Source organism: Aythya marila (genome assembly GCF_965140915.1).
Source record: "Aythya marila genome assembly, chromosome: 5".
NCBI lineage: Eukaryota > Metazoa > Chordata > Aves > Anseriformes > Anatidae > Aythya > Aythya marila.
This window is the reverse complement of record NC_139046.1, coordinates 24,617,974-24,762,152: the sequence shown is the minus strand read 5'-3', so window position 1 is coordinate 24,762,152 and position 144,179 is coordinate 24,617,974. Positions and strand designations below refer to the sequence as shown.

The 144,179-nt window shown below is 38.3% G+C and overlaps 4 protein-coding genes across 7 annotated transcripts in view; 1 reads left to right on the top strand and 3 right to left on the bottom strand.

Annotated features, from left to right (window-relative positions):
- Window positions 1-47,386: 47,386 nt before the first annotated feature.
- TTC6 (tetratricopeptide repeat domain 6) lies at window positions 47,387-105,706 on the bottom strand (the record flags this gene model as incomplete). Its single annotated transcript, XM_082762827.1, has 31 exons — window positions 47,387-47,636; window positions 49,101-49,326; window positions 51,260-51,430; window positions 51,628-51,780; window positions 52,806-53,028; window positions 54,719-54,798; window positions 57,326-57,445; window positions 58,910-59,023; window positions 59,705-59,845; window positions 60,108-60,257; window positions 61,679-61,813; window positions 63,908-64,068; window positions 64,910-64,986; window positions 66,091-66,173; window positions 67,486-67,636; window positions 68,981-69,101; window positions 69,575-69,744; window positions 71,873-72,009; window positions 72,415-72,590; window positions 76,891-77,020; window positions 78,239-78,719; window positions 79,852-80,276; window positions 81,312-81,371; window positions 83,213-83,311; window positions 84,305-84,409; window positions 84,870-85,026; window positions 91,634-91,843; window positions 95,291-95,430; window positions 98,669-98,752; window positions 99,559-99,642; window positions 104,930-105,706. The coding sequence occupies 31 exons, from the start codon at window positions 105,704-105,706 to the stop codon at window positions 47,500-47,502; spliced, it is 5,478 nt and encodes a 1,825-aa protein (XP_082618953.1). The 3' UTR covers window positions 47,387-47,499.
- Window positions 105,707-105,988: 282 nt separating this feature from the next.
- LOC309879287 (uncharacterized protein) lies at window positions 105,989-117,408 on the bottom strand (the record flags this gene model as incomplete). The annotated part of the gene is made up of 4 exons (XM_082762826.1): window positions 105,989-106,080; window positions 116,673-116,775; window positions 116,901-117,054; window positions 117,296-117,408. The coding sequence occupies 4 exons, from the start codon at window positions 117,406-117,408 to the stop codon at window positions 106,004-106,006; spliced, it is 447 nt and encodes a 148-aa protein (XP_082618952.1). The 3' UTR covers window positions 105,989-106,003.
- On the top strand, window positions 117,246-122,762 carry FOXA1 (forkhead box A1). The gene is made up of 2 exons (XM_082761541.1): window positions 117,246-117,801; window positions 120,167-122,762. The coding sequence occupies exons 1-2, from the start codon at window positions 117,730-117,732 to the stop codon at window positions 121,427-121,429; spliced, it is 1,335 nt and encodes a 444-aa protein (XP_082617667.1). The 5' UTR covers window positions 117,246-117,729; the 3' UTR covers window positions 121,430-122,762.
- A 19,733-nt stretch (window positions 122,763-142,495) lies between these two features.
- MIPOL1 (mirror-image polydactyly 1) overlaps window positions 142,496-144,179 on the bottom strand; it is a 195,920-nt gene continuing 194,236 nt past the window's right edge. For all 4 annotated transcript variants that reach the window (XM_082761244.1, XM_082761245.1, XM_082761246.1 and 1 more), the window contains one exon: window positions 142,496-144,179. This exon is cut by the window's right edge and continues 4,086 nt beyond it. The gene's annotated coding sequence lies outside the window, so the exon portion shown is untranslated.

Below are 144,179 nucleotides of genomic sequence, written 5' to 3'. Positions count from 1 at the left end.
CTAATTAAAAGGCAAAAAATATTCCCAGCCTAAAATTCAATGGCCAATACATTTAAATTGAGAAAGAAGGGATATTAAAGCTCAGGTAGTACATGTTAATTTATCTCGAAACTTGTGATGCTCCTATAAATTATTTTGGATGCTCACTGGATGCTTAAAAACAATTCCTGGACTATTTTGAAGCAGAGAAAGGAGATAATACCTAAGGTGTTATTATTTCATATCTTTCTACTGGCAGCTTTCATAAAAATTAATGTCAATTTCTACAATACGCTATTCTGTTTAAGGACAATATAAACAAAGTATAAACAATATTTAAGGACAATATAAAGATGCTACTCTTTACGTAAGAGAAATTGCCAAGTCTTTCAAATTTGTGCTAGCTTTGCTCACCTCCTTTTTTCATTCTCAAACTAGAGCAGCCTAAGAATCCTGTAAAGAAATATGAACTACCTTGACGGAGTTAAAGCTGCAGTATATATCTCAGGCTTGATGCCTATGAGGCACTGGGAGATGTTCAGTTAAAGGCTGTCTGAAGAATGGGATTCCATCTGCCAAGTGGTGGGAAAGGTTTGGTGGAAAAAAGGTCCTTTGGCTTGGGCAAATTTACTCATTTACATAAGAATTTGCTGCCTTGTTAACTACAGCAGAAAAAAAAAAAAATAGTCTTCACACTGACAATGAGATGAGCCCTTGGTTGTTTACCATGACATGGGCATTTTCTGATATCATCCCTGCAAAATGGAGAGTCAGTGTGCCTGAATTGGTATTTTTATCCATGTCTTTTATTACTGACATCTCTGGTGCTAACCAGGAAAATCTTCCGAGTAGGGCACCTTGGTAATCTTGCTACTTGGGGTGGGCATCTGGGTTCTCTGCCATGTAGTTCTGGAAGCCTTTTCACAGGGATGAAGCTGGAAACAGGGTCTCAAGCCAAGAGTTAATCCACCAACCTCGTGTCATTTGTTTCAAAAAAAAAATCAATTAGCTTATCTTTCAGAAAAAAAACAGGCCAGGTTTGCTATTCACAGATGAATTTGGAAAGAAAGCACCAAGCTTCCTTTTCAAATCATCCTACAAAAGACTGGGCTGCATGGCAGAGTAGAAGTGAGGTTCCCATTCCCTTGTGCTACAGCTAGTTACATCTACTTTGATAAAGAAATAAATTACATCTGCAGCAAAGAGTATTTTGTAGCTTTAAAATGTCGCTAGTGAGATTGACAGTGTTTAGTTATCTTGGCTTAAAGTTGATTCCCTTCCCAAAATAATGACATTGTCATAGAATTCCTGTACATGGCCCCATTTTCCACAGGATGTGCTTAGACTATTGAGTCTCTGAGGATTCGGTGACCTGTAGTGTGACACAGCCCTAAAATAAAGAACATACTCAAGAGAAATGCAGTCTCTTACCTTTGTCAGGTCATTCACATTAAACACTAGAGAAGTTGTTCAAGGAGTTACACAGGTAATACACAAAAAGGAATTACATAAGTCAAACCCAAAAAGTACACTGTGGTAGCTATGGCTTCTGCTATGGAAAAATCTGCAGGAAGCATAGGAAATCTGCCAGAGCTTCCAGAGGAAGAGGGCAGAAGAAAATTTTGTCTGTCACTCTAGGTAAACATTGAGGGAAATAATATATAGTACAAGGGAAAAAAAAAAAAAATTTCATAGTCTTCACTATGCAAGAGACTCTAAAAAGTCCACATAGGAATAAAAATTATCTCTGTCAAAATACTCAGATCTTGGGAGCAAAACTTCAAACTGTTGTATGGTCTTACATAAATATTAGTAAAAAGGGGGGAGAACAATGGTAGGAGCCCTGAGCTTTGTAGAAGATTACACAGCTTCAGTGACAGAAAATATTTTTATCACTAGCTTGGGATGTCCAGAAAAATGCATTTGTTATCAGGTTTTGTCCTGAATGTCCCGGGTATACTGAGTACACATTTCTCAGTGTTTGGGTGGAAGGTTCCAATAAATATTTATCCAAGACAGACTAAATAGAAATAAATTTTGCAATTTGTATCCTAGGAAAAGGTTAGCATTAAAGTAAAAAAAAAAAATAGATAAATAAAAAAAATTACAAACCAGGATAAATTTAAAGTTAAGATGGTTTCAACAAAAAAGAACTTATTGAGAGAAGTCACAAGTTATTATCTGGACCTGAAATGTTTTATTCCACGTGATTACCTTGTCTTTAGTGCTCTGTGACTAAATTCAATATTCAGCTGAGTTTTTTACCCCTTGTGGACTTCAGACATAAAGTATCCAATACCCCATTTTCTCCTCCTTTTTCTCACCTCCAGTGTGCCTTGTGCAGTGTTTTCTCCACAACACATGCAGAGGCAAGTGCCTCCAGTGGCAAACCGCTACTTGGCTAGAAGATATCTGCACTGAATAAGAATATTACTTTTTATGGGAGCATTGCAGAAGAGAGACTGGGAATTTGAAAAAACAACCTTTTCCACAAGGAAGTGAGGAAACAGGCATGTGCAGCAAGGTGTTTTAAACTAAGTTGATATGGCATGTTTAATTTTTAATCTTAAAAGTAATAAAATCTCCCCATTCGTGTTAAATCACTTTGAACTAAAATGCTCCATTTTTTCACAAATTGAATGATCAAAGAATGCAAAAATACTAATTGCAGCTAGAAAAGACTGAGAGTAATTATAATTAAATGCTGTAAATACCTCAAGGTTTAAACAACACAGAGAGAGAATAGCTATTGAGCTAGTAAAAACAAACCAGAACTGAAATTAGAGCAAATAAATCCAGACAGTCCCAAATAAATGAAAGCTGTAAATTACAGGAAAATGTGCAATGTTAATTTCAATAGACAGGGGTGTGAGAAACCCTTTTTTTTTTTTTTTTTTTTTTTTTTTTAAGACAGTGTGATATGCATATTTATGAGAAAAGTTTGTTGTCTGTGGGACCAAAGAACTTCACAAATCAAGATCCCAATGTACGGACTGCCAAAGCTGTCTAACTCTCTTTCATAATAAACAATCATATAATAATAATAATGAGTGAGTGTGTGTGTGTGTGTGTGTGTGTGTGTGTGTGTGTTTAAATCAGTTTCCCAAGAAAGCAGTATTTCTGTGGAAGGTGGATTTCTTTTTGGGAAAGCCATTCTGATATGCCATCGCCTATTAGCAATACATCCAAGTCTGAGAAAGCTTCAAAACACATAGCACAACCTTGAGCTATTTCTAATCTTTATCAATGAAATGTGATTATTGAATCTTTCTTTCTATCCCCTAGATTTTTCACATGACTCATCTAGTTGGATAAAGGTATATTTTGGATATCTATTTTCTGTTTTGTTCAGTCTGAGTTAAATGTTAACCTACACTTAAAAACCTGACCTGTGCTCTAATACTTCTCTTACTGGATATACTTACAGTAACTAGTACACTGAAACAAGTTTTGCTGATTTCTGCTTTGTAATGAACATTAATTGTTTGGGGTCCAAGAAAAATATTTTTTTCCTAGTTAAAATTAAAACAGTTTATGCATTAGAAAAATGTTAGAAATAGCTGAAATGAGTGAACAGATTTATGCTTTGACACTTAAAAAAAAAAAAAAAAAAAGCGGGGGGGGGGGGGTGGGCAAAGTGGTGTTATCTAAATGACATCATAAATTTCAGACACTTCCTAGAGGCAACACTACTGAACAGAATCCCAGTGTGTTCCCATTGTCAGAGGTGCCTTGTATGGCAAACATTGGGCAGAAACTGTGGCTATTAGTTTTTAAAAAAGCAAAATTTACTTACCTTTAATCATGATCAGCTTATCAGTTCTTACAGCGGTTTTCTGAATCTTGTTCTGCATTCATCTGTTGATGCTTCCTCATCTCAAATACTCTGCACAATCTCACAGAGCAGAAAACTGAATTCTGGCAATATATAATTAGTTGTTGCTGGATTTGCTAATCAGGTCACTTTGCTTACTGTTTTTCTATGTAGAGGTAGGCATACTTGTGCTTGTCTAATGTTTCTCTTAGAATAAGCTGCTCATATGATGTCACCACTACTAAAAATGTCAAGGACATACTTAGGTACATAAGTTGAAATTCTCTTCATTAAAATGAATGATTGGCTCATCTTTGAGCAAACTGCATAATTGCCTGTCTCTGTGTAAAGCCCTCACTGTTCTCTTTCAAAAAAGAAGTACAATCCTCTTAGTGCCCAAAACATAGACCCCAACCACTATGAAGGTGACTCTAATACTTCAGACAAACTAATATTGGCTAACCCTGACTTCATGCTGGCAGTTTTCCATCTCCATAATAAAGTTCACTAGTCAAGGAGTTGTGAGCATCTCATTTTGAACTGAATGCAGAAAGCTGACCTTGCTTAATGCTAAGAGAAAGAAAGAAAGAAAGAAAGAAAGAAAGAAAGAAAGAAAGAAAGAAAGAAAGAAAGAAAGAAAGAAAGAAAGAAAGAAAGAAAGAAAGAAAGAACGAACAGACTTACAGGGTAGGACAATTCAATTACACCTCTCACCTCAGGTGAAGAAAACTTCTGAAGTTTTCTCTCCAGCCCCAGAGAAAAAAAAAGACTGCAAATCTGATTTTGAATCTCCTGACATCAGAATAAATCAAAGCATTTTTGTTGACCTGAAGAGAATGGGGTATAAAAATGATAGGACAAGCTACACAAAATCTGTGGATAGAATGCACCCCCTACATTCGGGGGATTAATAACATGATTGATTTAAATAGAACCCTGGAGATGGAGGCAACAGCAGTAATTCCTAAATGCCACACAGACCAGTCTAGGACACTAATTACCAAGAGACGACCCAGTACTGGTACCTGGATTCATCCCCTACACCCTAATCTGCAGGTAAGTCTGAGGCTGAACTTTCTGGTGACACATAACCCAGAGTGTTCTGTCATGGTCTCTGCAATGCAGCAACAACAGATATACAAATGCATTAAAAAATTCATGATGTGTACTGAAGGGCTGTGTTTAATGAAACCATGCTACAGTTTGTAGCAAGCAGTTGATGACATAACAAGGGCCCCATCCTTCTCAGAAAGTGTCCTTAGCAGAGGTTTCATAGGAGAGGGTAGGTTGACACTCCAGAAGTCCACTGCTAGGTGGAAGTGCTTGTCCCACCCCAGGCTTACATTTGAAAAGCAGTTCAGCAGTAGGCATGAACGTAATAAATGGCAAAGAAGAGAGTATCTAATTAAAATTCCCATGAATCATGAGGAGCCTATCTTAGCTGGTTTTCAAAAGGCTTCTAGAATGAAGGATTTTTCTTAGGATGTTTATCTTTATAATCTTTATTATAATTACAACTATGTTATAATTATATTATAATTTTCTGGTTGAAATCTGGCTTTTTCAGACACAATCCTAAATGATGACAAAGGGATGTACTGCACTCTGCCACACCAGAAAGAGAAGCTTCTTAAGAAGTACCACTAATAGCTGATCAGCTGTTAATTCTACATGAATGATGTCCATTGAAATGTGGACTGTCCAAATATTTCCTAAGCCTTTTGATCACTTGACATTAAGGTGAATTTAGCCAATTTACTAGTGAGAGATTTAGTTTCACAGCTGATATTTTTCAGCCCTTGCTTGTCGGCTTGTTCTTCTGCAGGATGTGGAGGTGGATGTTTGTGGAGCCTGGACTTCATTTGCACAGCCTCCAGTAAAACAAACCTTCAGCAAGCAATAAAGACTGAGAAAAAAAAAAAAAAGGGGGGGGAGGAAGGGTAAGTGTCGGGCTGTGTTGCTGAGTAACAACATTTATAGCCACATAAAAATCAGAGCACATTCACAAAGAACCTCTGGAGGTGGAGAATCACAAGTAAACCTTCTGTCATCTCTGGCCATTAGAAAAACAACTGATTCTCAGACTTCAACATTTCAAAAAGCACAAGCATCTTGTGGGAATGGACACTATGATTCCTGATTCAACTTGACTTTGCTGAGTAGCAACACTGATAGCTTAGAACAAAGGAAAAATGAGAGAATATTCAAATCAAGAAGGGCCCAGTGAGGCATGTAATTGGGAGAAAACCTCTGGTGATTGTCCATTGTATCTGTAGCAGGAAAGGGCATCACTTTAATGATTTACATGAATGAGAAAAGACAATTTCATAATTGCCAGAACGTTGTCACAGGAAAAAGCTGAAAAGAAATTGCAAGGAAAGCACATGAATCAACTCTGAAATTTAAAATGTCATCCTGAGGAAGCCTAACTGATTTCTTGGAATATAAAAAGAAATGTGGGAAATGATTTACAGAAAATGTAAGATGTTCACAGTTGTTTATTAAAAATAAACACACCAGCCTATTCACACATTCACGGTTCATTCTAGGAACTGACTTGTGGAATAGATCTTCAAACACTGTCAGAGCACAGCAGCAATTTCAGAGTCAGGGGAAGGTGAGGCACTGCTGAAAATCTAATATCTGGTTAGTACCTTTTCTCACCCCATGGTATCTTCAGAAGGTATGGGTACTGTCCTACACACACACATTAATATGCATACACGTCATACTTTTATATACATGCATATACATATATATATTATATATATACACACACATGCTCAGCTCTAAGGGCCTCTCCACTGAGGTTCTAAGGTTCTAAAGAGGTGGCTGGCAAGATATATAGTAAGACTTTCCTGTTCCATAATATAATATCCACACATGGATATTTTAAATGTGATGGTATGGTAATGAGTTTACAGGATTCCACACAGCAGATTTTGATACTATTTCAAACAAATTATGAAAGAAACTGTCGTCAGAGCTGAGCTTTTGAAAATATACTTTTTTTTTTTTTTTTTTCGTAAATGACATACATTTAAAAGTCTGCTAAAATACAGTTTAAAATGTTCTATCCAGTTTTCTGATTTCTGTCCTACATTCAAGATATGAGATGGGAAATAAGTGCTTTTACCTCTGATGGAATTTTGCCTAGATTCCCATGAATACCAAACTGAGAGAGTTTGGTTCTTCCAAAGTCCTGCCCAGTCTCAGAATTGCTCAGGTTTTTTTATTGGTTAAGAACTTCAAAAGCTGGTAAGAGTTTTTAAGCAACTGAAATAGACTGTTTTATAGACTTACTTTTTAGTTGTCATAGCACAGCAAGAGAATTAGTGACTGCTTATCAGAATTAAGTTAGGTGGGATACAGTAAACTTGCTCACAGACATCATGTGTGACATGATATAGCCCCAAGTTGCACTGTCATTCACAATGTGTACATAATATTTGGGATCTGTTGATAAGGGGAGACAAGTTCTGAAAAGTCTAAACCAGGCAGTTCAGCCCCACAGGCAACTCAGGCTAGCCAAACAACACTGCTCCTGTCGTGGCTGAACTTGCTGTCTCCTGGGACCCTGGAATGGAAAGTGGAGAAATTGAAGGAGAACCCTTCACTGAAGCAGTGACTGGGATATACCTATCTTCTTGCAAAGATGAGGAGTAACCTTGCAGAATACTTTTCAGTGAACCCAAACCATCCTGCTGGCCTAGACATGACTGTGAAACAGATTTCACCATTCAATTCTGCTTTAGTTTTCCCATAGTACAGTGCAAAACATTATGTATAGCCCTTATCATTATAAAATTGCAAGAAACATTGAAATTACAAGGATAGATTTCAAGCCATTGTTATTTTACAAAAACATGCATTAATCACTAACTGTGCCTGATGATCCCCTTCAGCACCATGGAAAGCCCTAACAAATACCAGTTGCAAGCTAAAGAATCTGTAACGTACCTGTTAAGTAATATAGGCAGTTCAGAAATCTAGGTTCTTTTAAAGCTACAAAAGATGCCTAAAACCGTCAGGGTGAGATATGAAAGTGGCACCAAAAGAGTCCATGGCAGTTACAGAAAAACACTGTTGCTACGTATAATAGCAGGACTTAAATTTATACTTTAAAGCTGTCTAATTGACTATGCGTAATGTCCATCTATATGCCAATTGCTTGCCTACACTGTCCCTAGTAACAAATAACTCCTCTGATATGCAGTAATAATCCTCATATTGCTGTTGCAAATAGTTACACCCAGATTAATGTGGAACATCAGACTTTAGTCTTACATTGCACAAACCTCTAGCCTGTTTCCTGGGGGGAGCTATTTCTGGTTGTTAGAAACACTTTTTAATGGGACCATACAGAACTGGACATTACCCTCTTGTTTTGCAGCAGGTGTTCTGGACTTAACAGCAAGAAATTCTGCAATCAACCCTGAGGCTTATCAATTTGGAATGACAAAAAGAAACACTGTGTGTTTTGCTTGGTTATAAGATGTTCATAGGCTACCACTATGAAGTTGTGGTGAAAAAAAAAAAAAATAAAAAAATAAAAAAAAAGGAAATACAATTATGGAATGCATCAAGTGAAGTATTTCCACTACTTCACAGGCAACTTCTGTTCAAGATAGATGAACCTAGACAAGAAGAGTGGCAGAAGTGGATTTTTAGGATAATCAAGAGAATGTAGATGCTTTTTAACAGAAGAGAGCCAGAAAATATTTGCTTATTGAATCCAAAGAGCATCATCTCAAGCACTAATAGGTATTAATTGTTTGTTAATAAACACAGGCTGGAAATAGAGATTTACAACAAAACACTGTTAGTAAGAGCTGTGAGAACAAAGATAACATAGATATATAGAATATAGATATTATCAAATATACATATAGAAATTTCATCTGTTTAGGAAGTGACTTTATAACTTAAAAAGATCCCTTTAAGTCCTACAGCTTTCACATTATAGTAGAAAAATTATTTTACTTATACATCCTGTTCAAGACAATGGAACTTAGCTTAAAATAGTTAATGGAACTTAGCTTAAAATAATTAACATTTTAAACATCCTGTATCTATACTGGCATTTTCATGAAAGCCGAAGCTTTTAACCTGGTGTACAAGCAACATAGAGCACAAAACTACCAAAGAGGACAAACAAAAAAGAGAGATTCAGATACTACTGTTAGCACTATGGTCAGAGGTCCTTCTCAGTGCAAGCTGCAGTCATAAGCGCATAAACCCTGCAAAAGGTGTGCTCCCTCAGAGAAGGGCAAGCCCTTGCCATGGATATTCTCCTTCTGACAGAGACAGAATAAAGGGCTGCATGAGCCTTTTCATGATGAACTGTAGAGTTTGGGTGTTTTGCTATGACAAGCTTTCCCTGCAAAATTAGCAAGAGGTATTATGCTTGACGAAGTGCAGACTACTCTATAAAACCAGTCTCCAGGGTTTTCAAATTCTAATTAATGGTATCACAGTCCTGTAGTGTGAAAGAGGTGAGATCCTCTCATTGTTACTTTTTCTTTCAAGTTCTTCCACAACTGAAAGATTAAAAAGACACAAGGAGTCCCTTCACCTCAAAAGAACTGCTCACCTATATTGAATCTAAAAATATTTCCAAGAAATCTTTTATGGAATTAACACCTAGAAGCAGAAAAAAGAGATTTATTTGCCACAAGGCTAGTAGCTGACTGACTGACATGCAGTCAATCACACAGCAGTTGAGAGTAAATCCTAAAAAAATCTCATCCTTTATACCACTTGTATCAAAAGTATTCCATCTTGGACCTATGCTGCAGTTACGAAAATATGCCAAGAGCAATGAAAAACCAGTGCTCAAGGTCTGGTTTTCCACACAGAAAACAAGTACACAGAAAATCCTCTTACAATCCCGACAGCTTTGCAGAACTGCAGATTCTTGGCTTCTTCCAGAAATGTTCTGTTTGGAAACAAATTTACTTCTTTGCCTAATAAATTCGAAAAGAAATGGAAGAGTTAAATGAATGCTGAAGCACTTTTCTGAAGTTCTTTCTTTGCCTGGATACAGCATTTCTTGTAGCTAGTACATTCACTTTACTTCATACACTCCTCAGTATGGTTCTATGTGGGGTAACAGGTATACACTTATTTCTGAGAAACATGGCTTCTGAGAAGTGAACAAAATTTTCTTGAAAGGAAGAACCAAAAATAAAGAGAAGAGTTTCATCAGTGCTACTTTTACTGCCTCTTTTATCTTTTGCTTGGAGTAGAATGTATTCATAGAACCTGGAGAAGACACACAGAAAAAGGATTCACTTGTGTTATTTACATTTAGATATCCTTATGTTGACTTACTCATGTGTTGTTGCTAGCACATAAGCTCTGAGCAGAACAAGAGCCAACAGCGAGCTCTGCAGGGGCAATAAAAAACTTCCCAGGTATCCTTGAAGATGCAAAAGAGATTGCTCACATTGTGAACAAGTTTGACAGCAGAGATAAAACAGTAGCAGGGAACCTGTTGTCTATGCTAATGATATGTCAAAAAGTAGTGTAAAGTTTTCCCTGCAGGTGGCCAGGCATATGAAACATTATAAATTAGCAAAAGAAAGAAGTCTGATTTGAGTCTTCTCTTCATCCCTGTCTTAACATTTCTTGTAGAATTAATTTTCCACAAGGAAAACTGTGGAGACAAAGACAGACTGTCATACCTTAAAGCCCTTTTGACACCTTTCTATAAATCTGCTCTCTATGGAAAAAAATATTCTCTATTACAAACCTGACTAGCTTCTTTATGTCAGTAATATTATGGTATTCTAGCTGATTCCTTAATTAACTGACTTTTAAATCCAGCTTTTAAAGCAAACTAGTCAAGTATGAAGGTATTGGAAGGGCTTTTTCTTCTGAGAGAAAGAGAGAGTGAGAGAGAGTCTAATAATTATACCTTCTTGCAACCCCTGACCAAGCATGCATTTTTAGTATTATTCTCTGTGCATCTCATGGGTTATCTAAAGATGTTACTTTAGGTCAAGTTGAAAATAAAACAGCTCTTTTTGAAAAAGTTTAAAATGGTGCTGTGTGGTCTGAAAAAAAAAATGACAACTTTTTCCTTTCCCCCTGTTTCAGAGCTACTGAGATGTAATTATTGATTGATCTCTTTCTCTGGACTTTAATAAAACTTGGTTCTATTTTGTGCCTGGAAGAATAGCTCTTAGAATAATTTCCAAATGCTTTTCACTCTAAGACATGCTCTGATTAATTACTAGTCCCTTTACATAATTTGCAGGACTGTATTTTTGTTTCATAACAATTCATTTTCTTTAAACAGATGGATGTTAATATATCACACAGCCCTGAAAACTTCTGTTATGGTGTATCTATCTAAATGAAATCCAGCTTCATTTCAGTAACATTTGCTAAGTGGTGTAATGCTTTATTTTTTTTTGCATTGGGATTATAGATTTATCTTCTTTACATGCTTAGAACTGTTCTGTAACATTTCTACCTAATGTTCAGTTTATGGCTGGGAACACTGAGCTTATGGAATTAGTCTCTTACACATTAACATAAAATATGAGAAATTAAATGCCATAACAAATTTAATTGCTATTTATATAAAAAGCAAGATGGTTATTTAATTTTTATACTTGTAAATACATATTTGCTAAATTAAATACTTCAGTATGCCTCTCTAAGACATGTTGGCTAGAGCCTCAGCCTTCTAAATGAAAAATAGAAATGTTACCTGCATTCTTAGACTGATCCAATAAGTTTAAATCTAAATCTGGGCAATTTCTCTCTAGCTTTAATACAGTTGCCATTGGGGAAAAAAAAAAAAAAAAAAAAAAAAAGCCAAATTCTTTGATGTCTTCATTATTTCAAAAGTGGGCAAAAAGTGGTGAACATTTTTGTGGACTCTAGGTGGGCAATCCAACAGAGAAATATGCAGGTCACTGCACTGAGGTAACCCAGAAAATATACCTCTGATTTCACCCAGCTATGATAGTCATCTGAGTCCACGTGTCCTCCAACACTCTGCACCTGGGAAGACTTACTCATTCAAGAGCAACTTTAGGCCTGAGTGTATTCTATGAATTTGTGTGGTTTCTAGATCTTCCTATATTTTCCCAGTCCTGGGAATCAGAGGCAGAAATAACCTCAGTTGTTAGGGGGAAGAGGCTACACAGGAGTGTCCTCTTCACCTTCCTGAGTCTGAAGACTGATATTTATCTCCATTACAGGACATGACGGAGGAGCTGAAGAGAAACTATGGTACTGTGCTGCAGCTATCAAGTAGGTGAATTGCCACTGATTCAGGGTAAGAATCAAGAAACAGGGGTGAAAGTCCCCTTTGCCTTCATAAAATGCTTTCCTCAAAATATCAGTGTTTGACTGGAGTCCAGAGCTGAGAGATTTTCTCTGTACCCAGAGCGGTCTAAGTACCTTGTGGACGTGGTTTTGCATATCCTGACATTCAGAGTGATTCTCCGCAGTTGCAGAATCACTCTTCACAGCCCTCTATCCACAGTCAATCTAAAGTCCAGCTAAATATTCCAAGGCTAACAGCAGATAGGAGCCCCTGAAGTCATGGGCAATATCCACTGAGTGACACTAAGTGCTAAAAACAAAGAACAAAAATGGTCTACTCCCCACTGTAAATCGGACCAAGAAAAATAATACAAATACTCATCTGAAATCACTTATTCACATAATTGCTCATTCTTGAAGGCCTCAGAGACTATAGGAACAAGGTACTTGTACATTCAAATCCACCATCTTCCCCTGTCTTCTGTAGTTTGCAGGCTGGAAGCTTTGTGTGCAAAATATGTAAGCAAGCAGAGCTGGACAGCTGGTGAGCTGTCACCCCTGCAGAGAGCTGATGCTCTCCTCATCTCCACACCCAGGATGGGTAGTGCTTGCTGTGACACAGCACAGCTATCAAACAGCATTCACGCAGAGGAAAAGCAGAACAGACGCAGTATATATTACTAAGTGTCCATAACTGAACGGAAAAATATCCAGTTTTGCAGAATAAAACTTATTCAGTGTTGGTGAAGATGCTGTCAAAATTGCACAAGAGTTTCTCTGAGCACTCAGGAAAAAAAAAAAAAAAAAAAAGAAGAAAAAAAAAGAAAAGGAAAAGAATGTTTACTATCTCACCTCACTTTTTGGAAAATTAGGAGTCTAAACACACACCAAAAAAAAAAAAAATGTAATTAAAAAATAAAAATTATGACAGTTCTTACATACCTTTAAGGGTCACCTTAATATCTTAAGGTCAGCTGTGTGAGAGGAGTTACCCAAAGCAAAACACCACCTGTAATAGTTAAAAGTGGGGGTGAGTCACTGTGAATTTCCCAGACATTTCTGCATGGCTAAGTCAGTCACAGACACTGGTCTACCTGGCACTTTGCTGAGTCAGAGCCACTTGTTCTAAAACAAGAAATGTCAGTGGATAACATGCTAACATCTTTATTAATCCAACTGTAGGCCTTGACAGCTTGTGTCCTTCATTTGTCTGTTCTGGTATTTATGCTCCAGTTCTACTTGAAGGCTAGGATAAGCTATTTTAGAGTTACAGGCAATTATATGCTATCCAGTGTCTGAGCACTGGTGTAGCAACAAGAATTTTAGACATCCAAGTGCAAAGTGAGTGCACTTGTCCTGTCTGTAGTATTGTGCTGCATCTCTGGGATGTCTCTGCAATCTCTAGAAAAGAGTTTGTGTTCGTATCATCCTTCCTGTTTATGGCTAATCTACATCTAAAGGAGCAATCATGAAAGTTCATCTCTTCCCATTATATTTATGCATGCAATTTTTACAGTTCCATCCTGTTGGTACATGTCTGCTACAGAAGCAGTCCTTCCAGTCACTTCTGCTTGCAGAAGTCTGTTATGAGAGGAAAACACCAACAACAAATCTATGATAGAAACCAACAGGTTTCTCTGGCTATCTCTGATTACTCTCTTTCCTCTCATGTTCACAGGGCGTCTTCCAGAGCATGGAAAACCAGCTGCATTTATTCACAGAAAAACCTCTGCACTTAAATGCCCTGCTAAATCTGAGCCTTGACAAGTGCCCTCAGACTCCCTGTACCTGCCTCCCAAGTGTATATGTTTACATTCAAAAACGCAGATGTCATAAAAGCCAAATATGTCTTGTTCCACTCTCTTAGATGCCTTAGCCTTAGTAATGCTAAAAGCTATTTACAACTCTGTAACCTTTTACCTAAGCCATTGAGGTAGTATTCCCAGAGCCTGTGTCAAGACTTTTCCCTTATTATTCTCAGCCTATTGTATTCTTACTGTTGCTTTCATATTCTTGCCCTTTCAAATCCCAATAGTGGTTTTATGGTAGGTTCTCATCTGCAAGTACCATGGGTACCACTGGCATGGGAATCACCTCTCTCCTTGCCCTCTTCCTTTCATTATATTTTTTAGATTTTTATATTAGACAGATCAAAAGCGTAGTGCACCTTGAAGCAATTAATAGCCATAACAATCCTCAATACATATTAACCAATAATTTATATGCACAGACATATAACAACCAATAAGTGTGGAACACTGGCACTTAATTAGCATAATCCAATCAGCACTAATAACATCATCATTGTAAATAACTGTGAAGGAGTTTGTGTGGGTCCCAATGAAAAATTATATACACTGCATTGGAGATAAGTGTCAAATACTCATCAAAATCATCACCATTGCTGCCTGTTGCACTGGAGAAAGGATACTCATCTGGGACCCTGTCCTTTTGTTCCTAGCTGGACACTAGTAAGAGTTTTCCCTTTCCCTTTTTTCTTTCCCCTCTTTCTCTTCTTTTGCTTTGAATGTCCCCAAAAGTAACATTCACCAGAAGATATACCAATGGGGGATCTCACTCAAACTTTTTTTTTCAAAGGAACCCTTTATGCAAAGGTCCCTAATGCTACTCCCAGATACTACAAAGGAATAGGCAGTAGGTTTCTTGTTCTTCAGCAGCAGTGATACCTTTGTACACATGCAGATGTGTATAACTGCATAGGTGTTTATTCATGCTTCCAGACACATTATGCTAAGTGGCAAAAGAAAATCATAATACTTTTATGGAGTCCTCATTTGTTTCACAGTATTGATGTTTCAAGAAATCCTTCTCTGACCTACTTTGCCTTTCCTACCATATCTTTCTCAGTTCCTTTTAACTGTATTTCAACCTTGTAAAGCAGTTGATACCAGATGGCTATGCAAAGCTTTTTTGTCTGCCTTGATACACTTGTGAAAGTGAGTACAATATGCTTTCCTATCATTCCCCACAGCCACATAACCCCCTCTCTGCCCTGAAAAAAATAACCAACTTTACTCAGTCTGCATGTAGTTTCTGTCTTCAAAGTCAGGATTTTGCTGAGGGTTACACAACAAAACACTGAACAAATACTTGCTTAACAGTGACTGAAAAGAGCACATTAAAGCCCAGTATGTCAAATGCAAGTCAAAGTGTGGAGTGATGCCCATGGTCAACCTCTGTTGAATTACTACTCCTAACAATAGAACATTGTTACAATGGAAATTCTCAAGGCTTCTTTACAGTGGGCTTTGTGCTTCAGGCTAGGTCACCTCGACTGTGGATTTAAAACAGAGGCAAGTTACAGCCAATGTCAGACTAAGCATCTCTTACTCCTTTCTCTCTGTCTGTCACCTGTGCTCAACTGATACCAGAGCACAGAAACATGGATATAAATGGACTCAATATATGAAATGTTTCATCTCATGATATATTGTACAGTCTTCATTATGAACAAAACTGCTGCAGGTCAACACACATAAGAGACAAAGTTTAAGGCTCAAAACTGGGCTGAAATCACAGTGAGGACTCTGCTGATGTGGAGTCAGTACCAGGAATAATGAGAAGTCCTTAATTTATCAACAATATTTCTGAAAATCATAGGAGCAATCTGTTATATGCACCTGAAAACAGTTATTAATGGCGTCCTACCTACAAGCTTTTTTTTCCTCAAGTGCTCTTTTAAAATATTTTGGATGTGAATGAAGGGGACTCTGATGGCCTAAAAGTCTAGTAATGTCTTCCACTTCAATGCTTTTGCAGTTCTGCTCTCCCAATTGAGAAAGAACATTGCTTCCTCTGCTACTCTAGGAAAAACTAATGCAGTGGTCACAAAAGTGGTACTGTTTGGTTAAATAGTCAAAAAGGAATCAGCTGTCTATAGGGTCTTTCAGAAAATACCAGCTGAAAAACAGAGCAGTGGGTAGGATTTCCACTTGAAAGTTTCCACTTAATTTAGCAGATCCTGAAGTAGCCAGCCATATATGAAGCAAACGTATTATTTATATTTTCTGTGTGGTTTCTCCGGGCAAAAGCAGAGTTCAGACACTTGCTGCACATAAATGAAGTGTGCTTCATTTTAGATGCCTATAGAGGAGAGGCAATTTTAGGTTAGATTTCTGCAAGAACCCTCTCTGTGTGAAATGTCATATTGTAATGCATCCCTTCCTGCCCCCTGCAGCATTTCATAAAGCCTTCTCTGCAGGAAACTGTATGTTTCAGCTGTCATGTTCCAAAACCTCAATGCCTATATATTTTAACTTGATCATGATATACTCATTCTTAACCATTCCTTTCAATAAAGCATGTTTCCTTATTCTCATAGCTAAAAATAAGGTTTCTAAGTATAATGTTTCACAAATGAAAGAAATAACATTATAGCTATGATCATATTATGAAAATCATTGTATCATTTGGTTTCCTAAAGGGATTGAAAACCAAACCCAATATCGTAATACAGAAGGCAGTTTCACAGAAAAAATGCTCCCCAAACTGTTCATAGTACCTTCTGTTGGTTACCAATATAGTAAAACTTGATGCCAAACGCATTGCTATCCAATAACAAAAATTCAGGTATATGTCTATATTAAATTAAACTATAAATTTTGATTCCTTTACCAGATGAATTTCTCTGAATGGTTCCTATAATTAACAATGCCATGATGCAAGTGGCTTTTTTAAAAGCCTTGTCTTTCTCATTCCTGTTCCATAGTCTGAAATCCTACTAATCAGCTTTTCACTATTTCACCTTCATCCCATAAATCAAATATGAGAACCTAAAAAATATTCATCTCACAGATAATGCTCTGAATTGGTCAACGATCCTTGCTTATGCAGAGGTGATGGATTATTGCACTTTTGATTAAACGATGGTCATAGAAAGACACATGTCATGCTACACGTCCTCTGATGGAGCGTGTTGGAAGTGTGAGACTCATTTTAAAGCTAACTTGACATTAAAAATAAAAATGAAAAAAACAAACAAACAAACAAAAAACACCCTCTAGCACCTTCAACATTTCAGCATATCTTTTCTAACAATGTTCTTCTCATGAAAATGCATGGATAAAGAGCAGAGATAATCCTTTGCAAGAACTTGGCTTTCAAAAAAAATTATGGTCACATTCTCTTGGCCTTTTTTTTTTTTTTTCTTCCTTTTTTCTTTTTTTAACTTCTTTTTTCTATGCTTTTTTTCCCAGTCTGTGCAATTCACATTTATTTAAAAGAGTGATCTTCTACAAAATAACAGTCTGCATGGAAGTCCACATAGCAGACTGTGGTGCATTTTCACCCACATTTTCAGGTGTTTTAACGTATCTTTGTGAAAATATTTCCCAAATTCACCAAACTCAGAGGACTTCTTTACAGGAGAGTACTATAATTACAATTTACTTGAGAACATCAGTTATTTTTGTTTCATGTGTGGTGAACAGTTTATTACCCATCTTCATTCTTAGCACATTTACTTAATTTGCTGAAGCAAACCAGCCAAGTGTAAAATCAAATTATTTAAGGAAGATTATAGAATAATGAGGTAGTCAGAATTAGTATAATAATCATTGTAATGTGCAGAATATTGCATATTTTGCAATTTATTGCAGAAAATATGCCAATAAGTAAGTAAGTAAACTGACTAAAGTTTTCTAGTGGCAGAAATATACTGCTCTCTCTCACTCTCTCTCTCTGTTTCTTAAGAAACTTTTCTTTTTAAGCCCCATTCAGAGATGGAAAGCTCCAACAATTGATTGCATCAATAGACATTGATTTACAGAAAAAGTTTGAGTGACTACCTCTTGATCCAGGTAAAAATCCACAGCAGTCAACGGAAACAATTCCCACTGCTTTTAGTGTGCTTTTGATCATTACCTGTAGATCTCAATAGATTTAGAGTGTGATCTTGGAGTAACCCTCCAAACCATCACTAAGCCATCATCATTAGGATTAAGTGTAAAGCTGTTTTGAAACTTTGCTTCAGTGAAATGTTAGATTGAGGTCATTTATTGTACTATATAATGATTTGCTTACCCCATCTGCCTGTTACGTATGAAAATAACTTACTAAAGAATGGGAAGGGACCATATCACAGAAACCAGATTACCTGTGTAAATAACTGTGTGGGACAGTGTCAGTGCAAAGACCATCTCCAAATTGTTCATAGGAGAACAGTGAATAAAATTAAATATGTCAGAGGGTTTAAAACAAAACTCTAATTAAGTTGACCTTGTTAAATTGAATACATGTAAAATAATCCTGGTTTTCTGTTTCAAAAGGAAGCAAAAGAAGCACTCAGGAAAAAAAATCCCACTAATTACATCAAGACAAAATTCCTATTACTGTTGATTCCCCTAGAGGTATCAAGAAAGGTCTCTATCATTGCTTTCAGAAGTGCATTGGGATGTACATGTTAATATTCACTCAGTTCCAATTAGGAGATTTCAATATAGAGAAATTTTCAGTTAGATGTTAAAGTCATACTAAAGTTACTCTTTCCTTCTCCTGGAGCCTGGGAGAAAAGCTATAAGCAAAAGGGTTGTTTTCCACTTGTGGATGCCTTTGTTAGTGGAATTCTTCAGAAAAAAACATCCACTTTCCAAACTTCTCTGTTTTTAGTACTAATCCAAAAACTTGTACATTGTCATGGTTTCAGCTGCACACAACATCCTTCTGTTTTCAGTTAATTGATCCCTGTGACCACATAAACATGACCAGGCTGATTTGCTTTCCATCTTTTTACTACTTATCACTGGGATAATTTTCTTAATTTTGTACAGAAAACTGAAACAAATGTTAAATTTATTTTTTCCTAAAGTGTGCATTAAGGCTTCAGGAAATGTTATTGAATAATTATGTTTTAGTCATGGATTTAATGAATATTCATTACTGTTTCTGATGCCTCTTTGAATACTATATTTAAATTAGAAAGCCTTCTCTCCACAGTACAATACTGATTTTAACCATATCTATTCTGTGCTGTAAAATAATCAGAAATTGCATCATCATTACTAGATAAATCTCACAGACTTCACTGGGACTTAGTCACAGAATTAAAGCTTTCCTGAGAGGGACAGAATTACTTGTGTGAAAATACTTTGCTCTTTGAGGTTAAGACTTTATTTTCTGATCCCACAGATGAAAAGATCAGTTTGTTACTATATAATCCTAATGTAATGACCCTCACACAGTTTCGTCCCTTGAGAAAATGTTGAGAACCTGAGAAACATCTGACCTGATAAGATTTTTTAAAGACGGAGAATATGTGAGCTGATCCTCTTTATCATTATCCCTTATTGAAAATGATAAAATGATTTATAAATATGAACAGGTTATTACATACACACATTATACCGATTTTATGCATACACACTTATTTTCATACATATTTTTCATATATGTATATATATTTCCATATAGATGTACACAGATCTATTTTCCATGCCCTTCTTTAATTGTCTCATTTGTATAGCTGGAATTTTCTTTTATGTGCTTCACAGACCTTAACTACTGAGCAATTTCTCTCTTTTTCTTCTCAATACTGAAAGAAAAGCCTATGCTGAAATAGGTAGAACAGTACCTTCAACATCAACTCCTTTGATTTCAGGTTCCTGGTCTCCTCAACCCTGTTTGTTTTTGTTTTTTGTTTTTTTTTTTTGCAGCAGACAAAGCACACAAGGATACCCTATGTTTCCTCATGCTCTATAGAAAATAAATGAAAAAATGAGGACTAGATGCAGGACTAGATGCAGCAACATAGAAACTATGTAAGTCTATCAGAAGCACCATTCTTGCCACATGGCACAAAGCAATTAGGCGATGAGGGATGGTAAGAGCCAACAGTGATTTTTAATAACATGCTCTGATTCATTGGGCTACAGAAGATGTAGCCCAATAAAAAAGCCTGGACAGTCAATAAGTAGAGCTAGACAGAGTACCACACAAAGCTAATTTCTAAATAGAATTTTAAGTAATCACTGTTTATCATTTTGCCAGCCATGGACTCTAATGTCTTTGGGGCCTGTCTGGAACAACCAGAAGGATCAATCAACAACCATTCATTAAAAATTATCTTCCTTCTTTTTATAAATAAAATTTACACAGATGATTCACAAGTCACAAAAAAACAGTAAATATCAGAAATTAGGTGCTGTCTTTGCTCATTCCAGATCTTCCCAAATAGTGGTATTGCTCTTTCTTGTCCTCATCTGCTTTGGGTTTGTTTGTTTGTTAGTTTGAGGGCTATACACTCAGTATTTGACCTCCCAACTACTGCTTGACTAAACAAATCAGAAAACTCTACTGGCAGGAAACTTGAATCCATTAAAATATGCATCAGTTCAACCCTTAAGTCAACAAATAGGTTTCCTGTGATTTCAGAAAGAGTTTGGTTAGTCCACTATGTTGCTGTCATTATGTGGCACTTCCTCTGTACACTTGCACTCACAAAGTAGTTAAACACTACCTTTGCTCATCAGGTGTTCATGCACATTACAAATCTGCATACATACTACTGAAATAATTCATTGATTCATTTTTCCAAGCTAGCAGCAAACATGAAACAAAGAGAAATTAAATTACATATTTCTGTTGACTGTAACATATAGAAGAGATGTCTAACTGAAAATTCTTTGTGGAAGACACAGAAGTCTCCAAGAAAATACATTAAAACACCCATTCAATAATAACCAATTCAACAAAACTTTACTGTGCTCCCAATTATGTAATTCATTGGACTGGGAAAATAAAAGATCATAAATGTTACCCAGAAGTGTAATTCAGATGTACACAGATGTTTCCACTAAAACTCCTCCTTAGTCCAGTGCCAGGAATTAGACTGGTGCAGAAAAATTAAAGTGATATAAGTGATTAAAGTATATAAGTAGAACATCCCTTCTGAAAGAAGAAGCAGGATCACCCCATTGAAACTGTTGCAACATCATCTATACTGAGACATAACAACATAATACATCAACTTTCTGTTGTTTTTTTTGTTTGTTTGTTTGTTTGTTTTGTTTTTGTTTTTTGTTTTGTTTTGTTTTGTTGTTTGTTTGTTTTGTTTTTTCCTATGCTTGGGAATAAAATAAATAAATAAAAAACACTTGAAATTGCTAATGTCATTCAAAGTGGGTGCAGGACTTCTTGCATAAAAACATTCCTATTTTCTTGCATAAAAATAAATATCTTTCTATGCAGAAAAAAAATAGTTATTTACCTTAAAAGAAATATTGGTGAGCTACTGTGATAAATTTCTCCGTATGATACACATCTGTAGTACAATGAACATGAAAGCACCAAACTACTGACATTGAACTTTAGATCAAAGTATGGATGACCTGTTCCCTCAGAGATTATTTTTATCAAAGATAACACAGAACTTCAGAAAGCCTTGCAGAACATATGAGAACAGATGCATTTTATAGTGAACCAGGAACAGTTTATACATCAGAAAGCACACTAAAAATGATTACTATTTAAGGGAGAAAAAGGAACACAGGGAAGAGGAAATCCTTCTTTCTTTCCCCAATTAAAAGCGTTTGTTAGTGTAACTGTATGTGGAAAAAAAAAAATAAAAGTCCTTTAGTCTCAATAGGAAATCATGACACTTTAAAACAGGTCCAGTGGAATTAAGCAAAATACACATTCTACAAATAAACAAATTCAAAGGTATGTCAGAGAGGTTGTTTTCCTTCTCTCTCAGGTTATTTTGCAGCCAGGCTGAGGAATAGGGGATTACCATTTCTTAAAGCACTTGAGAGCTAAGAGGAAATGAAAGCACTCTAAAACAGTTATAAAGTAATAGTAAAAGGAAATAGAGGAAACCCAGTTAACTGCATCCAAGAATAATGACAGTGATATTGGTAGTTTGCTGTATCCATTTCAGATTTCAGTATTTTGTTATTACTGCTCCCCAAAATACATCATTTGAACAGAAATTCTGTAGCCAGAGGACATTAAAAATTGTCTACACTGCTCATGTAGTTTTCTCCACAGTTGTTTATCTTCAAAATTATTCACCATTTTAGAATTTGATCTTGTCAGATAAAAGAGCCAAACACTAGAGTCAACTGTTCTTCAGAAACCCCAAGACACTCAGAATTTGCAATATTTCTTCTGAAGTCATGAGGCAGCATCAAGGGGTCCTGCACTTTTTCAGGAGAGTGACGGTACCCCTTGAGACTCTTTACAATCACCAAAGATTTTACTGCAGCTTTTGCAAGAGTAAATATGCAATAAACCAATGCTTTGTCCAATTCTCCTCTCTGCAAATTATTTCTCTTTAGTCTTTTTAGATGTTTCAATCCTTGTTCTAAGATGTTCTGTAACACAACAGCTGTGTCCCTCAGAAGAAGAAACATCAGTACATGGGTAAGTAGCACATTTGTCTCATGTAAGAGACATTGACATTCCATTTAATGGAAGACTCAATGCAAAAAGGAAATGTTTTTATTTTAAGCAATATAGTCTCACTTGATATTCAGACACTCTGAATTCTTCAGCAAGTCATTAGCACAAATCTGTATACAGCTCAGGTAGAGTAGCTACAAGGATGTGTTGAAAAGGAAAGTAACTATGTAAGTAGGCTGATGAGGTGCTTGGTATCACTTCGCTTCTGTTGGCAAGTACAAGCACAGCCCATCTCTAAGTACACTTGTGCCTAGAGTGTGCATTTTTCTAAGTAGGTTACATGTTAAATGGTACAGGTATGCTACAGATTTCCAGTACCCATTGTATGCTATGTTTGTACTTTCTTTCCTGTGTCACAGTAACCTGACAAAAAGCTGAGCAAGTGGATCTCATTTTACTGCATGTGAAAGGCCTATCAGAAGTACTTCTGACTGCTTAATTTATTCCCCATGAAGATGTGGAAGGAACTCAGTAGTATTTTTTTATTCATGGCATCTATCTTATTTTCTTCTTGTAAGCTGCATATGAAAAGGGAAAGAAAGGGTTTCTGTTCTAGACTGGGTAGGTAGAATAGGAGATTAATAGGTTTCAGCTACTGGAAGATACAATGTTTTGCAAATTAATTTAAAAATTGATGTCCTTTTCTGAAGATATTAGTGTCTTAAGGGGTAAATGTTATCCCACATATAAAGGAATCAATAGTGGATTGTTCCAAAATTAAATTTATTTCGTCAAAAAACAAAACAAAAAAATAAAAAGAGAAATATCCAGTTTTGGACAAGCCAAATATATTTTTCCTCATCTTTTTCTTATGGCCATTATATAAAAACATTTATTTTCCTCCAGTTCCAGCCTTCATGGAGACCAACAAAAAAAGCAACATCAATTAGAAAAATTCAGAAAATGCTAATGTGGGAAGGGGGAGTTCTAGTAAATTAACTACAAGAGTGAGGGGTGAGAGATTCAAGTTCACTTTCAGATCAGCTACAGACATCCTGAATAGCTTTGGACAGCTCAAGTGGATTGACATTTTTGAATTTGGCTGCCCATAGTTGTGCATTACATTCACAGTTCCATCAGAGTTAATACTTCTGCATGTCATTGCATGGTCATTGCATTTTGACACCTCAAATACACAATTAAAAGTCTAAAGTTTAAGTACCTCCACTTGAAAAATAACTCTTTAATCTTAGTGTCTGAGTTTTCATGCTGATCATGTAGTAGACAATAAAAGATCTGTTGTGTTGGCTGAGAAACTGATGGATTAGTGATGATAATGATAGCAATGATGACAAAAAGATGAAAACCCTAAAATAAAGTAATGTACAAAACATCAGTGTTATGGCAAACATCATGCTGAGGCCCTGAGGAAAGATCATCCCATTTGACACAGCATTAATGTGGCCATTAGAATGGTAATTTAAATTGTTTGCAATACAATATCTTCTGCTAAGAGTATTTCAATGTGGAAAAAATACACCAACAAACAGAATATTGTTAGATGAACAACTTCCACTTAGTCATATTTGGAAAGAAGCAAAAAAGATGTACATACATGCATGTATGCAGAAATCCACATGTACACAAAAAAACGAGGCTAAACACTAACACCAGAATTGCCTAAAATTTTCTAACTTCTGCAGGACCTATGTTGCATACTGATGCCCTTACACCACACCCAAATTCTTACATACCAGAGCATGCCCCATAGAAAATGACATAGTTGAGGAAACACTTAAAGAGTCTTTTTTTCTCATGTTGCCATTGTCTATGAAGCACTTTGTGGCCTCACCTGGGTTGTTCAGAAGGTGCATTAGCCATGTCCAGTGAATATACAGCAAGGGTTGAACAGTCCATGTTTCATGGCTATTGTGATGGTGGACCTTTAGGGCATAACAAAAGAGAATCATAAGCACCACAAAAGATCTGTAAATAAATTTCAGAGTGATTCCTCGTGGTATCACCATGAGGAAAAAGAGCTATTTCAGGTTTTCCTGTGTCATTTCAACTTACTGATGAAGCCTGAAGTTTAAGCAACATTGCTAATTATAGTGAAGGTCACAAACTGAAGTGATCTTTTCAGTAGGAGCAGCAAGATACAAGATGGAAAACAATGTAATGATAAAATTAAGTATAATTTATTTCTTTAATATCTGGGTATGATTTTGGAAAGAAAAATCATACATACAAGATAAAATGTCCACCTTACTGACAGACTCCTATGCACCAGTTTCTCCTATTTCAATATTATTTGCTATAATTACATTTATTGTGCCTGTTTCTCCATCCTGACCACTTGCCTGCTTACACAGTGCTGGACACTGTACTAAAATAATTACAGGCAGCTCCAGCCCTGATCTAAGTAGGTAAGAGATACAAGTGGAGCTCAGTCTGATGAAAACAAATGTTATGCTTGACAAAATCACTCTATTATCAAAGACAGTATGAGCTAATATAGGAGCAGATATAGCCCAGGTATTCTCTAAAGCTGAGATGAAGAGATTGTACAGGAAAGAAGGGTTAGAATAAACTACCAGTCCACACAAGGCATGGACAGTCCCAATTGAACTGATTATTTTTTTTTCATTATTTTTTCGTAAGTGGGTTCACTGCAGATGCTTCTTCTCACTAAAATCTCCAGGAGTCCTCTACCTGAAGGAATTTTTGCCCACAAAAGTAATTTTGGGAGAGTTCCAGAGATTAAAGATGCCAAATTGTACACATAATAGATAATTTTATTTGTTTGTTTGTTTAGTTCATTGTGGGTTTTTGTTTTTGTTTGTTTGTTTGTTTACCAACTAGTCCAAGAATGCAACTCCTCATACATTTTCTGTGTTTTGACAAAAAATGTTGATATCAATCATGCCCTTACTCAGACATATGGCATCAGTAAGAAAAATACGGATAATGAACATTGTAATTCAAATAGATATCATACAGATTTGTAATGCTGACTAGATTTAAACAAACAAACAAACAAACAAAACAAACAAACAAAAAAGATGGTTAGAAGAAAGGTTTAGAAATACATACGCTGTATAAATAATCAGGGAACTGTCTCCTGCCTTCTGCTACCAGGACATCGCACCCAGGAGATACTGGAAATCACAGAGATGTTCTGTCCTGGCAAATTTCATTTGTAAAATAACACTGTAATATAGGTGTGCTGCCACCTATGATTTAGAGAAACTCTGAAGCCATTCCCAAATTACAGTGGAGACTGAACCACCGTAGTACTATCAGCAATCATGAACACACATGGGGACCTAACCTACCTTTGTATGTTTGACCTCTTTTGGTTTTCCAAGCAGAATTCTGGCTAAGCAGAGCTGACCTAACCAGAAAACTTTAATGAAATTATACCTTTTAAATCAAAATATCTCTCTTTCTCCATTAACAGAAATCGTGGATCTTCAAGCAATGACCCACCAATACTGCTACCTGCAGAAAATAAACTGCTTGATTAGTTTCTGGTTTGAAAAGGCAGCCACTGGGTCATGCTGTCAGTGTAGCAGGTAACAGAGATGCTCTGCTTGCAGGCATCAATGTTTGTATATAACAAAAAACAGAAGAAATCAAAGCTATGCAAAATTCCATTTCTACTGTCATGAAGTTACTAACAGATTTAAGAAAAAAGCAACCAACCAACCAAACAAACAAAAACACTGACATGAATAGAACAGCACAGATTTGCACCAGAAAGAGATTCCAGTGCTTGCTTAGAGACCCTGAGTTACACAGAACACAAGACAGAATTTGTCTTTACATCTGTCTTTCTGCAATACACTGCTAATGCACTCAGATTTGCTCCAGCTATTGCTCAGCTTTCTTCCTTCACCTGTATTTACTGGCACATCTGTATATGCACTTTGAGTCCCTGCATTTTTTGAAATCTTTTATTCTTCAATCTTTTTAAAATCTGTCTGTTTAGTCTTGGCCTCCCTGGCTATCATTTCCAAATACCACTTCTTCAGCCTGTATCTACTTGAAAGGCATTCTTTCTGATGCCTTTTCCAGCTTCTCCACTGTGAACTCTAATTTCTTTTTCAGATCAGTACAACTTCAATGTTTATTTCTCAAACAGACATACTACAGAGTGCTGCTAATATATCTACAGCCTCCTTTTGCTTCCATTTCTCCTTTGAAAACACTGCAGTTCTGGCAGGCTGTGTAGATAATATTTTTTCCTTTCCCTAGACCAGGGTTCCATTGTCCCCATTCCCAGAGTAATTTAGAGATCCCACACACTGGCTGAGCACTCCTTCATAGATAACAGCTTTCCCTCTTCCTAACCATACTTTGGAGTCCAGCAATAGAAATGTGTGCTGCTCTTATTTCTTGTAGCCAAATTCTTAATGTTCCTTTCCAAATGTTGAGAAACATTAATAAGGATATAAGCACAGACTTATCAGAGCTGAATCTGGGTCTCTGGTGTCCTTTATTTCTTAAGAGTCTCATCTTCAAGCAGTTACTATAATTAATAATTTGCCCAAAATTCTATAGAAGTGTTTTTGGTTTTGTTATTGTTGTTTGTTTTTAATGACTATATTCTTCTCCATTCATTTAGACAATAAATTCGTGTTTATGTGTACCAGGCTGGTTGGCATCGCACAGAGATATGCAAAAACGTTAAGGAAGGCAAATGTCTCTTGTGGTGAATGAAGCTGAACTCAACCAAGCGAGTAAATAGAGAACAAGCCTGATTCAAATGTGATCTGCAAAAACTCCTCTCCTCCCTTTGACTGTGGTAAGATCCTATGTAGATTAAGCTTCTTATGGCAAATTAGGATATAACCATAGTTCCTATTTCCTGGAGATATTCATAGTCAGATTATGTATAATTGCCTTTTTAATATATATTTTTTCTGTACAAGTCAGCTCTGCTTGTCCTTTGATCTTTTTCTGTAATAGGTCCACAGGCTTCTACTGTATCCACAAACCTCTTCATTGCTGAGCAACACAGGTGGTACTGCCTGTGTTGGTCTATGGTAGGATGGATGTTTCAGTATTTACACCTCAGACTTTCCATTTTTTCTCCTTTTAACTATTATTCACCATTAAATCATCAGCTACTGTGAAATCTAGTTCTACTTTAGCATAACTGCCTTCCAGGTACTGCTATTTCACTGTGCTTCCCAATACTTTTCAGTGAGTACGTTTTCCAAGAAGTATGCACCTCCATTTGCCACATCTATTTCTGTACAAGCCTTCACATAATTGCTCTAACTTGAAAAGCATTTTTACATTAGGCATATCTATGAATATAATTAACCCTTAAAGGAAAAGACAAATGAGCATGTCTACAAATGAGCATGTAGGAACATGTCAACCTAGTTCCTAGGTCCGCAACTTAGATTTGAGTAGCCCAGGATGCATGCAAGGCATAGCACAGGCATAGTGGAAGGAGGAGACATGAAATACATGTGTCTCATCTCCACAATAATTAAAAAGAGTTAATTAATTAAAATTAACTCTCTGACTAGAAGGTAGTTTTTTCAGTGTTTACTGAGGAAGCACTAGATTACGCTGCAGAGCCTTAATGCAGTTCTAGCTTGTGGCCCTAAGGAAACAGAGGAGACATTTGCACTTAGTGAACAACCTTCTATGCTGAAATATTTGTTATCAACTGCTTTTTCTGAGTCTTGCTGGGTTTCACAGGAAAAGATAATTTACGGTGGTATGAATGGTACAAATTTTTACATTGTGGTTTCACATTCTATGAGGAAATGCAGTAGAACAGAACCACCAGAGGCTGTAAACAACTGTAAAAAACAGTTGGGATGTCATTATAAAGACAAAATAGGTAAAGTAACTGAAATGATATGCCCTGGAGGCCATGTCCTTATGGCAAGATGCACAGGTCAGTCTCACTAAGCTCAGTGTCATCACCCACTAGACTGATCCAAAAGACAGGAAAGATGCCGCTAAGTAGGAAATGTTTCAAACTGGCAAACCAAGAGCAAAAACGTGCAAAGATGGTGAATAGACTCAGAAGACAAAACTTGCAAATGTTCATTTAAACAGGCCTGGATGAAGAAAGGTGCATCAGTAAACAGCTAGAGGACAAAGACTTATCTCTTCTTGGCTGTGAACTCATGTTTTGGGGGAGGTCAGCACATCGGTGTGAGAGCAGAGACAAACACTACCATTCATTGCTGGTTAAAGTCACAGACTGGCTGAAAGCATTTGATACAAATGTATACACAGGTGGTTACCTCAAAGTGCTTCACATGCTAAGATTACCTGATAGCTTATCTCCCAATAAAGTATTAGTTTTTCCCTATTCTGAGCTGGGTTTATTTACTGACTTTTGAAATACCTATTTATTTTTTTTCCATCAATTTCTTTTTCCTCAGCCAAAACTACCTGTGGTCTAGTTACATCTATTGAAGGCCCAATTGATTTGCTACTTTACTATGTCAAATATGTTCCATTAAAAGATTTCTGTGTGTTACGTTTTAATAATGACAGTTCCAGTGAGTAGCTGCCAAAACAACTTCAGCAGTTTAAACAATTAAGAACACAAGTAAAGGCAATTCTATTGCATTACTCCTCACGCTACTCTGGGCAGCTAATCACCAATAAAAAGTGGTCCTTCACAGTACAGTTCAGGTCTCTGTTTTAGAAATGCAGATAAAATGGAAAAAGTGTGTTAATCTTGTATGGTACTGAGCCAGTCCAGGAGCTCCATGGCAACCCTTTTCCTAGGTCCTGTGCAGGGAAAAACGACCTGTTTAGCATGAGCCTTTATGAAGGATCAAGTTAATCTCTAGCTGTCTGCAATGCACAGGAGCCAAAATTCTGGGTTCCATACTTTCCAAAAGCAGCAGCTCTAAATATGCCGTTGGACTAGTCCATTGTTGCTTATATGTTTGTTTGTTTATTGAACATTTATGGCCTGTGTTATAGAGGAGGTTATGTTAATTGATGTCATTGCCAGTTCTGGTGTTATAATTGAAAATTCTGTTATATGCTAAACCAGCTTAGAAAAGAGAGTTACTGGCTTCCCAAGAAGGATAACTAATGGCATAAAACCAGCTAAAAGACAGGCTGCTTTGCACTGGGAGTTGTTTTAGTTATACTGATGGCAAAGAATCAAGAATCAGAAGAGACATATATAGAAACAATTATTCGGTTGATACCAAGTAAATCTGCTGCACTTACCTCTGTGGAACACAAAATATCTTCCTGGAGAACTTAACATATTTAATGTGAAACTACCATAATTCTCATGTTGTACACGATTCTCTGCAGCATGCTTGTGGAACAGGATGGCTTTCAAATTCTTGGGTAATTCCTTGTCTGTGTGCTGTTAATGACTCCACACTTCTTTCTCTCCTGCCAAAAGATAATTATATTAACTTTTACTTATATATTAACTTATTATCCATGTTAGTTCAATATCCTATAATGATTCTGCCCAAAGCCAGGATAATCTGCAAAAGTTTTAAACCTGAAGTGTAACAATGGATATAAGTTGGCCATCTCCATCTGTCTGCCTTAATCTCCCAGTTGAATTGGAGACAGATACACATCATTAGTCTCCCTTTATAGCTCATAATCATTCAGGATTGGGCAAATAAAACCATCTCCAAACTTGATCATAAAAAATATCCAGTGAGTTCTGATCCTGTGAGGACACCTAGTGAGCAATTCCATACAGAAACAAAAGAGTAACTTCTTACAGCACACATTCCCAGCAAATCTTTTTTTTTTTTTTTTTTTTTTTTTTTTTTGCAGACAGGTATTATAATTACTGTTTGTATTACAGCAGCTTCCAAAGCCAGGCAGTAGTTGCAAAAGGCTCCCTCTATTCTATCCCTGCTTTTCTATAATCATACAGAAAAAAAAAAAAAAAAAGCTATGTCCTGAAGGCTTACAGATAAAGGAAAAAGAACTCACACACTTTCATAGGTACTTATACTGCCTCTAATAACATAGCTTCACCATTTTAATTATTTATCCAGTTCCTGTGACTGTCATGGGGTCATGACTGCTGGCTCCTGCTGGAGTGGGAGCCTTCTGTGGGGGCTCTCTGTGGTGTCTAGGGCTCTCCATCCCAAAGAACACTACTCTGCACTCTCCTTGGCTGTGGGCAGGTGCATTGGGCACTGGGGGCTCTGTATGCAGACACCATGGACCAGCAGGAAAAAACAAAACAAACAAACAAAACAAAACAAAAACACATGAGATGTCAGGGAAGGGAAAAGAGTTGCCACATGCATTTCACACAGCCTGCACAGGACTTGGCAGTCTGTGTTTACAATGGGAAAGAAAATGCAAGTGAGACCTACAGCTCAATCCAGAAACCCTCTGGATCCTGTTAAAAACAAGGCATGGTACAAAGAAAGGTTTCTCTCCCTTGTTTTCTGTTTTCTGCTTGTTTGCTTGTTTCCAGGAAGAGTGATTCTCCAGGTCACTGCCATGCTGTAATTTACTCAGAGTATTTGAATGTGCTTGCAACCACTGCTCTGTTTAGTAGACTGAAAAAGAAGTGAAAAAGACTGGGGATGGGGGAAGGAGGGGAACCACTCTCAAAGCTTGCACATGTTTTATAAATCATTCAAATTTTTTGATTCTCTCTGGCTAAAATACATTCAAACTTTGTGTGAGAATAGAAATTAAGAAATGATCAGCTACAGAAAACCTTAACTACAAAATATGCCATAACAATTCTGTGAAATTTTAAAGGAAGGAAGCCCACATTTCAAGGGAAGCCTATTACATTGTATCTACTTACAACACCTGAAAACTTGAAAGATTTGGAAGAATACTGCATTCAGCTTCCAAAGACAAAATTTCCTATTGTACAGCACACAAATAACACATTTACTGAATTGCACAAAAAACTGTAATTTTTATTTCTGAAATCACTTTCAGAATCACTGCCAAGATTCTTTTTGTTCTCTGTAAAGGTAGAGACTCTTACATGGAAAGGCTGGAAATAAGAAACTGTAAGACTATGAATCGGTAATGTTCCAGGCACTGTTTATGGCAATGTATTATATATATATTATATATATATTAATACTAAGGCCTCCAATTTCCACCTAATTAGTGCACTAGTGGATTTCCCAAAATCCTCACTAATATAGAAGAAGCTGCCAGGTAATACAACAAGCTTATTGAAAAACAGAAATTAGCTTCAGAAAGAATTTTTGCTACATCTCATGTCATAAGCATAAGGAATCAACCCCCCACTCAAAAAAAAATAAAAAATAAAATAAAATAAAAACAAAAACCACCAATAACAACAAACAACATAAACCCTGAAAATTCAGTGAAAGGAAGAGTAGAAGAGTAGACAAATGCTTTGGTAAATTCATTTGTTCTGAAGCATGTTAAGGTTTTGTATGCCTGACCTTTTTGAGTCATCCAGACAAATTTACACTTTCAAGAAACCTCCCAGTCTACTCTGCTGTAGATTTGTCATTATACTGAAAATCACTTCCTAAAGTTAGTGGAATTATCCAAGAACATAGGAGTTAAACTTATGTAGTTCAAAAAGTTAATCAGGTATCATAACAGTAATATCTTAATCTTCTGTGAAAGCCATTCACTAAATAAACAGTGATATGTATGTACAAATAAGCAGGATTTAAGAATGGGTATGGAAATTCTGAAAGCATGTTTATTTTTTCTATTATATAGACATTGAATCTTAAATAGTCTGTACTGAAATGATTGTCAGAAAACGTTCTCATAAAGTTCAGAAAAACAGACTTGATTTATGTAATTATGTTAAACATCCAAATGACAATTGTCATGCTATGTTATTTGATTAGTTATTTTACAGTGAACAACCTAAAATAAGCTTATTATCTGGTATTGTTTCTGTTCCCAGTCTTTTTACAATTATGCATGAACATTCATAATTCCTTGAGAAAATTAACACTTAGCAAGTGAAAACATTTATAAAAATTGCAGTAGAGGTACTGTGGGCATAAAGTTTCATGATAATGGTTGTGGATAGTCAGACCATATAGAAATGGTAATATTGTATAACTACAATGAAGTGAAAAGCAAACACTGAAAAAAAATGGCAGAGACGAAGTTAAATAACTTTGATATCAACCCCAGCATCCAGTATCTGCACCCAATTTACTAAACGAAGTAAAATCCCCAGTGATCACCAAGCATCACTGATTCTGCCCCTCACAAAGTCTATAGCATCTAAAAGTAACCTGTCAGCTTTGAACAGCTATCCAGGGCAAGCACTATTCACTCATTAAAATTAATGTCTCTTAAATGGCTTTGAAAACCATACCCTTGACAATCATTTTACAGAATGCATAAAATACATAGAGCTGCACATAAAAATGATAATGCCTTATTTTATTCTACAGGAAAGGTTAAAATATGACCTCTCGTATAACATAACATCATTTACAATACCGTTATTTGATTAAAGGACTACTTAACATTGTCTGTGTCCAATTTAGTAGCAGAAGCGGAGCTGATCCCAGGGACTTTGTGCAGACCCATGCACCACACTCACACAGTGCCGGGAAACACAGTGTGGGAGGGTCTGCATGAGGTGGCCAAGGCCAGCTGGTATTTCTAAAATCAGCTCTGCTCTCTCTCAGACAGTGGTTTCCAAAGCCTTTGGTTCTTCATCCTGCCCCCTCACAACTCCAAGTCCACGAGTTTACCAAAGCATGTTATCACATGTGCAAGGATCCAGCTTGTGTTTGTTACTTCTGGCTTCATGTTTCTCTCAGAGTGCTGAGGAGTAGGGAACAAGGAGATACTTGATATGGCCATACAGCAGTCATCCTATAACCATCACAGTTTATGTTGCACTGGATTTGAACCAAGCTGCTGGGACAGGAGCATTATAGGACTTAGTGTTTGAGTTAAGGGGGGACTTGAGTTGGCCATGTGTACTTGCTCCAGCCCCACTAGCACTCTCCTCAGTAAATCCACACCTGGTCTTACAAAAATATTTATATTCACTCTGTCTGTCCACATCAGTTGCTTGTTTACAAAAGCTGAATGCATTATTTCTGTGTTAGAAATCTTACTAAATCTTACTAAATTATGACACAAAAAATGAGGTGCAAACACCAGCCTTCAGTGCAACCCACAGCATGCAGTAACATTGGTCATCTTTGCAATCATCATTTATGAATGTAATGACTTAGACTTTCATTAATTTCAAGAAAACTATCTTGCACTGAAGAAATGAAAGCTATGTAAATACTCTAAATTGTTCTTTGCCAAATCTTAATCAAATCTTAATATTAACTGCAGCTGAAATAATGCATGCAAAATTCAATCAAGAGAGAAAACAACCATGCTATATTCTGAAGCATTTTCTAATGTTCATAAATAAAAATATTTCCATCAGTATAAAAATACAATGTTTTTATCTAAACTCTATTAGTTTGTTTTCACACCCCATAGATATTTCTCCCTATGAAGCTATGAATAAGATTCTTACTGTTTTATTTGTTCCTGTCACTGTCTTCTTCTTTTGTCTTCTTTTTTTTTTTTTTTTTTTCCCCAGATAAACTCATTTATGATATTTCTTTCCTACTCACTGCACTTACTTGTCCTTGTTAGCTTGGAGCTTGAGGTTATGCTTGCATCTGAAGACAACCATCTGCATTAAAAGTCCAGAGAACTAAAACATGAGGATAAGAGGGAAAAAAAAAAAAAAAAAAAAAAAAAAAAAAAAAGGAGCTTTCTCAAACTTCACACAAGGTTTTACTTTAATTTCTTTCCTTCACCAAAGTAATGGTCTGCTCCAGAGGAAAAATAAAATAAAAATAAATAAAATAAAATAAAATAAAATACACACAGAAAAACAAAAGCAGTAAAAACATGTAATTCTAAATATTGCTAATAGATTTTAGACATAAATCAAAGCCCTCAAAAACATTCAGAAAACAGAGTCAGAAAGACTAAAACATTTATTACTAATTGGGAATATGGCACAAGAAAAATCTCAGGTTTGGATGAAATTTTCCAAAGAGAATAGTCCCACATTGATTGAGATAAGATCTATACTATTTGTTTTTACGGAAAATAAAATTAATCTGAAAGCTTTCTACAGTTCAGAGAAGAAATGTAAGCCCTCTTTAGAATCAATATTCCAAATGAAATTTCACTTCTGGAAGATTAAGACTTTCTTTTAAACTAATTAAAATGTTATTAACTCATTTATATTCCTTTCAATTTTTTTTTTTTTTTTCATAAAGTAAAATACAACTTCTCAAATCAGAAAATAACTGTTTCAATGCAAAGTCAAAGCATTCTGTTCTGTAAACATCAAAATAGGAAGGAAACCAAATGTTTTATTTTGCTGGGCTTTTGTCTAAACAAGAATTCAGTGACATGGGCATGCTTCCATTAAATGTCTGAGTTTAACAAAAACAACATTTTTTATAGAGAAACCTTCTGTCAAAAATTTCTGATTAACACTAATCACATTGTATTTCAGCAAAAATTAAATTAGCAATCAGCTACATCACAGATTTTCAGATTTATATGGACACTTAAATATGCAGATAGTGCCCAACTAGAATATTTTACAGTACCTAAATGTGTATATACATTACTTTTGAAAAAGAGAATTGATCAACTAATCCATTCAATGACTTTTAAAAAAATATTTTAAATCAATTTTTATTATCACATTTTCACAGGGACATGATCTGTCCTTGTTCCCTCTTTCTCAGAGAACATGCAGAAAATTCTCATTTTAAGCTCCACAGTTTAATTTTTTAATTATATTTCGTTTAAAGAAAATATGTTTTGGAAAATCCTGGAAACTGTGTTCCAGAACAGAAGGCAGGAAAGCTTCACCATTCATGTTGGACTGCATATTGTCATTCCAACTTGACAATACAGGCGCAGAATAGAGGTGCTTCCAAGCAAGACGTCTTCTGCAACGGAAGTTCTATGGTGCACAGCATATCCAAGCCACAGTTGGCATCTCAAGCTCTCATCTCCGTTTGACTGGCTCATAAAGTTGGCAGTATGCATACAGCTGTTAAACTATCCTTTCCGCACTCTTTAGCCCTAATGTCTAATCTGTGGTGGTTTGCAAAGGAGTTTCTGTGCTTGCAGGGATACGTTACATTAGTTTTGTGGCAATGCAATTTAGTTTTCTAAGTTGTCTTGCCCTTTTCTACATCTTAGCCTCCTTCCTGCATCCAGAGGAGAAGCTGTGAAGCTTGACGTTACAAATCTCTTATGCAGAATATAAACCCCACAAAGTTAAGGTAGTTGTTCATCTTGGACGGGGTACGTTTGAATCCAAAACTCATCTTTAGGATAGAAGCAAGGTATTAAGCTCTTTCTGTTAATAGGAACGTGAGTCTTTCTGCCTGGAGCACAATTCAACAGAGCAGTCAACCATTTCTTTAGCTTTGAAAATGCTGAAATGGAGCCTGGATTAAAAAGAACCGGTTCCCAGCCTGCCTTGAAAGGTAGTTGTTTAGTGCTAAAGTGTGAGTTTCCTTTCTGGTACGTGAACATCCTAGCCTTATGATTTTCAGTACTCAGTCGCGGTCCCCAGACTCTCATGTTTTGAGAGGGATTGTACTCCCCTTACCTAATGTGGGAATCCCGTTTTTGTGCCTCAAAGGTCAATGGTGTAAGGCACTTAGAAATCATTGCGGATTGTGGTTGTTGTCAATTGCCACGGAAATTAAGGCCATGCAAGTACCTTCTACTCCTTCTTCTTCCCTTTCATTTGTTGTCCGGTTACTACTCAATATTACACATTTGGTGAGATGTCCTAAAAAAAGCATTACATCCTAATGTTAACAACTCTTGTTTTTTCTTTCTGTAGGTCTGCCAGTAGCTGACAAGTTAGAAAGATGACCTCTTCTCTTTCATTCTTGTGAAGTTAGAGGCAGTGCCCATTTAAACTGTGGCTGAGGCTCTGCGATGGTGCAAGTCTATCTTACTCCTTCAAATTCGGTGATGCTGCCGGAGTTTTCAGTAATGAACTTTGAAGGATTCAACCACTCTATGGCTTTTGGACAGTGGCAATTATCTGAAAACATTCCTACAGGTTTATCTTCTTCGTCTACGTTTGTTTGCTCTCTCCATCTCATTCAAAGCAGTCAGGACTGGTTTGCTTCCCCCTTCTCTGGAAATTTGCACTAGGAACCATTGTTAGAATCAGAATCCTGATCTGAGAGCACGATGAAAAATGTTGCACACCAACTTGGACATTGGAGAGGAAAATGTTCATGTATACGTCAGTATGGTACTCAAACAGCTGCTTACACCTTTTAACTTTTAAACCTGAGAAGCAACAGGTAGTTTCTACGTTGCCCTCGGGGATAGTGTACTCTTCTGTACTTTGCTTCTATACAAACAGCTCAAAATTTTAAAGTCATGTTGTCGCTCATACCACCAAACAACCTTGCACGGCATTACACGTTGCCCCCCAGATAGATCTTGCCCTGAATGCAAGACCAGATAAGGAAATAATGCCGGCACGTAAAACTAACTCGTAAATACATCTCTTTTTGGCTTTTTTTGTTTTGTTTTGTTTTGATACTTTGTGGGGCTTAGCTGTACTTCAGTGAGAAGAATGTCTTCTGGTGTGAACTGAAATTATACCTCTATGCCACAATGTCCCTCTATTTTTTTTTTTTTTTTTTGGTGGGGGCGGGAGAGGAGGGTGTTGATAATTCCTTGTGGACACCTGAAGGAGTTGCAAAATAATAAAATTTAGGTGAAGAAAAAGTTCCTTCTCTTAATTTTTGTCGTTGTTTTTCTTTTCCATCTGGTCATAAAATGAAGGTCCCATTTTCTGGCTTTTGGCAGAGTGCAAGCGTGCTGAAACCGTTCACGTTACGTAGACTGTATTTGTCTGAAATGATAATATCATACCTATATAGGCGCAGAAGCTTAGGGGCGCAGAAGCTTAGGGGCATCTTTGACAGCAATCACAGGACTAATGAATCATTAGGGAATGATTGGGATATCAGCACAGTTGGCTCTGCTCTACTGCTGGCTTCCTTGTGTGTTCTAAACAAGTAATCCATCTGTTGTTATTTTCCAAAAGTTTGGGGAGGAACTAATAACCAGAGCTAGGGAGCTGCCATTGCCATGAACCCCCTGGCTGGACTGAGCTGGCTGCTCTACAAGTCGTCCTAATTCCTGGCAACTCACCAAAAATACTGCCAGCATTTCTAGAATAGCTAGCTCTGCTCATCTATCCAGGTTTAGCATCTCATTTCTGCAATATTTGAGAAGACCTCAATAATTCTGAATGTTGTAAGAGGATGTTATTTCACACAAGAAAATTATGCCATGCCATAATGAATAGCAGAGAAATCATCACAAGACAAAAAAGATGGGAAAGACAGTGTGTATAGTCAAGTTATAGTCAATTTTCAGGAAGAAGTAGCCACTTGCATCTAGACAGGCATGATTACCTCTCTGACCTGTGTATCTCAGAACATAAACATTGTACGCACCCCTACATGTTGTCTTCCTCTCCATTCTGCTGGATTCTCCTCTCCAGTTTGCCCAGCCCCACCATTCAGAGTTTGCAATACTGTTCCAGTCAAATTGATACTTATTAATATCCTCATCAGCCATCATAACCCAACATTTCTGCACAGAGCCTGCACAATCTCATCAAAGGCATGTTACCACCTCCCCAAGTTGACATTCAGCTTGTGTTCTTTCCTTTGCATTCTCTTGCCTTTCTCAATATAAGTGCCCCAGGGTCACCAGCAAATGGAACAAGTCTGGAGTAATCTCTGTGTCCCCCTTCTATTTGGGGCAGAACCATTAGATTGCTGTGCCATGCCATGCCATGCCAGAAGTGCTTTAGTTTACTGAGCTGATGGGATAAGAGCATGTCTGCAGATGGCCAGGAATGGACAGATATTCTCCCAGAATACACTCTAAAATGTTTCAGAGAGGACTAAGAGAAGTGCTAAGGGTTCAGGATTTCAAGTGCCTGTCCAGAGCTGTGGTTCCATTATGAATGCAACTACATCATTATGTCTCAATATTGTGGACTTTCACACTCCCAAAACCCAGATAACTGGGTTATCTGCAAAGATATCTAGAAAAGAGAGCAAAAAACAGAGTAGACAGTTTGACAGACATGGTGAGGTATGACTTGGGTGTTAAAACCTGGCAATACCACAGTAACCAAGTTACTTATTTGAGAAGACCTCAAATAACCAAGTTACTGTGGTATACTTGTGGTTACTGAAGCAAGCAAGTGCCACAGCGTCATCTAGGATGTCTGCAATGCTGCATACCACAGCCTCATCCCTGACTTTCTGCAGTCACCTCCAGCCCTATGTTAGCATACCAGCTACCCAAGGAGTTGCAGCCCATGTAAGCTGTTAGAAAATATTTACCTGCTGTGCTCTACAATGTCTGCAGCAAAGGATAGCCTCTTCTGATCAGAAATAGGGCTATCAGGATCCCTTTGCAAAGACACAGAACTTTAAAAAAAATCTCTGCAAAGCCATGAATGCAAGAACCCCATATTGAGATGGAGAATAACAGCTGAAAAAAAAAAAAAAAAAAAAAAAAAAAAAGATTGCATAAATACAGCACACATTGCTTGGTGTGATTAATTTGATGTGGGATTTATACCTCCACAAAAACAATCCTCTATTTCCTACCCATTTCTTATTCACCTGTCCTGATTACTTTATACATATATGTACCAGAAGTTTCACATTTATACTTTTAAAACTTACAATTTTCAGTGTCCCTTGATACAGAAATATACACTATTGCTTAATGAGATTAAGAAATGCAGCAAGTTCATAGCAGTGCTAGAAAATAAAATATACTTTCTCCCTGTGAAAACAACCAGGAGGGAAGGCTGGCATATTAGATAATGCTATTATTAGAAAAGAAGGTAATGTTTTTTGAACTAATTAGCTACCTACTGATACTACCTTAACATATATGTTCCACTTGATACTCAGTTTAGTAACTAACAAGCTAGGCTTCAATGATAAAGGTTTTCTTTCTTTACTCCACGGCTTCTGAATTGCTCTAATCAGAGTTAAACTACTATTTGGAAAGCCTCCCTAGTTAAGTAATTTTCACTTTCTCTTTAAGGCAACTAGTTATTTAAAGACTAGTGTATGTATTTCTCACTAAATTGCAATTATAGTTGATAACTGCATGAATAAACTTCTCAGATTCATCAGCATGTAAATTAGGGCCAATCAAAGAGCTTATTAACAAATACAAATAAGATACTATTCTCACTTTTTAAGTAAGTACAAATGGTGTTTTAGCTGTACTTTTTGAACTCTGCCCTGATGGAGACTGGCTATGAAGACTATGCAAACTCCTACATACCTAGTTAATATTTCACAATTCCATAGTTCTGTGAGAAAAAGACAATGACAAGCTATGGAAGACTGTACTACAAGTTTCATTTTGCAAACAAGAAATTAGAATTTATCTCACAATGAGCAAGCTAGTCAGAAAGGTCAGAGTTAAATACAGAGAGCTGACCTTAGTAGAATTTCTCATCAAGCTTTATATGGAAAAAAACACTGATATGAAGTCTGGGAAAATGCAGATAGAGGAAAATCATCAAAAATGGCTCAGTAACTAGAGATACAGATGAGGGACATACAGAATAGCTCCAATACTCATTGCCATCTGACATCTAGGGGAAAAGGGTACCACTAAGAGCAGCAGAACCCTGTTCTGCCATGCCCAAGATATGTTTTTCATCCATTTATATAAGTATCAGACTTTTCTTTCTAGAAGTAATATAGGCAACATCCAGATAATAAAGGATTTAAACTTAGTACATGGTGAGACCCTCTAAACCACACCAGTGTGACTGGGGAAGCCACTCTCAAGTAAAATAGCATATGCATTTCCAGTGCATGTGTTGCGCTGCATACTTTGCATATTATCTCCACATGACAACAGCATTAATAAACACTATGCTTATAGTTGCACACACTACTTGATAAAGCTATTTTGCACAACGTGAAGTTGTTTGCACGCTATACATTTATATTTTAGGAGTTGTAAATAAACTATTTGCCACACTGCATCACTGTCAGTTGGGTCAGAAAAAAAAAAAAAGATAAATATCACTGTTTTATTCCAATGACAGGTCAAATCAGACAACTCTAGTTTCTATAAACATGGGAAAAGGGTAACAGCAAGGGAGTGTTTGCCATTCTTCTGTAGCTTGTAAATTTGACTTGAAACATAGTGAAACTCCGTCCTTTCACTGAATTTAATGAATTCTGAATTAGGCTTTTAACAGTCATTGCATGTATGCGTGCATTTAATTACAAAACAATATGAGACTGCAATTCAATTAACAGTCACCCAGTAAAGAAACCAAGCTTGCAACTCTGAAAATGCCCAATGCCATCTTTCCTTTTATTAGAGCTAAAAAACACTTGTTCTGGAAGGTTACAACCTCTGGTTGCTACTCTAAGATTGTTTGTTTTCTCTCAGGGAGAAAGCACTTTACCTTTTCCACTTGCCACCTCAAACAGAACATTGTGTCCACGGGGGGGAAAAAAAGGCCACTATTTTTTTTTTTCAGCTTTTCTCCTTGAATTCCAACAGAGAGCAACGATAAGCTTTTTCCCTTTGCATCAAAAAGACTTTACTGACTAGGTAAAGTGAACAAAAAGAAACATGCTGTAAAATGTAACTGCTGGGAGCAGTTAAAAGGTTCCACACAGTTTCCCTTCCTTTTCTGAATACCCCATTTTGTAGAAAAATACATCAAAACCAGGAGAGAAAAAATGAGCACATGAAAGGAGTTGTTATTCAAGGCTTGTTCTGCTTATTAACTGCATTACTGTGTGTGCATGCACATATATATCCACATGTACAATTCTGCATGCGTTCAAATATTTATATGTTTACATTATAATGTTAAAGTTCTATACTAATTATATATTACTTCAGATCTGGTGAGGTAGAATAATCTCAGTTATTGTTTTATTGTTAAATAATTGTGTATAACGTATTAAAAAAGAAGTGAGAACAATACTGCCAATTAAGGAAGAGCCCTAGAATATACCAATATACAGTAATCCCTCCTCAGAAAAGGGAGCAGCAGCAGCTGTTGTAGCTAATCTATCAGGCAATGAAGTTCTCCCACTTCATATTGCAGGCTGCCATCTGCTGGTGCTCTTATTCAAATTCATACTTCTTAAGTCTAGAAAAAGGTTACTTGAAATATTGCCTTTTCTTTTTTTTTTTTTTTCACACTGATTTTTCACAAGTATATTTATTCTGGTATATTCCTTACCCTGATAGCTCATGAACTTGCTCAGGCTGCATGTATATATATTGCAATTCAAGGTTTGGTCCACCACCAACTCAAATACAAATTCAATTTGTGTCCACACAAGCTCATGCTCAAGCTTGAGGTTTGGGGTTGAGATGGAACACAACAGGTAGCTCAAGCTAAAATAAATTACATCTACATATTTTACAAAGGTGGAAATCTTGGAGACATGGGAAAATCAGATTATATTTGTTATTTACAGTTTGTAAAATAGACTGCTAAATTTGAGCCCCTTACTGCTCTCGCAGAGGCTACTCATCTCACTGCCACTGATTGGGACATTCTCTATGCAACTAGATAATTAAACTGGAGGTAGACTACTTCAATTTAAAAGGTTTTCTGACTTGAATATTAAAGTAAGTTAGATTTAGTCCAATAAACCTAAGGCCTAATCAATAATTCTAGACAAAGGTTGACAGCAAAACATACAAAAACAAACAAACAAAAAAACAAACTTCCCCAAATATTAATACTATGAAGAATGACCATGAAGTAGTCAAGTTTAAAATCTTTGGTGTTAGGAGGAAAACCGTCGCCAAAACTTCAAACCTGGTATGGGTAGAGCAGGCTTCAGGAGGCTCAGGGAACTAGTTAGTTCCTCCTCTTAGGAGGACTGGAACATGCAATTCCAAAATGTCAGAGGCAGGTGGGACAGAAGGTCAGCTTGGCTGAGCAGAGGTCTTCTTCTAGAGTTTAGGAGGAAAACGTGTATGGCCACTCAAAGTGAGGTTGGGCAACGTAGAAGGACTAGAGAGATGCTGTTTGCCATTGTAGGGATAAAATTTATGCAGCCAAGGCTCAATTAGAGTTGAAGGTGGCCGGTACAGTACGTATGGGACAATAAAAAAATTGTTGTTTGTTTTTTAATATGTTAACAACAAAAGGAGGACCAGAGAAAGTATTGGTCTATTTCCTGATGAGGATAATCACCTCACAAATAGAGACATAGACATAGCAGAGACATTTAATGCCTTCTTCACCTCCATCTTCAACACCAAGAATGGTCTCTGGGACCCCTGTAGCCCTGAGCTGGAAGACTGTGAATGCAGTAATGATAAACTCCGAGCCAATCCTGAAATGGTATGGGATTTTCTGCTCCATCTGGATGCACAGAAGTCTATGGGGCCCGATGCTGTTCATCCCAGGGTACTCAGAGAGCTGGATGATGTCATTGTGAGGTGCCTCTCAATTATTTTTCAACAGTCTTGGGAATCTAGAGAAGTTCAACTGAAAACTGGCAAATATTGTTCCTATTTTCAAAAAGGACAAGAAGACCCTGGTAACTACAGGCCTGTCAGTCTCATTTCAGTGCCTGGTAAAATTACAGGGCTTATTCTGGGAGTTATTGAACACCTGAAAGACAATGCAGTCATTGGTAATAGCCAGCACAGGTTTGTATTTGTATATGAATGAACAATTTGTTGATGGGTTGTGCTTGGGGTACATTGGTTTACATCAGGCTGGCAGTCAGTCACTGCTGAGGTTCCCCATGGCTCTATTTTAGGGCTTCTTTTTCAGAAATAACATGGATGCAGGACCTGAAGGTATACTAAGTTTGCAGATGACACTAAATTGGGAGGAGCTGTTGAATCCATCAAGGGTAGAGAGTCCTTGCAAATAATTCTTAATGAATTAGAGAGCTGGACGAATCAGCAACAACATAAAATTTACTGAGAGTAAGTGCTGGAGTCTGCAGCTGGGAACCTGGATATACATAAGGACTGGGGAACAAGAAACTGGAGAGCAGCCCTGCAGAAAGGGATCTGAGGGTTTTCTTGAATGTATTCTCTGCTAATCAAACACTTACCTATTTTCCAATAACACATTTATTATCAGTATTTTAAAGAATGAGAAATAAAACAGGTGATTCAGTCCTTTAGGTGAATAGAGCTATGTTTGCATAATAAAGTTCTGTTTCAGTTATAAAATTAAGTTCTTTATCCTATTCTATTGTAACAGTTAAACATTACTATAAAATTTCATTATTTTAGATGGAATTGGGACAGAGAAAACATTTTTGTTTGTTTGTTTTATTCTACAAATCTGTAAATCTTGCTTGACCAGCACTCATAAGAATACATCTATTCTTCTGCCCTCCTTTTTCAATAAACTGAGCTATGTTTCTATCAACATAAGGAACAAATAATGATCAAAGCAATATCAAGATTTCTTGAAATTGTATTTCTTATTTGGAACAATTACCAGTAACTAAAGATAAAACTTGTATATAGATTTTTCATTTTGTCCATGGAAAGACATAAATGGGAACACAGATGTCACACAAACTAGTTTAGTAAACTAGATTTTAGTGGGGTTACAAGTAGTGCAAGTCTTAACAATAAAGTATAACAGTGACAAATGTGATATAACAACAGAGATGTTCCACTGCTAATGTATTTTGCCATTCTAGACACAAGTCTTCTCAGCAGCAGTTTCCAAACATAAATGCAGCCGAGGTTTCTTAGTAAGTCTGCTTTATTAAACTACAGCCCATCAAATGGATTTTTTAGAAAAAGAATAAAAGAAAATACATAGAAAAATTAATCTCCACTAAAGAGATTTTAAATACAGAAAGAACTAATACCACTGTATAGCAAGGGACAAGAGCTTCTCTTAAAGTAATTTTGTGAAGCAAAAATTTTCATAATACCAATTATGAAAATTTTCTGGATCTATAATTAGCAATGGAAGAAATCTCAGAATTTAACAACCACAGCATACTGGGTTGAACAAAGTTCAGGCTGCAATAAACCCATCATAATCCTGTTCAGACTGTAAAATACAATTGTAGTGGAACAGTGATTCTTAAAGCCACTAATGACCTTATCAATCTATTTTACTAAAAATACATGAAAGAAGTGCTATTATACAATATATTTCCATTGACTTTTAAAATACTTTAGAAAATATAAAATTTCTCTTGAGAAAGAAAATTTGAAAGAAAGATTTCAAGAAAAAAAAAAAAAAGGAACTGGTAATCTATTCTTCTAATAGAGCAGTAAATTTTGATCATGCAACTTGAAATTTACAAGTTATATTATGCAAGTAAATTCTTCATCCATTTCACTTTTTCAAAAACATCTAACATGCTCCCTGAATTGCAAATTGTGGTGCTAAATGATAAAATTGGAAATTCAGTGGGCCACCACCCACATCCTAGCATTGTGTAACAGATGAAACATTTGTAAATGACAATAGCCCATGTCATTTACGTCAAGTCACTCTAGCCGTAGCAAGTCATAACTGACTGTGTTTCATTTCAGGTTTTAAACGTGAAGATAAAAGTCTTATAAATGTTCATTTCTGTTTGATATTCAAGATGTGCTAAGCTAAAACAACAACAACAAAAAAACACTATAGTGGTTACTGCAAGAAAAGGATCCAAGGGAAAGGTTTGGTTTCTTTTCATTCTGATTTAACATTGATGATGCTCTATACATGATGAGGGTATCACTATCTCACAACCCATCAGCAGGTAATTCATAAGGAGGTCAAAGAAAGGAAAAGGCCATAGAATCATGAATAATTTAACAATTTCATCAATAAACAATTCTTCAGATAATAAAAAGCACCGACAGAGCCATGTGGAGAAAGAGAAAGGGGAAAAAAAACGTTTTTGCCTCACACTGACAACCATCATTCAAGCAAACTTTGAATTTGTGCACATACAGTATATTAGGTAAATAATTCCCCAATTTGCATCAACAACGATAGTCCTGCATGAAAATATAGCCACTTTTAAATTTATACTTATATAATTTAATTTTTGATCATCCTATGGTCATGTATTTTAATTTAATTTCAAGAAAAACTGTTATTACAAATAAATTTCCAGTAACATGCTAATGTATATAATAATATGATATAATGAATGCTATGACATAATATTCTATGTTTTCTTCTATGATAATACTGGGCAAAAACATCCTACATTACCTAGAGATATTTTAATTTAGCGCTTATATCTATAAACTCATTTTTAAACATCAGAGATACTAATCATGAATAAAGAAATTAAAAGCAATGTTTTGTAAACTTTTTCTACCCTTTGTGTATTTTGACTATGATTCATCTATTCCAGACAACCAATGCATTTGCTAGATCATCATCCTAGATATTAAACAGCTAGATAAGAGGACAATCAAGGAGAGTAGGGATATAGTCAAATGCTTTTCTCCATCAACTTATCTTAGTTGTGATATTCGGAATTTCCTTTCAGTGGTAATTTTTTTCCAGCCCAAATATCATAAGTGTGGCAAGCATAGGATTTTTTATAATGTAATATGATATTACAAATGAAAAAGATTAGACAGCAGAACATAGCTAAACTTCCAGTCACTCTCTATCACATTGACTAAACATTCACCATATAGGTTTGTAAGAACAGGGAATATACAGAAATAGAGTATATCATTGTTTTAAGTACTCAGAGTAAACAAAACATAATAATTTGAGAAAAAGCAATGACAACATTTTCACGTTAATTTCAACAACACATAAATGAAAAAAAAAATCAGTTATAAAATTAAACCAACGAATATGATTATTCTTTAATGTTCCTTTAATATGAATTAGATTATTTACTTTGAATCTATTCTGGATTATTCTCTATCTACAAATTATTGCACAAATGGGGGATTAGGCAATTACAGGTATATACCAGTATGCGTTAGGTCTATTGTTTGTTGAAGTTTCCCCTCCATTTTTCCTCTGCTCTTTTTTGCCAAGTAAATTGTCAGCATTTTATATCTAAATCTAAACTAAAAATACACATATAATTTCCATACCTCTGGGATTGGGCATTAAAGAACCATTTGTACCTTTAAAAATCTTCTTACCATCTGAACCCACAGTACTGTTTGCATTCTGAATGAGACCTTAAGATTCCTTCTTTTTCTCTTTTCTGAGACAAACACATCTGTTTTGCTTCATCCTTTTGCTGTCTTCACCACGTTGTACCAGATTTGGAGGGTTTAATTTAGCACCTGGGTAGGGACTGACAGTTTTTAAATTTTGTTCATGCTGATTCACACTTCAATCTCCATGTTTAGATAAAAGCCTATTCTTAAGCCCACTCTCACAATTTAGAACCAAAATCAATCAATCAATCAATCTATTACTTATGCATTTTTACATGCCTCTTCAAGCTGACAGTGTAACATATTTAAGTGGAAGCAAATGACCTCAATTTTTTACTCTCAGAATGAATCACCTTCTCAAATTTCAGTTTCTGGAGTAGTTCTCATGCTCTGTAACATGTACCTTGCACAATGTCTAGTGTGAGTGACAGGGAACTGGAAAGAGATAAGGTAGAAAGTGAGGCCTAGTGAGCAGTCACAGGCATTTGGCAGCCCTCTTAGAAGGTTTGATATCCAAACACTTCAGACGTCACCTGGCCAGGGAATTGTCTCTCCTCTCATTCTGTCACCAATATGATTGAAGCCTCTTGCTTATAACTACTACTTCTCTGTTCTTCATTTACTGTACAACACAATCAATTCTCTCTTTAACAAATAAAGAACAATCTGTAACTCATAAAAATAAAATGTGGCATTCTATTCTCGTAAGTCCAGCTAGTTTGGGATTGAATCAAGGTAATTATATTATTTAGGAAAATAAAATCTGTGTAAAATATATAAAAAATAAAGATATATTTCTTTGCATGTTGGACTTTAATTAGAAGTCTAAGAAATCTGTAAATAGAAATGATGTATTTTCATACGCAATCAATCTGTTCTTGTATGCTGATTGCTTGTTTGTAGTCTTCTACAGCTTCTTTATTGAAACCCAATTTAGCACGAATATCAGCTCTAAGTCTATACATCAAGGCATCATTAGGCTGAATTGACAATGCTGTAAAAACAAGAAGTACAATATTAGGGTGTTTTTTTTTTCTTTTCTTTTTTTTTACACATCGTCACATAATTATAAAGAGAAGCATGGTCTCAAAGTTGCTGTCAGTGTTCTAATTTTTCTCAAAACATGCTTTCACAAGAGAAAAGCATTATCTATATACTAATTACCTATACTAATTTTACATGAAAAGGTAAATAGCATATTTACCTAAAAGTAATAAAAGTAATAGCATAACTTTGTTATGCTACTCATTCTTCAGATTTTTTTTTCTTTTTGATGCCATTTATGCATCAAATTTCAATTCTGCCCCATCAGCAGGCACTATGCTTTCCTCTATAATATGAGCAAAATCTCAGAAAAAAAAAAAAAAAAACAAAAAAACAAAAAACTATCACCATCCATGGCAGACATGGCAAGGTACACAACAGCTTTCTCAGTTCCTCTATTATGTAAAAAAGGATTTATGAAATTGTTGGAAATCTTAATCTGATGTTTTAAAATTCTGTTTTAGAGAGGAAGTTAGTTGAAAAGCATCATCTCACTGGTCCAGTCAATTTTCATTATCTTATAGCATGAAAATAATACTCATGAAACCCAATATGCAATTATTTTATTAACCACAAAAACAATGATTATTTTGACAAATCTCAAAAAGTAAAAGTAAACTAATTTAAAAAAATCTAAAGAGTTAATTTTGCTGGAAAGATCACTACCTGTACAATCAAATGTCAAATCAAAGGCATAGTACTAAGTTTTGTTCTACAAAATTAATACAAACTAAACATAGCATTAGTTCCTGGGAGAAAAAAATTGCCTGTGTATCCAGAGTTGCTGTATCTTGTGTTAGCAGCAAGGACAACAGAAGCAAAAAACATAGTTCAGCTGTTTTAAATCCAAACAAACAGTTTGTATTTTACTAGGATCAAGACACGAATTTGATTCAGCTCCTCTTATCCATGAACCATGTACAAAAGCTTATGCCAGCAAATACCATTTTAAAACTTCTTCTACAATGAGCATACACATTTTATTTCTTGCTTATATATGAAATAAACTACATGACTGCCATTTTCATAACACCTAGACTTCTCAATACACACATATACAAATTAAATTTTTCAAGACTTGGTAAGTATTGTATTTTCTCAAAACTTCTTGCCACAATTTCATTTAAAATGGGGTTCTGTTCAGCTAATATGACACATTATATGAAACAGTTATCCTTCTAATCTATATATTTTTAGTTCTAAGAGTGAAAAAAGACTGGAATTAATTAGTACATGTATGTTTACTTTAACTTGCTCTTTTTAATCATATCATAATACCTTATCTAATTAGCTAGAAAATATGCTAGCAAAAATACACACATACTTGCTGAATTGTGAAATAAAACCAAGTAATTTATCATCACAATTGTTAGTATGGTTCCAAATGGCAGTCATAGCAGGTAATTAAGATTACCTGTTGAAATGTCTTTCTCAGCTTGTTCATATTGCTTTAATCCATTATAGAAATTTGCCCTGTTAAAATACACTGCTGCAGAGAATGGACAGAGGCAAACTGCCTTCTCAAAGTCTTCTCTTGCTTCTTCGAAATTTTTTAATATTGTATTTGTAATAGCACGATTCATAATAGCAGATTCATTTCTTGGCTCAAGCTTTAATACCTTGGAATAATAGCAATAGGCCTAAAAAAGACATGAATTGGAGATAAAAAACAGTGTCAAAACTTGAGGAATATTTGCTCGTGCTGTTTAACATTCTTTGTGCATAGTAAAGCACCCCTATGCTTATTCACTGCATTCATTTTTGCTGGGATAGAGTTAATTTTTCTTCATAGTAGCCTGTACAGTGCTATGTTTTGGATTTGTGACCAAAACAGTGTTAACAACACACCAACATTGCTGAACAGTATGTACACAGCATCAAGGCCTTTTCTGTTTCTCATGCTGACCTGCCAGAACAACTGACCCCAGCTAACCAAAGGGATCCAGACCTTACATCATCAAGCTCAAGCAACAAAAAGCTACAGAAAAGGATGAGAACATTTGGAGTTATTGTGTCTGTCTTCCCAAGTAACCATTATGCATGCTTTCCTGAAAATGGTTAAACATCTGCCTGCCAATGGGAAGCATTGAATGAATTCTTTATTTTGCATTGCATGTGTACACAGCCTTTGCTTTACCTATTAAACTATTTTTATCTCAATTCACAAGTTTTCTCACTTTTACCCTTTCAATTCTCTTCTCCATTCCACTTGAGGGGGACGAGAGGCTACATAGGATTTAGCTGCCTAACAGGATTGACCCACAACATCCACAAATGGGTTAGTAACCACACAGACAGAATTTTGAAAAAAAGAATACCTGTTTATGCTGAATTTTAATTATAGCACAGAAGAAATGAGCTACGCATTGAGTTCAATTTGAATTAACACAGAAAGTGATTTATAATGCAACATTCATTCTTGAACTTCTTTGTCCGTAACCAAACCTTCTGGGAGATAGCGTAAGGAATCACAGATTTTTTTTTCATAGGAAAGAGGAAGAATAGATTGTGCTAGACCACTCATAGATGAATGATACCAGATGCAGTAAAAAGAAAAAAAAAAAAAAAAAAAAAAAGAGAGATTACATGATCAAAGCAGAATCTACATGCAGAGCACTGACCTTGGAGTCTTAAGGAATTTATGACCCAAGTCTAACTTATGCTCAAAATCAACAAGGAATTTAACTCAAAGAAACAAACAAGAACATTAAATTGTTTTTTTACATCATCTAGTTCTTGTGCTGTATGAAGTACAATCTCAGTTTAAAAATATATGCCAAGCCTGTACTGTACATGATGAATTCCTCATTATGTGAACTGCAAGCTAAAGTGTTTACAGATGCAATTCTAGGAGAGGATTAATTAAAGTAGACAAAACCTGCTGAAGTATCCATACTGGTTTTGGGTTTCCACAACTGCCGGACCACAAAGTTCCAACCAAATAAAAGGTTGAGCCTGTGTCCATGAAGTGTGACAGGAAGCCAAAGGAAAAATCAGTGGGGGGGGGGCCTTCTAACTGAGAGAAAAATAAATGGTCCTTGCCTTCAAGCATATTTCAAATTCTCTCACAAGAGGAGTTTCAGAATCCAACTCTTCTATATTTGAAGATGCATATTGTATTTAAGCAGAAGTAGGTGATCTAAAAATCTGAAGTTACTGTGGTAAAAGGTAGAAGATCTGGCTTCTTGATTAAAGCCCATCAGTATGAGATTCTTTTCATTTTCCTTCTAATAGTGCTATAGTGAATCCAGGCAACTTATTTAACATATGGGAATTAGGCTTGATAAAGCTTAATTGATGTCAGTGAAATTTTAGTACTACAACTCTTTACAAACTTTTGTGATGTGTATCCTAGCTGCCATAAATGTTAGTTCATTCATATCAATGCTAAAATATAGTATGGCAATTACTTATTATTGATTACTACAGATTAATCTCCCATTAAAAGACCAGGAAATTCAGTGTAAGAAGGTTTAAGTGCATTCAAAGACAGATTTGTACCAACAGTATTTATTTGAGTTAAGGGAAAAAAAAATGTTCTGAAGACAGTATAAAGACAGACTAAAGACTTACCTGTGAAAATTGATGATTATGGAAGTAAATATTTGCTGCACTGAAGTAAGCTAATGCGTAATTGGGGTCAACAGAAATTGCTTGTTGATAGTCCTTCATGGCACAGGATAGATACCCCATTAACTGATTGATGACACCCCGATTTGTTAGCAGTGGAGCAGTAGTAGTGAGCTGAAAGGAAATACCAAATTCATTCTTATCCAGGGAAAATCCACATTTATACAGCAATTTATTCTGCTTTTAAATTATACATTTCTTTTTAAAATAAAATTTAAAAATGCACCTTCTGGCAATTGTTCTTGTACAGTAGTAACTGGCTTCATAAAACCAGTTTAATTTTAGTAAAATCACTTTAATCTAAGATCTACCTTTAATGCAGCATTTATATCCTGAAATGCAGCAAAATTTTCACCCATCTGAAGACAGACCGAAGCTCGTCCATCATATGCAGCATAGCACTTTGGATCAATAACAATGGCAACTGTAAACTGGTTCCAAGCTCTCTGAAGCTTTCCATGGACCTAAAATGAATTGCAGTATGTGCACAATAAGAAACTGAGGAAATGTCAGAAAAAAACCAACCTACTAATGACCCGATTACAGCAGAAAATGGAAGAATGCTTTTACTTACAAATGCAGTTAACTAAATTACAGAAGAAATAAGAAAAAAGACTTCAAATAACTTGTAGGCAACACTCATTGTTTTTACAGCAATTCAATCTATCTGCTACAACTGTTTTAATTGCAAGTATTACCTTTTCTATATCATAGATTCACGGAATGTTTGAAGGTGGAAGGGATCTCTGAAAATCACCTAGAACCTTTGGTGAAAAGGTTCTTTTCACCACTTTTGAAAAGCAGGGTCACCCATGACCACATCCAGTTGGATTTTGAACTTCTCCAAAGATGAAGACTGAACAACTTCTATGTGTAATCAGTTCCAATGTTAGATCATCCTCACAATAAAAAATAAAATAAAATAAAAACTAAAAACTTTTCTAATTTTAAGTGGATTCTCCTTCAGTTAGTGCCTCCTGTGATCATTATATATGTAATTTTCCAAAGGATTTTAGTAGACTTTCTAACACTATTTTGGATAACTGGAACACATAAGATTGTTTTAAATTGATTTTTTAAATATATATTTACATGTATTTAACATTTTGGCCACTTTTACATCTGTAAACAGCTTATACACACAGAACATGCCCATTGAGGAACCTGCTTTGGCTGGGGGGTTTGACCTGATCATCTTTTGAGTCCCTTCAATTCTGTGATTCTGTGGTTCATAATGTTCATTTATCAGGTGCAAACAGATGGCAAGGTTACTTGTTATGTCATTAATTGAGAGTAGATCTACAAGTTTCTGTACAAATGTGAAAAGAAAATAACTGTCTATCCATTTATCTAAAAACAAAAAGCACACTAAGACATGTCTTAACATATGGATTGTTTTACATTTTGCATTGTAAAAATATATGCATACAATATTAACTTTATTTTGTTTGATTAATCATAGTATTGACAATGAAATTTGGTGTGTTACCTGCAAGTTGTATCCTAAGCAAATTCTGGCTTTAGTACACATTGGATTCAGGTGAATTGCTTTCAGGAAATCTTTCTGTGCTAGTTTAAGACCAGCCTCATGTCTGCTTTCCATGTAAGAATTTCCTCGTCCAATATAGGCATCCACAGAAATGGGTTCTAGTTTGATAACCTGGTTAAATGATCTCACAGCTTCTTCAAATTCATTAAGTCTAAAAATAGAGCTACGAGTGAATATTTGCTCTGTTTATTGTTTAAAAAAATATAAACAAGATCCTCTATCCCATAATGCCTTCAGAACATAGTTCGATTCTGACTGAAAGGACACTGTTTTTTCTTAAGTTTGGTTTCTATATGTGCTCCCTGATGGTTATTGTAACAGTGAAAGAAGATAGTCAAACTTCAGTTTAAATTCCTTGGCCTGAGGAAGAAAGCAGCAAAATTCTCATTTAACTTCTGCTGGCGAAAGATTTCACCTTTTCACTGTTTGTACTCAGCAGATTCTAATATAGACTTTATCTGAGTCATTCATGCTGTCCAAACGTCATGACCAAACATGTTTTTTTGGCAAACTCCTCAGGCACATTTATTTCAGCCATAAATCCTCTATTATAAGCCTTCTCTCTGTTTCTACTCCTACCAGTTCTTGAACTTATCCAGCTATGTTACACTTGTAGGGTAAAAAGAGCTAATATTCTGGCTACTAAGGACAGACCATTCTGGTCAAAGAGTAGGCCAAATGTGGAATTCCATCCTTAAATAAAATTTGATGCATGTGGAGTATAGTGAGTGTAAACAGAATACCTGAAATACATAAATGATTACTAATAGATGCTTTTACATAAAAAGCAAAAATTTCAGCATGTCAAAATACAAACTCATTTTACCAACTCAATACTGAAAGGTAAGAGATTTTTTGACTGTAAGTTACCTGTTTTGAATCCACCTGAATACAGCCTGATTTCTTTACCAAAGGAGGGCAGATTATAGATTAATCTAACAAATAATTTTAAGGGTTGTAAATCAAATGCTTTTTTTCAAGAAAAACACATGTTGCAAAACAAATTAGGGCTTCATCCCAATCCTGTTAATAGTATCCCAAATGCATTTAAAACAGGTTGTACTAGCTCAGTTTTACATTTAACAGTAACTTCTTTTGACAGGTAAATATAGACGTGAACACCAAAATCTTATACTGAGTTCTTAGAAGCAGGACTCGGCATTACCATGCTAGTTCTACATCATTCAGACACTGTGAAAGTTGGAGCCAGCTGTGCTTTAATTATAAGCATGGTAACACAAGAAGTTGTGATGCTACAATCTTGAATATGTCTACTTCCAAGCTGCCTCATCAGAAATAATCTTATGGAGTGATACATAACAGCGTAACTTTAGAATAAAATAGATTACACTAGACTAATAGGTAGAGAGAGCTATTAAAATTCCCTTTTTATCACAGGTTATGTTTGTGTGAAATGGGAGCTAATGACTCTAAGTGTCAGTATGATGAGTACAACTAAAAATACTAACGCACATCTTATTTCTTCCAACTTGTATCTGTTTTAACAGATATACTTTAACCTTTCAAAATAAATCTCATCTTGATAAAACAACACTTTAAAACTTCAAAATAAAAAATTCTGTCAAGACTGACAATTCTTTCTTCTTCAGTCCTTCTCTTGATTCAGTTTTTATCATCCTAGTATTTCCTTCTGATGCTGCCATGAACACATGGTTGCTTCATACCAGAAGATTATAATATTAGTTATTTCTTCCCTCCCCACCCCCCAATTCCTCTTTACCACTTTCTCCTCCCCCAGTTCTCAGTATGCTCAAAATGAAAGGGGGTATAGGCATATAAAGCTCAGGAATTATTAATTTTTCTACTCTGCATCAAACAAAACTACCTCTTACCTATGATAACAGATTCCAATAGCTTGAAAGATCTTGCTTGAAAGATCACCTGGACTAAGCAGTGCTGCTTCTTTAAAGTCCTGAAATGAACAGACATTAAACAATGCAAAATTTGCATTGTTTCACTTTACCTAAAACTGTGATTTTAGCTATACAACTTTATGCTTCTATAGGAAAGGGGAGATAACTCTTCACGTAAGGAAGTGGTTTAGGCCTTCTTCATAGGAAAGCAACCAGTACACAGTAGGAGTGGTTTAGCTGGTACATCTACTGAATCACAACTCAGAAAGCATTTTCTGTATGTTCAGATTTTAAAAATAAAACAACATGGAAGATTTTAATCCTGCTGGAGGTACAGAAGTGGCAAAATACTTTCACAATACTTTCATGATGTGCAGACATGTATATATATCAGTATTTTATTAAAATAAATCCTCTCCTTTTGTAAACACAACATAAAATTATAGATCTGCTTCTAAAAAAACACTGAGAGGCACTGTTCCAATCCACTAAAGCCTTTCAATGAATTTCCAGGGAAGCTAATGTGAGTCTTCATATGCGCAGTTTGAAGTATATGCCTTGCTCTATGCATGAAGTACAGTAAATGCAGGATTAAATTTCCAAGGACCAGGTTAAGTTTACTTAAACCAAATATAAACCCTCACAGGTCACCTCACACTTCACAGAATCAACTGGAAAAAAAAAAAGACACCTCTATACAGCAATTCAGATCTTAGACAGACTGAGCTGTAACTTTTCCTCTTCCTCCCAGTGTACCCAATTTGGGAATTTTGAGTAGAGTTTAATGAGTACATGTTATTTCAGCAAGCAGTATACATGTATTACACATACTTGCAATAAAATAACAGAATAAATACACAAGGAGGTCTCTAGCACATTTATGATCTTTTTTTTTTTTTTTTTTTTTTCCCTTAAGTTAGCTGTTACATAATTTTGTGTCTGTCGAATTACTATTTTGTGAATCTGTCTTAACTATTGTCCTGGTTTTGGCTGGGATAATTAATTTTCTTCCTAGTAGCTGGTATGGTGCAGTATTTTGGATTTAGGATGAGAATGCTGATGACACAGGATGGTTTAGTTGTTGCAGAGCAGTGCTCACTCAGAGCCAAGGACTTTCCAGCCTCTCACTGGTAGCACCCTGCCAGCAGGCAGGCCGGGGGTGCACCAGGAGCTGAGAGGGGACACAGCCAGGACAGCTGACCCAGACTGGCCACAGTGATGAGCAATAAAACTCAAAAAAAGGGGGGACTGCTGCTGTTAGGGGAGTGTCTGGGCATCGGTTGGCAGGCATCAATGGGCAATTGCATTGTCCATTGCTTCTTTTGTACCTTCTTTTATCATTATCTTTTTTCCCCCCTTTCCTTTTTTATCCTGTTGTCTTTATCTCAACCCATAAGCTTTACCTTTTTTGTTGTTTTTCTACCCCATCCCACTCTGAGGCAGTGAGCAAATGGCTGTGTGGTGCTTAGCTGTCTGCTAGGTTAAACCATATCTATAAACCATTCAAATTACTTGTTTGCTCAGCCTGCTGGTTCTGTCCCGTTTCAGTCTCCTTTCACTGGCCTTACATACTAGTTTGTACCATCTCAGTATCTTTTCTGAACTATTCTGATCAATTGCATCTTAAAGACCAATAATGCAATCTTCCTATTTAACTTCTACACAAGCTCTACAAACTGTAAAGAGCTTTTGGCATGCACTTCCAGTAGGACAATGGGATTCATAATCATTCTTCAATTTATATTTACTCAAATATATTTTTTTACTTTTTTTTTTTACAAATATATTTTTTTACTTTACTTTTTTTTACTCAAATATATATTTTTTTAGAATTTCTATGTTCACATCGTTGCTATCACGTAATGAAAATACCAATGTTTATAGTCCACAATGGAGGCGATGAATGCAGCAGCAACTATTCTTGGAAAAAAATACAAAAAAAAAATACACTCTTTAAAGACAAGAGAAAAAAAAAAAACTTTTAGAAAACTTGAAAAGTATCCACAGCCCATATTAAATTAAAAGCCCATATGTTTGAAAGAGTGGTTTAATGCTTAGATTTCTGCTATACCAGATGGAGTCCCAATGAACAGGAGTCCTCTGCAATGCAGGTGTCAGAAACACATTTTTTTCCTCTACATTTAAGAAAATGAACTTAAGATCTGACTCTGCCTGCCCTTTCGACAAAAATGGTCATTTACACACACACACACAGGAAGAGGACAAGCTCACTCAATTAATCAGAACCCTCCATTTATTTTGGATTCTGCAATGAATTAGTACTCACTTGGACCCAGCATAAACGACTTAAAGGATTAAAAAAGAAAAGGAGGAAAAGTCAGATTCTTGCTTATTAAATTTTGTAAAATTCCCATGCTTACCCCTTGCAGCATAAAATTTTAAAAGTCATTTCTATCATTTTACATGTATTTGCTTTCAGACTGGTATGAGTTGTTGAGCAAATGAGAAGAGGATACCAACTATTTCAGGGAAATATAAAAGCCTGCAAATTGGTCTCTATATCATCAGTGGCTTACAAATAAGAAAAAACTCAAAATTTGCCTTAAACAAAAAAAGATTTTGTACCTCACATGCATTAGCATAATCACTAACTTCCATGTAGAGTAGCCCACGATTAATTAACACTTTAAAAATTATTTCCTTACTCAATTCATGCAGAATAAGAATTCCATAGTCTTTCAAAGCCTACAAAAACATAGAAGGCATTTTAGAAAATAATTCATACAGAGACAGACACAAGCACTGACTTCAGTCTCGCTAGTTCAATGTTTCACTGTTTGCAGATTGAACTTAACTGTATTTGGAGACTTCTATACTTACATAGATACCTGATCTCAGAGTACAAAAGCAAAGATAATACAAATTATACAGACGCGTTTAACAGGCAAAATTAAAAGTTATTTTGGTATTACATAAATTACAGTTGGAAATAAGTCTTTATTTTTTCTGCTGATAAAATTTGTCCGTATTCTTTCTTTTCTTTCTTTTTTCTTTTTTTTTTTTTTTTAAGCAGTTCTGAATGCATTTTTCATGGTTTAATACCAAGGTAAGATACTTTTAAAATTAAGTATTTTCAAATACAATTTATTTTTATTGAAAAGTCTAAGCACTAGTTTTATTAAGTAATTTTTTGTGTAAATTCTGTAAAAAGGTAAATAGTGATATGACTGCATAGATTGAGGAAGCCTTGATTCCCAAATTTATCAAAACTGAACAATATTTCAGCAACAATGCTTCATCTTTTTTTTTTTCACATGAAGAATTAACTCATATAGTTTACTTAAGAATAAATGGATATTTTACATCTAGATATTTAGATATTTTACAAAAAAAAAAAAAAAACCTGTTCTTGACAGCAGTATTCCATATACTAGCTTCTTAAGGGAAGTTCTATTCCTTGCCTCTTCTAAATTGGGGAAGGCATTTGAAAGTGTTTTACAGAAAACAACACAGTTCTTGTCAGACCCAGTAAATTTCTTCTGTCAATAGGCTATTACATTTTTCTGCAACTTCCCTCGTACTTTAATTAGCTTTTCTAAAAAGTGATAGCAAAGAATGAATTTTATACTAACGTATTATGAAGGAACTAGCATTTTCACATCTTAAATTTTTACCTACAACGCCCCTGTTTGTTTTTTTCTTTACCCCCTGCATCATTCTTGGCCATTTAACCTTTATGAACAAACGGCCTTTGCCCAAGGTCAATTTAACTTGAGACATCAAAATGATAGTTCAGCATGATCATATTTCCAGTCTCAAGTTGCATTGTGCCTTTTTGTGTCCTGTTGTGCTTTTTCTTTACAACAAAAAATAGACAGCAGAAATAGAGGTAGTGGCAGCTCACAGGTTAGTCATCTGAGTTATAAACACACCCGGTAAAACAAGGTTGTGATGAGAGTAGGATGTCATCCAAATTTTGTGGTCCTTTTCCGGATATAGCCATTATATTTTCAAAGGTGTATCAAATTAACATGATGAGGACCAAAAATTAATTTTTTAAACAATTTCTTGAAGAGCATTGTCATACATTTGTCATACATTGTCAGACATTGCAAGAGATCAGAAATTTTGACTAATTGTCAAAGACAGGTTACTAGCTAATATGAACAACTGAGTGATCATGTGATGTTACAAAAATATATATCATACCTTTCTGAAGTTCTTTATTTGATGATAACAGATTGCTCGATTATAGTATGCCAAAATGCAGGTTTTGTTGAGGTCAATAGTTTTTGAGAGATCTTCAATAGCAGCTTTAAATGTCTGGACATGAAAAAACACTATGTATAAATTATAATTCACAATTCACAACACTATATATTCCTCCTCAAATAACAGCCTTTTGGAAAACTTGATTTTACATTTACTTTTTTTTTTTTTTTTTACATTGTTTCTTTGTTAGTACTTCAAGGTATCTAATCAATTCTCTATGGACTAGTTACTGCAGTACTTGCGGCAGAAGGAACAATTCTTCAGAAGTTCTATTTTGCCAATGACTGGACAACCAAACATTTTTAATTTTTGTTTAGATGATATACATGTGCTGCAATCAACATTTAATTTTACTAGCCTGATCTGTTTCTTAGCCTAACCTAGACAGTATCTTTGATGGAGTTTTGGTACTTATTAGGTAAGGTTCTATCCTGAAGAACTGAAAAGGAGATCATAGAAGCATACAATGTTTGGAGTTGGAAGGGACTTTAAAGATCAGACTTTAAAGATCATCTAATGCTCAGTAGCTTGTCCAATCCATCATGAAAGTTACACAGAACAATCAGAGTGGCTTCAAAAGAGAAAAGTATGATAGTCAATTGAAATTCCTTGCTTCCATCAACAACACTGGTTTCCAAAGTTTTTATCATTGTTTTACCATTATGAAGTGGCAAGTGAAATACATTGTTTTGGGGGAGAACGCAGAAGTACAACAATAACAGAGATACCCACCTTATTCTGATATTTCAAAGTGCCTCGGTAAAAATAAGCTCTCGCACTGTTAGGAAGAATTTTGATTGCCTCATTACAATTCATAATTGCCTTAGAGTATCTGCCTTTACTTCCATAGTAAGCGGCACGACTCATGTATGCCTGCAGAGATGAACACAGAATGATGATGTGGCATAATGCTAAAAAAAATAAGCTGGTTATTTAAGACAAGGGTAAAATATAAGAACTAAGCTCTATAAAAACATGCATCTTTTGAAGCATGTCATTTCTTTTATTTAATCCTTGCATTGTGCTTACTGGCAGATTACAAGGCAATACACCCCTAAATGCAGAACCTGTTATTCTTTGAACCCATCCTAAAACACCCCACAGAAACAAATTCTGGGGAGTCTTTATATATTACCTGGAAGTGTGATGGACAAAGGGCAAGTGTTCTATTGAAATCTCGGATGCACTTAGCTTGTCCGAGCTGCATTCTACACAGCCCTCGCTGATAAAAAGCATCAGGGTAACTTGAATGTAGTCTGATAGCCATATTAAAAGCATCACGGGCCTAAAAGAATGACATATCATCTAGATTAAATATGGTCTGTTTGTACAGCTGTAAACATAGGCTGTTAAACAACTGATTCATTGTACAGCAAAGTATAATCTATTTATGCAGTTGAAATCCAACAAGTATCTGCATTGGTTTTGATTGCTTTCATCTATCTGCAGCTACTTAAAGTACCCCAGTAATGCAATCATAACCACAAGAAGGTACAATCTAACTCGCTTAATAATCTCATTTCTTCAGTGGTTTATCCAAGCACATGGTTTGTCAGAGCTGAAACAGTGAAGTTATTTCTTACAACAGACTAACATGGTTAGCATGCAACTCCTTTAAAATCCATCCAGATGTTTTTTCCCCACACAATTCACATGAACTTACAAAATCATGAGCTTTTCCTAGATCTGCAGCTATAATATCAGATGTGCACTGATATAGAAAGTCACCTTTTGCAATTGTCATGTATTATTGCATTAGATAGTTCAGACAACTTTGACAGCCTTCTTCCAAAAGAATATCACTCATGACAATTGGGGTTGGAGGCAGACAGTGCAAGGAATTATTACCCTACCCTGTGAAAATCTGCTTTCAAATATTTCTAGTTTCAGTCTTGAGCCTTTTAGCAAATCAGCAACTGGCACGTTTACTAAAAATCAACATTGAAAACATTTGCATGAACACAAACTAGGCCAGCCACAAAGCTCACTGACTTTATAGAATCAACGGCATGGGTTGAAAAGGACTTTAAAGATCATCTTGTTTCAATCCCCTGCTCTGGGCAGGGTTGCCAACCACTAGAGCAGGATTCCCAGAGCCACATCCAGCCTGGCTTTGAATGCCACCAGGGATGGGGCATCCAAAATTTAATATGTTTTTAACAAAGAAATCTCTAATCAGAAGTATTGATTTCATTGAAATAATGCAAATATAATTTCCTTAAGTAAGGCAGTGTCATAGATAAGATAGGTGCCAAATAGAACCATCTAGAGGGATGTTTTGAGCTACAGTAATATAGAAGAAGGTTAACAAAATATAGCCAAATCCATAATTAATACAATAATCTAGGAATTCCCTTGTCCAAGTTTAGTACTAATTGACTTAGCCACTGATATGCTACCAAGTACCTGTCTATAAGGTCTTTGAAAATAAGCATAAAGAATAAGAAATTCATGTAGTTTTTATAACATTAGAATGCAAACTAATGTCATACAGAAAAAAAAAAAAAAAAAAAAAAAGTCGTAACATTAGCACTGAAAAAAATATATTCACAAACTTGCAGGACAGTCTAATGTACATTGTGAGTTAAAAAGAAAAATGCTAAAAACAATGGAGGCTGTTGAAAATATTGAAATCATTCATTTGGTTATCATTTTTTACAGGCAGTGGAGTCAAAGGCTAACACATTGTATATAATTAATACCAACCTGTAATAAATTTGTTTGCTCCATATAACACAGGCCCATAAGATAATACATTTCAGCAGCCTCAAATGCATTATGTAGGATTTTTGCTGAGGTCATCTGAAGCTCTATAGCTTGTTTAAAACTTTCCACAGCATCCTGCAACACAGATAATACTACTAGTTACAAAGCACTTAACTGAAATCTGCAAGACTTGTTAGTCATTTTCAATTATTTTTAAAAGGTTTTCTTAGTCTGAAACATTAAGGTAAAAATGACTACTAGAGTGTTACTTGATGCTGCTGCATTTAGACATTCTCTTGATCTCTGAACTGTTCATATAGACTGACTAGAAAAATGGACATTTTTGTGTGATTTTTATATAACAAAGTAGCTATTGTACATGATCTAGAGATAACAGTAGAAATGAAATGTATGCTATTTAGGAGCATAATTATAACTATTTATTGATTTTCCTTGAAATGTCAATTTTTTTTCTCTCTCTTCTCAGGAAGAAAACATATCTTTTGATGGAGTATGATGATAATGAAGTACTTGCTGCAGGTATCTTTATGTAAATAATAATAAGAAGAAGAACAAACAGTTATGTAAAATACATCTTTATTCCATAAACAACTTGCATAAACTTATTACTGATAAAGAAATATACCAAAATCCTGAATTGAAGAAATTTAGGTGAACGTGAACAACCTCTCAGAATACTTGAGATCTATGAGACGTGGTAAGAATTTATGCTTTTTTTAATAATTCTTTGTCTTAAAGGAGAGAATAAGGAAGACAACCAGGAAATTAAGATCAGTTCAAGATAAACTATTCCTTTGCCTTTAAGGATTATGAAAGGAAAATATCTGAAAGTTTAAATATTAAGAATAGTAAAAGAATTATAACATTTTTCTTGAAAAATGAAAAAAAAAAAAAAAAAAAAGTGTTCAGAAAAATCAGCCTGAAATACCAGTAGCTATAGGGGTGTCTGCAAATACTGTGGCTGCTTACCTAAATTGTCATCAATGTAGTGGATGTTTTAGACAAAACAGATCTGCATTTATTGCTATTTTAAAATCCTTTTATTCTATTCCTACAGTTAAAAAAAATACTCTTATTTCAAGAAAAAAAAACAGTACATATCAGAACTCACATATGATTCTAAAGGCACAGCTGATTCTCAGAGCAGTATAACCTGAAGGCTGATCACATTCCCATATCATGAGATTTATGTAATAGCTTTCCAAAAGAGGTGGCAGTCCTCACCTCTGAGAGCAGGGAAGGACTCTGAGAAATCAGGGAAGGACTGTAATAAACATCCTCTTAACCATGACAACTGAAAATGTTTGGGTAGGATGCTTCTAGTGATTGCCATCTTTGACTTAGCATTCTTTTATAGACAGCAGAAATATTAATGTTGTGCTATGGCTTGAAATGAACAAAACACACAAGCCTAGCAAAAAAAAAAAAAAAAAAGTTGAGTGAGCCAAGAGGATTTATCTGGTACAATCCCAGGGAGCAGGAGTATAATTTCTGCACAGTGTACACCTGATGTTCATTTAAAAAGATGCTGCAAAAATTAAGCTATAAGGAAATAGAAGGATCATTCATGTCAAATACAGAACTCAATGGATAAGGTAGATCCAATGTTTTCTTGATCTACCTGTTGCTTCCAGCTGTTGTGTTTAGGGAAAAAGGACTCTGTACATTTTGTAAAAATAAATAGGACTCTACAAGAAGAAATAGCCTATCCATACTGCCAATTTCAACAATTCTGCAGGCATCAAGCGCTGGCTAACTGCAGGAGGCAGAGGAGTGACAGCATTTGTTAAATTCTGAGATGTGAATATTCACAAAGTTGAGAATACACCTGCAACTATATATTATATATTAGTTCACATACATTCAATTTTGTACAACATTTTATTAGACACAAAATGCCAGGCATAATTCTGTTTTATTTCACAAGAAACAAAATTATGACATACAGTCAACCTTAACCTATACAACTGAATCTATAAATTTTTTAATTAAAATGTGTTAAAATTAAAATTGCCTAATTTATGCTGAATTAATAGTGCTGCTGTTGTTCAAAAATTTTACCCAGATCTTATAATTTAAGCAGTGAAGTACTACGAAGATTTATTATTATACTAGGAGATTTTATAAAATATTAAAAGAATTAAGAAAAAAATTGTCTTGTTTGGCATATGTATATAAATATATATATATAATGTAAACATTTCTAACCTTTGTTTTCTCAGCTTTCATTTGTATTTTTCCTAGAAGAACAAACATTGAAGGCTCAGGCTGAGTTGCTATAGCTTTGCGTAAGCTCTCTATGGCTTTATTGTGATTTTGACAAAATGACTGAATGAGTGCTTGCTGAACAGGCTGAGACTTAAAGGATTCTGGAAGAAAACAACCATAAAAAGTGATCATCTCTTCTACTTCAACATATATTTCTACAGTATAAGATACCTTTAAACGATATGTAAACTTCAAAATGCTATTAAAATATTTTACATTTCAAAGCTTGTTTTATCAGCCATAAAAATAGAAAGAAACTAAATTCCACATAAAAGTCTGAATATGAACACTTAATTATCCGTGAGTGTAGTTCAACGGCTAAATACCAATAGCATTTACCTTCCTCGCCCCACATCTAAGAAGGATATGCTATGTGGGATTATCACCATATGTTTGCTTTGTTTTTATATGGTTATACTCCGTGTACCCACTCTTGGTCACTCCAGTGACAGGAAATTCATCTCATGCAGTATAACTATCCATATGGACTCACAAAGAGCTTCACAATGCACTGAACACTGCTGTTTTATGCCGAGCACATAACAAGGAACTACTATACTGCAACATTTTTACTGCTCAAATGTGTTGGGAAGGTTCAGTCCTAGAGATATCTGATATTTTGTTAGGGACTATATAAGCACAAAAGAGAATCCCTATTCATTTTTCCTTTAAAGCAGAAGTTACCAATATTGAAAGGAAGAAATATAAATAAAAATAAAACATAAAAAAGAACTCAAAAGATATAGAAAATTCAAAAAACACAGGTCATAGGCAATAATGTACACCATTATTTATACCATATTTAAATACCCTGTATTTTAGCTGATCTATGGTAATTAACCTATTTGTGTAATTGTGTGCCTGAATTTAAAAAGAAAAAACAATTTCTTGCTTACAGACCCTTGCCATGATTCACAACCATGTAGGCAAATTGACATTTACCTTCATCTATTTCTGCAAGTTGGTGAATACACAAACTTGCCAGCTCATATTTCTTCAAATCCATTAAATACCGTCCCCTGTAAGGAAATATTGATTAGATGCAATTAATAAAACTCTCTTCAAGTGTTTCTTTCAAACTGCAAATGCTGCTGCAATTTGTTTTCATTAATCTAAAAAGAGAAAAAGGAAAAACAATGCCTTCCAATAAAAACATAATTTTTTTCTTCATTTCCATCAGAAGTATCTCTCCAACTCTTAAATTTTTCTCTAACATGGGAGCACCAAGAAAATATATGCTTACTTCTTTTCAGATAGTGTGAATTACAAAAACATATTTTCTTTGTATTCCACAGATAGCAGTCCTTATTATTTTAAGACCTGTGACAATAATCTTAATATTGTTTCTAAAATCCATCACAAACTAATATCTGATATTCTGTTATCAAAGACTTTTTTTTGCCTCTCAGATCTCACTATCAGTCTAAGAGTTACTGCTAGCCAAACCATCCTTTGAGAGACAAATTAAGCAAACCCACTCGTAAAACTGGGAAAACACAGCATTATTAACTGGAACATAGTAACTAATTCTCCTAATACACCTAAGGAGTATTAGGATATCCCAACATACTAGGATATATCAGGATATCCCAACATTTCATTCTTAGTTATGGCTTTTCAGTGGAGGAAACAGCTTTATCTAGTAATTTTAGCTTTTAGTCTTGGTAAAGGTCAGTACTTCTCACTGAGCCAAAGATGGGGAAAAAAATAATTCAAAATTAAATTGGCCTGGACTTAGTCCTTCATATTCCTTGTGTTATTTGGATTCTGCAGACAAATCAGTGAAAGGCCCATCCACTTGGGAAAAACATTTAAAATGATTTTTTTTTTTTTTTAAGTTCAGACTTCCTGTACTGTCATTACACCTCTCCACATCTTTTTTTTTTTCCCCCCAGAAACGATATGCACCTCAATGAGCAAAATCCTGTATATGAAGGTCCCTCTTTCCAAACTAGAGATTATACTATACAGATATAAAGTTCCTAAGGTTTGAAAAATTCTAGGAATATACATTTTTAACCTATTGAGAGCAAGTTTCGTGTGATACAAGGTATCTACCAACAGCATTCTGCATCAGAAATTTTTTAAGAGTAAGATACAAGCGAAGACCTCAACTTTCGTACCTTAATATCCTCAGTTGTGACTTATTTGGATAAAGATGAATGGCTCGATTCATATCTTTCACAGCATTTGATAAATTATGAATCTGTAATTTAAAAAGAAACAACAATTTAACTCTTAATATGGACACAATTTGGAGACAATTATTATTTCCATAAATGGGGTTCTACAGGCTGCAATGCCCACATGGTAATAACTCATGAGGTGCATATGCCCTCAGCACTTATTTTTTTTTTTATTAAAAAGTCTGAAACATGCAACCTACAAATTTCCATATCCACAGGGCAGATTCTAACAGCAGATAGTTTCTTTACTTTTCCAAAATACAAATGAGGTTCTGGACTACTGGGAAAGGAGATCAAGTGATGAGATCTACATGCACAGATGTCCTTATTCATCTTCACTGCTGTAATGAATTTTCATTTATTTTCCAAGTGTCCGTGCCTGTGGTCCCATTGTTCTTCAGATGTGGAGGAGAAAGTAGATCATTTCAATGAAGGTCCCAAGGACAGATCCATCCAGATTGGTAGCTGCTAACTGGAACTGTCATCAAAGACTACCATGGATGGAATGCATACTGATCTTAATTTAGCTGCTGTACATATTTCAGATACTGGGGGAAAAGCAAACAAGCAAACAAAAACACTACAGAAGCAACCTAGCATTAGTGGATGACCTCCTATGTGAACTATCAGCTATCAGACACAACTTCTTAAAGGTGTAATCAGTCCATTTTGATGGACTCTGAGTTAAAAGTCATTTCCTTTAGTGGGAGAAAATTAACAGTGTAAGCAATTTCCCAAAACATTTTGCAAACTAAGCACTGTGAGAAACAGTTGTTTCAGTTCTGCCAATGACACTTTACATACATGTAAATTGTCACACTGAAGACCATATTCCTCGTACTCCTGAGAGGATCTCAAAAAGCAACTGTTAGCAGAAACTATTCTCAGATCCTATGCACATGTAAAATACTTTGCTTCATGGGAAATTAAAATATTTAAAACATCCCACTCCCATTTATAGTGAAAAAAAAAATGAGTTTCCAGAAAAGTGAAAATTCTCAAGAACATTCTGAATTGGTATTTCAAAATCTGTGGGTTTTTAATTTCAAAAGTGTATTTTATTAAAGCCTAGATCAGATGCACACTGATGTAGGGACAATCAAATGAACCTTGAAGTATTTTATGTCATTGCATCACATTCCAACAATATTTTACAATAATTGTAATGTATATAATTCTATTATGGTGATGAGGACCACTTGAAGTATATAGCTATAAATAGGTTCCAACATCTGTACGATACCAAGCAATAAATATTAAAATGCATTGAACAACCATAAATATAAATAAAGCTGTATTAAGTAGCCAACAAAAATGAAAGGAGCATATTACCTTATGATATGCTTGTGCTCTACATAAATAGGCTCGAACATTGAGAGGATCAATTTTAATTGCATTAGTAAACTGTCGAATAGCTTCATAGTATTGATCCAGATGCAACAGCAGTATCAAACCAATATTTAGGTAAGCAAAGATGACAGAGCTAAAAATAGATTTTTTTCCTTTTGTTATTGCAGGAAATGTGCCATTATATACATCCCACAACTTATACAGTTGTACACAACTTATACAGTATACTTATATATCTCCTTTTATGACATTTACAACAGTCTATTTTGTGACCACACTGAACATAATAGTAATTTACAGCTGAGGAGAAAACTATTTAAAAAACACCATCTCAGTAGTTTGCGATGCACACTAGAGGCTTTCTGTTCACCAAAACACCACTTCAAATGAGAAAAAAAATGGTGACAAGTTTCTTTGTCATGGAACAGACTAAGACTAGACCTAGCTGTTAGTTTTATATATAATGAATACAATAAGAAATACTGAATTCTTCAACACTAAAAACACATTTTGATTTTGAAAGATTCTGATAAAGCATACATGTTTTCCATCTAGCCTGCTCCCTTACTTTCTAGCATTTCACTTGGCTAGCAACTACGGAGACTCAGCTTTCCAGGATCTGCAGTATCTTATAGAGCCCTCTCTCTTGTAGACTGTTTCTAGGCAAGTTCTAGACTTCCAATAGCACAGCCAATAAAATGGAAGAGCTGAGGAGTTTTTACATGTGCCATAGGTGTAAAAACAGAACGGAAGCTTTTGCTCAAGACAAGACTGTTGAGGTTGCCTGAGGCTGAAGGAGAAGTCATTGTCTTTAAAGAACACAACTACTTCAGCTATAGGAATAGGAAGCTTTTTGCATATTGCTAAACGGCTTACGTGGTAGGGCTGCTACAGACATAATCTGTTTCCAAGGTATTTATAAGTGGTAGGAAGAAATGCAGTTCACAAGAACCATATTGGTTTCCATCACTAACCATAAAGGATCATAAGCCATTTTATTTTGTGCTGTTGGCTTCTGTTTTTTGTTTCTTTTAATTTTATTTTATTTCAGGGACACTATCTACTGTCTTCTGCTAAACAAAACATTGTGACATTTTCTTTGGGGGATAAATAAAAGGTGGGTGTGTGCCTGCACTGTAAAAAGATTCCCTCCCAAAAGACTAATTAAATTATTATGGCATGAACGCTTAAGGCTTTAACTAGGACTTCAATTTCATCTTTTGTCTGCCAAACCTTAATTTATTTTTACAAGTATATATAAGGTGAAGTAAAATGTAATTTTGAAATTTATTTAATAATTATTTATATTATTTTCTTACTGCAATAAATGGGGCAAAAGATATTATAAGACGTTATGGTTTTGTTTTAATTTCAGTGTATTTGCTGAATAATCAGTTCTGGTTCCACTTTCCTTTACTAGTACCCAGATAAAATCAGAATATAAACAAAATATATTAAAATGTTCAAGTTCGATTACCTATTCAAAGCTATGACACTTTCAAAGTCACAGATTGCAAGTGACCATTGACACTGCTTTGAGTAAATGATCCCACGATGAAGGAAAGAACAGAAATTTTCCTGAGTGTCATTGATGAGTACTGTGGGAAAGGGAGAATAAAAATCAACAGTTCAGGTACTCATATATATTTCTGTTACTCCCCGCAACTTATTTGGAGTTTACTTTTTACTCTAGCTTTCTTAGAGATTTATAGAATATCATAGATAAACAAAAACATAACATATTAGATCATAATACCAATGGTTTAATGTGGCTTCAAATATCTTCAAGACATATAATTCTCAATTAACCCAATAAAATTCTTAAAAGTGTAGTAGAAAAAGCTTTAGGAAGCAGAGGAAAAATAGCTAAGCAGTAGCAACAGCAGCAAGAGTTGATGTCTAGTAGCAAACAATAGAAATAAAAAAGGAACAAATTTTTAGCAAACACTGAAGTACAACCATACATTTCAATATTTTCTACAGGAAACAACTGCACTGTACAGTATAGTAATTACTGGTAAATGTTCATTTCTTTGTTTAACAACATATACACCTTTGAAATAAACAATACCAGAAACACTGAAGTCCTGAAGAGCTCTTTTTGGATCAACCTGTTGTAAAATGCAACCTCTATAATAGAATGCTTGCCAACAAGATGGGTCTAGATGAATTGCTGCTGCTAGGTCTTGTATTGCATTTCTATATTGCTGCTGTTTAGCATATGTTCTTCCTCGATACAGCCTAATAAGAAAGACAGTTCCTCTTTAAATACAATTTCTCTTAGAAAATTATAACTCAGTCATATTTTGAAGTCATAAATTATTACTTAGAAAATGAACAGGATGAGGCAAGTTAACATGAAGCATTCTTTCATTGTTTATGCCATGCAAGCTTTAAGAAATTATGTAGGGAAAAAATGTTTAAGAACAGAATAAGCATTCACTTTTATTTCTCAATTTAATAAAGCAAATCCGAAGGAACAACAACCTATAGTCCTAAAACCTATACTGTATAGGTAGATCATTGCATTGTACTTCCATAAATCAAGCTCAATATAATAGAGAACTGTATCAGCTTTGAGCATCACAGACTCTCTCAAATGGACTCTCTCCAAGTTCCAGAGTCCATTGGTACAGCATTTTGTATATGGAAGACACTAGATTTTGTCAAATCCGATGTAACAGAAAAGAAATAAATCTGTCTTCATCACTATTAAAGTTTTTTTTTTTTTAAAACATCCATTCTATTCTTCAAAATTTCTTTCAAAGAGATAAGTTTACAGAATCAGTTCCTATTATTTTCCACTAATTCTCAATTAAATTCCAGACTCTAGCAACTCTATAAATAAAATAAATCAAAGGCATAACTGAAAAAGTGTGAATAGATGGTAATGGCTGTAAAAAAATATTTTATCAATGCAAAATATAATATATAAAACATTTATTTATATTACTAAAGATAGCTTTCACATATCAAGTGAGTCTTATGTCACATCCTACTTCCTTCTATAAAGAATTATCATGCAAAATATATACTGTTCCTTTTTAAATCTAACACAGTCAGTTCCTCAAGAATTTAAATCACATGCCTGACTCCCCACAAACACAAGGCAGTGACACTAACCATACTCGCTAGGACTATTCACAGAGCTCACTCATCCACCTTTGAGCCTCAATGTAGTAAGTTGACCTTAGGAAGCCAACTGCAGCTTCACATTGCTTCAAGATTTTATTTTAAAATCAGAGTTTTAAGAAGCATCTGTAAATTACTTTAGTAGTTCAAGCAACCTGATGTCATTAGAAAGCTTTGCATAATTCTGTGGCTCCCTGTGATAAAGAAGATGAATTGACAGGTAAAAGATGCACATAGGAGAGTCCTTCACTAGCCCTTTCTATTCAGTTTGGTTAGAACAAGACATCTATCAACTTATGTGTTTATTTGTTGATGTCTACAATGTTAGCTGTTAGATATTTCCATTATAGATGAAGATCTAGTGAACATAATCCAAGGAGATGAGAGCAATTCAGCTCATTCAAAAATGAGCACTTACTGGTTTCAGAGCTATATAGCTCTCCAGGCTTTACATAAGTGTTCAGATGCATACTGATTCTATCTGGAATCTATTACATGTATTGGCTAGATTGCCCTTGGTGTTAATGGCAGTTCAGACTTTTACATCCCAAGGAGACAACATGCTTACACCTAAATTCAAGGTATCATAATCTGGCATCAAATCCTCACATTTTACTTTTATTTTACAGATCATAGTATAGAAAGAATGTGATTTTTTGCAGGAATTATATTAAAAATATTCACATTTTCTAGTGGCAAAATGATTTTTAAAAAATCAGCCTTTGTAAGTCAAAACTCAAAATCATTGTTATAATTCAAAAATAAAGATGTTTCTTATCCATACATTCATTTATTTTTTCCACAGAATACATCAATTCAGCATATGCTAAAACTAGAACTGTCAAGACAATCAGTGTAAATTAGACATAGAAATATACAATCCTTAAGGACATTCTTCACTTTGAACATGTATTTAAATCCAGCACTTTACAGCAAAGCACACATGCACGTGCTTAAGTCCAACTGACTCTATATTTGCATTACTCCAGTGGAATTTGAGCACATGGTTCTGTGCATAGCTAAATTAAGGTCTAGGGACTAATCTAAAGTCATTAAAGCAATAGAAAGATTCCCCGATGAATATCATGGCCTAGAAGTCTGATTCTATTTCTATTATACATCTCTTTGGAAATGCAATTGCTTTATTATTGTTTAATGCGCAGTTAGTCTTTCACATATTAATATTATTTTAACAATCCACTTAAAATTCAAATACTTGTCAAATTATAAACTATACCTTGCCTGAGCATTGCTAGGGTCTTCCCTGATCACAGCTGTAAAATCCTGAATAGCTGTAGTCAAAACTGATTGGTCAAAGAAATATATTCCATGCTTCATAAGTGCATCTGTTCTTTTTGGGTTATACTGAAAACACTATAATGAAAAAAATAATTACTTGATGTTATTCCTCAGTCTTAATATTCCTACTGATTAAAAGCCTTAACCAAGCATAAAAAGAATGTTAATTTATTCTCAGGTTTCCTTTTTTATTCTCTTGTCCTTTAGTGTCTATTGTCATTTTCATTAACTGTAGAGTGAAATACAAAAGCAGTGACACAAGGTTATCAGTGCCTGATAATTTGTAGACATTCAGTAATTTATTGAATTACTTGGCAGGAGTAACATAAATCACATACTTATTCCTATGGCACTAATTTGTTTAAACATCATTTCCTTAAAAGGATATCTGTTCTCCAAGCTATTTTCCAAATAGAATTCACTTTTAAAGTTATACAAAATTGCTACATTATTGTAACAATACAAAAAAAGTTAACTTACTTTGGCATAATCATCCATGGCCAATAATAATTGATTTTCCTCAAAATACATCTCAGCTCTCCTGAAATAAATGTCATCATCTGTTAGGAAGCATTGTATTGTGGAACTATAATTGATGATTGCCAATGTATTATCACCCTGTTTTCTGTAAATTTCAGCCTTTGACAGGTACGCATCTGAAAAAAACCCCCCAAAACACAAAAGGCACTATTTAGTGGCCCAAAACAATGTCATCTCCTTACAAGGTAGTTAATACAAGCAGTAAAAACAATTAATTATACAGAAGGTTAGGAAGTTTATTTTTAATCTGAGTGACAGAGCTCAAAAAGTTTACAGCTGCAGCTGTGTTCTCAGTCCTTGAGCCCATGCAGCTGTAAACTGATTGTTCTTGTAGGATTTGCAGCTCTTTGCTCTCAGTAGAGCTCGGTAGAAATGGTCCATCAAGCCATTTGAGTGTAGACCTGTTGACCACAAATAAATATAAAGAGATTTAGTTTAAATGGACCAATACAACACTGTACTGAATCTGGTTGGGATGTAAGTAACGTTTCTCATAACAGCCCATATGGTGCTGTGTTTTGGTTTTGGGGCTAAAACAGCATTGATAATACAGCAGCTGGCTGTTACTGAACAGTGCTTGGACAATGTCAAGGCTTTCTGTTCCCCAACAGAGCCCACCACCACTTCCCCAACGCATAAGCTGGGGATGGGCAAAAAGTTGCGAGGGGTCACAGCTGGGACTGTGGCACAGCTAACTTAAGTTGGACAAAGGGATATTCCATACCATATCATGTCATGCTCAGCAATAAAAATATGAGCTTAGAGGAAGAAGGGAAGATGATGGTTGTCTTCTAAAGTGGCCATCACTCAGAGTCTGGCTGGCATTGCTCTGATTTTGAGAAGTGGTGAGTGATTGCCTTTACTTCTTTTGTATCTGTCCTCTTTACATGTTAAACTGTCTGTATCTCTGCCTACGATTTTTCTCACTTTTGATGTTCCCATTTTCTCCCCTGTTCTGTGGCGTGTAGTGTAAAGGAGCAAGAGAACAATTGTATAGGCACTTAGCCACAGGCTGGAGTCAAGCCACTACACTTACACACCACCAATGGTTAAACATTTCCCAGTATCTCCTAATAAATTTCTAGTGAAGTTCAGAATAAAAGACCCAAAGATGAAATTGTAATAGATCACGGAAACAGAACAGCAGATGCCAACATCACCAGTAATTTTTTAAGCCTCCGCATGATCAAATAATAGAAAACTTCCAAATGATCATCACAGAAGTAGGATGTTCCCATTTTCATGTTCTGTAGCAGGCCACGCAAACAACACAGAATATGATGAAACAGAGCAGTCTTCAGTAGACAATGACAATTTGATGAAGGAGTAAAATAGTTCCTCCTGATCCCTGATCAAGCAAGCCTGACCTATGATCAGTTAGATCAGTTAAAACCAGAGCATAAGCAAAGGACCTGAATAAGCAAAGGAAAAAAAAATATATATATATTCCCTGGTCATTACAGATAGCTAGCCAAATTCCTGATTAACATATAACAGATATCTACAAAAACAGCAAGTCCCTCTCTTCCAATATACTAACAGATCTGACACCCAGGGACCAGTATGAACTTAAATCTGTCTCTAGGAATATTGTTATAAAATTTGTTTCATATTATCAAGCTTAATTTTAAGCTCCTTGGCTACACTATCCAATTTAGAAAGCCACTCCAGAGCTTCACTCCTAAAAACGTTAGGAACACCTTTTAATTTGCGACTCACATTTATCCAATACAAATGTACAATGACGATCTTGTGCTGTCATCCTTCAATTTCAATATTTTCTCTTCATGGCAAACAGCTCCCAACATGACTTTTTACAAATACTTGTATTATAAATGTAGACTTTCATAGACTGACTGATCATCTCCAGTAGTTTAAACTACAGATTGAGGACATGTAATAAATGTATTGTGTTCAGAACAACAACACGGTGACTTTAAAGTTTAGTATATTGCTTAGCTGTCCTTTGGATGTTCTTCACAGAAAAGAGATTTTAGCAAAATAAAGTCATCTGAGTTATTTGAAGAATCATTAAAAAAAAAAAAAAAAAAAAAAAGATTAGATCAAGAGGTTGCTCTCAAATTTACCTAGTCCAATGACCTGCTCAAACTGGGGCTAATCTGGAAAGTGAGGTGAATCAGCTCATGGTCTTTTCCAAATTTATAATCTCCAAGAAGTATCTGCTCGCTCCAGTGCTTAACCATTCCTCTTGTGAATGGGGCCGGTCCTCTTTAATTGGGGCCGGTCCTCTTTAATATCTTCATCGATGATCTGGACGAGGGCATTGAGTGCACCCTCAGTAAGTTTGCAGATGACACCAAGCTATGCGCATGTGTCAATCTGCTTGAGGGTAGGAAAGCTCTGCAGGAGGATCTGGATAGGCTGCACCGATGGGCTGAGGTCAACTGCATGAAGTTCAACAAGAATCATAGAATGTCCTGGGTTGAAAAGGACCTTAAAGATCTTCTAGTTTCAACCCCCCTCCTCTGGGCAGGCTTGCCAACCACTAGAGGAGGCTGCCCAGAGCCACACCCAGCCTGGTCTTGAACACCTCCAGGGATGGAGCATCCACAACCTCTCTGGGCAACCCGTTCCAGTGCCTAGTATCTAACCTAAATCTCCCGTCTTCACTTAAAACCATTCCCTTTCTCCTGTCACTATCAACACATGTAAACATGTGTTCCCCCTCCTGTTTATATGCTCCCTTCAAGCATTCAGAGGTCTCCCTGGAGCCTCTGAATGGCCAAGTGCCGGGTCCTGCACCTGGGGCGCAATAACCCCAAGCAGAGCTATAGGCTGGGAGAGGAATGGTTGGAGAGCTGCCAGGCAGAGAAGGACCTGGGAGTGATGGTGGATAGTCGGCTGAATATGAGCCAGCAGTGTGCTCAGGTGGCCAAGAAGGCCAACGGCATCCTGGCTTGTATCAGGAACAGTGTGACCAGCAGGGCTAGGGAGGTGATCGTCCCCCTGTACTCGGCTCTGGTGAGGCCGCACCTCGAGTACTGTGTTCAGTTTTGGGCCCCTCGCTACAAGAAGGACATGGAGATGCTTGAGCGGGTTCAGAGAAGGGCGACGAAGCTGGTGAGGGGCCTGGAGAACAAGTCCTACGAGGAGCGGCTGAGGGAGCTGGGCTTGTTCAGCCTGGAGGAGGCTCAGGGGCGACCTTATCGCTCTCTATAGGTACCTCAAGGGAGGCTGTAGAGAGGTGGGGGTTGGTCTGTTCTCCCACGTGCCTGGTGACAGGACGAGGGGGAATGGGCTTAAGTTGAGCCAGGGGAGTTTTAGGTTAGATGTTAGGAAGAACTTCTTTACTGAAAGGGTTGTGAGGCATTGGAACAGGCTGCCCAGGGAAGTGGTGGAGTCACCATCCCTGGAAGTCTTCAAAAGACGTTTAGATGTAGAGCTTAGGGATATGGTTTAGTGGGAACTGTTAGAGTTAGGTCAGAGGTTGGACTCGATGATCTTGAGGTCTCTTCCAACCTAGAAATTCTGTGATTCTGTGAATATTTTTAGGGCCAACTGAAAATTGATTTGTTGCAGCTTGTGTCTATTGCCTCCTGTTTTGCTTAGCATTTCTCAGAAAATTCTGTCTCCTCTATTACTATCCCTTACATAGCTGAGGACAGATTTCCCCCTTAGTTTTACCTTCACCAGGCTAATTCAGCTCCCTCAGCCCTTCTATATATATGGAAGGCCCCTGACCATCTTAATAACTTTCCAATGGACCCTCTCCAGCTTCTCTCTCTCAACAAGACAGTATTGGAAGCGTAGTAGCATCACAAACAGGTACAGGGGAACCACTTTCTCTGACCTACAGGGCCATGCTTTTGCTAATGCATCCAGTGTACAGCTAGCCTCCCCTGCTGAAAGTCCATACTAATGACTTACATTTGACTGCTCATGGACACAAGAGCACCCCAACACCCCTTCCTGTAGATCTGCTATCTAGCCACTAGTCCCCAGTTCACACAGATAGTCAAATAAAAAAATTCTGCCAACTCTTCTTCACAAGTTGTAGACCAAACCTGATCCTTTTTCTTGGTCTGTCAAACAGATAGAACTTTTCCCTTTTAAGTTCCTCCTTCCTAGTATAAAGGTTGCAGGAGAACAGGACTGACTGAATACACAATAGCACACAGTCCCCATTATAGGATTATCAGCTTTTCACATTAAATTAATAGATACAATTTCCACCAGTTCTCTTTTTTTTTTTTTTAATGAAAATATGAAGTACATTTTCTGTCCCAAATCTTTGGGGATTTATGTCTGCTTTGTAATTTTTCTATAATACAGATAAAATAATTGATGTAACGCTAAATACTTACAAAAAAACTTTTGCAGAATTAGGCAGCTAGAGAAAAAAAAATGAAAAATGAACTGCTTAAAAAGTTAAGTTACACTTTCACAGATACTTACCTGCCTTATTTTTGTTCATTTTAGTTATGAAATTCAGGTCATCCAAAGCAGCATAAATTTTATCTTGAAAGAGGTAAATCAAATGTCTATGCCAGTAAGCATCAAGTAGTAGCGGTTCTAAGCTTATAGCCTATGAACAAAATAAGGAATAAATAATTTATATTGCAGAAGAAACTTCTCAAATATGCTAACAATAGTATATATGGAATGAGAAAAAAATGTCTGCACTGAAATTATTTTTAATGTCTTAGACTGACAAGGTTCTATTTAATCCAGAAACGTGAAAAGTATGTCTGATCCACTCATCTAAAAACACAGTGTGCTTACAAAGATGCAGAACCAGAGTCTAATCTACCAGCATGCAGTAGAAAATACAAATCAGCTGTGATATCACCATGTTTGATTATTTCTTTATAATAGTTATCTGAATTATTTCTAGAAAGTCAGAAGTAGTCCTGCAGGAATCCCAGGGAATAAAAACTTAGAAACAATCTTGTTCATTGCTCTTCTATTTGAAAATAAGAAATAAGCATGTCCCCATGAAAAAAGAATCAGCTTTTCAAACCATGTTGTTATAATTCCTATAGAAAGCATGTAATATTCTGTAAGAAATATCATTTGACAGATATTATCAAACAAATAATATGTATGATTGTATTCACTACACATATAATAAAGATTTAACAGCCACATGGAAACAAATATAGAGACCGATACATATCTGAGACTGATCTGCTACAAAAGTAATTCTCAAATTTGGGTCTGTGAGCCATTTCTCAGATCCAAGAAAAGTCAATAATGTTTTCACTAGAATATGTAATTGCTTTACAAGCAATTTAGATGGTTGATATTGGCTCATTGGCTAATGAGCCACTTTGTCAGTGTTGAATTTTTAACCTTTCAGACACTTGACAATCTGTTTCTAAAGTTTGGAGTAATTTAATTTATTTACTTATTTATTTATTTATTTATTTATTTTGGACAATATTTTTACTGTTTTTTTTCCTTCTGGTTAGTTGTTCAGGGTATTGGGTGGAAGTAATGGCAGCTTTTGTACTGCTATAAAAAAAAAAAAAACTTTAAAAAGTTGAATAAATAAATACACAAAAGAACATTATTACTACTGTATAAAATTCATGTCAAATGACAGCTTAATCATAAACAGGAAATACATTATTTTTCATTTTATTTGCTCACTATGCTTTTGCAGAAATTAGAAATGTATTTGTTATATGTTAGCAACATTCCTGTGTCTAATCATCTCCTATTGATGAATTCAGATACTCTTTTATCAAGGTGCATGATAGGAGGAAAATAGCTTTCCAAGCCAAGTGGTTTGGAAACTTACTTTTTCCAAGTCTTCCATAGCTGACTTTAACTTCCCTAACTTTTTTTGTATTGCTCCACGCCTGCAGTAGTGAAAAGCTGAAGGATGCTCATCCTTTTCTATTATCTCGGTCAGTCTTCTTACTTCTTCTTCTAAATCATCAATACTAACTGTTTCACCTTCAAGCAGAACAGGCTGTATTGAGTCAACTAATTCTATTGGTAGATTTGCTTCTTGAGAGTCCACTGCATTAGTCCCTTTTAGTAGCTCAATACCCTCAGAAGAATTCTCACTAGGAGGGAAAGTTTCATCAAACCAGCTGTTCCAGATTGCACTGACCCATACACGAGCAGAAGTTTCTTTTGGAATTCCACCCCTCACTTTTGCAAACTTTTCAAAATCTAACAAACAAGGAATGCTGGGGCTCCGATATTCTTTGATTTCTGGAGACAACTTGATAATGAATTTGTCGTGAGTAGGAAGTCTTCCCAGAGACACGGACCTAAGGAAAAATATTACTGAAATTAACTAAATATTCCCAGATATATTACCAATATCAAATTACAATCTGCCAGTCAACAATTGAAAAACCTATTGTTAACTATCTTGTTAGTGATTTTTTTTAAACTTACCAGCCAATTATAAGTTAGAGAGAGAATACAGAGGTAATATTTTATACATATTTATAATATTTATCTAACATTTATAATATTTTATACATAAGGATCCCATTGGGGAAAAAGGGAAACTGAAGAAAAAGTAAAGCAATCCCATATGTGAATGACATGTAAAATAGTACAAAGATTAAAAAAAAAGAGGGTTCAGCAAAACTGATATGAAAGCCATGAACAGCAAACATACAGTACTGTCTAAAACAAGACTTTGGAAAAAGACCACCATCTCCCTTAGTGACAGCTCAGCATGCCAGGCTATCACACCATAGTTTAAGCAGCTTTTATTTTCATTACAATAAACCTCAAGAAAGGTGGGAGAAAAGAAGCAGCAGAAAAAAAGGAAAGGCTGAATGGGAAACTGGTCTGAAGGACCAGGCCTAAGAGTAAATATAAGTACAATAAGGACACTGCACACAAAAACAGACAACCTTTGGGAGTTTTTGGAGCTCACAACAAGCGTAAGTATTTAAGAAATATCACTCTTCCAAAACCAAAACAAATTAGATGTTTTGTAAAGTATCCTATGTCATAAGTATATAAATAATAACCATTTACTAGAAAAATATTTATACCTTTTATTTTTCTGTATCACTCTAAAGCAAACCACTTGCTTCTTGTAATCAATATAGTTCATGGTACAACTGAGGTTAGTCCAGCCTAGCAATTCAGTTTCCTAAGAACTTAGAATTTCCTCGTCTTTCAGAAGAAAGGTTTTTGACTATTTTTAATCTTACATTTACACTTAAAGACTCTTTTGTTGTTACATGAAACCACACCATTTCTGTTTAAAACACTATATTTAGTAAATGTCCTAAAGATATCTCACACAGTAAAAAAAAAAAAAAAAAAAAAAAAAAAAAGCACTACTTAATATGTAAGAAGATTAAACCTGTAATTATATAACATAGCTACAAATTGAAATACATTCCTTAAAATGTCAATACACTAATTAAAGAAAACCTTTTAAGAATCCTTGGGGGTTGAATTAATTTCTTAATCACAGCTTCTAGTTTTCTAGGATTTATTGTTTTCTTTGATTTCTTTGTTTTCTTTCTTCTTGGGAAAATGGTGTATTTAATTCCAGCCTTTTCAGCTCTCTGGACAAGTAAAATATTCTCACTATCCTCTTGTCCAGTTGAAGTAGGCATTTTTTCCACTGGTGTGTCTGTCTGCATTGACTGAGGATCATCACAGGCTTGATTCAATACATGCTTGGTAGGGGAGCTTTTCCCAATCTCTCTCTCAACCTTTGGCTCAGCTATCCGTTGCTTCATAACCTCCAACTCTTTCATGCTGGTTTTGAAATTAGATGACATCTTTAAATTAGTTTCACATTTGAAAGCGGCCACCTCCACAGCTGACACTGATCTCTTAATTAAACGTATCTGTTAAAAAAATAGGATTTATTTAGATGTTCATTTGAAATAAGATTTATATATAACATTTGGCTAGTTTGAATGGACTATATGTTGTGCTCTGGTGCTTAATTATAATTACTTATTAAGCAAGTAATATTTGCAGTAAGACATATATTGCTTCTCACTTTTTTTTTTTTTGTTAATTCCAGTATGCTGGTAAAACTTACACTATAATATAAGGCGTAACACCTTTGTTAAAGAAATTAAAATGCAATTTCATGTCCACTGTCTGAAATTGTTAATCTTAAAAAAAAAAAAAAAAAGCAAAGCACTTAACAAGACTACTTCTGTTAGAACACAAAACTGATATTTTAAAATCAGGCATCAGTGCTTAGTTAAATTGCAGATATGGTGTTTAAATTATTTATTATTTATACAGCTTCAATTGCCACCATACTTTATGTCTGTCCTTAAAATCACATGGTCACAATATTTTATGCAGGTCTTTATGAACTATATAGAGGTTTTTAATATAGACTTATACTTTTTCTTACTCAAAATCAAATCTCTTTATAAAATACATTCTATATAATTCTATAAAGTTCATCGTTGTACAAGTGTAAAATTTGCATTATTTACTGCAGCTTTATGTATTTTGTGAACACCTAACATTACTTCAATAGACATAAAAATACATAACACTTAATAGATTGAAAACTTCATGTTGATGCCCTGATACGTCTGAAACGCAAGGATCTGATGCTGCAAATCTTTACTCACTTATGTTGTTCCACTTATTTCAGGTTAGAGGAATATAGATTCCTCCAAAGGATCTCTCTCCAAAAAGAGAGACCTCTCTAAATGACTGTAAAGTTAATGGGGGGTTCTCATTACAAAGCTATGTTCTCATATTATGAAATGAAAATATTGAATGTAACCAAACCCCTAGAAAAAGACTTTTGAGACTCATTTTTGCATTTAATAAGAAAATCTTCAGTTCAGTGAAAGAATTTCTACAAGATCACAGTTTGGGAAAAAGTCAAAGTAAATATAAAATAATACCTCCGAGTTGTCACTGTCAGAAAAATTTGGCAGGGACTGGCATCTTCTCAGAGTTTTTGCCTATAGATAAAAGAAAGAGTGAAAATAACTCTAAATGAATCTGAGTCTACTATGAATGGAGCTTTCAGATAAATTCTGTTTTTAAAAGCAGAACTAATGCCCAAAGAAATCTGAACCTTTACACACACACACATAAAAACCACATACACACACACCTTTGCCAAACTAGGGTAAGGACCGCATTTGTCTGGATTTCTGGATGTCTTATGCCCATTTCCATTGCCAGGTGTCCAAAAATCCCAGTCACATTCAAAATACTCAGATCAATTAACACTACAGAACAAGGACAGTCAGTGGACATGTTCTATGGATGTATCTGCATTCTATGTAGATGCTCCAATCTCAGAACATACTGTGAATATTCCATACTGTTAATCACCCATAATGGATTTACTGTTGCTGTGGTTTAACCCAACTCTATCCTAGCTAAAACCAGGACAACTGTGTACGGACATGTCTTTTCAATTAAAATGCTTTAAGCCAGATTGTTCTTAAAAGTGTCACGTTCACTTCACAACAAATCACTTTAGTCACACAGATATTCCTGTCTTGGGAATCCCAGGCAACAAAACAGCCACATACAATCACCACAACAATCACTTCCAATAAAAATACCTCTATCTGCTTCATCTGGTTTTAATCCATTTTGATAGAATAGACCTACTTGTACAGGAAAACAGAAGTGGTACCCACAATATGGTACCAACACAACATGAGTAAAATATTTTAGCCAAATATAAAATAACAATTTAAAGTTGCTGCTGCCTATGAATATAGGAGATATGCAAAGCTTATCACAGAACACTTCCTTTTTTACATTAAATACTGAAAGATTCTCCTCATTATTTGTAGACAACTCCTGCAAGAAATGTTCAAAGCAGTGAACAATCTTTATCATAATGGTATTTATCTTTATGTTCTGCTTCCATGCCATCTTCAAGTCACATACTCTTGAATCACAGATCCTCAGATATCTATTGTCATTATTTAAAAGTTTCTTTCAAGGGCAAAAGCAAATATACCTTGACCAGCATGTTTTACTTCCAAATAGGAAACACATCATCCAACAGATCTTGACAGCTCTAACAGTCCCAACTCACAATTGGAACCCTTAATTAAAATGTAAAGCAGTACTTCCAATCACTAAATTATATCTGGGAACTCAGCTGCAGTAACAATACAGTATCCTCAGTTACCCCATTTCTGGCTGCAAATATATCCACTCATTGAAGTGGGTTTACGCTCTATAAATGACACAAAAGCTATTTGAAATGGTCAAGATTCCATAATTGGAAAAACCTGCACTACAACTCACAGCCACTTCAATTTCCCACTTACGAATCACCTGTACAGAATTCCTCACCTATCCTTCAATATTACATTTGAGAAATTTTACATAAAAATTTCACACATTGAAAACACTTCAACACTTCCCTGTTCTGCTTCTTGACTTTTCCAGTTTTTCAGATGTCTGGATATAGTGGAACATCCAATAAGCCTCTCTGTTGAGATGCATCATGTTCTCCAAAATCTCTTTATTAAAGGGAAGGGCATTACAGTCCCTCCCCTAAAACATCACCTAGTGCCATGCAAAATAAGAATTATCTTTAAAATATGCAATGACTCTTTCCAAGAACAGTCTAAGGTTTTAAAAAGTGAGATTTAGTATTTCCTATCTATTCAAAAATGAACCAAATATAAATACTGTTTTTCATTTGCAGAGATATATCTAACATAAAATTGCTTTTAGATGTCCCCTATACAGAAATATTTTGCCTTACAACTTCAAAAAAAGAACTGTTTTGCTAAGCTTAATTACATTAAAGCACCATAATACACACCTGTACATAATCATAGAAATCATGATCATCTTGCTCAGCTTCTAACTCTTCATAATCAATTAAAAAGTCTTCAAATACAACATCTTCAATAACATTGCTCTGAAATAATATATTTACGCATTTGAATACATGCAACATTATTGTTTGCCAGCTACAGGGAACATATTAGCAGGTAAATTAAGCCTATAACATAACTGAGCCAAAGAGTTATGATGATCAAGACCAGCATCACAGAAGCCATTTATCATAAGCTTCTAATGGACAGTCAGTAGAACACATACTTTAATGCAAGCAAGAATTACATGGTGCAAAATGGGCAAATAACCTGAGGAAACTGATTATTGATACCTGATTCTCTAAAGTTTTTATCTGTAGCCTTGGTAATTTATGTCAGCTCACAGTAGTGCATATAGTAACAACAACAACACAGCTCTCAGTTCAGGGCAGTAGGGCTAAGATATGACAAGCTATGTCAGAATTATGCATGGATTAACTGACAGCAGGAATAAGCATGCTTTATATATTGCACAGAGTTGTGAATTTGTTGTGAAATGCTAGTTTTTTCTGTAACTTTTGACATAGGAAAGTGCAGTGTGCTATGAATATGGATATGCTATAAGCATGCAGACTTACACAAATGGCTCACCTCTCACAACAATGTGACAGTAGTGGAGATTTTAAATTCAAAACATTTCAAACCTCAAATCTTCTTTGACAAAACAGATCTTGTTTGACATAATAATTACATCACATTTAATATATATCACAGCCAGAATAGCACAGCAGAAGAAAGTCTGTGCAAAAGTGGCTTTCAACAAAAAGGTAAAGACATTAAACAAGATAATATAATAGTAAATGATAATTAAGGATAACTGCTACCAGACGCTTTCTTATTGGGGAAACTGAAAGTAAACAATACCATTTAATACGTATTATTACAAACTGTACAACTTATATAAAGAGCTTATAATGTACAGAAGTGTTAATAAGGTAGAAGCATAAAATAGAACTATTACAGTTAACAACCATAATGTTAGAAAATGGCATTGCTGCAACTGATGAGAACACCAAAAATATTTTTTACATATTTACCTCATATTTAGGAAATAAAATTTCCTTCATAGAAGAAATCGGAGCAAAGAATTTTGGTGGAACAGGAGCCCAAAACATTTTTAAAGCTTCTGGATAAATTGAAACCTTCAAAAACAATACAATTCAATTATCAGCTAACGTAAAAACAGTTTATTAATGTCTGTATTGAATTTGAACAATTAGGTGATAAAACACATTTTTTTCTAAACATGATTTTGTAAACAAAAACAAAAACAAAAAAACACCAAGTATAGTGGATTCTTGTGATGCATAGGGCTCTGCAGCCTGAAAGAACTACCTGGCTTGCTATTTTAGTTTTTGTTTTGTTTTGTTTTTGCTATTAATTAGCATATTTATTATTTCAGAAGAGGAATTAAGAGCTAAGACATGAGGTTTTAGAATGACAATCCCCATCAATAAAAAAAAACATATACGTTTCTATACTATATCTTGTCAAATGTCAATAAATCAAAAGCTCTTTATTTCCTAAGTGTTTCATACACCTTGAATTATGCAAATAATTAAAATTATTTCTTATTATTAAAATATTAAAATTATTTCTTACTTTCTCTCCTACCAGTTGCAGCTGTGTTTTTTTAAGACTATATTCAGCTAATATTGGCCAATCAGCTGGAGTTTTTGGTGTGTGAGGAAGAGAGTGAATCCCAGCTGTTTGGTTATTCTGGAACTGTTCTGAAACAGGAACTCCTTCATAACAAAGTCTGCAGCAACACAGAGGATGAATAAATTACTTGGATGCTGTCAGATATTAAAAGCACAAAAATAAGAAATCAGGTAAATTTTTAATCAAATTAGAAATCAATCATGACAAAAACAAACTTTTTTCTTTGGAGGGAAGAACTAAAGAGTGAAATGACTTAATACATGACAGAAACCTGATACAGTCACACACTATATAATTTTAAGACGACTTTCATTATTAGGTCTATGGTTCATGAAGTCACATGAAAAATATAACATAACCTCTAAGTTAGTATGAAATGCATTTTTATGGATGGCAAATACACGTCACGCGTGGCAAATACACATCAAGTACTGTGCAGTACTGGTCAGATATACTTAAATGCCAAAGAACCTATTTCAGCAGGAATGTCTGGATGGTTTTGACCAGTGTCTTTTGTGACTACTTTGTGATTGGATTCTGATTATTGTTTGCTTGCTAATTTTAAATTAACTTACCTATGGCAATCACATTGCAAAGGGAATATTTCACTTTAGAAAGCTTCAGTATGAAGTAATTATACATCCTAATTTCCTATTACTGTTTCTATTTCAAAACTAGTGAACACTTTTACACAACACAGTGTAACTCACACGTATGTTTATATATGCATGTGCATATATACATAAAATCCTATATAACTATTCTACCTCTATTTCCTTTGTTCTTTGCACCTGCAAAGGGAAATTCAGATCTGAAGAGCCTATTACTACTACCAAACTAGTAAAACTATTTTACAGAAAAGTAGCAACCACTGTTCCAGGTTTATTACCTTTTATCACTTACAAAGTTATTTTACAGTATTTATATACAAAATGACAATGAATATTTTTTACTTAACGGATGATAGGAAAATCATCTATAATTTAGCTCTTTTTGGTTTTGCTTGTTTTATAGTACAATAATTACTTATGTTGTTACTTATATACTTATTATTGTACTAGAATTACAAACACAGAATATAAAAAATGGTGAAACATAATATATGTACAGAACAACACAAAAACACACTCAATTTAATTTATTCAGGTATCCGTATGTAAAGCATATATAAATTAAAACATACATTACATGGAACATCTGACTTTTCTCAACACGTTGGCACACTGGCATATGCCAACACTGACATCTACTGGTGTTAATTAAGGTTTGGGGTAGTTTTTCCGCAAACAGTAAATTAATAATGAAGTTTTCTTGTACCTTTGTGGAACTAAAGTGTGTAAGTTCTATTACCTGAAATGTCACTGTCAGACATATATATGTTACTGTGGACTTGATTCTCACTAATGTTAATATATGTTGCTAAGTGCAACATATTTCCATTTTAAGACCTATTTGAATTAGCAAAACACTCTGTAAATGGGGGGAGGAGGAGGGGATTGTCTCAGCATAACAGAGAACAAGCCATTTGATTTCGCAAACAAAATGCCACTGAAGTACTGGATGTTAAAAGGAATCTTTAAAATGTAGCACTAGTGCAGAAGTTGTAGTTCTTACACACAAATATTATAGATCTGGGAGTACTTCTTGAACTCTTTCTGGAATGTTCCTTACTTCAAGTGGAGGCTTTGACAAAAGAATTATTTCTTAAAGAGAAGTAAGACAAGAATGGAAAACCTAACTTTTAGTAATTGTTTGGCCTTCCTAGTTTTTCTTTACATCTAGAGTATTTAGTGGTTCTGACTCTTCAAGGTGGGAGTCTGCATAAAAGCAATGTCAAGTGAAGTTATACAAGATTCAGAAAGGTATAAAACAGTTAAAAGATTCTTTAGCATTTGGTTGTTAAGAGCGCTTTAAGTGAAAAACAAAAAAAGAGCTGTTGCACTTTTAGGACATTTTTGTCATAAATAGTTTTCAAATCAGTGAGTTAAAGTAATAAAATGTGAGTAAATGTGAAACAACATTCAGACTTTTAATTTCTAAAAGACAGAGGCAACATGGAGGAAAGTTCTAAGCAATAATAATAGTGATCTAATAATATTTTGTTTCCATCTGCAGGTGAAATATACATATATGTATATATATATAAAATCAAAATGTCTCAGTGAAATGCAAGCATTGCTTAACAAACATAACATTAAGCTACAAACTCTGTTAAAAATTTGGTAGGAAATCCGCCAGGAGCAGGTTTGATTGTCCATATATAACAATCACAAAAATATATTCTGACTAACGTTTGTCTTCATAGCTAAAGTAGCAGCATTTCTAACTCTCAGAGAACTGTTTTCTGTAGAGGAAGTCGATTAAACAAGACAGCAAAAGAAAGGAACATTTGCTGTCTTACAGCATAAACTCCATAACGTCAATGCAAGGAGAGGCTTGCAGCTGACCTTGGGAACATTATATATTGATAAATCATTATACCCTGCTCTGCTACATATTTTCTGCAGATGTGAATGAAAATTTGTTTGTTTGTTTAAACTTGTGGATATTTTTCACAGTGAAGACAAGACTTTAAAGCATACACATTATAGCTTTCTTGATGTGATCTAATGTAAAATCTTACTATTGAAGGCTTGCTTGGACTTTGTTACAGCCAAACAAGATTCTTTTATAGAAGAACTCAGAACTGGTACTAAAAATCTAAAGAACATAGATCTATTGCTATTCAAACATCTAACAAATTCATTTGAATTTTACTATCCACTACATAGAAATCATGCTTACCCCTTGTTAGATTGTTTGTATTTGCGAAATTAGCCAATTGTGGAGAATTGGTCACCAATAAAGTGTGAAAAGCATAAATAAACCGAAATTAGTCCAGACAAATGATACCTCTTACCTTCAGGGCTCAAGTCAAGCAATTTTGAAAAATTAAAAGCAGGTGGATTCAGGTAGATAATACCACTAGATGGCAGTGTTCCAAAGAGTTTAGTTTTCTAGTTTTCCAGGACCAAACAAATTCCGTAAGTAATTTTGGTATGGGCTTATTTTAAAACTTTAATTCCCCTCATCTCTAGGAATGTGAACTCCACCAAAACCTTTCTTCTGCCTTATAGACCTCTGGTTGATCCTCAGCCTGTTGGCTTCCTCTTGACAACTAAGCCATTTTCTTCATGTTCTATCTTCCCATAGCTTCTGCATTTCCTCTCTTAGTTCTACTCCCATTTAACTCTTTACGCCTCCTGCATATCTCAAGGCATTGTCTTCTACTTGTTTCTCTTCTTCCTCTACTATTTTAGTAACATGTACAAGTAGACAGTGTACAAGTTTGCTCTCTGTGATAATGAATCGGTGTGATTCATCATTGTTCTGCACCAAAAAAAATACCAGATCATCTTCCTCTTGGTGATGTTAAGCTGCCAATGCTAGCTCAGCAAGTCTGAAGTACAAGGATCTCATGAGCCTTTTCCCTTTTCAGTCTTCCTGACCTCCTCACTATTTACTTTCTTCATCATGATGGCTAGCATCCCATCATTCACTAAGACTCAGAAGACAGGTAACATTCACAACATTCTAGAATTAAAGTTTTTTTACCTAATCTCCCTACAAAACTAAAAAAAAGAAATTGCAGTTGCTGCAGCATCTGTTTCTTTAACCTAGACAAACACCGCTTTGTTCTGTTCATTCATTCTGTTGTTCTGTTCTTGTTCATTCGAAGTTTTACTGCATAGGCATAGATCCTTGCTTTGAATGTTATCCCACTCTTTGAAGTAACATGAAAAAAAGTACCTAATTCAAATATAAGATGCTCCTCTGCTTCCAAAGCTAAGACCTTCCTCTTGCTGTCATCTCTAGACTAGTAAAGTGGTACCAACTACTACTTCTGTGTGACTTCTAACTCCATTACTGACTTCCTAAGGGTGTTTTTTGCCCCCCACCCTTTTTTTATTTTATTCTTTTACTTTTTGTATACCTTTTTGCCCATTCTCATGCTGCCTCTCATTCTTGAGAAAAGCTGCCTATGGCCATCAACTTATTTTCTCAGAATTTCATTAAAGACTCCTTCCCCGTAACCTGCAAAATAACCAATGTCCAGGTTACCAGTATGCTGAAACCCCTGTTAACAATACTCATCAGTGTCCTTCTTCTCACTGAGTCCTCATAGTCTGTCTCTCTTTCTGTCCAACAGACAGAAAACAATGTTCAGTCAAAAGCAAATGCTCCAGTTATGGCCACGAGCAATATTGTTATCCACGTTCCTGAAAGCAGCAGAAGCTCTCACAAACCAAAGGGAAAGATCAGGGCCTAGTCCTCTACCTTGAAATAATGCCATGTTTGAAGGTTGGAGCAATCTCAACTAAATCAGAAGAGTTCAACATCTAGAAACTTTCATGCAGCAATTTTATGGATTCATATTTTATGGTCAAAGAAACATTATGACAATCCAACCTGATCTTCTAAAGAATAATGATAATAAAATTTTTAATGAGTTTTCCTGCATCAAGATCACAATTCTCTGGAGTGAAACTAAGGATATATCTCAGAAAGAAATCCAGCCTTCATTTAAACGCTGCAAGCAATGGATAGTTTCAGAAGTTACTTTTTTTAAGTTACTTGCAATGCTATATATTGAAATCTTGCAGTTAACTCTTAATCTGTCTAGACTGAAACCTCAAGTCATTTGCAGATTCTTTTGTATCAGAAACTAAACCACGAAGGTAATAGAGTCAAACCATCTCTTATATAGAAACCAACATAATGAGTTGGTGTATTTAAGTATTAAAGTGTATTAATACAGAACGGGTATTCAATTAAAAGAATGATCACATACAGGAATCAAAACTTCTGTTTGCTCCTTCTAAATGGTATTTAGAACACTCTGCTAGGTGCATTAAGTGTACAACATTCCTGCAAACCTACATATGAAGGACCACAGATTTAGCCAACAGGAAATCTGCTGCCCTTCTCTTGAGCTTAGATTTTTCAGGGAAATTTCCCTCCGTTTCAAATCCCGAGAATAGAGCCTTCTAACAACTTTTTTTTTTTTTTTTTTTTTTGTAAGACAGTCAACAGGGGAGGAAAAAAAAAAAAGTGGTGATTTCCACCTCTTTATGATAATTTGCTATGAAGCACCAGAGCCAGGAAATGAGAATTCATTGCTTATCTGAGGATTCAAACCTCACTCACCATTACATTATTTGACCATTCTGGGTACAGGAAGTGGTTCTGTTGAGCAGAAAAGAATGCAGAAGTCATGCAGCCAGGAGAGAAAACAAGTGGTGGCATGACTGTTTTAGTTATTACAGCACTTACATGTGGCAAAAAAGCTCTGTACAGTATTTCTAATCCCAAAACTTCTTCTATTTTATTGATCATGTCTCACATGCTTCATTTTAAGGTAAACATGCTTAATTTACAGTTTTGAGAGTATTACATAGCCCATCTTCAGTTCCTTATCTTTCAAGAGTGCAAAGCTCCTTTTCAGAGTTACTGCTTTTCAGGATACAACCTCCAGTTCTACAAAGGATGACCCCTATTACCTATTCTTATCCTTATGACCTTGCTGCACTAAAATGCATGCTTTTCAAGGGAGCCCAAGTTAACAAGCTACATAAATTGCCCTGTAAAACTGACCCATCCTTATTTACCACTGTACTATTCCTTAGATCAATACAAACTTTATGAGCAATATTATTATATTTCTGGACTTAGTGATGCACATTAACTGTAAGTAGCAAACTGCCAGTCTACAAAATCATCAGGAAAAACCTGAGAATATAAAGACTATTTCTAAAATCTTTGACCTTATTACATAGGCACAAAAAAAAGGCAAAAATATAACTGAAATAATAGTTGGTGAAAAATGAATATTCTTCATATCCATTTCTTAGTCTTATTTCACGTTATTTTAGTGTAAAACATGTTCAAAAAAACAAAGGTCTAGGAATTTACTACCATCAAATATAACAAGTGCTAATGCAATAACTGGATAAAATTAAGTTTATTCTAAAGACTAACATTTCCTCACTACTTCTTACAGAACTTTTTTTTTTTTTTGACAGACCTCTTCATATGCTACATCAACCTCAGAAAAAATAACTACTCTTACATATACAATAAGTACTATTGACTATAAGTCTATCCAAAGTCCCAGTTTTATATGTGCTTAACTTTGTGTATGTGTTGAACTCAACAGAACTACACACAATTACTTAAAATTATGTTTGTTCCTAAGTGCTTGTAGAATCAGGATTTATGTAAGACTGTCTCTATGATAAAAGGCTAGTGACTGCACACTTTAAGCCTTTTACTCCTGTAACATTTTACATTCACACACAAAAAAAAAAACAACTACTCTATTTGTTCAGCATTTCTTGTGATTTCAGTAGGATCTCTCCTGATTAGAATTAAGTATAAAAATTCATATATTTATAATAAATTGTGACATGTAACTTAGAATGTGTCTAAAAAATGCAATTTATTCTTGAAAACAAACAAACAAACAAAAAAGCACATTTTACATTCTAAGCAAGACAAACCTTTTAGGACCTTTGGACTAGTTATCTTTAGGCACATCTACCAAGCAAGGGAAAAAATAATACATATATTTGCCACTTCTGTGAAACCACTAAATAGTGAAACACCACATATAATTAATTTACAAAATTAATTAAATTATAGTAAAACTGACATTAAATTCATACCTCTTCCTTTCAGCTTGCTCTTTCAAATAAATATATTTGGAGCAGATTGGTTCTTCTTGCTTATTGTCCATGTCCTCTGCTGTAAACAAGATATTGTGACCTTTTCTGTCGAAAGTATGATAAATTCTAGAAGCCAATTGTAAATATGGAGGTAATGTAAAACCAGGAAAAGCAGTACATAGATGATGAATGCTTGGATAATGTTGACTTCTAGAAAGGAAAAAAAAAAAATCAAGAATCTTAATATCCATTCTCTGTATTGTAAAAGTATATGATTTATCTCATACTAGATCATGACATAACAGATCACAGGATATAAATTGTTCATATAAACACCTGGAAGAAAATGCCTGATAATATCTACTAGAAATATAATTATTTAGCAAAAAGGGGAAAAAAAACACAGGTCGTGAAAGCAAAAATTTTGGTAATAATTTTATTTTTTAGAAGATAACTACAGAAGTAGCACTTCTACTTTCCAACTTAAGTGGATCTTTCACTTGCTGCATTGAAAATTGTAACCAACTAAGTAATGTAGATTTATAGCTTAAATTGGGCATGTGAATAAATGTTATGTTAAAATGTTATTTATACATTCATCTGCACATTCTTTCTCATGACAGAGTACCTTGTAAACACCCTTAAAACTCTGAATTAGTTTTATGATATGCTATCACTTGAACATTTTCCTAGCATTTCAATTCATGTGTTGATTATACAGGAAAAACGATGTCTTTGACTATCTTTGAAAAGTTAATAACTAAAAAATTCTACCATTTAACCCTCCAATCTAAGTTGTGCTGAAGGTGATGAAAGTCTATTGACTTCCACAGGCCATGGATCAAGCTCTAAAAACAGTCTCCAGCTACTGTATGAACTCTAAAAAGTTAATGAATGTCTAAGGTGCCGACAGTTACAACGTAAAAAGCAGTATATGGAAAATGTCTGATATGCAAAAGATCAGAAATGACTCCACAAATAAATGCTACTTTCAATTAAAGTTCATAAATACCTTCATATTTTAAGAGAAAATCTTAAATGAAAATAATTCCACTTTGAAATCATACTGAATAGTTTTCAGGTTTAACTGTTTTTTTTTTCTGAGGTTATACTAAGGCAATGTCACTCCCAACTGGCTTCTTTTACTGAGAACTATGCCTTGTATTATAAAGAGATCTTACAAAAGTGGAAATTGTTAAGAACTACTAAATAAAGATAAAAACACAAGACAAATCTAATCATGCAATACATATTCAAGTTACCAAAAAAAATATTTACTTTTCCTAAAAAATAGTGACAGCAAAAAAGTAAAACAAAAATCACATATGTAAAGTCAAAAAAAATTAAAAAAAAAAAAAGAAAATCAATGCAACATAGCACGAATTTGACTAACAATTAAGAATTCATCATATCATGTAGTGATACCAGATATATCTCTGTTATGTTAAAGCAATTTGAGTCCTTAAATTTACAGGCACTTGACAACGCAACACAAATAAGAATGCCAATGAAAGTCTGTTTATTCTAATAAATAAATAAATAAATAAAGTACTTAAAATGTTTTTGTCAAGCCATAATATGTGATAATTATATGTGATATATAGAAATAACATATATAAAAGAGACTACTCACTTCATGGTTCAACAAGACATTTGCACCAGATCTTATAATCTACTAATACCTCTATTCAAATTAGTGGCATTTTTTTTCTGAATGAGAACAGGGTCAAGCTTATGAAATAAAATCTGGTAGTTAAACCTAAAAATTAAATATCCAGTTTGAAAAGCAACTCAAACAACACATCACACAAGACTGATTAGCATTTAAGGCACACTTACAACAACTCTGTTTGATGAGAAGGACAGGTTATTTTAGAAGTCATTTCATTCATTTTACAACACAGATGAAAATAAGCAACTGTTTCAGTGTGAAAGCCAAGAACAATGTTTTAATAAACAGACCATAGTAATTTCAAATTAGAAAAAAAAAATCTCACTGCTTTTTTAACTGAAGAGTACATGATCTCCACAAATATATGTGGTATTTTACCTCAGGATGTTCTAACACAGTTCACTTTCTCTGCAATGCAATAACCATGCAAATAAAAATAAGAATAGGCAAACAATTTTGAACTTAAAATGGTTGGAGTTTTCTGTAAACAAAGGCGGGCACAATGGTTTTAAAATCACCTAGGAACTTTTTATCAAAGATCTTGTAATTTATTTTAAATAAATTAAAACAGTTTGAATGTTACTTTAATTGCAGTATCATTACTGTTCTTGTATAGAAGTTTATCGTTTCATTGAATGAAATGACTGAATGTTTTATCAATGTAAACTAAAATATTTAGGGCATGCTGCAGGTAAAGGTGAATGTTTTTACAGCACACAGTCTCCTAAAACAGGCTATTTATCATTCGTTGAAAAAGGGGACATGAAGAAACAATACTATGTGTGTGGCCTACATTACCTTTACTTAATGCACTAAATACAGGTTTTTTAGAAAATCATGCAGTTTCTGCACCATTGATAATCTGACAGTAAGTATTTATTGAAGGTAAAACACTCATTGTCTGTTGTCACTATTTGTTTTAATATATAATCTTGCTAACCAAATGATCTTTAAGCAATGCAGATAAGCAATGGCATGCAAAGGGTCACTTAAATGCCAATTTGACTGTTTCATAAACTTAAGCATTCTTTTCCCATGACTATTCTCAGCTACTTAATTGAAAGTATTATCCATTTACAAACTTCAGGCCTGCCATAAAAAGGCTCTCTTCTGTATCCAATAGACCTTTCAGGACCCTAAGAACAACAAAAGCTAATAATTAAAGCTGCTCCCCCCGTCCCTCCTACCCCCCCCCCCCCCGCTTTTTTTTTTTTTTTTTTTAACCTCAGTAAAGAGAAAAGCGAGGAAGCAACTTATGGTACATCCAAACAAAACCAGCCATAAAGATCTTATTAGTAGGGAAGACCATAAAACTGAAGAGTCTCACTTGGCATGGGATGGACAGGATCAGTTAAATTAGGACACGGGCTATACTACTTTTGTAATCTGCACTCCTACAGAATGACAGATGCCACCTATGACAAGAGCAAGGTAATAAGCAGTTGTCCTTAAATTACAGCTCTGTAAAATCTCCTGAATTTCATACAAGCTCTGACTGTAATACAAATTCAAGTTAATGAATTTTTAATACATCTTCTCTATTTAAAGATGATGACTTACAGCTGGCATTGCTTATATTAAATTTGTGGTATTTTCCATTGTTTGTTTTTAATTATTTTGATTAGATTATGCTTGGAATTATATGGACAAGTTCAACCCCCACATAAGCAACTTCAGCCTCCGCTGCAGTCGAGAAGTTTCATCGGCATACAGCAGCAAAGAACATGCCTTCTAGACTTTAAAAACTGTAAATCAGTACTATTTCGAGGAGATAAGCAGCAAACTAAAACTAGAGATACCAAACTAAAATTGATAGTTAAATCAGAACTTGCATAAAATTCTAAGTGTTCAGATCCAAATTTGGGGGGGGGGGGGGGAGGGGAGGGTGTATTATTTCTCCATACTTATCTATCATGCTATGCATTGATAACTTAATACATTTCCAATATAATTTTCATTGTAATGAAGGAAGACTAAAAAATTACTTGACATTTGAAGCACGAGTGGACAGGAAAGACAAAGACTGTTGCAAGTTGTGTTCCTCTTGTAGCTCTTTCTGAATTTCAACTGGTTTAATTTTTGATATTGCTTTTCCTTCCACCTGTAGCATATCTGCAGATGGAGCCTACAACATTCACAACAGAAGATAAACATAGTGTTATAAACCAGTAAATTACATGAATATTATCATAGCTAATCTGACAAACAAGGAGCAATGGCACATAAGCAACTTTGGCCATCAGAGAACAAAATTCAGTCAAACTAGAGTAGTTTAGAACTGCTGTTACTGAGCAGATCACAAAAACACTCACAGCTATTCATATATGCAGAAATGTGCTATAAAGGAAATTTTCAGTGTGCCCTACCTAAACTGCATTTCTGAATAGTTTATAAGATGATAAAAGTCTAAGTTTATTAAAGAGAGAATAATCAAAATAACATCAAAATTATAATATCACTATTCAGAACTACTAAGTTTAGAAGTACATGAGTGCATCTAAAACTTGTTCTATCTTTATGCAAATTAAAGCAGATAAATATGATGCTTTTAGAAAAGTTTCTTCAAGATTACATTTTTTCAGAAACTTCAGCAGCAATATGCAGATGAGGAATTCCTACTGTTTCCTCCCACAGCTGCTCATTCCTATTTATTAAAGCACCACCTGCTTAGCTGTGCCAAAAATTGTTCTTTCACACTGTGAAACAGATCAGATAACTGATCCATGTTAAAAAACTTAGTTATGGAAAAAAAAAAAAAAAAAAAAAAAAGTGCAGGGAGAAGGCAGAAATTAATCCAGATCTCTGATTCCCTTTGTAGAGTTTCCCTACATAAAAACGTTGTCAGATGGCGACTCACTGGAGTTCAGGAACAAGAGCAAAAGGCAAGGAAAAGGAACATCTTATCACTGCTCCCAAAGCATCTGCATCTGTTTCATAAAACCCAGCTTCAGAATGTGCTCATTTTCCCATACTGTGATGACCTCCGGAAGACCCTCCCAATCTCAACCATTCCACAGTTCTGTTTCCTGCAAACTGTTAAACGTTTTCATAAAACATACTAACATCAATGCCATCGATGAGAAGTATTCTTCTGAATTCCACTTAAAACCTTACACCTATAACATAGTAAAGCAGGTTCAATAAAAATAATAATAATAATGAAACACTAAATAATAACAATAAAAGACAGAAACATAGCACAGAAAATTACTTGTAAAGTGCTTTGTCTTGAAAAAAATGTCAATATGAAAAGTCCTCTTTTTTTTTTTTTTTGCCCAGGTCTTCATGATATCCCATAATAACTTGATATCTTCTTGATATACCATGGTAATAACTAAAGTAGCCACTCTTACTCAAAGAATACAACTATAGTGACCAAATGCCTTTCTAACTAAGATTTTTCAATCACGTATCTGGTTAATAGAATCACAAAAAGTATGGAATTTTATTCTTCTTTGTCCACTCACATATTTTATTTATCCCAGAACATAAATAGCCACACCGTCTATGTTTACTGATAACTTCAGTGATATTTAAGTTCTTAGAAGAGATCATTACATGAAAAAATATGGAAGCTTGCAGTTCATAAACAAATATATAAATTAGCAAATGAAGAACTGTGAAAGATAATTATCTTCAATTGATTGAAGAGCCCAAAATTAGAATGGTTTGTTCTATTGTTTTATTTTTGAAGCCAACACCACTGTTTATATTAGCATATATATGAAACAATTTGAAGGAACAAAGTCAGATATTTAATGTTTACCAGAGAAACTGGAAACTGATCCAAATTTCACATAAAGAAAATAGGCTAACAAAAATAAGGAATATAGAAACGTTTGGAAGTACTAATCTATATTAGTACTCCGTTCTATAAATAGTACTCCGTTCTATTTGTTCTATGTTCTATGTGAATGTCAAGTAAATGAATGTCATGACCTCTTGACCGATAAAAAAGAAAAAAAAAAGTAACCTTATTGAATGCATTGCCATTAAATGTTCTGGAATGTTGATACTCAAATAATTTGGGGGGGGGAGGGGGGGAAGGAACATGTAAATGATATCAGAAGTAACAGAAGAAGAGGTAACAGAAGATACTCAACAAAATTTTTCAATATGTAAGACACCAACATGGCTAATGGAAACTATAAAAATTAAAATTACCGTAGCTAGTATTTTAAAATCACGAGCCAAAGTTCTGCAATCTTGTATTTTCCATGAAACAGACCATACAGGGAAAACTCAGAGCTGAGACTGCGGTGGACACCTTAGCTGTGTGCAGGGAAAGCTGTGTGCATCTTGTGTTCTTAGCTATCCCAAAACTGATTAGGAAATCTGGTCAGTAATGCTCTGAAATCCTAGAGAGACGTCTACCTCTCTTCTATGCATTTCTCCATGCAGCTTGACAAGAGGCCATCAGGGCCAAACTACAGTTGATGGGAAGAGACGAAGAAGCAGCTGACATAAGGGTCTTAGATATTCTTAGGTTTCTCATTTTGACTACATCTGTCTTACTATGACTAGACCTTGAAACAACCTACTGTCCAATAATATCACTATCAACAAGCATTCCACTTCTGTTGCTCTTGTCCTCTTTCCATTTTGTTCTTTTATCCCCTTATTTCAATAACTGCATTTGTCTTTCCAGGTATCTTATCCAAATTTGTGCTCATCTCATTTATTTAAGTTTAAGCCACGGCTATCTGGTATTTCTGCACATAAAACTGCCTAGAGGAAACATATTGGTTGCTTTTCATGTAATACATTTAGCATGTGTAATAATTTTAGAGAAAAGTAATCATTAATATTGAAGCTGCAGAAAGAGCCAGGTTAAAGCTTCATTCGACTGGTCTAGTTTTATCCTCAAAATATCAGAATGCTGGAAACTGACAATGTATGGGAAAATTTTTTAATTTTTTTTTTAGAATCTTATTTGTTCTCTATGATACTGTCTTTATAAACTTAATGCGTTCTCTACTAAAAAGCTTTATAGGGTCAATATCCTAATGGCAGCTTTTGTCATGCATGAAATATCGCAAAACTAAAAGGATATTGAGCATTATGCCATTTTCCAGGAAGGCACACAGTTGTTAAATGTAGATGAGAATTCTATTTATATGTTGTTTCACCTGTAATCTTCTTCCCAATCTCATAATGAGAAGCCTAACCCAACATCTGACCGAATGAACCTTAATTTATTTTTTTTCCCTCTAACCTTAAGCTGCAAGACCAGTATGGAGACCTGTTTTATAGAAGAGTCTTATTTTAAAAGGCAGGTGCTACAAAAACATCTTGCAAATCCCTGTATGCTCTAAAGCATAAAAACACTAATACTATCTCACAAGGGTACTAAACCTGCTTACCTGTTTCACCTGATTATTACTTGTTAATCTCTCTTCTGTAGGCTGAGATTGAACTACTTGAGGTTCTTTTTGAACAACTGGTGTCTTTTGAGGGAAAGAGAAAATCCATTTAAGAGGTGAGCATACAATATTTTTTCAAAAACACTTTTGTGCTTCCTTACAAATAATTCAGCACAATATTTCTTATGGGCAATTATTTTCATTGACTATGTATTTTATGAAGAACCTAGAACACTGTATCAAATTTATCTTAAACCAAATATTTCCTCAATCGCTAAATGGATTTTCAAAAATAAATACAGTAACAGTCAACTTACAATGATTAACACTAAATAATAATATTTGTACAGATTTCTTATCTTAGTCTGTTTCTTCTACAAATTACACTACCAAAATGTAAGAAGAAACATACAGTAGAAATGGACATCAACAGATCTACAGTCCTTTAAAGCAAGTAAGTCATTAACACCTCTAAACATTAAGCAAATCCCCCAAACATACCTAAGTTTAAATATTTAAAATTTTAAAACAATTTGAATGCAAGGCATAGAATGATGGGCATTAATATATATAAATATAGATGAATGTCTTGTAAGCCCATTGCCCTAGTCCTCATTCTATTTAATATTAGTGAAATTCTGTATATCCAGTAGCTGAAGAATCGAACACTGGAAGAAAATGAATGAACAAGAGACACAAAAGGGAAAGACAGAAAAATAGATATATATTTGTCATTTATGAAGTACCAAAATGGTTTCAAGCACTATTGTATTTCCTTTCCTGTTTTATCAGTTTAAACTACGAACTACCTATCTCAACAACTCTGCAAGTAAATAGAAGCACAATTAACTTATTATATTTTAACATTCATAGATAATATAGAATGTTACCAGGCTTGCTTGGTGAAAACTTGGCAGGACTTCTTTGCTATCTTGAGATTCAGTTTTTATTTCCTTATGTTCAACCAGTACCTGCTGCATAAGAGAAAAAATATATATATGTTGTTATGCATACTACCTTACAGAACAAAACATCAAAATAATATATATGCATGAATTAAAGGCTGGGACTTTACTACATATATTACTTTGAAAGCAACAAGTACATACAGAGACAATCTCAGGCTCATCTTCTGCAAACATTTGCACCCATGCTTAACTCTTTACTATAAGTAACTTCTCCATGAAATTGCCTGTCGTAGTAAACTTTAAAAGCTGAGTGCAATTTTCAGTTAATAATTTTCTCCACAGGAGAAAAAATAAAAAAATAAAAAATAAAATTAAAATTAGGAAAAAAAAAAAACACCTAATGGCAGAAATAAAATCCAGCAACAACTTTCTAAAGAGGTAGTAGTTTAAGGAGAGTGTGTTTTCTAAGCACCTGAGTAGTATACATGTACGTACTCAGCACACACATACTTTATACTCCATTACATATACTGGTTTGATGAACCACATTTTAAAGATAAAAGTAACAGGCAGAAGTATCAAAAATAAAGTTTATCTCATTTTAGAATACAGTTCTTTAAAATTACCACAGAAATTTGAAATACACTGGAGAAAAATATTTCAGAGCGACAAGTCGATGCACAGTTCCATCAAAACTGTCAGCTGAGTATGTGTTGGAAACAGCCTGTCACTTCATGAGAAAAACTTTTGCTGGTGTTGGAAGTGTTCATTTGCTCTTTTAATGTAAGAATCTTCCACATAGTAGATTTTTATTACATTGTTCACCTAGCAATCTAAGAATCTATTTATTATTTTTTTTAATGCTTAGGATTTTTTTCACATCAAATTAAATTGCATTTTAACAAACTGGGTAATAAGCATACTCTCACATTGATGGTTTGTTTTTAACCAAACCCTTACCAATTAATCTACCTTTGACAGAAATGACAGATTAAGAAAAAAACAATCATAGTACATATTCTTTTCATCACCATTGGGAATGCAGTAACACCTCAGAATAAAATAAACAGATTCAGCACTATCTTCCCAAGCCATACTAAATAATCTTCCTCTTTACAACATGTGCACCCTTTCAAATGTAGTGATTACTATGGACTAATGACTTGATGAACTTCTTTCAAAACTCTGACAGAATATATAAATTACAATGTTATGTATTAATTTCTCTGTTCTGTCAAAATCAACAGAATTATGTGAACAAACAATAACTTCATGCCATGTTCGACATCTGCACATGTTATATGACTGCTTTCCTTTGTTGGGTGTGGTGTTTTCTCTTTTGTTCACTCCCCATGGGAGAATTGCAGGCACAATGCTGTTGTGTTATTTTAATAAAATGATGTGTACTGTGTATATATGTACTATGGGCTGTCTGTTTGTATTAACAAAAACTAGGCCAAAGGGATTTGATCTAACTTTGGGAAATAAAAGTGTTGAGACTTGTGGCAACCCTTAATTCTTGTGGATCCATTCTCAAACATTCTGCTGATTCTTCCTGCTCTGATATTTTACCCTGTGATGGAAAATTCTATTGTGCCTTTTAAAAAACAGTTTTACTAGCCATAGCCTTCCTGCTTCCCTTGTAGGAAATTATTTAGGTACCTGAGCACCTTCATAATTCATGAGAAACTATTTTAACATTTTCAGTCATTTTGATATGTCTTTGGTCCTTTGTTGCTGAAAAGAAGCATTGAGAGTCTTGACATACATAAAATTCAGATTTTTTTTTCAGCATTTTTTTTCTAATAATTTGCATCCCGATTAAACTGATTAAAATCAGTTTGTTCTCTTTTAGCAGCATCTCACTGGCCTAAATCAGGATTACTCTCCCATTTATTTATTTTTTAGACTTCAGGGTAAAAAAGACAGTCCTTGCCCCATGAAACCTGCAGCATTTTTACAAGACGTGGTAATAATTGTATAACTGGATTATTTTTAATTAGTTACTTGTATTAGTACTTTTGAAAAGATAAACAGATTAGATTTCATAAGTCCACACTTGTATACCATATATGTCTCACCAGGCTGCTTCTTGTAACATCATGAAAACAGTATATCCTATTAATAATAATAATAATAATAATAATAATAATAATAATAATAATAATAATAATAATAATAATAATAAAGTAGAAGTAATACAAGTTAGTTATTCCAGAAAAATAATAATAAAAATCATGTATCCAGGACTGGTAATATCCACTCCTGAAGACTGACTCCCTTCAGACAACAGCAGGAAGCGCCATAATGTCTCCTCTACTGTGATTAACCTTATAGAGCATAATCAATAATATGTGGTTACACAATTAATGATATAGTATCAAATTCATAATAAAAAGCGTCATGGTCTTGATTCAGTTACTTTTAAAGAGATCTAAGTGTAACAAATTGAAGTGTCTTGTTCATTTCTGTGAAAATTAGAATATACCTTATAGCACTTAAAAGGAAAAATATATATTTTCAGTAAACCTCCTAAAAATATTGTTTTATCAGAAAGTAATACATGATCTATTGTATAATTTTAATATCAACTGAAATGTAAGGAACATATACAGCAAATACTAAATAAGATATTGTAAAGTGATGAGCAAATACTTGTTTATATTTTCTTGTAGTTATGAGAAAAACACAAACATTCTCTAGCTGAACATTAAAAATAATTAGACTCCACGCAACTACTTTTGAAAGAGTATTAAATCATTACTGAGAACATCTCCTCAAGGTTTTTCTCAGAATTGGGAGTACCTGAAGAGTGAGAGATGTTTTTTAAAAAAGATGTATATTTTACGTTGGCTTGCTGATGGTATGGTACACTGTATAGTCCCTGTTTAATAGACACATTCTAAATTGATTCTGTTTTTCTAGAACACACATTTTTCTCACAAGCTCATCTGAGGTACCAAGAATGGATCTGCTGAAAATAAACCAACTAAAGATGATGAGCTGCAGGCTCATCACCAAGAAAGCTGAACACTAAGAAAATGCATTTCTGGAATGAATATAAACATCCTGCTGTGGATACTAAATCCAACATATAGCTTGATAACTTAATGTACTTCAGGGGTAGCAACAGACCCTGAGGCAACAAAATTATTCCAGACATTAGAAATTATATTCTGATATAGTAAGCAGGAATCATTATTCTGATTTCCGCCAATGGAAATTGGGCTAAGTACTAATGTCCCACTGAGCTGGCATCCCATTCCCCAGGTAATACTGTTTTTAATGCTGTGAGAAAATCAGTGTTCAGTCCCCACAGCAATAGCATAAATTATCAATGATAACCAGTCATTAATTCAAAGGCAAGAATAAGATAAAGTGAACAGAATATTTTTTTTTTTTTAAGGAATGAAAATCACATTTAATTCTGAGAGCTTGTTTTCATTTTAGTAGTTCTGTTCTTTTCCTAGGTATTTCTATTTCATTTAAAATAATACATTTCTTATTTCATTAGAGAAGACAAGTCTTGAAGCTCAGTTTAAAGCAAATAAACCACACATAATAATAATAAAGAATTGCTAGAGTCTTCATCCTATTGATAAGGTCACTTAAGTTCAAAAGACACCTGCTGCAAATGCCTTTGATTAAAAAGGTGTGATCAGTAAGTGTCATTCATCCTCACTAATTTCCATATGTCCATATCTACAAAAACATTAAACAACCAGACCAGAAAGTCATCACCAAATCTAGATTTTCATTTTACTTTGAACTTGATTGATATGTTTTAGACATCACAGTACTCCAGAGGCCATTTTCAAATTCAGAGCCCAGTAGCTCCCACTACAAACAATAGAGAATCAGTTCACTCTGATCAAGACCATTAAGGCCTGCTAGAGGCCAGACTTTGAAAATCTTATCTAGAACACATAACACATGTTAATAAAAGAGTAAGATGCAGCACACATTACTAAATACTAATAATTATTTTTGGTAAGTTGAACAAGAAATGGTTTTCCAGGTCTGAGATCTTCTTTAGTCCTTTTCCTTTCCCATCTCCCCTGAGGTATTTTTGTAACCAACTGGCAAATTTCAACCAGGCTTAACAAAAAGAGAACAGTCCCAAATTATCACATTCCTAAAATAAGAGTAAAGCAATGAAGAGGGACTGTATCAATGCTGCCACCCTAAGGAAAGGCAACCCTGATTTCAATCTCAATTGTATAGCATAAAACATGTGCAGCAGGGGTAGGGCATAGGAGAGTGGGAAAGACACGAGTGCTTCACCCACACAGACAGCTCTCAGAACAGTAGTAAATTAAATCTGAGGACGTAAATCTACTGAAAATGCAGTTTCAGGCCATTGCTGCTCATGGACTTATTTATATTAACTCAGTTTGGAATTATTTTTTGCCCTAACTTTTGAATCTAACATTAAAGGAATGTAAGGTACTACACTTGTCTAACATTCTATATGAGATACTTTTTGGTGATAGAGGTAGTATTTTGGTAGTTGCAGGAAACAATGTTTGCTATCATTTCCTAAAACACATGCATCAGCCTTCCATACTTCCCTGAAGAGGCAGTTACTTCTTAAAAGGAGTAGTTCATCTGCCGTGGGTCTACTCATCTTAGGGCACCCCTAACAAATGCAAGCATGAATATCAGATGTGATAGCAATTTTGGGGACATGAGCTTCAGCTTTTGTGGAACTAGAATAAAACCATCACTCTTGCTCAGAGAAGTGAAAAATCCACCTGCAAGTAAGTTACTAGTCTAGTCAACAAATGAAACAACCCTCTGGTGAAGATCAAGAAAGTGTTCTGTACCATCTACATGATGTTACCTGATGTATTACTGATATCTCTTGTCGTAATTGAAGGCACTCTTTAACTACAAACAGCCTATACAATCTACATAACTGTGACAATGCAGAATTTGCCTTCTTAAGACTTCACAACCAAACAATAACTGAAATCAGTAATACTTCCAACAACATTCTGGATACATTTAACACACTTCTTCATCACTTAGACTGGAATATGCCATCTTAAAAAAAGGGAAAAGAAAGTAAAGAAAAAGTTATATTAAACTATAAGCAGTATAACACAATTATCACCCTAATAAGAGCTTAGGTTTTAATAGATTTTTATATTGGCTCATTTTCATTTAAGGCAGATGAAAACAACAGTCAGAAGAAACAGTGAAGAATATGATACATTAATGTTTTTATCCATTTGTTTTGTCTGGCTTCTGTGTTATAACACATTGTAGGAGCTGGAAAAAAAATATACAACTCTTAAAAAAGTAATATTTATCCAAGACAAAAATATTGCTCTTGTTCTGGTTCACCTACTTCAATTTTTATGTTGTATTTCTGGCCAAGAACACTCTCCAGGAGTTCTTTGATCGTCTGGTCTGAGGGAGATGGTGAAGTAGACTGCAGGGAAGCAGTTATTTCATCAACAGACCTTGCAACCACTTTCACAGGCAATGCTGGTGTGGAAGTAGGCTCTTCAGGTTTGCTCTGCTGGAAGTTCTCGTATATTTTTGAAGTGTCTGGTCTAGTCACATCTCGTGCCTCTTCCAACTGTTCTCGAGCAGACCTCACACTTGGCTGCTTGCTTCCTTTTCTCAGCATTTGTCCTGATTCAACATTTAAATCTTGCTGCTTTGCTTTTGAAATCGCTTTGCTCCCCTTCTTACAGCTTTCCCTGGTTGTTTTTTCCTTCCTGGAAATGTTTTTATTTGTATCCAAATCTGTAGAGCTAAACTTACCACTATCTTTAAACACAGTGCCTATTTCTTCAGTTCTATCCCTTTCTAAATTTTGAGGATTCATCTTTAGTATATGCACTCTATCCTTTACTTTACTAACAGCTTTTGTCTTTCCTAATGACACAGGGGAATTACTAGTGTGAAGATCAGACCTGCAGTAACTTGGCTTCTGAAGTGGTGCTGGGTGCTTAACCATGACAACTTTTTTAGTGGTACCTGCAAATGATGCTATTACAGGCAGTTTTACAACACGGCTTTCATGACTACATGTGGCATTTTCTTTGCTAACTTTTTCAGAGGAACTTGGATTTATGTCATCACTGCCTTCTTCCACAGATGTATTTCTGTGAGTCATTACCCTGAGATGAGGAGTTTGTTTTTTCATTTCTCTTACTTCAAAAGATATCCTTACATTCTGTGAACTTCAGAACAGCCAATGAATTAATTAGTAATATTTTTATTTATATGCATGACAGGCTTCTGTGGACTCTTTGACCTCTGGAGAGGATAATGTTCTTAAACAACACGATTGATCTGATGTGCTAAATCTTCCAATAAGAGCTAAATGCTCATGCTTCTAGGAACTGTAACTATCGCTCGTTTGATCTTCAGACTGTCCTGCTGAGATTCCCTGCACATAGTCTCATGTTCCTTAATCATACTCAGCTCCTCCAGATAATGGCCCAAAGTGCTTGTGTTTTCTAGCAATTCTCTCCTGCTGCATGCAGCCTGTAAATTCAAAGAGAAACGAGTTTTTACACTTTACAACACAGAACCCAAGCTTTCAAAGACAACTTCACTAAAGGACCCATGGATTTCAATAAGACTGAAGGCATATAATTGGATAGCAGCAAAAGTTTCTACCATTCTAAGGAAAAAGCCAAATCATTTCAACCTTTGGGATCACACACTGGAAGCCACCCAGAAGCTGCCAGCTGAAGAACTGAGACAGACTGTGTCTTGGTGCCCACCCGAAGGGGCTACAGCAGCCCAGCAGCCTTCTCCCTGCAAAAACAAGTGACCTCAGATCCCCACGAGCCCGGCTTCTCACCCTGGGGCAGACAGAGGGCCTCTCTCCCCCCTCACAAAAGGACCTCCCAGCAGGACACACCGGCCTGACAGACCCCACGCCCACACCCGGGCGGCTGCCCCCGCGCCGCTCCCCTCACGGCTCCCCGGCCACGAAGCCGCCGCTGCCGCCGCCGCTCCCTCTTGAGCGGGCGGGGCACGGACGCGCTCCGTAACCGCGCAACCGGGCTCCAGGCGGGGGAGCGAGGGGCCCAGCGCCCCCTCTGCCGGCCGGAGGGTCCCGAGCTCGGCCCTGCAGCACCGGCCGTGCGGTGTTAGCGCGGGGCGCGGCTCTGGGAGCTGCCCTCCGCGGGTCTGCTCGCGGTAAGGGCGGCGTTGCTGGTTCTCGGTGTGTCCAGCAGGGCTGCCCTCCTGAGCACAGTCACAGACGCGTTCTCCCTCCGTGTCCGGATGATTTTCCTAATTAATCGTCAAAGGCTCGGCTTGGAGACAAAAGCCCAAGCCAGCTGCGTTTGTCTGGTTTATTGTCACCAATACACTTTCTGCCTCTGGCCTTTTATTTAAAACACCAGGGATTGTCCGCAACAGGACAGGCTCCACAAACTGACCGGCTTCGCAGAGCTAAGATGAGCACGAGGGCTGAAACGAGTTCACTGAGAGGAGTTGGGGGTGTGGCAACACGCACCAAAGGTCTTTAAACTTCGGGGGGGAAATATAATAAAATCTGAACACAAAAATTAAAAGAAAATGTGAAAAGTCAAAGTGGGTCTGCCAAGAGGGCTATCACAAGAAATACAGCACAAACCTACAAGGTTGCATCAACTCAGTTGCACAGGGGGTTGGTTGTGCAGAACAAGGGAAGCAGCTCATAGCAGGAAAGGGGAAAAATGAGATTCATAGAATCATAGAATGATTTGGGTTGGAAAGGACCTTTAAAGATCATCTAGTCTAAACACAAAATACTGACTGCTTTCCAGGAATCCCTGGGCTGCAACACTTCTCAAATTAAGCTAACAATCCATTTATGCCTTTTATGGTGTGTAATAAATAAATAAATAAATAAAGCCTTTTTCTCTTTCATTTTCTTTTTCTCTTTCTTTTTTCTTTTCCTTCAGTTTGGATCAACAACCACCTGTGTGATAACAAGGGACTGTAGTGACTAACTGCATATGTTGGATTCAAATGAGCCACACAGCTGATTAGAAGGATCCAACAAGCAAGTGCCTTCTATTATCCTCTCCTTTCTTTGTAGCTTTCAGCTACAGCTTTGTAGCTTTTTTTCCAACCCAATTGTATTGCTGGAGTCCAAGGGGGTGGCCAGTGTACTTCCTGCAGACAATGCCCCATGCACTAGGCTAGACAGCCCACTTTTAGCTTCCTAAAGGAACTCAGGACTTGTTAAAGATTAAAAACTCATTAGCCAGTCACATTAAAACCAAATTAATAGTAGGATTTCTTCTTGTTGTAGTATATAATCAGATAACTGATTAAAGCCCTGTAATACACCCTAGGAAGCCTGTCTATTTTGTGTCTAGTTGGCTTCTTCCTCTCTCTAGTAGCAATACTAGAATAGTTGGAGGAGCAGTTGGTGGGATAGGAAGTAGTTGTTCTGTGTGGAAGGATTCCCATTAGCTGTCCAAGCCATTAGAGCAGTTCCAAACAAGCATGGAAGTGTTCGATTCCCCCATTGAAGACGAATCCTATCAACAGGTTAATGCAGATGTAAGTCTAGAGAGCAGATTCATTTCAAACTAATTACACAGTCAGTGAAGCCTCAACAATTTAGTTTACTGAGAACAACTCCTCTCTGCAGGAGTCACAGTGGGGCATGGAAGAAAAAGCCCTGCATGTGAAGAGGTATTTGCATCAGGAAGTTCCCATAAGGAGATGCTGAATGGCAAGTATTTGCATTAAAAAAAAAAAAAAAAAAAAAAAAAAGTTAGGAAGGAGGAAAAATCCTTAGACATTGGTAAAATGATGGTGTCCTGCGGGAAAATGAGTGTGCTGTGTTATCTTACCGTATCTGTGGTCCACCAGCTCAGCTTGTAGCAAAGCAGGGACTGGCTCCAGAAGAACACATTTAGGTTGCAAGAAAGGTTGAAAGGTTCAAACTGTAGTTCAGATATGTTTCCTGTTCCACAACATCGAGGTTCTCAGTAGGGAGTTAGCACCCAAGGGTAGCTGTTGACAAGTTAAATCCTAAGTGCTATTTCCCCTGCAAAGCCACACACTCTGCTTAGCAATCATTCCAGGAATAAGTGTTGCCAATATCCTCTAGAATTTCAGCTTGAGCTGCAGAGATGACTACTGTCTCTGGTACACAGGGATACAGGGAAACCTTTTTCTCCATGCCCCAGGTACTATCACTATGTGCCCCACCTCTAAATGTTCACAGTGCTGCTTGAAGCCAGGAGGTTGGTTTTTATTAACATTAAGTATTTAGTTAACCAGGTTAAGCCTCGTCTCTGTAGCTTGCAAAGTCCAAAATTTAATCAGTAGATGAATCCTTATACTGAGCAAATGGATCTAGATTTGGAAAATCTTGTGCAAGTTTAGTCCCTAGGTACACATTATTATTTTTCTTAATTAGGCCTCACCAGATCACTAAGCTTTCTAATATCATATAAATTGTACCATCCATGTTATTAGTCTGTTAATGTTATAAAGAAGGGTTTTTTTCTTTCTTTTTATTCTTTTTTTTTTTTTCTTTTTCAATTTAGGAGAAAAAGTGATTATTTAAAAAACAGTTCATTTGGTTAGAGAAAGTCTTCAAATGCAGTTTATTTTCTCCTAAATTGTTTGAGTCTACACCGTGTAGGAAGTCTCACCCCTGGTGCACACCATTGCCATGATCCAAGTTCATGCTGCAATGAGATTTAGATGCACATATTCCCCCCCAGGCCTCAGAAAGAAGTAAGCACACAGTCAGGAAGAGTTATGGTGTTCTCCAATAGCTACCTCAGTCTAGACAATTGCAAATCAGGACAGCAGAGTGCATATGACATATGCACAACCTGCTATGGGTTGTCCAGCAATGCCAGAAAGAGTCCCTGGAAAGCTAAATAGCAATCACTTAAGGGAAAATAAAACTAAGGGCAGAGCTACTTTGCTAGATCTTCTGCAGCTTGCACCTAAATAGCAACTACAGACTAAGCTTCACCTTGGCATCCTTTTCCAGCTAGATGTGAAAATCTTTTCACTTGAAAAATGTCTAAATCCCCAGAAGACCTGCTGAGGGGTTCTGATCTCTCCCTTTTGGCATGCTACAGCCAAAGTGCTTGTCTACCGTCCCTCAAAATGGGACTACACTTGCTTAAGGCTATTCAACAGTGCAACAATTCTGTAAGGATAACAGCACATTTACAAATATGGTTTTGCCATGATGCCCAGGTGGCATTATCCCATTTCAGAGACCACAAAGAGAACACAAAGAACACAAAGAGTATGAATAACTTTTTAAAGTCTCACAGTAGAACTAGTGGCAGATCCATAACAGACTATATTTCTGACTGTTAGTAAATAGAAAATCAAAGGTATGTATACCTAGTAACTACGTTACTACTTGCTTTTTAGGGGATCAACATCTTTGTTTAATGTTTCTGTCACATATATGTGTAAAATGGCCATAAAGACTCACAGAAAATCAAACAATTATAAGTTAAAATGCTGATTTGTGAGGTATGGTCTCTGAGGATGTGGCACACAAACAAATCAGACAGTGTCAGCACTGAAAAGCTTTTTGGTTAACTGCAAGGGTTTGATACAGCTGAGCTGAAGCAAACACTTTTTTATTGTTATTATTCACAGATCAATCCGTATTGAATCCCTTGTGCAGTAAGCAGCAATAGAAAGGTTTTGCAGAATTAGTATTATAAATCATATATTCAATCCTTCTGTGAGCATTGAAAGTATTGTCATTCTTCTAATCACTATATCCTCTCCTTGATGCACACCCAGCCCCTACTAATCTCTGGTGTGATTGTGAGATATCTGTACTTGCCAGTACTACGTCAGCAGAAATAGCTAAAATTTTTCTTCCTCCTATGGTTTTGAGCACCTCCCCCCCAACCACCAAATGAAAGACGTTATTTAGATAATGGTGTTTCCTTTATAATTCAAAATAAAAGTCAACAAAAAAATAGAAACAAGATGGAGCTTTTTCATTCTCAACCATATCTGAAATGAGAAAATTGGGTCATCTTGAGTGATCTTGAATTTCAGGTTTATTTTTTGGTATGATGAGACTGCAATATTTTCAGTTTTGTGCCATTTCATTATACAACTCAAGAAAACTTACATGAGTAACTTCTAGAAGCCTATCACACACAGCCTTTATTATGGGCACAAGGTCAGAGACACTCCTGGCTTTAAAAAAGGTTGTAAGCAATAAATCAAGAAATTACAGCTAGACACCTGCCAAAATCTTTGCTGGGCTCAACCCTTTACTAGCTTTAGATTTAAAACTTGATCATGTTATCTTTATTCTCTATTGTCTTTCAGTTAATACTAGAAAACAGATTTTCCAGACCCTTATTCTACCCCAACCCTTTTTACACTTAGGACAACAACTTGACAGTGAATGTGTGTGTGCGTGTGTATATCTATCTATATATATATATATATGCAATGCATTTGTGCTTTTAGATCTCACAGTTGAAGAGTTCTCCTCAGGTTTTACAGATGAAGTGTCAGCATTGAAGGACAATGAAATCTTATTTAATCACAAGAAAAATCTTTACATCTGCTTAGTTTCTTCAGCAAAAGGAAATGTCCTGAGAGGGGTGAGGAGAGGTGTCTGCAAAAGCTGAAGTTTCAGTTGTGTTGTAGGGTAAGGTTAGAAAAGATTTACAGGATTTCTGGAATAGAACAAGTGGTTCCTGAAAAAGAGCTAAAGATTCAATGTTCAGCAGGTAGTAGGAAAGCCACTTGATCCAACTATGAAACTGTTGGGCTGGAAGACAGAATTTCTCTCATTTGGAGGACATGAAGGAAAGCAGTGTTGGCTTACTTCCCAACCATCCCACCTTAAGTTGCTACCTAAAAAGGAGTAACCCTGAAACCACATGCACTTCAGAAACATTTAGGCAGCTTCCTTGTTGGCTGGGGAAGTGTGGAGGAGGAATGAATGAAATCTGCCTAGCCCTGCCTCTTCCTTGTCTCACCAGTAGTTGCAAAGAGAAGTGAGCTCACATGAAGGCGGAACGGAAGGCTCATGGTGAGCTAAGTGACCTTCCTGATGTCATTCTCTTCAAATCTGCTCAGCAGGAAGAATTACCCTTGAAATGCTTGAAGCAGCAGCAGAAGCTCAGGCCAACTGCTGGGAGAGCCAACCACTCTCCAAACTACTGAACAGCTGCTGCCCCTGAGGAGTCCTAAAATGTTACTGAATCCAGACCTTCCTCCACTTTCCCATAGATGCGAGTTGACTGTCCTATTTTATGTGTCTTGCTTATAATTTTAGGGTATTACCAGTTGACACTCACATTCTCACATTTCAATGTAAAACTATGGTATGTGTTACATAGGGCCTCCAGACATCCTTTTCCAGGGTAAATACCATTTTTTTCTATGTGCAGGTTAGTGTATGTCCCCTGATGGTGTAAATGGCCGAAGTGTTTCTGTATGAGTGATCACACTGCCACACATCCCACAATGCTGAGTGTCCGTATTAATACAGCTCAAGAAAATGTGCAGTTAACACAGCCTGAATTCATTTGTGCTCTAGGAACTGCAAGCTGGGTAAAGCTGTGGAACTGCTCCCTGGGGAAGACTTTAAATAAGCCAGCCTTGATTTTGTACATTTGATTCTTCAGAACTGAAGCCAGCTGAGAAAGAGTTATGATGGATACTAGTCTCTCCCGTGCTTTTCTTTAAAACTGCTGTAGAGACAGAGAAGGAGAATTAATATTTTGTACAGGTGAGGGAAATCAGGGCAAAAAAAAAAAAAAATGAAAACATGGTACTATGCAGTGATAGAAGAGTAGCATTTCTACGCTCTCCATCACACAAAATCCAAGTTGCCAGCTCAACCTTCTGCTTAGAAAGGTCAGTTTGCAGAAGAACGGGTGTGTTTATATTGACATTAATATCCCAAGGAGCTGATCAGCTCTGCATCTCTTGACCAATACAGGGATGGATCTTTGGCTTGCATCAGTAAAACAGATGTTCTCACAGAGAACTCACGGCAGGTTTTGGAGAAGTCAGATTCATGAGGAGTGGAAATACCTTTTTTTTCAATGAACAGGTAGTGTTGGGAAAAAAAAAAAAAAAAAGAAAGAAAATAGAAAAGAAAGGACAGACGGTGGTCAATGAAGCCTTTCTCAGCTCAGAAACAGAGCACACTTAAAACAAAGAAAACTTTCAAAAATGTAGAGCAATTGCATCAGAATTGGCACAGTGATTGAAACAAACATCAGAAGAATTGCCATTTTTGTTTCAGTAAATCATAACATAAATAATGCACCCAAAAAATGAAATACATACCTACATGGTTGATCTTGAATTGTGTGAAATGTCAAAAGCATTTATTTTTATGTAAAGTAAGACAGACTTTGCCAATCACATACTGCAGTGTGAGCATCCTACCAGCTGAAGTTCTGCAAACAACATACTCACATCTACCCGATTAGCAAAAATGAAGTGACTGTATACACTGGATCACGATTTACCTACTTAAAGAGCTATTTTTTTACACTAAAGAAAAAGTAAACTGCTTTCTTACTCTGATCTCTGCCACCGTCGGACACTAGCTTATTTGTAGCTTTTCATTTCATTATTTGTGCTTCTTTCTCCTTTAATTGGTCGGATATGTATTTTCAGAGATGGTGGTATGTATTTATTTTATGTCAGGAATGTCTCTCGGGTCTCTCATGTCTGCTTGCATGCTGAATGATGCATAGAAAAAAAATGAAATGCAATGAATTGTAATGAATTATACTAAAATTAAAAAGAAAATGATAAATAAAAATAAATCAGATTAAATTAGATAAAGTAAATAATAATAATAATAGGTAATGAAGATAAATAAAATAAAGTAAAACAAAATGTGGCAGCAGAAAGTTGCCTCTGCAACGAGCTGTGCAACGTCCCCGGGGCCTCGTAGGGTGCCCGTAAAACGCACGCCGGGAGCAAGCCCCCAGACACACGTGGGAGCGCCCCCGCTGCCCCGACGGTTCGGGCCCGGCAGGATTGGGTCCCCGGAGGCTCCGCAGCCTCCTTGAGCCCCGGGGATGAAGCCCCGGGGCTGAAGGAGACGAAGAGCAGCGGGGAGGCAGAGGGCGGTGGGCGGTACCCATCCCGGTTGCGGGTATCGGCAAGGTTCCCACGCGGTTCCTGTTTGCCCGCGTGGGTGGGGAGGATTTGGGGTCGGCAACAGGTGGAGCCCCCGGGGGGTTCCCACCGCAGGGAGGGATGGGGGAGCCAGGTCTCTGCGGGAGGCAGAGCCGGAGAAATGAAAGGGCGGCTGTAGAGTGAGGAGCAAGGGAGGCATCCTGATGCGGAGACAGCCTGGCAGCCTCTTTCCGAGGTAGAGCCCTGCCCCACACAAACACTGCCGACAGATCCCCAGCCCTTGGGCGACGGCATCTGGATAAAATTAAATAAACCCTGCGAGTCAAACCGAGGAGCTGGCCAGCGGGCGCTGCCTCTTCCAGAGGACAAGTGGTTCTTAGGCAGGAGCAGATTAAAATAGCGCTGCCCCATCCCCCGGAGGTACAGTTAAAGCCCCCGCCAGCTCCATCCTTCGCCCGCCCCACGCGTGGGACAGTACCTGCGGGCGGCGCTCCCGAGCAGCGCTGGACAAGGGGCACCGGCGGTCCCCACGTGGGTTTTGGTCCCCGCGGCGTGGCCGGGGATCCCCTTCCCACGGGAGAGGGACTCTCGTCTACGCACGTCCCCAAAAGAGGCCATGCGCGTCCCAAAAAGCGGCCGGCTGCTGAGTGGTCCCGGCACGGCAGGGCCGAGCTCTTGCTGCCAGGGCTGCTTCTGGGCACCCGTGGGTGAGCCAAGCCCCGACACCCACTCCCACAGACACGTGTGTGCGCACGCTCCCCTCATTTAGGACAGGTATCGTGTTTCCCTCCTTGGCAGTGCACCGGCGGAGCCAGGAGCCGAGACCCTGCTCTCGTTTAAAGAGTGAAAATACAGCTCGCCTGCGCGTTTCTCCAGGGTGAACAAGTAGCTCCCCATAATTAATAATAAATAAATAAACAGGGGAAAAACGGTGCATGAAGTGATGAGAAAGTGGTGCTCTAACGAGATCTGGAGAAAGGCTCCGTGCAAACCGGGCCACGGTTCCCGTCCCGAAATCTAGAAAGGCGCAAGCCCGAAGAGCTCCTGCTCTGTACCACGCGTCCTGCATCCTAGCAGAGCCCTTTCCGTCCCTCTGAGGCTGCTGCAAAGGGCATGGACCAGTTGCGCCGGACTCTCCGAGCATCCCAGATAGGGCTTCGCAGGCACGGAGGAGCGGGCCGAGGGGAACTACCGAAATCCCCTCGTTTCCCATGGTCACGGGCATACCCGTCTGATGCGCTGCTTCACACAAGGAAAGCATTCAGCTGCCGGGGCCACAGCACAGCAGCCTGGGCTGAAGGGAATTTCCAGCAGCGGCTGACTCTGCCTCGGGCTTACCGATCTGCACAACGAACCGAAACGCTCTCTAAGATTACAGACAGGAGCCCGCCTGTGCGCTCACCTCCGGGAGCAACGTTAGGAACAGGGCACAGAGCCCGGAGCCACAGCTGGACAACAGGAGGCGCTGCGGCTTTGCGCAACGCCCGGCCCGGCACGGCACGGCCCAGCCCGGTACGGTCAGCCAGGAGCGGGACCTGGTGCCCTCTACGCCTCGGGGGCGGTTCCGGCCAAACGGCCCCGCGTTTTGTACCGGCATCCGAGGAGCGTGCCGCCCGTCGGGTTCGTGCCTGCTCTTTTTCCAGGTACGGAGCGAGCCCTGCGTGGGCTGCCCGACGGCCCGGCGGGTGTTGCTCCCGCGGGGCTGTGCCCTGGGAAGCGGGGCAGCACCGCCCCGAGGTCACACGGCGGGGAGGCACCGCCGGCGGGGCACTGGGGCTGCTGAACCCCTCCTAGCCTCGCCGGAGGCGGCTGTTCTTCTGGGAGGCTCCCGAGCAGACTTAAGCACCGAATTAAACGAGTATAGGGGCTCTGTGTTCAGGCGTATAGACTGTTCCCACTGGGGAAAGAGGGAGGGTGCATACGTAAAGACCGCAATTTTAGTATCACTTAGATTTTCCTCTAGGTTTTGCTCCAATTTGCGTTTGTGTAGGTTGACCACTTGGAAAAGTAGGGTTTAACTCAGTACTTTTATCTTTTTTTTTTTTTTATCATTTTATTTCCTTCAAGACACATTTTCATCCCCTGTTCTTGTCTGCTGATCCAGAGTTCTGTTTGTTTCAATAATTTGACTTAATTCTGTTGCCAGATTTAAAGAAAGAAGGTCGAGGGGAGAAAGAACAAAGAAAGGGATAAGAGAAAACTCATTTATATAACCTATATCTCGTCATTTTAATCCCTGGTTCCTCTGTATAAGAAACTTTTTTTTTTTTTTTTTTTTTTTCAAAAAATCGTGACTGACGGTCACGTTTTCGCAGATCGCTGGAGGACAAATCAGTGTGGAGTAATTGCTATCTTACTGGACAATAAACATGCAAGGGAGAAATTCAGACCCAGCTGTGTATTTTACTTTGCATGATATGATACGCCAAAGTTTTTCAAAATCCCAATAAACTGTATTTCCCTTCCAAATTTCTATTCCCCAGATAGCCAGGGATGGGGGGATGTTGTTTATTTGGTTGGTTTGGTTGGTTGATTTTGTAGGTGGGGGTATTTATTATTTTCATTTCTGGATTTATTTATTTATTTGCTATCAGGTGAAAAAAAAAAGTAACTGGGTGAGAAAAAGCTCAAGACTAGAAACCCAAGAAAAGTCTCGGGTCTTGACATAAACTCAAAGAGCCGGGCAGGGTAGGAACAGAACAAGGGTATGTTAGATCCGTCTGCAAAGACTGAGCGATTCCCTACATCCATATTTTTAAGGAGCTTTTTCCAACGTCGATTTGTTTTATCGCTGTTGTCCCTTTTTGCCCTCCAGCCCACGTAGATTCCTCCTCCCCTCTTCCTTTCAAGAAATCAAGGTGAGGAGCGAGAAATTGGTAAGGGGATAGCTACTACTTCTAATTGCTGCTCCTGGGTGCCTGGCACCAGAGAAGGCTTCCCAAGTAGTCTTCTGACCTGAAGGCTTTCCTTAGTAAAGATACTAAACGGTTCCAGTGACTCACCTGATGTTTGCCAAGTGGAGGTTAACCTCGGTGAATCCGCATTCAAGCCTCTGTCCGCATGTGTCTGTAGTGTTGTGTCTCTGCGCCGTGACTCACGGGGTTTCTAAATGCAAGACACCAAGAAAGAAACACCATCACCGTCACCGTAGCCCTAGGGCGGCAGCCCCGTTTGAAGGGCTCCGGGCAGCCCAAGGGGGGGGGGGGGGTCCGAGGCTCCGTGCAACCCACGGAGGGCTCCGAGGCGCTGCTGGCCGCCCGCAGCGCAGAGCGGGGGGCGCCGCGGCAGGGGCGGGGGGCGCAGAAGCACCTGCGCCGTGCCTCGCTTTGAACGGGGGGGGGGGGGGGGGAGCGGGGGGAGCGTGTTTGACTGCGGGGCTTGGGACTTTGGAGCACGTCCCGGCCATCGAGTTAAAGGAGCATCTACCGGACTTTAGTAAATATTGCCCCTAATCTCGGGGGTTTAAGGCTGGATGGCCTTTTGCATTCTATTCAAACAGAGGGGGCTGCCCTTCCCTTATCTGCCTCGTTTCATTTCCAGCGATCCCTCCTAGCATTTGTTCTGTCCATCTGAAAGGGGTGGGATCCTCCCCCCCCCCTTTCCTACTCTCTTTCCCCTCTCCCACCTCCGTCTCTTCTTCTTTTCCCGCAAGCTTAAACCAATTACGCTGCTTTGCAAATAAAGTGCCGCCCCGGGGGGAGTTGCAGGCGAGGGGAACTGCCTTGTTTGCAGGTGCATCTCCGGCTTTGTAGGTGCGAACGCCTTTGTGCGGCGGACAAATGGGGAGAGGAGGAGGAGGAGGTGGGTACTTCTGCGACGTAAGATCCACATCAGCTCAACTCCACTCACATCCCAGCCGGCACTTCCTCACTTTCTCAACTGTCTCGCCCCACACCGCTCCCTGCCTTATTTTTGGCTTGTTATAGAGGAGATTTGAACACCCTCCGCCTCTCCTGGGAGCTGGCTTCCTGCTAGGTCGGGCTTTCGGGCTCTTTTCCTGCTGCCCGTCGCTCGCTTGCAAGAGGGCTGGATGGTTACACCGGGCAGGTTGGCTCCATAATGTTAGGGACTGTGAAAATGGAAGGGCATGAAACCAGCGACTGGAACAGCTACTACGCCGACACTCAGGAGGTGAGTAAATCCCAGGCTCTGGCTCCGCTGCTGCCCTCTGCGAGGGAGAAGGGGGGCCGGAGGGAGGGCTGGGGGTCTGGAGGGGGGCAGCGGCCGCGGGAATCGCTTTGCACTCCGGCCAGCGCAAACGTGCCTCTCCCCTCCAACGCTGAAACCGGCCAGGCTTCCCCGAGGAAATCCACCCGGCCTGGAGGCGCTTGAGGGAGAACCGGGGCGGCTGTGAGCCCTCTGGAGGAGGCCGGGGGCAACCCTTGAGCTCCCCCGAAAGGCTCGATCTCCGCTCCGGGCGGGCACAAAAGCGCCCCGAAAACTCCGGGCTCGAGGCAGGGACTCGCCGCGCTGCCGGCCCCCGGCATATGGCAGCGGCGGGGAGCGGGGCGCGCCCCGGGGCGCGGGCAGCGCCTTCTCCCCGCGAGGTCCGGAGCCCCCCGCTGGGGTCCTCACCTGGTAAAGCCGGGAGAAAAAAAAATAAAGGAAAAAAACAAGGAAAAGAAATAATAAATAAATAAATAAATAGCCGTTTGTTCGTACTTTTCAAGACGGCTCGCCTGCGGTGTGCGCTGCTGCCGCGGGCCGGCTGGCGGCGCTGCGGAGAGAGGGCCCCGGCTCCCCGCACCGGGAGGGGGCCCCTGGCCCCGGCCCCCAGCACCGGCCCCGGCCCCGGCCCCGGCCTGGCCCGGCCGCCCCCAGCCGGCCCGCGGCGTCCCGGGACGTGGCCCCGGCCCCCGGCTGTTTTCCAGCGCGGTGCAAGAGAAGGGGAGCAGCGGCCCAAACGCGGCCGGGGAGTGGGCCACGGAAGCGCCCCCGGGTACAGCCCGGCCTTGTGGGGGCCCTGGTTTTACACCGTGCCGGTGCGGCTCTGCCCGGGTCCCCGGGAGAAGCCAGCGCTCGGCAGCACCACCAGAACCCCCCCGGATCGCTGGCCGGGCAGGAGCCGTTTTAAGGAAGTGTGGTAGCAAAGCAGGCACCTAGGTGTGCGCGCACAGGCATTGCATCAGCACACCCGGACACACGGCTGCACAGTCCCCACGCCTCGTCCCTGCACCCCGAGGCTTGCACCCAGCACCCATAGGGCCACGCGGGCACACGCAGATACGTGTCACCCTGCTGGCACCTTGTTTAATAGAGGGAAGCCGGCTAAGGGCAAATAAGGGTCATCCTAATTATGTATCTTTTCCACAGTCATTTATCCTCGCCATGCTCATTATCCACGAACATAAAGTTAAGCGACCTTCCCTTATGCTATTTTTTAGTCTCTATCTTTTCTCCTCCCGTGCTATTTAATTTGAATCACTACACGGATGCAAGGTGGAAAACCCATCCACGCTGTATCCTCGCCAATAATTACCGTGATCCTCTAAATTAAAACCGCATTTATAAAGCTCGTGGAATTTGTAGTGAATAACAGCGATTTTTACAGTGACATTTAACCGTCGCTGAACATCCTTCCCTTACCCCTATTGCTTTTGTTCGAGGGAAACTGGGAATACATCTTGCAACGTCTTTCTCCCTCCTGTTCCTCATTTCCAGGCTCGAAGGTTCTGCATTTTGTAAGAGTTGTGTTCAGTAGTAGAGCTCTACAATTTTTGCACGTTGGACGATTGTAGAAAATCACAGGCAGGGAAAGCTCAGGCTGTTTATACTATGGAGAAATTGCGTTGTGTTTTCTTTATTTTTCTTTCTTTCTTTTTAAAAAAAAAAAAAAAAAAAAAAAAACTTCATAGACTGACTTTTTAGCAAATGCGTTCGAAGAGGGAGCACGTTTTACCTTTCCGTACGTGAAACGTGCCGACATGAGCTGTCAGTTTTTTTAAAATATTTTTATTTTCATTTAATTTGTGACAAGATGCTGTCACACCTAGTGTAGCGATTTAAATCAGTGCGGGGGGAGAGATGAGCAAGGTTATTCTGAGCAAGGGCAGGCAGATATCTCTCTCCTTGGCACGTCGTACACCCGTCAGCTTCAATAATCAGATGGCTTTAAACGTTCTGCTAACCCATCGGACTCCAAAATTTACAGGACCTCGGGGAAGAAAGGGAGGCGAGCTCCTCCCGGGGCAGGCAGAGCCGCAGCGTGCGGGGCGCGGAGCTGCCCCGGGCGGGCCGCGGTCGGCGCTGCCCGGCCGAGGCTCGGCGGGCCGGGAAAACGGCGGCGTGTGCCCGCGTGTATTTATTTATAGGCACGCCTAAATATGAATTGGCCTTTTCATCCCGCAAGCGGCCTTTCCGAGGGGAGCCGGGGCAGCGCTCCCGCGGTGCCGGGCGGCGGGGACGGGCGGGCGGGAATCGGCCCCGGCGGGTCAGGGGCTGCGGGGGCTGCCCCTCCTCTCCCTCCTAACCCCCTCTCTCCGTCTGGCTGCCCTAGGCCTATTCCTCGGTGCCCGTGAGCAACATGAACTCGGGGCTGGGCTCCATGAACACCATGAACACCTACATGACCATGAACACCATGACGACCAGCGGCAACATGACCTCCGGCTCCTTCAACATGTCCTACGCCAACACAGGGCTGGGAGCCGGGCTAAGCCCCGGTGCCGTGGCCGGGATGCCGGCGGGCTCGGCGGGGCCGGTGAACGGCATGCCGGCCGGCGTGGCCGCCATGGGCACGGCGCTGAGCCCCGGTGGCATCAACGCCATGTCGGCCCAGCCCGCCCCCATGAACGGGCTAAGCCCCTACAGCAGCATGAACCCCTGCATGAGCCCCATGGCCTACACGCAGTCCAACCTGGGCAGGACGCGGGACGCCAAGACGTTCAAACGGAGCTATCCCCATGCCAAGCCGCCCTACTCCTACATCTCCCTCATCACCATGGCCATCCAGCAGGCGCCCAGCAAGATGCTGACGCTGAGCGAAATCTACCAGTGGATCATGGACCTCTTCCCCTACTACCGGCAGAACCAGCAGCGCTGGCAGAACAGCATTCGCCACTCGCTGTCCTTCAACGACTGCTTCGTCAAGGTGGCCCGTTCCCCCGACAAGCCCGGCAAGGGCTCCTACTGGACCCTGCACCCCGACTCCGGCAACATGTTTGAGAACGGCTGCTACCTCCGCCGGCAAAAGCGCTTCAAGTGCGAGAAGCCGGCGAACAGCAAAGCCCCCCAGGAGGGCAGGAAAGATCAGGCCGGGGCCTCCAGCTCCAGCTCCAACTCCCCCCTGCACAGAGGCCACAGCAAAACGGCGCAGCTGGACACCGCCACCTCCCTCTCCAGCTCCAACCCGTCCACCAGCCCCTCGTCCATGGACCACAGCGGATCGAGCACGGAGCTAAAGACCTCGGCCTCGGCCGCCTCCTCCACCATCAGCTCCGTCCCCGCCTTGGCCTCCGTCCCGCACCCCCCTCACTCCTTAGCCCACGAACCCCAGCTCCACCTCAAAGGGGATCCCCACTACTCCTTCAACCACCCCTTTTCTATCAACAACCTCATGTCCTCCTCGGAGCAGCAGCACAAGCTGGACTTCAAAGCCTACGAGCAGGCGCTGCAATATTCCTCCTACGGGGCCGGCATCTCCGGCGGGCTACCCCTGGGCAGCGCCTCCATGGCGGGCCGGAGCAGCATCGAGCCCTCGGCCCTGGAGCCCTCCTACTACCAAGGTGTGTATTCCAGACCCGTGCTAAACACCTCGTAGCTCCGCACCCCGCGCCCCACTCCCCTTCGGGTTCCATCCCCCGTTCCCTCGAGCTGTGACCCCCCGAGGTGTTCCCGCACGCTGCGTGCACAGGACTGTTACTTTCTGGTTGTCTCCCGACGCGTCGTGTGCTGTTATTATCCAACACGACCTCCTGCAAAGCCGGCCGCCTCCCTATTGTACATACCCGCCCTCACCCCCCGCCCGCCGGCCTTGGTCCCCCGAGATCCCCGTAGCCTTTGCAGGGTGTTATTAAAAAGAAGAAAAAAAATGTTGAGCTTGTAAACTACTTGTTTGTGCTTTCCGCCCCCTCATCCCCCCCTTCTGTGCTCTATAATCTCATGTAAGTTTACAGGTATGTGGCAATACTTTAACAATACGGAGATGAAGAAGCGAGTAGACGTTTAAGGCTTTTTTTAATTAAAAAGGCTTTGAAGGACAATACTGCTGTGAAGTAGCAAAACACTAAGAGAATCTCTAAGCAACAAGAGGACTATTTACTTTCTCGGATCATCCTTTTGATACTTGCAAAATAAACCTTCGGCTAGTACAACCCGCATACACCCAGATGCTGCGGGCCGGATCCTGCACTCCCGAGGGGACCAACTGGAGCTTTGGAGTGCAGGATACGACCCTTATTCTTATTTTTTTTTTCAAGTGTTACCTGTCTTGGGATGTAATATAAAGTTACAAGAGGTCACAACCAGTTGGATATTTTTTTTTTCTTCCCATCTGTTACTGAAGATTCTCGTTCATCAGGAACTCTCGTCAACATGTGGATGACATGCTTATTTAATTTCAGTGTCTCTTCATTGTGTACCAGCTAGGGCTATGTACGTAAAACAAGGTTATTTCCCCTCTCCCCCAGGAAACGCTGACTTTTAAACGAAAGGAAAAGAGGAAAAGAGGAGAGCTCGTTCTCTCTCTCCTTTTCCGACTTGTTTAATAAATTCCACACCTTTTTATTTTATTTTTTTTTTGTGGCCGTTTAATTATCGCCATCGTTAGCTTGTTTCATCCAGTGTTAATGCACTTTCCACAGTTTTACACGGTGTTAGCATAGCCAGACGGGTTTTATTATTATTCCTGTTCGCTGTCTCAATGTTCTTAATTTATTGCATGGTTTATATTTTTTTTTTCTTTCTTTACAGCTGGAAATTGCTTTAAATGACAGTAAAAAGAATTACAAGTGAATTTAAGAAATTTTGTTAATTTTATAAATGTGATTGTAATTGAAAAAAATATTTTGATTTAAAACGATAACTGAGAATTTAACGCGTGAAGTATGTTTTTGATCATTTGCAGTTAAGGACTTTAAATAAATCAAATGTTAACAAGGAACGACTTCTGCTAATTTCTTTCCAAATTTATGGGGCGGGAGCCGGGCAGTAGAGCCAGTTGCGATAAAAGTAAAGGGAGCCCTGAAGGGAGACTGCGAAGAGGAGCGGTTTGCAGAGCGGAGCTGGCGCGGAGGGGCCGGCAGGGTGGCTGCGGAAGGATGGGACCAGCGCTGCGCGGGGCGCGCAGGTTGCGCCGGCGTGCGCGGGTTTTTTATCGCGGGGCGTTGTGCGTGCGGGCGGCACTGCCTTTTTTTTTTTAGTTTCTTTCTCGCCCCGAGGAGGCCGGGATGAGACACCACTTCCCCGAGAAGGGAAGGCCGAGCCCAGGTCCTGCCTCCGAGCCTCAGCCTGACACCGCTAAGGGCGGCTGGCGAGCGCTGCTCCCCAGCTAGGCATCGTCGGGAGGGGTTTAAACGGGAACAGATTTCACCGTGCTCAGCCCCCTTCGTGCAAGACGGCCGGATAAAAGGCCCGTGTAATTCCCGTAATTAGCACATAATTGCCCCCTGACGGGTTAGGGACAGCGGCGACAAACTAAATTTAAGTGTGGGAGAAAAAAGAAAAGCCAAGCCAACCACATGGTAATCTCACAAACTAAGAGAATTCCTCCAAAGCTGCTACCGAGAAAAAAAAAAAAAAAAAAAAGAAAAAATATTTTAGAGCCCCTCTGCTGTGGGGGCTCACCTTCGGTGTGGGTGGCAGGAACGAGGACACGGCGCTGCCGGCTCCGGCATTTTGTGGCGTGGGGGCACTCGGTCGGCGGAGACATGGATCGAGGACCCCACCGCGGGTGGGTCCGACAGCGTGTTGGGAACAGGAGCTTTTGCCAGAACCTCTGGGCTCAGCCCCTTTGCCCGCTGCCTTTTGTGAGCCACCCAACAATACCAAATTCCCCGAAGCCAGGGGCAGCTCCAGGTAGCTCAGCACCAAGTTCAGGCAGGTGGATGCTATTTAAAGTCCCACTTTTTCTGCCAAAAGGAGCTTCGTGCGAAATCAAGGCAGGACGAAGCCCGTTTTCAGCAGGACTTCGCTTGTCTCCCACAGACCAGCCTATAGAGAATATGCCACTTCGGAGCGGAGACATTGATTTAATGCCTTGGGCTTGTACACAGAAAATATCAATCGACCGCCAGCGATAAGGCAGCAGGTCTCACATATCAGCTGAGGAGCACAGACCGTGTGTAATGGAAATATTCGGGGCGTGGGCAGTAAAAGGGTTTAAGCGGACCAACGCGGCTCCAAACCTCTCAGAGATAAGGAGCGGAGCCTGTCACGGATACAGCGTGTGCCCCGCCGCCACCCAGGCCATATTCTTTCCTTTTCTTGGTGCGGGTACATGGTGGCCGAGGCGGGCAGTGGCTCCCTGACACAGCAGGGATGCGGGTCGTCGCAAAAAGCATGTTGGAAGTCAACAGGGGGAAGAAACGTCCCCTGCTTTCTGCCCAGCTCCAACCTGCCCGGCCTTAATCCCGTGCTCACGAATACCCCGGTGCAAAACAAGGGTGGAAGTGGGCTCCATGGAAAAGGAGAATACCCCCCCCCCGCCCCGTAATGTTCAGAGGGGAGCTTACGAGCATCTCCTTCCAGTCGGACTGGTGGCTCCGCCCGGGGGGAAACAGCCAGGGGGGGCGGTTTTTTTTTTTTTTTTTTTTTTTTTTTTCTGCCTTGCCAGAACTCAGCCCCAGGCCACCGGCAAAGCGGGGAGCCGGCGGGCTGCAGCCTCCGGCCGCCGCCGCAATTTATAGGGGAACTTCGCCTTTTCCTGCCCGGCAATTATCTCCAACCGGCCACGTGCGAGGGAGCGAAAATGGCTCATTTAGCGTCATTAAAGCCAAGCGGGGAGCCGGTCAGGGCGGTGGGGGATTTCTCCGTGAAGACACTGGAAGATCTGGGGCGCCGATGGAGCCCCCGGCCTGGGGCAGGGGCCGGCAGCGCCGGGGGGGAGGGCGGCGGGAGGGGGCCCCGGCCCCGGGCACCTCCGCACGGCCCCTGCTCTCCGCAGGTGGGGAGAGTCAAGGGGATGAAAACAGCCCCCGGCACCCAAAATCGGGAAGGGATGTTCATTTTAGGGGTCTGGATGGACAAGCCCGGCAGCTACATCGACAAACGATGGCAGGGTGTGTGGTTAGTGGAAGGAATTGATTTAAAATTTGCGGGACGGGAAGAGGAGGAAAAATATTTCCCGAGCAGTTTTTCCTCCAGAAACTAAGTCAATAAAAAGCAGGTCGTAAAAGAACGGCGCAAGAAAACACTCCAGTCTTTGGCGTAGCTTCAGATGTTGTTTCGAGTTGTGGAGTAGATACTGAATACTTGAATGGTACTGGTCCGTCAGCACAAACCAGAAATAAAGGAATTCCCTTGCTGTAACTCCAACTAGAGCAATTGGCTTTCTTTTAATTTTACAGCAATATTGTAGATAAAACGCTTGAGTGAGATAATAACGCACCTTGTATTATTTCTTCTCCGCTGTGATAAAACGGGATCTAGGCGTACGTGTGTGCCTAGACGTGTTTAATCGCTTTGAAAAAAATGTTTTAAAACAGACACTTAATAAATATACACTTCTCATGTGCATTCAGGGTGATGATTTTAATTCGTGAAGAAGCAAATTATCCTCGCATAAAGATAGGATGAAAAGTTCTCTCGGGAGGTGTATAGATGCATATATTGTATATATTAACATATATATAATTAATATGTATTTGTTTCCAGGGGAGACAAGTGGAAATACACACAAAACACAATGACCAGGCGAAAATCACATCACAATAGTGCACAGAGAGTGACTGAGGTAAGGAATGTAGACGTAAGTTCTCGCAACACTCCCACGCTGCAATATTGGGTTAGGAAATTCAGGATAATGGTTAATAGATAAAATAAAAATGCAATTAGTTTGATTATTTAAATGTCAAGAGCTGCATTGTAAAAAGGGTCATTTTTTCTCTTAAAGCAAATCAGGGTTTCTTGGCTACCAGCAAGTGCAGAGTAATAGCTAAAAAAATAATAATAGAATGTGCATTTTCTGCAATTTACAGGTCTTTTCGGCGGGAGAAAAAAAAATAGGGAAGAGTGGAAAATGGGATGTGATAGGAAGAAAACCTGCCTTTGTTCTCTCTGGTTGTTTTCTACTAATTATTCTGCCCATTGTGACAAAGTAGCAGTTAAGGATAGATTAGTGTAAATAACCTCGCATTTCACTCCCGAACCGCGCAACTTTCTGGCCCAAGCCGTGCCATGGTGTTTGTGTTTCTCCCCTTCACCTCAAACAGAAACTCATTGAGATTTCAGATCTTTGAACTTTGGACAGATCAAACTGCCAGCGCTCACCTTTGTCTCCACTCATCAGGATTTAAAACAGATGTAGCCTCATGACGGGATCCATTTGGGTCTAAGAGGGAAAAATAAACGCAGTCTCCTCTCTTCCCCCCACCCCAAAACTCCTACATTTAGCTGAATTCATTGAAACGATCATTTCCCGGAATGGCCCCTCTGCTGCGGGAGCACTGCTCGGATGGGTTTTGCCCAGCCGGGTTGTTTTAGGGGAAGTTCCTCGTCGGTTTCCGTTGTTATTTTGTCACTCCTGATTTATTATTGGCAATCTAATTTTCCTATCAAAGGCTCCTACACCTGCTCGTTATTCCAAGAGAGAGCTACCGGGAGAATGGGGAATTTATTATTATTATTATTATTATTATTATTATTATTATTATTATTATTATTATTATTATTATTATTATTATTATTATTATTATTATTATTATTATTATTATTATTATTATTATTATTATTATCATTATTGCTCTGGATGCTTCTTGGACCCCCCCACGGCGGGGACAGCTCCAGGGCGCCGCGGGGGCGGCACCGGGGCGGGCGGCAGGGGGCCCGGGCCCGGTGGGCTCCGGAGCCTTGTCGGGCGGGGACAGCCCGACACATGCCCACCTGTGGTCCAACCCATCGTGGGGCTGCGACCCCCGTCCTTCGCCTTCACCCGGTGCCGGGGGGGGAGGGGGAGAACGGGGGCTTCTGGAGGGTTGGCATCCCCGGCCGGGCACGCTTCAGGAGGCTGCATTTCAGCTTGCGGACACCTCTCGGCAGCAAAAGGGTGCCGGGGTCGTCCATGGGGAAGACCATCCTGATCAACCGGGGCGGGGGCACTCAGGGTGCCGGGTGCCGTCGAGGCTCGGGAGGCTGCGGGGGGAGCCCACGCTCCGCAGGGGGCTCTTCCTACATCCCCAGCCCCAGCCGGGGCTGGGATCCTCCGCACGGAGCCGGGGCTGGTCCGCTGGCAGCAGCCATCCCCACGGCAAACACCGCCTTTGTGCCCTCTGCTTCTAAGTGCTCCCCGGTGAATCATCTACATTTGCGATCTACTGCGCAGCAGATGAAATATATTTTCCCCTTTATTCTTTTTTTTTTTTTTTTTTTTTTTTTTTCCCTCGAGCCTGCCCGGCAGGTTGCTAACACACATTTCCTCCGGTTATGACCGGCGGAAAATGTAAACATGTTGGTGACCAGGAGGTGGGCCTCATTTTGAAACCCGGGATCTCTCCATAGTGACTCTCAGTAATGACCTCTTTAGCATAATAAAGCCCCCGGGGCGGGGAATCTTTGAACCGCGGGGCAGGAGATTGGAATAAGAGCATGTCTGAACTTATTCAAATGTATGCAACAAGTTTTCCAGTTCTGAGATTATCTGATGTGACCAACATATGTTTTCCCTCTGCCTTTTTTCCTTGGCTGGCTGTTTTATCTAAGGAATACTTTACAGACTTCAGGTATGTTATGAAGTTGTTCAAAAAGGCAAGGGAGAAGAAACAGAGCAACAAAACCGAGTCTCGACTCCACGTTTAGCAGAAACAAATAAATACAAATAAGAGAAAGATTCCTGCTTGGGAATAGGGGATGTCCTCACCTCCAGACACACTCGCAGCATCGAGCCCCGGCAGTATGGCCGGGGGCTGGCAGCGGAGGGAAGCCCCCTGCCCGTCCCAGACCCCCCGAGTCCCTTCCCGGCCGGGAGCCGTGCAGCATCTCCTCGAGTCTCCCTTAAGAACACCCCCATGGGGGCATCGGGGTTCGGAGGAAGGGGGAGGAAGGAGCCGCTAGCCGGTGCACAGCTCCCCCCACCCCGCCCCCCGGGCAATTGTTCCCTTGAGCCCCTATTAATGCGGGACATATGTTATCCACAGGCAGTAGGCAGCGGTAAGGCTTCGCCATCTAACTTGTTGCTCAACTTACGAGGCGGTTCTCATCTTCTCATCAAAAGCCTCCGGTCTTTCTTCAGCCGTATGGACAAAAATGTGAACAACAATGCCCGCCTCCCTTCACTTCAAAAGCTGCCATCGCGGAGGCTACCCAGAGAATTTTCTCTCTGCCTTTCATTCCCGGTTTGAAAAAAGGCACTACAGGGCCAAGGCGCTCCTAATACTCTTTGATGGGGATTGAATTCATTATCTCCAATAACACAATTGTGCTTGGCCAACGAAAAGAGCAAAGTAATACTCATCTAGAATTAGAGAGCGGGGCTCAGAAGAAAGGGAGCGGGAGGGTGAGGGGGGTGGGGGCATTTCAAAGGGAAAGGGGGGGGGATGAGAAAACACCTATATCGAAAATCGGCTTGGAAGGAGGGGGTCCCCAGCAGTTTAAATTACAGAAGTGTATTAAGTGGTGCATTGTACGGATCAAGGCACGTTGGTGGTCCGACTGCGCATTCCTCCCTCGGTTGGCCGAGTGGACACCGGCCGGCTTAGAGGTGCCTGACATTTCCCTCGCCGGGCCGGCTGAGCCCCGCTGGCCGCCCCCGTCCGGCTCTACCTGCCCTGCCTCGGCCCCGAGCCTATCCCCGTGCCGGCGGGGCAGAGGGAGGGCTGCCGGGGGGGTCCCCGCCTGGGGCCGCCGGCCCTCGGCGGTCCCTGCCTGCTCGCAGGCAGCGGAGGGACGCTCGGTAGGGCTCGGGGAGGGGGCTCCAGCCCCAAACACGCCCCGGCACGGCTTAGGGCAACGGGCGGGCCAGCAAAGCCCGGCGGGGGTCGGCGCCCCTGGGGCTCATCCCGGGCTACCGCCGGCCCCTGTCTCGTCGGGGGAGGGCAAGTGATGGCCGAGTGAATGAATGAATGAATGAATGAAGGAACGAGCGAGTGAATGAATGAACGGAGCGAATGAATGAAGAAGGCGCATGTAAATAAATAAATAATCGGAATAGAAAACCCACCCGATTGAAAATAACGCTGTGTTAATATGAGAGATTAAAATATTTGCCTGTTTGGCTTCCAGCGTAAATGTTTTCTATCGGATGTTAACCAAACAGGCTAATTTTCAAAGCCAAGCAAAACACTCCAAGGAGTGCTTAAAGGGGGGCGGGCGGCTGCGGGGCCTTGTGCGTGTCACACGCGGGCGCGGGCAGTGAGATGGGCTCGAGGTGCGACCTCCGCCCCTCGCATCTCTCTGCACGCCGGCGACACGCAGCCTTTCCACCGAGGAACCCATTCGCCTTTCCAAACTTCCCAGTGATTGCTGCGCGTCCCCAAAGGGGACGAAGCCAATGCCCATCGGCTTCGGTGGGAATCTTGCCCGAGTGAAGGACACTTGGCCAAAGGGGGAGAAAGAAGGAGAGAGAGATCATCCCTTCCATCCCCGTGGGGATTTCCTCATGTGCAATAATGCTGACCCTGTCGCCTTTCCTTTCACAAGACAAAGCTGACCTTGACAGGACTGGTTTATGTGGATCCACACTCCTCCTTTTAAACACTCCCTGGGCAGGGGGTAGATTTTTTTTTTTTTTTTTTTTTTTTTTTCCTAATGAGTGTGGACCGAGATTGCACTGACCTCAGCAGAGTCCGAGGTTCAAGGATATCAGGATATTTCCCACCTCATGAAGTGCTTTGGGGTTTTATTTTAATTTGAGGTTCATGTGCGTTTATTTGTTTAAGAAATTTTTAAAAAAGAAAAATCGGGAATAATGTGGATATTCCCAGGGAAAACGGTAGCAAAATGCCTTGTTTTCTCCAGAACTAGGAGCAAACCTCACTTTCTTTCTACTGAGGTCTATTTAGACAAAGCATACACGCTAACTGGCTAACTAAGCATTTTACTGTTTGTAGTTTACTTCCCTGTGCATAATGACTCCTCCAAAGTATAGATTAAATGACCACATACTTCAAGAATTACCTTTTACAAGTCATTTTACCTTAACGATCAATGCGCCATTTATGCTTTTACACAATAGACTTTAATTGTTACAAGGGAGCTCTTTGGTCTACGAGAAATAATTTGTTTTGTGCTGTAGCACAAACAGGGGATTAGGAGTTCAGGTAAGGAATAAGCAGCAGCTACAACTTAATTCCTAGGCAACAAAGATCCTGCTTTCACGCCAGACTTCTTTCTAGTAAAAAGCAGGACAGTGCACCATCTCCAGCTCGCTGGACCAGTCAGACATTAGGTAGCCTGCATTTCTTCTGTTTTACATCAGTTCAGGGCTTCCCGCCCTTCATCCCTCCCAGGGCCAAAAGTTGCATGTAATACTATGCAGCACTAAACAAAAATAAACAGAAGAGACTCGCCAAATTAAACACAATTCCCTCTTTTTTCTTTTTTCTTTTCTTTTCTTTTTTTTTTTTTCCTTCCAAATTCCACGATTTAACACATAGGTTGAAGTAAGGTCTGTGGATTTATGTTTTACCAATCACGGCTGTATTTTCCGTGAAACAGATGCAGAGGCGATTGGATTTAAAATATCGTAAATATCACTTTCATTTGGATTGATCGCTATTTTTTTTTTCCCTTGCAATCTGTCAGGCATAGAAAATGGAAATAGCAGCCACGTTTAGGACGGAGCCCCCTTCCCTGTGGTGCTGGCGGAGCATTACGGAGCATCATCAATCCGCGGGGCGGCAGAGGGGGCTGCGAGGGGAACCCCCTTCCCTCCCCCCCCTTATTTCTGAGCTTTTGCGGGAATTTCGGAGGAGGGGAAGCCACGGGAAACTTTTCCCCTTTGGAAACAAGCCCAGCGAGGTGCGGACCCCAAACTCCGATCCGCGGGCTTCAGCCCGCCATGAAACAACGGCGGCGGGCGCCTGTCAAATTTGGCCTCAAGTCCAGGGCCCTGGGGGGTCCCGAGGGTCCCCACGGCCGCCCTGGGAAGGGGTAGCAGCGGGGGTGGCCCCGGCGAAAAGGGGAAACCCTTTCTGCCTCATCCCTATTGGCGCCCTTTGGCAATAGCGAAGGTGAGACTGGCTGGGATCGTGCTCTCCCAGGCTGAAGAAGCGAGCAAACGCCCAAGCGCAGAAAGTCAGGGACATGCAGGTTGATGCAGGGAAACCCTTTTTGTGTGTCTGTGCGAGTGCAAGCCGTTTGGGAACCCAGATGGGTGGCAGAGACAGCCGAGAGAGAGCCGGCTGCTGCATGGGAGCAGTGTCCGACTGCTCCTTCTCCCACCGAAACCGTCCTTTATCCGCTCCTGCTTTCCACACGAAGCCAGCTGAGATCCGAACACCCCCGGGCAAAGCGAAGAGCTGCTTCGGAATGCTGAGGGGTGGCTACGGGCTCTAGCTCCGCTGCTGCCCCGGCCGCAGGGCCGAGGATCCAGTGGGCAGCTCCCCAGGCACCGACCGCGGCTTTTTCCCGCTGCAGAGCGTGTTGCAACCCATGTGTTACCGGAATGTAATAAGTAAATAAGACCTAATTAAATAAGAGCAATTCCGAGTGCCTCTAGGAGGTGCACAGCACTTGGCAGGATGGGACGGCGAGAGCCCGGCAACATTTTTTTAACGCTGGTTTTGATGGTTAAAGCTCAGAAAAAGTGTACAGTCTCATCTGGATGCCATGAAGATACATTTCTTGCACTAAAAATGAGCAAGGGAAACGATGTTTTTCACATATTGTCTGATAATGACGGCTCTTCACACAGTAGTTCTGGACTTTTTAGCAAATGTTTCATCTGAGAGACCGGGGCTTTCAGTCTGCCCTACTGGCAGATTTTACAACACCTTTATGTCTCGGGTAACACTCAAGTCTTTAATATGCATTAATATGCTTTCTAAGGCATAATTGCGTTCCCACTATAAATATTGCCGCCATTCTAGAAATACAGGAATAGAATTAAAAACCTCAGTATTAATCAAGAAAGACATTCATGGAAATGAGTCATTGCTTTTCAAATTCTTTATTTCGGAGGAAGCAAGGTCACTGTACTCAACCAGGTGGATTCTTTACGCCAGGGCAGTCTAAGAACCATCACTGTATACATTTGGGATCGAATACTTCTCAACAGCCTGATACTCCGGGCTGCAGCAAACACAGAGCACGTGTCGATGCGGTGGAGAAGTGCAACAGTCCTCCTCCCACGGCGGTGCCCACGCTATTAGGAGGGGACACAATAGAAGAAGGAAAACCAAAGAGAAACCATTATACTTAAAATGAATGAAAGGAAAAAAAAAAAAATCTCGTTGTCATTTTTTCTCCTGTAAGTGTCAATAACACCTTTCAATACTGAGCGGCAAACCACAGCTAAAACCCTCTGAAAACAGTCAGTGCACAGACACACTAAGACACAGAGCTCTTTAATTTACGGAAGTCGCAGGCTCAAGCTCTCCTCATCTGCAAGGACCTGTGCTCCATAGGCTTTGCGGTTTGGCACATGCATCACGCCTGAGCCAGCATGAACACAGCAGGAGACGTGAAAAATCAGAGATCTAGGTGGAAGAAAAAAAAAAGTGTATACAAAATAATACAATAACACCAGTTTAAATTACAAAATGTTTTCTGGGTTGCTAAACATCAGGGCACCTCGCGGGAGGAAGGAAAGCACTTTACGGGGTGCTTTTGAGGAAGAAGGTACAGGAACAGGGCTGTGGGGCGGGGGGGTGCGCTCTGGGGCTCCCCGGGATTCCCCCCCCCATCCCCCCTTCTCTCCCTCCTCCTTCCTGCAGGGGCGCACCAGCCCGGGGGCAGGCTGCCACGGGCGGCGGGGGCACTGGGGGTGCCGGGGATGTGGCACAACTTGCCAACCTACCGCTGTTCTGTAGTCCTGCCCACCCCCTACGCCCTTCTTGCTCCTTAAAGCCAGGGCTGAGCCCCCCCGCCCCGACAGCCCCGGCTGCTGAGTCAGCGTAGGGCAGCGGCCGGAGGGATTTCCTCCTCCTCCTCCTCCTCCTCCCGCCAGTCAAGCCGCTCCAGAGGCTCTGCTTTTCCCCGGAGACCCCCGCACTTGGGAGCTGCAGCTGTCCGGGGGTGTACCTCGGTACCTCCCAGCCTGCCCGTACGATCTGGGCATTCGTTTCTTTTAGCACAAGTAACCGTTCTTCGCATCAGCAGTGTTCTTAAAACAAACAAACAAGAATTAAAAAATAAATAAATCTGGCTTCGATACACTCCAGTGCCCCCGCCCCCCCCCCGTAGTAACCGCGAGATGAAGGCACCTCCACGCCAAGGGGTTTGCAGCGTGTGTGAAAATGCCAGCCCCGTCGAGGGTGGATGTGAAATCTGATCTTGCCTCGGGTTCAACCGAGAGACCGAAATGATTCATGCTTAACCGTGTCTCCTTGATATTTCTTAGTGTTTTTTTTTTTTTTTTTTTTTTTTTTTCCTTCTTCCTCCCTCCCGTCTCCCGGTGCATGCTCCTTCTGAGGGGTCCTTCAAACACTCGAGGAGAGTAGGAACAATGCTATATGCAGTATTTCCTTGAAGGGTTTTATTGCAGTCCACCTGAAACAAAAACAAACAACATTTCGCAAAATTTCTCTTTGAAAGAAAAGCAGCCGGTGGTTGTTAAAAGAGGGGAGGATACACGGCAAGTTATTCGTGCATTTAATAGCATCCTCTCTTTCCTTGTGAGCTGCACAAAATTTGGTCTTTATTTCGAGCACCTATCATGAGTGTCTGATTCCTTCCTTCAGTTTTAAGATGTTTGCTCCCCAGGTGATGGACATTTTATTTCATTTTATTTTTGCTGGCAGGGTGACACCACCCACTGCCCTCCACCAGGTGTGTGCCACATCTGCCTGCAGGTGAAGGGGGACAGTGCTTAGCTAAAAGGGCAACATAAGGCTCACATAAACCCTTGAGAAGTGGTAAGAGTGGAGCACGAGGGATGTGGGGGTGGGAATAATGAGCAACAAGTGCCTGGAGGAAGCAGGATGTGGAAGGGAGGGATATAAAGCAGAAGGTGAGCAGAGGCAGGTGGGCCAAGCGGTTACCAGTCAGGAGAAATTGAGGGAGGCTGGGAGCATGAGAGGGCTGCAGGGAGCAGATGGCTGATGGAAGCCAGGGGACAGCATAAAGGTGGACCACACCTGGAGCAGCTGTCTGCCTGTTCTAGGAAGCAAAAAGTAATGGGAAGGCAATACACTGGCTGTTCCCCCCATCCAGACAACAGGAGACATGCAGTGGAAGTCCGCCTCTGAACAGCAAACAAGGAAGCTTGCTGTTTTATGTGTGTGTTTAAAGGTGAATTTTGACCCTGAGCTGACGTCATGCAAATGAAGGGTTGGCTGCTTCTCTCTAAAGGAGGAAAAAAAAACAACACAAGGAATTGGGTTAAAACCGAGAGTTACTAATGGTTAAAATCCCCTGCTTCGGGGTGTAGGGAGAGGCTGGCTTAGGGCTTATGAAGCCACTGTCCCCTTTGCCAGCAGCCAGGGCTAAGAGGGCTGCTTGCTCACCCTGCTCCTCACTAGGCCCTTTCTAAGCCAGTCCCTGTTACTGCACTGCACAGTCTAAGGGCTAGCAAGATAGGATCGCTAGGTGTTTCTTGCTATTGTAGTGTCACCCTGTCTCCAAGCTGGTTTTAAAGCATGTAAGAGCATGTGGAGCCTACTACTGCAAAAGTTACAAAGCTATAAGCAATAGAGACGCAGGTTAGATAAGGGGCTGGCTGGGTGGAGCTGGTGAACAATGCACGAAAGTGCTTTTCTTTCACCGATCTTGGTTCAAATTAAGGTTAAATTCCAAGGGGAGTGTATTTTTTTTTCTCTCTCTCTCTCCAACTCTCTCTCTCTCTCCAGGAAGAGATTTTAAAGGGCATCATTTTCAGTTAAAAAAAAAAAATCACAAAGAAAGATACATGTTAATACAAATGTAGCATTCCACAGAGCGGAGCTCAGAGCAGTGGTGTCGCACCCACAACTTTTATTCAGCTGAGGCAAGATCAGTAGTTTCAGCACCTGGCAGGAGTAGGGTTGATCCTGCTGTCAAGAAACAGCTATAGAAAAGCAGGACTTATACAAGCCACAGGGTCTATACAGAAAAAATGCTGATATACAGGAGTGGGAGACAGGATTATGAAAATAATACACGGAGTTCAAGTAATTTTTACTAAAATGACAATGTTCTTACTTTTTATGGCATGAAAATCTTAAGGCAAATTAAAATCTTATCTATGCATACATATAACAGAAAGAAATGGAATATGACTTTGCTATTAAATCTACAACTTTAGGTGGTGTCTTGAAAGGAAAGAGCAACAAGGCTTCCACCTGGCCCTCTGAGACCTGTTTTTGTTGAAGAAAAACAAAACAAAACAAAAACTTGGATCAGCTTCTTCACAAAGGAAACTTCATGCAATTTGTTTTGCAACCTGTCCATCGCTAATTTTCTGCTTTAGCATTGATGTTCCAGGGCACTGTAAGGAAGCGTGATGCATTCTGCGTCCTTCTACAGTCTGAAAAGAGAAATGCAGTTTCTCTTGTGATAAGAGCTCCCCAAAGAGCAGGGGCAAAGGTGTCACACATTTAATACTGGCTTTTCTTTGGTATGACAAGAGCTCTTGAAAAAATCAAAGGGGAAATCTGTGATCTTGATTCCCTGATGCAGTAAAAGTTTGCTGCAGGGGGGTTCTTGGCTTTCAGAGGAGCCCCCAGGGCCCCTGCTCTCACACTGCTCCAAGCAGAGGGGTGCAGCCAGCTCTTCCATGCTCAGAGCCATTTGTCAGCCCTGGGACTGCTTTTGTCTGCTAAGAAATATGAGACCTTTAAATGTGTCACATGCCACCATGTGCTACCATCCCTCCCCTCAATAATAAGACTTATTGGCCACATGTGCAGTACATACCATAGAAACAAACGCTTTTCTGAGCTTTCTTTCTTTTTCCTGATCAAAATCAAATATTATACCCACATCACTAAAATGAGTGTTCTTAGTATTGACCTTCAGTAGCTTTTTGTTACCACAAGAAGGCTGCAGCATAGACTGAAGAAGTGAATACTTCATGTATCTTACATGGCTTTGCAGCCCTCAGGGTAGCAGTGTCAGGTGTATTTCAATCAACATGTTAATGTTCCTAGCAATACTTTGGTCAAAAATTCTTGCCTCTCTGTGCTAGTCATCTAGATAACTTTTCTTTCAATTGCTGCAGAGCACACAGCTCTGATATCATTGCTTATACAAACAGTATTCATTTAGGGTCTGTCAGTGGCATAAGTGATGTTAGTACCATCCACTACTGATCGACCTGAAAGCTCAGTTACCACCCAGTGGCTGGATACCCCTCTGGTTGTAAGGGAGTACTGCTGTCAACTATGGCAAAACTCAAGTGAATTCAAGGTATGGCCTCATATTTTGTGAAGGGCCTGCCTGGGACAGTGAGTTCTCCGTGCTAGCATTCAGCTCTGCAGTTCTGTTCCCATGACACCCCTGAGACCTCCTCTCTCCTAACCATCAGCAGGGACATGTTTCTCCCTCCCTTTCATGGTCAGTGCAGAATCACCGTGCCAATGAGTGGCTGTCATCCCTCACTGCCAGCCCTGCCTGCCTCTGGGAGCAGCTCCCTGTCATGCTGGTGCCACCAGCAACTTTGCCCCCTGCCCATCAGACCTGCCCCCAACACCACTTCTTTCTATTTGCATTCCACTAACCTCCTCTATCCAGCCACTATTCTTGCCATCCTTTGACTTAGCTCAAGTTACAGTGTAATTAAAATCACCATGGAACACAACTAAACCAACAAGATTGACTGCACAATCACATTTTTTTTTTTCTCCTCTGTAGCAGCCTTACTAGACATCTTCCTCGCTTCAGCTTTTGTGACTTTCAGATGGCTATGACAGGCAGCTATTTCTTTCCATTACTGGGACCATTCATGCTCCAGCAATAAAAATAAAGGATACAGGAATCAGCATTCATGAAGCAGAGCTTACTAAAATGAGACTTCCACATCTATGTTATCATCTTTTGTTCAGCTTACTCTTGCATTATTGTTTTGTACCTTGGATCAGTTTCGGTCTGGTCTCTCTCACATCCTGAAAATGTTGAAGGAAGAATGAACCACAAATACATGTCTCTGAATGGCTCTCTAGCTCTGCTTTTATTCTTGCTCAGGTTGTTCCTTCTCATTGTAGTGCTCTCTTTCCATCCTCTCTCAGAAGTTTTTTTTTTTTTTTTTCTCACTTAGGTGCCAACTTCTTACTCCTGCTTTATTTCAACCCCCTCTTTTTCTCCTTTCCCATGTTCTTGTCCTTTCCTTTGTAATCACTCTCCCCTCTTCCTTTATTCTGCTCATCCTTCAGTCCCTGAAATACTTTCTTCTTTTTTTTTCCTCCCTCTTTATCTTCCTCCAACTTTACTTTTATTGAGGTAATTTATTTTGACTCCAGATACAATCTACTGTCTGAAATGAAGGCAAGTTCCTTTAACACCATGGAGACAAGGTCATGCAACTTACTTGAGGATGCAGAGCACACTTACAGCATGGGAGACTGCATCACTGGGTGGACATGCTGGGTATCCCACCAAGCACGAGGTCCTGGGTGGTGCTGTGCCTTAGCAAATGAGCATGGTCCTTGGGATCAGGAGAAGTACAGGGAGAGATCAGATTCATACAGAGCATGTCTGAGACCAGGAAAGCAGTGGTGTCCAATTCAAGTATCCCTACACCCAAGAATCAGAAAGGATTCCAGAATGCCTTCTTGTCTGAGCAATATCTGGTAGGTGATGTCAGACGCTCCCCTTGTTCAGTTTATCCAGCAAAAGGCTAATGGTAATCTATTAATGGTCTCCAGTTGTCAAAACAGGGGAGGATTTGGGAGAGTAAATCGCTCTTTAACTCCACAGGAAAAAGAAGAGTAATGAGACTTTCTGGTCTGGAGATGACAGAAGAGAAAGACAGTCTAGAAAACAAGTTCAATAACAGCAGTGGGTTCTCCATGCTCTATAGTCGGGGATCTGTAATTCCCCTCATGTGTGCAGTTCCATGTGAAGGCCTGGGACCAGCTTTAAGGGAAGCCACTCTGTAACAGACCAAGGGGTGATGGAATTAATGACAGCTTGGTTAGCATCCAGCTTTACCAGGGTGAGTTCAACAGAAAAGCAACAGTATATTAAGGAGGAGAAGGAGCTTGCCATGGGTTTTTTACCTGTTGAGCCACTCTATCAGTGTTTTCCACCTTTACAAAAAGCAATAGCTGTTCAAGCCAAGGCAATCTTTTTCTTTGGGCTGAACTATACCATGTGAACATCTTATAATCGCTATAAACTGACCTGTTAGCTAGCTAGACACATGTTGTATATGAATCACTTAGGTAGAAGAGTAACTAAATAGGAACCAAAGACATAATTTACAGGTTTGGCAAGTGGGGGGTGGGGGTGGGGTGGAAGGCGGGAACAGGACATGCCTATGACAGGTGGTGGTATATCTCCCACACATCCTGGGTCAAGAGGGTAATATGTGGTTCAGCCTGCCAGACCTTGGCTCACTTTACTACTAGTGGAGAGCAATAGTTATAACAGCCAGTTAGGCACCTGCAGCAGGTGGTTTGAGAAGAGCCCTAGGAAGATAAAATGCCAAGAGCAGTGAAAAAAAAAAAAAAAGAAATCAGACATTTAATGAGATAACAGATAGCAGCTCACCTGATAACAAATGGTTGGCTCCACAGGAAATGAGTCTGTGCAAGGGTGGTGAGGTTCTGTATGAAACTCTTTGTGACATGCAATATTAGTCATTCACAGATCAAATCTCAATGACTGGAAATTTACAAGAATAATGCTATTACTGAAAATCAGGGAAGATAGCTACAACAGGCAGTTGTGGCTTAGCTATATAGGAATGTTGAGAACGGTCCTGTGGGGTTTCACAAAAATACACTGATGAAAGCATATTTTCTTTAGGCACAGGCAGTTCAGATTTATAAGAGTCTTACTGTAGTGGCTGTTAGAGCTCTTGGGAAATAAAGTTATCACGAGCAGACAAGCAAAATATGGAGGGAGCAGGGCATTTAGCTGCTTGAAAAGCAATTGAGCTGAGTTTCTCCATTATGTGATCAAAGCAGAGCAAAACTGTGAAGCTTTCTGGCCTCTACTCCAGTCATGTGATGGCAGCCACTACTGTATTCAGATGTTTGATGCTGTATTTCTGCAGATGAGAGCCCTCCCTCTCCCTCTCTACAGATATCCCTGCACACTGGCAGCACAATCCTTAGTCAAGTCTCTGCTTAACACAGAGTACAGCCTGAGTTTACACATCTTTGTTCTCCTGCACTTCAAGCTATCAGGAGGGGAGCAAACTCACCCAAAAGTACCATACCTGCATGCAGCTAGTCCCATATCCAATGCCTTTGGGTCAGGATGGAGAACTACTCTTTTGGACAGAAGAAGCTGTGGCTTTGCAAGCTGTGGCTTTGCAAGACAGAGAGTGTAACTGTTAGAAATGTTGTGAAGAAGAGCTCTGAATGGCCAGAGGTAGCATTTCACATGCACATGAGCCACAGTAAGATTTTGACATCTGGACACACAATGCCCACACCAGTAGAGATGTTAAGAAAACCTTCAGTCTAGTTCAGTCAATTCCAATCAGGTCCAGTGTGAAGACATTCAACATGCAATCAAATATATATTTAGCCATTTATTTTACCAATTGATGGGAGAAAGTATAATAATAATAACAATAACAATAATAATAACAATTATATAATAATAAATTTTATTATATAAATTCAATAATAAAATTTATAATAAATAATAAATATATTATTTTATTAATTATTAATAAATTAATTAATAATAAAGAAATATATATTTTTTTAAACAGGTGCCGAGATTTCTTGATGAAAACCTTGAAAGAGCTCAATATTTATTATTTTGTTATGATTACTTTTATGTCATATTTATACCAAAACGGCCTTAGTTGATAGGACAACTGCCATTTCTATTACTCAACCTGTGAGAAGCAAAGGGGACACTGCCAATTGTACATATTGGTTATACAGTGACCAAAACAGCTAAACGTTAATTAGGAACGTTGTCTTATTCACAATTTAGAACCAAGGTAGCTTGTCCTATCAAACAAGAATATAGTGGAAAAAAAAATGAACAAAACCAAATTTTAACAAATTTTCTAGCCTTATGCTCTCACATCAACTTTAGCCTTAGTGAGACACCTGCTTTCAAAGATTTTAAAAGCTGTGCTGTGCTTTGACTTCCACTTCTTTGGTTATGCAAAGCAAAGTATTTCTGTCACTCAGTGGCAATCATTATGTTTTTAATCTGAAGCAGACTAAGCTTCCACATTTTTTTTTCCCCAAAAATTCCTTTCTGCTGTTCTGCTCAAACTGTAATTTCTATCTTTCACTTTCCCTTTTTGCTGCTTTAGCACCAATAGGGCAGTCCTGGTGTCCTGATTTGTGCCTTCCTTGTCTGACAGGAAGAAGAATCCAAGCTGAAGCTATGATTTACTTACATCATTCTCAGTTTGCTGACTGGATCATACATTGAGAATTCATAACTCTAGGTCCAAAATGCATGATGTGGTATTTTGGAGCCCCACATGTCCTATGAGATGGATATGGAACCCTACATTTTTGAACTGTATGCGAGGCTAATGTCCTCTCTAGTAAGAGTACAGTTAAGTGGTAGATTAGTTCTGCCATACTGGAGGTCATAGCTTGAAGCGTTTAATTTGTGCACCTCCATTTTAAAACAAGTTTATATAACAAATGCCATAGCAGATCACATTCCAAGTCTTTATCTATTCTTGCATCTCTCTTTCTTGCTTAACTGTACCACTGATGTTTGGTAACCTTAATTTGTAATATTGATGTTCTTCCTGCATTGGTAGAGTGCTAGAGGTGAGAAATATTTTTTTTCTCTACATAAAGTGGAAGAAACATAGCTGATAATTTTATAAAGTATATTAGGGCAGTAAATGGGAGTGGTAAGAGTGCTATGAGCATGTGTTGATGGAGACTTCCTACTGTTTGTTATTCTATTTCTAGTCTAGTATAGTTCTACAGAGGCTGCATCTGAGTTAAATATGTTCTCTGAATAATCTAAATATCCAAGTGAAGAGAGTAGTTAACTTTTTGAAACTGACTTTCAAGTGGAGATATTTGAAATCTTGCCTAGATTTCCACTTAGACACCAGTATCCTCATTTCTCGTAGACTGTAAGCGGTTTACCTATTTGATCACAAAGAACTCGTGAAATAGCGGCACAATAGTGAAAGCCAAACACAAATGAACAAAGGTCCCAAGGCTTCAAACAATGAATTAGAGTAGTGTCAAAGTACTTTTCTACTTTTGCATCTCGAGCTTTTTCCCTTCCCTTCCCTTCCCTTCCCTTCCCTTCCCTTCCCTTCCCTTCCCTTCCCTTCCCTTCCCTTCCCTTCCCTTCCCTTCCCTTCCCTTCCCTTCCCTTCCCTTCCCTTCCCTTCCCTTCCCTTCCCTTCCCTTCCCTTCCCTTCCCTTCCCTTCCCTTCCCTTCCCTTCCCTTCCATTTTGTCAAAAATATACCATATTTTCCATCCTTTGAATTCTTTGGGAAAGCATTAAATTTGTCAATTTTATGTGAAATGCTGTGTGCACATTCATGTATGAGTGTTAATCGCTGTAAATTCATGTAACATATTCTGCAAGGTTTATCAGGTGTGACCAATTCTACCAGGTATGTTGCTGCTTTACCATATGATAATGGATCTTCTTCTATCACATTCAGAAGCTGTTCAAATACCTAGGAGCTCCTGTGAATGTGGCACTATTTGGACCTTTGGCCCAAGGTAACCATGGAAGAAACATGCCAAACGCCTCCTGATGACAGCTTCTCAGAAAGGGGTGTGACCCTTTGCAGTCGGCTGTTGACTGGGCAACACACCAAAGCATGTGCACAATTGTAGTGGTGTGCTCCAGTATTTGTTGATCTGGTGGGATTTAAACAAAATGTACTGGTTTCAATTTATACATTCTCACTTTTTTAAGTTTCAGTACGAGTTCCAGGTCAAAACCTATGGGAAAAATCAAAGGTGGCAATTATTTTTAAAATAAAAAAATTAGACTAAACATTGCAACCTCCCCTACCCTCTTCTGCCAAGAGAAGGAAAGACAGAAAATAAAAACAACTCCAGGCAAAAGATAGCTTTTCTTTTTCCTTGAGCTATTCTATTTTATCAGTTCAACCTGTTTTCTCTGTTGTCTGGGTCTGCACCCAACATCGGGGCTAGTACTTATCACAGCACACAGAATGACTAAATATAAGGCACTGCAGGATTTGGCCAATATCCCTGTATTTGATTAATTTTACAAACAAGTCCAAAGCTCTAAATGCTGAAAACACTTCAGTGGACTTGCATTTCTGATGTTTAGTTGAGCTGAGTTACCAAGTAAATATTACCTTAATTATTAAGTTAATAGCAATATTTTACAATTAACTAAAAACCAAAATAAAACACCCCAAAATTCAACTTCTTTTGCAAAGACTATTTTAATAAAGGGATTATAAAATACAAAAGAGAGAGACAGGTAACCTGAGATGCAATTTTGGAATGCAAACTTTTCGTTCAAATGTGCAAGCTCGAACTTAACAAATGTTTAAAATATTTGAGTTTTTCAAATGGTGCCAAAATAAACCATGTCTTTTCTTAAGACTACATATTTAGCTAGGCACTGGCAATGTAAATCTTTCAACCATTTCAAGTATTTGTTTAAAAGCCTCCCAGAACACGTGTGCTCCCAACAAAACTGAAGAATGAAATGTTTAGACCACTGAAGCGCAGTGGTCTTAGATTATAAGTCACAGCTGACTTATAATCAACCTAATATGAGAACACCACTTTGTTTTTTTGGACTCATGAATGCATTTTATTTACAAATGCATGAGAAGAACAGAGAAAGTCCAGCTCCACAGACCTGATGTGAAATTTTACAATGATAAGAGTCAGTATATGTAACACTGAGATCACAGCAAGACTTGAATCAGAGAAACTGCCAGTCAGAGATTTAAATGTGCCTCACATTTAATTCTTGTATGTGAGAAAAATCTTTGGGGTACAAATTAAAAAGAAGATAAAATAACCCTAACAGCCTTCATCTGGAATTACTCTAAATGAATAGAATAAAGGCACAGAGAAATCCTGACATTTAGACAGCAAGTTCATTTGTGTATATGGATTAAGGATGTTACAACTCTTGATCACCTGATAAGAATATTTATAAAGCCATTTAATTTGAAAATTAAGGTGAATATTTATAAAGCGTCCTGTGATTTGGAATAAATAGATAAATACATGTTCAAGTGACAACATATTGACTTTACTTAACTATTTCAATATGATGGCTTATTTATAAAAGCTGTTTTAATATTCCCTTACATTAATGATTAACTAATGAATCTTTCTTGTGAATATATTTAAAGAGGAATCAAACTGACTTCATCTACAGGATTCTGCTAACAAGACTGAGCTGGCTCTGAACTTTTCAAATATCAGTAGTTTTCCCAACACTAGTACAGAAAACCATGCTACTAGATTTGGGTTGTGGGCTGAATGAAAAACAGTACTAAACGACTAAAGGTCCACAGTTCTTTTCTGTTAAAGTTGATTTGTCACAATATTGTTAATTAGTGTGGGCTTAGGGAAGGCTTACTATGAATATAATTACAGTGCCGAAAAGCATTAATAACGCTCTTATCCCGAGCCAACATGATGCTATTTACATATTTTACCCTGGCATATAACAGAAATGGCTCCCAATGCAAGCGCACTGCAGGATCATCAAGAGAAACACAAAATCTCACAAGGGATGGATGTTTCTGAACATCTCAGTGCTCTTCAAAACAGCAGAGACACTAATTTGACCAGTAATTACAACTGCCACCATAAGCATTGCCTATGGTGAACCACCTTTCATCATGAACTCTGCTGTTCCATCGGGAGGCAAATGAATTGCTACTCCTGTTAGTTAATCTGATGCAATCTCATCCTCTCGTAAATTAGGACAGAAGTGACTATTGCATGTCTGCTATATGGGGCAGGCGCTTTCTTCGCCTTCAGAGCACTGCACAGACATCAATCACTTCTCAATGAATAAACTGTAAGATAAAAGCCAATTACCCCATGTTATCATTATTGCCTATTTCTACATGACAGATCAGAGTTCCTGCCCACATTATACTGAAAGGAAGAACTCAGACTGAGTTCATCAGGGCCAGAAATTCAC

What these genes read in the sequence shown, in the direction of transcription:
- FOXA1 (XM_082761541.1), top strand. Translation starts at nt 117,730, where the DNA reads ATGTTAGGGACTGTGAAAATGGAAGGGCATGAAACCAGCGACTGGAAC. An exon ending in ACTACGCCGACACTCAGGAG is followed by an intron (nt 117,802 to 120,166) that starts GTGAGTAAATCC and finishes TGGCTGCCCTAG; the next exon opens with GCCTATTCCTCGGTGCCCGT.